At 47.7% G+C, this 141266-nt stretch overlaps 5 protein-coding genes across 9 annotated transcripts; 2 read left to right on the top strand and 3 right to left on the bottom strand.

Moving 5' to 3' along the window:
• Positions 1-187: 187 nt before the first annotated feature.
• Positions 188-23242, bottom strand: WIPI2 (WD repeat domain, phosphoinositide interacting 2). Of its 2 annotated transcripts, none has more exons than XM_082064943.1 (12): positions 22977-23242; positions 14095-14177; positions 9699-9868; positions 8415-8511; positions 7723-7820; positions 7168-7260; positions 6293-6363; positions 5249-5356; positions 4325-4489; positions 3280-3387; positions 1711-1841; positions 188-888 (listed from the first exon to the last, which is right to left on the bottom strand). In XM_082064943.1, exons 1-12 carry the CDS (start codon positions 23048-23050, stop codon positions 776-778), a joined length of 1311 nt encoding a protein of 436 aa, XP_081921069.1. In that variant the 5' UTR covers positions 23051-23242; the 3' UTR covers positions 188-775. The 2 variants fall into 2 exon arrangements, with proteins under 2 accessions (XP_081921069.1, XP_081921070.1); XM_082064944.1 differs by having other exon boundaries at positions 1744-1841.
• A 3210-nt stretch (positions 23243-26452) lies between these two features.
• On the top strand, positions 26453-44185 carry MMD2 (monocyte to macrophage differentiation associated 2). Its single transcript, XM_082064413.1, has 7 exons — positions 26453-26598; positions 38360-38441; positions 39299-39459; positions 39550-39624; positions 39920-40021; positions 40608-40677; positions 41017-44185. The coding sequence occupies exons 1-7, from the start codon at positions 26552-26554 to the stop codon at positions 41218-41220; spliced, it is 741 nt and encodes a 246-aa protein (XP_081920539.1). The 5' UTR covers positions 26453-26551; the 3' UTR covers positions 41221-44185.
• Positions 44186-45620: 1435 nt separating this feature from the next.
• Positions 45621-71645, top strand: RADIL (Rap associating with DIL domain). Of its 2 annotated transcripts, none has more exons than XM_082064072.1 (16): positions 45621-45685; positions 49981-50085; positions 53012-53570; positions 58344-58648; positions 59686-60351; positions 60522-60559; positions 61641-61801; positions 62470-62582; positions 63677-63911; positions 64865-65037; positions 65690-65840; positions 66160-66350; positions 67034-67430; positions 67681-67820; positions 68805-68944; positions 69263-71645. In XM_082064072.1, the coding sequence occupies exons 2-16, from the start codon at positions 50050-50052 to the stop codon at positions 69366-69368; spliced, it is 3411 nt and encodes a 1136-aa protein (XP_081920198.1). In that variant the 5' UTR covers positions 45621-45685; positions 49981-50049; the 3' UTR covers positions 69369-71645. The 2 variants fall into 2 exon arrangements, with proteins under 2 accessions (XP_081920198.1, XP_081920199.1); XM_082064073.1 differs by lacking the exon at positions 45621-45685 and adding an exon at positions 48852-48956.
• A 288-nt stretch (positions 71646-71933) lies between these two features.
• On the bottom strand, positions 71934-81207 carry AP5Z1 (adaptor related protein complex 5 subunit zeta 1). Of its 2 annotated transcripts, XM_082064074.1 has the most exons (17): positions 81130-81191; positions 80905-81042; positions 80078-80264; positions 79533-79677; positions 78235-78347; positions 77558-77726; positions 77084-77224; positions 76671-76708; positions 76429-76591; positions 75981-76159; positions 75394-75536; positions 74416-74565; positions 74081-74192; positions 73540-73637; positions 73241-73373; positions 72848-73062; positions 71934-72524 (listed from the first exon to the last, which is right to left on the bottom strand). In XM_082064074.1, the coding sequence occupies exons 1-17, from the start codon at positions 81168-81170 to the stop codon at positions 72254-72256; spliced, it is 2436 nt and encodes an 811-aa protein (XP_081920200.1). In that variant the 5' UTR covers positions 81171-81191; the 3' UTR covers positions 71934-72253. The 2 variants fall into 2 exon arrangements, with proteins under 2 accessions (XP_081920200.1, XP_081920201.1); XM_082064075.1 differs by lacking the exon at positions 80905-81042 and having other exon boundaries at positions 81130-81207.
• A 1349-nt stretch (positions 81208-82556) lies between these two features.
• On the bottom strand, positions 82557-139952 carry FOXK1 (forkhead box K1). 2 transcript variants are annotated; one of them, XM_082064835.1, is made up of 9 exons: positions 139447-139952; positions 113096-113293; positions 102841-102997; positions 101421-101567; positions 99491-99684; positions 98170-98336; positions 96803-97084; positions 94382-94609; positions 82557-92161 (listed from the first exon to the last, which is right to left on the bottom strand). In XM_082064835.1, exons 1-9 carry the CDS (start codon positions 139830-139832, stop codon positions 91941-91943), a joined length of 1980 nt encoding a protein of 659 aa, XP_081920961.1. In that variant the 5' UTR covers positions 139833-139952; the 3' UTR covers positions 82557-91940. The 2 variants fall into 2 exon arrangements, with proteins under 2 accessions (XP_081920961.1, XP_081920962.1); XM_082064836.1 differs by having other exon boundaries at positions 94382-94606; positions 139447-139951.
• Between the last annotated feature and the right edge of the window lie 1314 nt (positions 139953-141266).

Below are 141266 nucleotides of genomic sequence, written 5' to 3'. Positions count from 1 at the left end.
CTACAGACATCCAAGTACTAAAGATGTACAGGAGTCTCCACCGATTCCTCCTTCATTCCAGCTTTCTTCCTGCAGCAATTCCTATTCTTCCCAGTAAAGGCACTTTCTATATCCTATATCCTTATGCAGGGAAACACTTTCAGTTTTCCATCTCAACAAACAGAATAGTCCCAACGAATACACAACATTCAGAAGGAATTTTAATTAACAAAATGGTCCAGGAATGGGGAGGGAGAACCCAAAAAAAAACCCAGGCCGTTGCATTTGAAAGGTTGCATGTCAGTCACTAGGTATGCCTGCAAGCCCATGCACAGGAAACCATTTGGACCTTTGTCAGTGCAGAACCAGTCTCAGCTTCCAGAACCACTTCTCTACTCCTTCCTTATATAAGCTAAATATTATATACATATATAAAAAAAATACAAACTTGAGTTTGTTATAAAGTGGCTTCTCTCTCTCCCCCTCCTATGCTCGCTTGGCACATGAAGGCATGCAAAGCTAGTAGGCTCTGAGGGCTGCACAAACAGCAGGTTTTGGCAACAAAAAAAAAATAAACACAGCTAAAATAGAGAAGCAAGATTAAAAGCCACTGAATTGAAAACCATATATTTTTCCAATTGTATAGAATTAGAACTACAGCTACGACTTAAAACTGTAAGAGTCTGTCATCCTCTCTCCCAACTCATGTCAAAGTTCATAGCAGCATAACACGAGATTCCTCAGGAAACATCAAGCCAGTGTTCTCTGCTTCAGGAGTGAGTTCACAGGTCACAGTTCAGTCTGTCCGCAGGATCATGGGAGGATGCTCACTGTCCTCGTCCAGCCTCAGCGAGTTGGTTTCATCTTCCAGGCAAGCTCCACCCACGGCACCCAAGTCATCTGTGTAGGCTGCAGAGAAAGGAAAAAGTAGTTGGGGGGAATCAGCAGCACAAACTAAGGCTCGGATCTAAAGCGAGTGATTAGAGCTGAAGTACCAGACATTACTTGCAACAGTTTCACTGCCACCCTATGTTTGCTTTTATCATGACAGTGTTTCTCCAAGCCAAGAGCAGTTTATGATCACGCCCTATGTGTACAACACATACTGGTGCTCTGTGCAGGCTGATGTTTTTCTTACTCTCCACTCATGCACTGCACAACTGCAGTACTGATGCTGTACGTGCAGCCTGTCCTTCCTCTGCAGTAGAAGCACTGACCCAAGTGACGTACAAAGATGGTAAAACCTCCACTCATCACTTGGAGAGCTGCAGCATTAACTAAATTCGCATCCTCTTGATTTAACAGAGCAGCAAATCAGACTAAAAGGTCACTGTTCCCATAAAGAAGTGACAGGACCACTTATCAACATTGTTAAATAAAAGTGGGCGCTATGTATCAGAGGCTTTGCGCAAGGTCTGTGTGCTCAACTCCTGTGTGAAATAATTGTTTCAGGGCATCTTAGAAACCATTTGGCAAGTACTGCAACTATCAGGACAGTAGTCAACCACAATTCGAGACAGCATTCTATCCAGAAAGTAGCAGCAATGAGAGATCCATCTATAGGAGGCTACTGTACATCAAAAATGCTTTTTTCCTACTGCTCACCAATGCTCCACATCACACCTGAGGTTATGAAAAGCCCAGGGTTGAAGTAGACAAGCTCACATGGCCGTCTAGAACAAAACAATGCGCAGAGATGCTCTCTACCTCATTTTCCAGCCTTCTCCTTACCATGCCTTGTGGGTGAGGAAGGCACGTATGTACCTTTAGTCACAGCGGCACTGTACGTCTGCGCTACCAACGGCCGGTCGTGGGATGCAGACTCTAGAATTTCGTTGGCTGGCTCCATACTGCCATCAAGCCTACCAAGCAGAGAGAGGTTAGCATGAGAGGTGATCTACCTGGGCACAGTACAGCTTTAGTTGACAGCTACAGAAGAATATGTCATTAGACATGTAAGAATAATACATATACACATACAACAGGAGGAACTTGGCTCGTCTGTTCCAAAGGAGTATCAAGAAGGCATCTAACAACACTTCATATTTAACAATGAAGACACATCAGTTACATCCTAGCCCTGGAAACAGCATCAAGATCAAAATTCTAGTAGCTAATGCTAGGAAAAAAAGACTAAAAACAAGAGTGCATGACTAAATAAAATAATAACCATTCCAATGAGCAATATTATAGGTTGTCCCTTGAGCTATGTCCACAACAGAAGTGGTTGCTTCAATCACATATACTAAAAAATCCTCTAGTGAAGGTATTAGAGCGTTTCACAGCTTAAGAACTTGATAAAAGCTTCTCTTTGAGGCTTCACTTCATCTACAAGTGAAACCAGACATCATACCTTAAAACATTCAGATAAATAACAAGCAACAGGACAAGAGGAAATGGCCTCAAGTTACACCAGGGGAGATTTAGATTGGATATTGGGAAAAACTTCTTCCCAGAAAGGGCTGTTGGGCAGTGGAACAGGCTGCCCAGGGCAGTGGTGGAGTCACTGTCCCTGGAGGGGTTGAACAGACGTGTAGATGTGGTGCTGAGGGACATGGTTTAGAGGTGGACTTGGCAGAGTGAGGTTAACAGTTGGACTTGATGATCTTAAAGGTCTTTTCCAACCTAAACGACTCTACAATTATAGACTCAAAGATACAAACCTGAGTTATCATTGTGAGTTATTGGTTTTAGTTCTATGACTGATCATGTAAGTAATCTGACTATATTACCCAAGCTTTTCCTGCCAGACCTTATTAAAATACAACAACGCCTGGTCATATTTTCCTTGAGGGTTCTATGGTACTGCTACAGAACATCAGTTGGCTGGCCTATATGGAAAGAAGTTTAATAAGGACACTGGCAGAGAGCGAATACAGATAATTTCATAGGCCAAATTCCCCTCTGTGAAGTCAGAGTAACATCTCTCATGTCTGTAACTGCTTCATTTATTGATGAAGCGGATGGTGTCAGACGTTTCAATTTCTTGGTTAAGTAACTCAACTCAAACTGCCAAGTAAGAGGAAACAGGATCATACAGCTAACAGCGATTGATCCTTCACTGCAATCTGACAGCGTTAAGTTTCTGCTGGTAAAGCGATGCTTAGTGTAGTAGATACTAGGAGGGAAGGCACTGGGGGATTCTGAAGTTACTCATTCATGTCAGAGGTCTGGAAAAAGATTAGTTTAAAGCAATGAGCTGTTCTAAGTTAGACTTTTGCAGAACAGCACAAAGCTTAAGAACAAACTGGATTTTGTGAAGAAATAAAACACAACAGCCTTTGGCTAATGTGAACTTACTTGTGCTGCTTCATTAGTGTGCACTCTCCTCCTTCTTGGGGATCTAGGTTGTACATGTACAGGTACCCATCGGCAGCTCCCACCAATAAACGAGGGATCTTCTGGATTCTAGAATGGTTTAGGAGAGAGTAACAGACTAATAAGAACTCAAGAAAGCACACTCTCCTCCCCTCTCATTAATTTAAGCCATTATAGACCACCTCAGAAAGAACTGTGCAAAAAAAAAAAAAAAAAAGTAAGAGATAACCCCATTTTGGGGCTAGTGGGATGCCACAAGAAATCAAGCAGTTTATACATAACCCAGTAAAATAGATTCAGAAGTTACCATCCTGTTATCAAGCTTTCTGTAGCTCCAGAGACAAATATTCTAACGGGAAATATTTACATATTTCAAAAACATTACAAGACTTAATAATTGCTTAAAGGGTGCTTTGAGATGAGAGGAGAGTATAGACACAAATTCAATTTAGCATAAAAACTATAAAACCTCCACAAAATAAAGTTTACTACCACTCAGTTTATTGCTTTGGTAGCTGTGCCAAATGGGACCCGTCTTCAGTGAAGGCAGAATAAAGATTAGATTTAGTCCTCAATATTAACTTTAATGAATGCTATGCTGTTTCAGAGACAAGAATAATATGAACTTGCTTTCAAAGACTTATTTAATGGTTAGTGTGAATTACCTAATTTTGCAATTCACTAACACAACATACAGTATCACTGCCCCTAGCACTAATGGAAGCAAATGCCGTAACCCCAGGGGTCTGTTCTCAACGTTCTTCTTTCAAAATTAAAAGACACCTTTAAACAACAATTAAAAATAGTCTATTCTCATCCAAACATTATGCCTTTCCCTTCTCCCCTCAAAGTACTACGAGATGTTAGCTCTAACACATTGATCCAAAAGCAGAACAGGATTTGAATTGGTTACAGGTGATCCACCTCCTGCTGGAGATGAGGTTACATTCTCCAGTGTCAGCCTCCCCATGCCCAACACAACAGTCCAGATGGCTGGTGAACACAGGCTCAATTTTTCTTTACTCACGTGGCAAGTGCACAGATGTTTTTGTGCCCACAGAAGGGCAGGCGGACTGTAGCAAAGGCTCTACCCTGGTTAAACATCTCTGTGACTTGAGAGGGCAGATAGCTTGTTGAGGCCATCAGCACTTTTCCAAAGTAACCTGTCCAGGTTGTAGGCTCTTCCTGAGGTCTGTAAGTCAGAAGAAAAACACAACCGACTTTACCTTCACATTAAAGAGAAAGGTGTGTAAACATTTCAAAGCATCTTTTTAAAGATATCAGGCAGATTTTGGTTCTGCTCAGAAGAAACAAACATCCTTGATAACTCTAATGCACTCTATTTATGCTACAGGGCACAATGTGTCCTACAATAGCCCCAGCCTGTTATTTAATCATGTTTTATTGTAAACTGATACTTCTGCTTATAAAACTGTATTTCACAAGGTTCATTATACAAGAGTGAGATCTACCGGAAAGAGCTACACATCAGGATTTTAGTCACCTGTTTATCACTAAACATATCATTGTTTCCAACATCTTCCACAGAAATGTAACTAAGACTGTCCTGTCAAATAATAAATAGGAACATTTTATAACCTGGTGCCTATTAAAGCCCCATAGACACCTGGAAGGGATGCCTGAGAGCTCTTCTCATGAGGATGTCAGAAGAGGTGAAACATGTAACTGAAAACATTAAACTGCTTCACATTCCTCTGACAAGGATGGCACATTTCTCTTCAGAAGAAATCCCTTTTCTATTCACTGGGAAAACTGTATGCAGTTCAGCTGCAGTTGCTGATTCATAAATGACTTCTTATGCCCTTTACAGAAGTGTTCAAAACAATTCTGTCCATGCTTTGCATTACTCATCCTGTTGAGTATAATTGATTTTAAAGCCTTTTTATTGGAAAACAAAACAAAACAAAACTAAGGCACCTCTGAAACGTACTTTTCTTTCACAGTCTCAAGTTTGAAGATATGCACTGTCTCTGTGTTACTGGATGCAGACAGAAACATGCCATCCATGCTGAAAGCCAACGAACAAATGCTCACACACCTGGGAGCAAAAAAAAAGAGGGGAAAACAATTAAGTATTATTTTTGTAATTCTAATACTGTGCTAATTGGTGTAAGAAGCAAGCTAGTGTTAACTAACTCAGGGAAATTGACTTAAATTAGAATATTACTTCTCCATTTTGGTAGGTAGGAATCTTTCTGCACAGTCACTACTGAGGAGCCCCATAATGTTCCCACCAGCTGTACTGTGAGAGCTGGGAGGAACTGCGGCGGCATGGGAGACTCACCTGCTCCTCTTCTCCTGTCAGTGATTGCAGGTGACTCCCAATTAAGCCAAAGTATTTGGCTTAATTAGTATTTAAGCAGATTTTTCTCAGTCACCACTGCTTTGCAAATAAGAAAAAAGAACATTTCCATAGTAAGCATTCTGAATTCTCTGATACTTTCTTAGAACACTTCAAGAGCAAGATCCCCATTAATGATGTTCAACTCTGACGTATCCCAGATACAGGGGTTAATTACTAACAATCCAAACTCAGTCTTACCTCTGCATAAAGTATAGTAGAACTACATAGTTGCTGCTACCACAAATCATAGTACCATTTCACAATGGCTAGCAATGATCACAGCACTAGCAGAATGTAGAAGACAGCGATAATACTAGATGTACTTCCTCCAACTGCCTTAAGAATACAATACATCTTACAGAAGGTGACCCACTTTAAACAAATTTCCTCACCAATAAATTTTTAAAAGGCAAAAGGTAGTACAATTCTGACGGGACTGATTTGTGGAATAGTCAGGTCTAAAGGAGTGAAATTGGAAGACATTCAAGCTGAAACTGTTACAAGCGTACAGTCAGGGATGAATGAAGATGAAAATATGCAAAAAAATCAGGATGCCAGCTCAATAGCAGAACATACTGGAAATTCACAGTAAGGAATGAGCTTCAGCTAATTAGCTCAGTTGAACTTTACCTCTTCACTCCCCTTCGGAATTCAAAGAGTTTCTGTCCCTCTGGAATGGAAAACACTCTTATTACTGTCCCCTGTAAAGAAAAAAAAAATAAATCATTTTTCATTTCGAGTTCGTTCACTGTGTATTAGCTCTAGTGAGCAGAGTACAACTACAGGCAGCAAAGTGTTTTGCTGTTAACTTATTGCCGTTGATGCACGCCATGTACTAACATGAAATATTTATGGAGCTTGTCCGTAGGATGTGTTTGAGAAGCAGAGAAACAAGAAGAGGTGGGAACTACTAATGTAGAGAACCAGCTATGCAACAAGAACAGCCCTTCTTGTCATATCTGATCAGGAAAATAACCACACCCGGCAAGTACCACCAGTACAGTCACCTGGATGTCTTTGTGCCTTTATCATATACAATCAGTTACACCTTTATATTCTAAACTAATCACTCAAAGAGCAGATGCTTGGGACCTTCTAATTTAATTTATACAATTTAGATGGACAATTTGTCATTGCATGTCAATGACTGGCAAGACACCTCTAGCTATTCTGACTTTAACTGTCTTGTTTTCATTAGGAAGACAGGATCAAAACAAGACAACTTATTTCTAATAAGTATCCTGCACTAAAGGGAGAAACACTTAGAGGATTGCCCTGATTACAGCGAGATTAAAATGTATTTATTTAGATAACCTTATTATCCAACATTTCACAGCATGGAAATGGTGTCAAATACCATTAGCAGTGCTTAACTTAGATTTGCCATTATAACTGTAAACCTTTTTTGGCACTTGCAGATGGAATTGTGCATGCTTAAACTTACTCAAAATGCTTAGAAACGGAATTTTTATTACTGTTGGCAAGTCAATAAAAAGCCACCTTACCTTCTCTGATGCAGTGGCAAGTTTAGTACCACTTGCGTCAAATGCCAAAGCAGCCAAGGGACTATCATGAGCTGGGATCATATTAGCAGCTCTCTGCAGGAGTGAATCAATAAAACAGAACCTGAGTACAGCACAGGCTAAAAGCTACATGTTTGCAGTTTAAGACTGCATATTTAAGAGCATTCAAGGCAAAATATGGATCTTATTTTATGGACAACAGCTTCAATATTTGTTTCAGTAGCTGCTAAGCAGAAGTACATAAAATTATCACTGAAATATGTGCATAGAGAGTACGAGCACAGGGTGGGTAGAGGACAATTCAAATATAATGTGCTTTATTTTGCTCCTCCCATTTGCCCAACTCTACTCCTAAAAATCTAATATTAGTGCCTGTATATTCTTTGGCAACATTCCGTGAAGCCCAGCTGTAAGAGATACCGCACACTGATGCGGACGAGCCTAATTGAGCACCTAGTAACTCCTCTCTGAGCAAGTTAAGTAATTTCTAAAAACCACATCTTTAGAAGCGGAAACAGCATTCACCAAGATCCTCACCAGATTGATGGTGTCAAAGACTTGGACTTCTCCAATAGTTGCACTGCCTGGATAGGCCAGGTAGCAGTTATCGTTGTTTATTGATAAAGCACACAACCCTAGAAGGGATGCAGAAACAGAATTAGAAAGAGGCAAATTCCAGGACTCATGAAGCAAAACTTTCTGGTTCTATGTTTTAATAGTACACAGATAACTTGAATTATCTTCACAAGGTATCAACAGAAACAGAACAAGGATGAATAATCTCAGAGTCAACCTGCAACTTATTCAACTATTTTACGTAAGTTCAATGTAAAGTAGAAAAGGAAGAATACCGACAGAGCTACAATAACTGATTAAGTAGTAGAATTTCCCACATCTGCCAAGACTCTTAAAGCATTAGCCTGGCAAAGCCTTTAACTATACCAAGTTCTGACAAAATCCAGTTTGTAGCTCTCTACTACTTCTTTCTAATGTTTTGACACATCCACTCTAGGAGACCAAAATCCTGGTAAGATGCAGTTAGTCTGGTATGTGTTCTCAAAAACCTCACCTGGATCAAACAGGTAGGCTTTAAGATTACATTCATGTATTTAACTGTGACTTTTATTTGAAAATTGAATCAACAATGCTCCAGTTCCCTGTAGGAACCATCATATGTTGGCAGAGAATGCACTTTTCAGGGTTATTCTGGCTTCTAACGACATACTTACCTGCAGGATTGGGAGGCGTCTCCCTGATTGTATGTAACACCTTCATGTCTCGTATGTTGTGTATATAAAGAGACTCTTCCAGACATACTATCAGCCTCTAGACAAAGAAAAGAAGACAAAATGGTGATTTATCAATCCTAAAGAAATTATATCCAAAATGCAGTAGGTGCCTTCCAAGAGGAAAGGTTGTACCCACCTCATGGGAAGAAACAAGAGTCTGATAGAAGAGAGACAAGACACACATCTTGATAAGGCTTCAACAGTGCAAAACTGCGCTCAGTCACTTGAACTGACCAGGGCACTTCACTTCTCTCAACCGCGCTAGTGCAAATTGATTTGAATAAAAATGATTTACATTACCAGTTCAAGTCAGCAAGCCAGAAACCTTTATTTAAAGCTATTTAACTCTGTACCTGTCCTTATGTATTTCCCCACCTCATGAGGCCAATTCACACATGAAAATCATTTTCTGCTTTGGCTAAACAGAAAAACATACATGACTTTAACCATTTATAGAACCCATTACTTATACTTTGATTAAGTTCTTCAACATCTCATTTACACTTTCATAGACTACATCTGGACAACTTACAAGATGTTACTCATTTAATGCTACCTCACTGTGCCAGAAGTCAAATTAACCACTGTTTCGCTTATAATTTTAATCAGGAATCTCATCCTCCTTCACCTGATTTTGGGGGTAGGGAGAGATACTAAGAAGATTTTTCTCCTTCAGATGTCATTCTCTCTACTTAGAAGAACTGGTTGAAGACAGAGGAGTATGTATTTGCAGAAAAGCCTACTAATGATTCAGTAATACAGTAAACTATGGTTCCAGGTACTTAAAATTCACCAGTTCAGTGATTTTATTTTTAAATTTTTATTTTTAAAAAAATAATTTGGGAAACTGTATTTAAAAACATAAAAAGTGAATAGATATCAACTTTATGTTTAGGTCTCAACAGAAATTGTCAGCTTCACATATTTTCACACCAAGGATCACAGGATTATTCAGGAAGGGACCTCCCAAGGTCTCTAGTCCAACCTCCTGCCCAAAGGATGCCCAGCTTACTACGGACATTTTCCTAAGTAAGTACATAAACATAGAACCAAAAATACTTAACCAAATAGGAGCACTGAGATGTCATACAGAAGCTACTGTTAGAAAACTACAAGTTAATCTCAAATGACAATTCTGTCACCAAAGGAAGAGACATCAACCAGCAGAGAAAGTGCCAAAATAACTCTTTTCCACATTTTCACCTACTCAAAATTACTACTCACCTGTCTATTGAGTTTGACAGCCAAGATGGTGTTGGAGTAACTGTAGTTGCAAATCTCTGTCCCCTTCTTAAAGTGACAAACTTTGAGCTTGCGCGGAGCTTTAAGGCTAACGATGGCCACCAGGCTGCTGGAGAAGAGCCTCTCCACAATGCACACGTCTTCTGTGTCAGCTGAGGAATCGCAGCCACGAGGGAAAAACACAGAGGGAGATTTCAGGGAAGAATAATGGGAGATACAGCCTAAGAACACAAATGTTCTGGTACAACAGCTCAGGGTTAAGGTGGGATGCAGGACAAGTTTTTAAAGCAAAAATAATCTACACAGTGAACACCGATTTACAAAGATTTTCCCCCGTCACCCTCCCAGGTGTCATGCAAGCTTTTGCTTCAGAACAGAATATCATACTACGAACAAAATATCATAATATATAATATCAGAATATCATAGTATAAACCCCTGCCCAAGGTCCAACAGAAAGAAAATCCCAAGGAGCCAAAAACCAACAAGCTGTCAAACTCCAGAACCTTACAATCTTGTCTCTCTCTCTGCAGAAATCCAGGAAAGCAAAGGATTTTTTTCTGATGGTGGTTTTGTGCCTTTTGTTTTTTTAAAGCTATGCAATGCATGGAAGGATTTCTGATGACAAAAAATCTGGAGTTTCTTCACACCTCTCCATGAAGACAAAAAAAAAAAAAAAAAGGTTTCTTGTACTCAAGCTGGTAAACTCATTTGTTCTAGCACTGCTTCAGCCACTCATTAGTGGTGTTTCGTTTTGTTTTTTTAAAACACATAACTTCTTTTACCTGACAGTCCCTAAAATCAATTTGTACAGGAACCATCAAACTCAGCATGTATATAGAGCCGTAAAACAGCTGTAGTTTTGTCACATATTCTACTGTGGAAGGGAGAAACCCAAGTCACCATTCAAAACATGGGGAAACAGCAGGAGGGTGGAGAGTCCAGGATCTCCAGCAAAGATACATTCTCAAACTATGTGACTATAATACAGCATTGGATCAAGCTGGTAGGAGTGCAGGTACCATCAGCAGTTACCCTGGCATGTGCTTCTCCCTCCCATCCACGGGAGCTCCCCTCCAAAAGCCCCAGATGACATTGTTTTTACAGCAGAAAAATAAAACTGGAAAAAGTTTTAGCATGTTCTGCAGCTCTCCCACAGCTACCAGCTACCTCTGCCCTTCTACCCCAGAACTGAATCAAGACATGCGACTTGAGCCTTTGGCCTCGATCCATCAAAACAACCGAACTTTTCAGAATTTACTTCTGGAAAGCTTATTTCTGAAGGCTTCTGTTTTGGTCAAGAGGCACATTAAATAATTGGCACTGTTCTCATCACCAATAACAGAGATTCCCTGCAAAATGTTCTGTCCAACATTCCCAGCATATGACAATGTCATCACTGTGTGACATAGCTGCTTTGAAAATGCTTTTTCTGGGCAGCTGTTTCAAGAAAAAGTACAGAAAACATTTGATGCTCTACATTCTTTTGAGAGAGAGAGAGAAATAGCCTCCTTATGGAAAAGGAGCAGGTTTATACGAAGCATTTTCAGCATTCTATGCAACATAATTGACTTTTATCTAAATCTCTTATTTAATACAGTACTTTTCCAGAGAAGACAAAGCAGCTCACAGAGGCTTTTAAAATTCAATTTCCTCACTTCTGCAACAAGGATAATGCATTTTAGCAATGACTTAGTTTTCAAGGAGTTGTTCTCCATTTTCCTGGTGCCACACACAACACATTAAAAAAAACAAACCAAAAAGCTGCTTCAGTAAATTCATACATAGACTTTCAAGTGCAGATGTCAGACCAGTAACATAAAAGATTCTCAATATTCTACAATACAGGTTATCAGCTTTCTATCTAAGCCTGGAGTCCTTCATAACAATGGCATCTTTTTGGCAGAAGTCAGAAGACCAGCACACAGAGAACCAAAATGGTGTGAATTTTTGGGGTTGTTCTATGCAGGGACAGGAGCTGATTCAAAGAGTCCCTTCCACCTCAGGACATTTGATGGTTCTATGAAAAAAATACAGTCTGAGTGCTCCCTGCTCCTGGGCAAGCACAAATTCTTTCCCCATTCAGAGACAACTGTATTAAGACACATCATCTGGGATTTGTTACTGTCCCAGGCAGGTGGCAGAACTGGTATTTCAGAGGAGGAACGAGAGCGGAGATTCAGACGGAAAAAGCGCTGATGGGAAGTGTAGGCAGCAGGGATGGCACACGGGGAAGAGCACTACCAAGAACTAAGCACTTACAGACATAAGAAAAAACTTTCAACAAGGAAAAATGCTTAAGAGGTATAGACAATCCTCCAGTTTCACCGTAAAAAGACTACTATAACACAGTTACCTTTAGAGAAAGGCTTTGTGATGGCCTTTTAATTAAATTCACTTGAAAAATACAGGATGCACCTCTGTTCCTTTGCCTTCCCCCAACAGCAAAAAGTGATAAAATCTCTTCAGAGCTGCCAAGTCATGCACACGTCCTAACGAGCAACCATTAAAGTACAGTCCCAGGCCCTACTGCACCTCCTACTTCCAGGTGACCTGAATTAATCATATGTTTAGAAGCACCAGTTACATCCTATAGCATTGCTGTTAATAATTTTGTTCTATTTTCTCTTTTACACTACACAACAGAGCATTACCAGAAACTCAAACTACAGTAAGAACAAAAAGAAGAATTGTAAAATGATTTAAGTATCAGCAGTGAGGGGAGAACAAGTGAACACATAACAAGATTAGAGTTTCATAAACACAAGCATGTAGCATCACAGACAAGAGCTGGTTAGAACCAGCTAGATTATGATCAGCTGGGCTTCTATTCCATTTTTAATCCAAGAACATGAAGCATCTTATAAGCATTCATTAAGCCTTAAAGCACTCTCCAATCTCACACTTATTTTTCCAGGGGGATCAACTGAGCAGGGAGTTCAGTGATCTGTACAGAGTCACAGCAGAAGTCAGTGAAGGGAGCAAAGAAACCTCCCATTCTTTTTTTCTCAAAAAGGCGACACCTGGGGCATATTCTGTAGCTTTCTTTAGCCACTACAGAGGTCAATCCAATACAGGCATCCTAGAACAGTCTGAAGACTGAAATCAGCAGGTCTAAATTCTAATCCCAGCTGTTTTATTGCAAGACTTTGAGCAAGGCACTTTATCCAATCTGTACTTTGTCTTTCAAGGACTACCCAGAAGAAGCAGTGCTGCAAAGTTCGGTCTCAGTATGTTTAGTCAGTGTCTCGTGTAACAGGAGTCATCTTCACCCAGTCTCCTGGGGTGATATCAGGCCAGATACCCTAAGTGCCCAACATACTACAGAGGTCAGGTACCTAAACTCAACAGCATAACATGAACGCAAACCACCAATTAACCAGTATAACCAGACCATGACTCAAACAGGTAGCTGGAACACAATTTAACTTGACCACAGGTGCCTCATTTGAACCTCACAATTACTCCTCTCCATTGACAGATGACAGAATCAGGTTGTCACCACAGGTAACAGGCCATCTGAATCACACACCATTTTCCAACTTCAGATGCCACAGGGTCAGGTCATCTAAGGGAATGGAGTCTGAAGACAATTCTGTTGTGTGGTGTGATACACCAGGACCCTACTATAAATGCTGACATCATAGCTATTGGTACCATCTGTTCATGTTGAGTTTATAGGAAAACAAGGATACTCATGCATAGCATTCATAGTTTATTTATTAGCACCTCAAAAAAGGGTAGTCTGTGAACTGCTGGCAAGACAAGGGATACAGCTTTTCAAGGGATACTACTTCTCCCACGAGCCTCCCCTCCATTTCATCTCATATCCTACCCAATTGAGATCACTATTGAAAAGTTACGGGACTTTGGATTATTCACCCTTTCGGATGAGTAAACCTGCAGCTATCATGGTAAAAAGTATTTTTCTAACCGCAAGTATTAGGATTAATGAAAAAGATAACCAATGCTTCACGTTTTGTACTTTTTGTTTATTAATTTGATAACAGTATATTTGTGGTTCCCTGCCCCAGTAGCCAGTAAAAGACCCAAAGGACACACTCTCACATCAGTGAATCTTGTTTCTTTTTCATGCCCAGTTGCTACATAACCTGACTATCAGACAAGGTTAGAAAAGCAAAGAATTCTGCTCATAGCTATTACCAAATTTTACAACATACCAGCTAAATTTAAATAAGGAGCACTGATATATATAGCCAGCAATCAATTGTTTTGTATTTGTGTGATATTTCTTCATACACTTAAGGTTCCTTCTATGTCAATTGCAAATCACCTGTGAAATAATGACACTTGTCTTATTCTTCCCACGTTAAGCCAACTGAAGGCATTAAAAAAAAATAATTAAGAAGATACTCACTGCATTCATAGATCTGCTCTAATTTGTCCACAGAAGAAAGGGAGAAGAATTTGTAGCCTGATTTACTGCCGACTGCAAGGGATCTGAAAAAGAAATAAGCCAGTCAGGAACGTGAACTAAATGAGCTGTGAATTACCCTTGGACAGATTCTTACCCTGTTCTAAACTTCAGCTGGGTTGGCTCAGCAAGAAAAGCAATAGAAAGCTCGACCGAAAAAAGCCATGACAGACACAGAGAGCTGCTTCAACTCTGCAAGGCCAAACAGCTTCAGAATTACCCCAGGTGTGCAATCCTGCTTCACATTTTGTGAAATGAGAGTTCACAGGTTAATCTGAGCCCACTGCCCAACTTATACTGGTGATTTCTCCACTCAAACTAAAAGGTTTAGTGTGGAGGAAAGATGATGACTTGATTAATGTAATGCAAACCAATTACATCATTGCCTCATTGTTAGAGGTGACCTCCAAGACCGTTTAAACTGGGATTGTCTGGGGATATTTTGTTCTTTATACTGTAACCTTCCCCAACCACCCCCATATATATATTAACAAAACAAAAACACGAAAGACTGAGAACTCTCATTTTCTCTGGTTTTATTTGATGATATTCTAGCACCTCCACAGAACATTGTTAGGTCTCAGTTTTACAAATATTCACACCGAATCTTTGATCAGAGGCGCCCTCTTAAAAATGCTAGTCACTGATATTAAACAGATTTTTAACAATAGTAGGACATTTAAAAACCAACTACAAACCCTTCTTTCCTCCATGACTTAATTTTCACACTTAGCTCACAGACCATTTAATTGCTTTTCCAGTCAGAGTCAAAGATGGGTCTTAAATTTTAAGCTAGAAAAGCCTTTAGGCTTGTCTTGCAGGTCTTTACACATCAAAGCAGCAGACAATAGCACATTCTTATTTTCCCCTCCTCACGCAGAGGATTTTATGCCACAGAAAAAGAAAATTAACAGTAAATACAGCTGTGCAGAAGTGTATTAGTATGCTTGTAGTTCATATATTTCTTACTGCCAGGATGCATGGAGAAAAACTAATTAAATTTCAATAAAATGTATTTTGATACGCCAAATTGTGGCAAGTCATTCAATACAGGGCCCAAAGCCAACCCTGCCAGTCGGGCTGCCAAAACACCCTCTGAACTCAGCAAGATGATTCTATATAATTCAGATGCACTAACAATTAATTATGCATTTAGAATACAATGCAGGTTCCTAGTTTCTTGCTCTTTCTGTATTTTCCTCTCATGGCTCCAAAGTGAGCCCTTTTTAAACATCAAGGTACCCAGAAGAGTACAAAGTTGGTCCTCAGATGGCTTGCGCTCTGAAATTAAAATCCCAAGCTATAAAATCAACTTCTGTATGATGGTCTGACCTCCTCTTCTAGAAAAAAAATACAACTGGCAGAGTCTGGTTAAAAAATTATATCTGAGAAGGTTTAAACTTTCATATCAAAATATGCACCATCAAGGCCAGAGAAGGAAACCTCCCCAAATTCAAGAACTAAGTTATTAAAAAAATTATTAGGCTTATAGACAGAAAAGCAACTATAAAAGAAAATTTTGCTGCTGTGCCTGTTAAGCCACCTTAGAAATACTGAATGTAATTTTCCTTCAGACAAAATCAGAATGTTCAGCAGACTACATCTGATTAGTTGCCAAAGATGTGTTTTTCCTCAATTACTTCTGTACAAGTCAATGAAAATCCAACTTCTGTAATTTCCCCCCCCCCCAAATTACAGTTAGCTTTTCTTAGATTATCTACTGCTTCCTTCAAAAAAAAGTTTAACAAAGAATGACATTAAAACTGTCACTTCACAAAGGTAAACAAGCACTCAACTGAGTTAAAAATAAATGCAGTCACAAGACTCCTTGCAATATAAGTGATCTACAAAAGACACAGGATGATTTCCTCATGGAGAAGTCCACGTAGCAGCTATTTGTGAGCATATGACAAGGATTCCTGTATTGTACTTACAGCTTTAAATACAGAATATTACTGTATCACTGTTTTACTGACTGAAACCAACAAGCAATCATTTTTCTCATCCTACTGACTACTTATACCTCATTCAAATAATCTTTAGACAATGGCAAAAGCGAGTTGTATACATAATTAAAATAATTAGACTAAGTAAAACCCAAAGTGAAGAAGCACAGAACCAACCTTTCCATCCATGGCAACTGCTTTTTGTTATTTCTTTCAGGATCAAGGTGACGAACTCACATATCATTTGTTTACACAGGACAGCTGGAGTCAGTATAATTAAACCCGTTTCAGTGTATGACCACAACTGCAAAACAACCTATTTTTCTTCTAGAACAGCATTTTTTTTTAACGTACTCTCAAATTACTTCTTACGAAACTATTGGAAAAAGGCTTTTTCTATGTAACAAGAGAACTCACGATGCTGAGTTATACAAGCATAATCATAATGATTTAAATCTCCCACACTGATATTACACTTAAGCCCTTAAGCCACCTGATAGCTATCTAAATGACCAAAGCCCACAAAACCAGTATCTAGCCAAAATTACCTCACCTCCAAAAAAATGTGCAACTATATGGGGAAGAAATGCAATCAATAAGCCATTCAGCTATTGCTCAAATAGACAGTGGCCAACAAGAAGCTACCGTAGTTTATCAGAAGCTCCTTTTACAACGTAGGCGTTACGCTTTATTATCACCAATTTTCAGAACCTGATGAGAGACTGAAATTGAAAATAAAATCAATATCCAAAAAATGGCCTTTTTTTCTTCTAACATGATGTTACACACAGGTGGTTTTTCAGCTCTTATGTGTAGCTGCTATTACACATCTTAGATCGTAGACTTTCAGCCATTTCATCATCAAGGTTGTCTGCTCAGTACAAAATTACCAATATAGCCGTGATTTATGAAACTGTGTTTACTCAGCTTTTTCAAAGATAATATTGCAGTCTGATCCAAGACTAGATAAAGCTTGAGAGTATTTTCAAGAGGGGCTGTCATAAATAATTAAAACTAACCTCATCAAGCAAGCAGTGTTATGGGATATCTCACACAGTCGTTTCAAGATGCTGACATTCACTTTAAGTGCACTCACCTAGAGTGGGAAATCAGCTGCTTCAATCTCTCAGGCTCTTTAGAAACAAGTTTTTTCAGATTACTTAGAATCGTATAGGTTTTCTGTTGCTTCTTTAACATACACATAGAAGGAAGAAAACCAGTTTTGCCTTTCCGCAGAGGACCTTAACTATTAATCACAAATATTCTACATTAATCAGAAAGATCCTACTAAGAGCAGCTCTCTCAAAGATTAAAATCAATTGCAGCTGCAGTATAAACACGACTCCAGAAGACATTACTATTTTAAATAACTGGTTAATTAAGCCTACTTTCATTATTAGGCAGTCTCATTATACAAATACTCCACCTCATTTCAAAAATGATGTAAATTTCCAAAGACAAAACTTTTTGTAAGCAAAGTCTTATGATGAAGAGGGGAAAATAATAATAATAACAATAATAAAAGAAAAATAAATGAAACTACATAAAAGAAAAATTACTAAGGAAACTTACTTTGTTTTATTTCCCCTCCCAAATGTCTGCTGAAACCAAAGTCATGACATCTTACAGACACCTCTTAATATGTCATAATTTTGGACAAGAGCTATATACAGAAACTCATGTGTTCAACAGATTTGTCAGCAGTGTTCTGACAAGCCACAGGAGATTTTCCCACTGCTCTTATATTAAAAGAAAACCAAGACAAACTTAAATCTGCTACAGCAAAAGGAGACAACACTCGTTCATCACTCAATGTGCAGCAATGGGCTGGGACAACAGAAAGTTCATAATCCGAGTAAACATCACTGCTCCCAGGCTGAATTCCCATCACACTGTCCCAGGCTGAGGAACAGTTCCTTTGGCAGCCCAGCTGCTGCTCCAGGGCAACAACAGCAAGTAACACGACATACAACAGCAAGTAACACAACATATGAGCGCTTCTCTCAGCTGCCTTCCCTGAGCACAAGAGCTCCGTGATCACTCCTTCCTCCCTTTTTTATTTTTTAAGCTTTAAAGCCTCCTTGGAATCAAGCTCTCCTGTCCTCAGGGGCCATGGGGGAATGACACCTGAACCTATTATAGGAGAAACAAAGGCAGAGGAGTGAACGCTCAGCACCTAACCAATGCTCCTCGCCACAAGCAGTTTACTACAGAGATCCAAACGTCACTTAGTAAGGGAATCAGAACACAACTTCCACACCCTGAAGCACGCTGTACAGCTCTAGAGCTATAGGCCTTAGTTCAGAACCTAGAGTGAAACTGATTTATTTGGGGAAAAAAGGGCAGAATTAAAACAAAGAGAACACCCGTCACATGTAACTCCACACACAAACGAAAGCTGAGACTCAAGAAGACCTTGCAAATAAGGGCCACCTTGGTGTTTTCACTGCAACTCCACACCAAGGCTTCCTTTTCTCCCTCCACCAGGAGGCTGTTGTCAAAACTACAGCAACTATTCTGTTTCCAAATGCTGTTACTTCATCACTTATTTTTAAAAAGGCAACTAAGACTTCTGTACGGTCTGTCAATTTGCATTATTTCACAGGTTGGTTCTCTGGGTGTGTCTTGTGGGTTATTTTTTTAAATTGAATCTACAGACCATATATGTTAATTTTTAAGTTCTTCCAAAGGCATTTCTCTGGAAATATGTGTTCAACAATTTAAACACTGAAATCTCAACGTAATGTACTGGATAAAAAGTTTCATATGTACTATATTAAACAGTTCCCTTATGGGTTTTAAAGCTTGTATAAGTTTGTGAGGCAAGTTAAACTCTTCATAAACATATCCATGCTCAGTTTTATTAGTTCTCCCAGAAGCAATATTAACAGCACTCAGGTTTAATCGGTACTTCTTACCAAATATCTATTCTTGAGGATTTCCAGCTACTAAAACAAACCTAGCACTGAGGTCAACTACAAACCTTTCCTGCATTTTTTGCTAGGATACCTGAATTCTCATTGGTTACTTCACTTCTACCTGCTGGCTGGAGCTTCTGCCTCTCAACCAGGGAATGCCAGTCACGCCGCGTTGTACGATGCTTGATGCACTAGGGAAAAGGGCCAGGTCCCAAACAAGCATGCCAGCATCTTCTGAAAACGATCTCCATATTTTTGTTTAATGAAAACATTACAGCAAAGAGAAGCCACAAACCAAGTGCTTCTGCTGCATTATAGGTGGAGTGTTTTCAGGCAGAGTTCCAGTCCTGGTCAATAATTCAGAACTTTCATGTAAATAAAGCTTAGGGCAATATGGAATAAAGAGGCAAGACAACGCTCTCAATAATGCAGATATTATTAAAAGAGACGATGTCACTACATACAGCATCCACAAATTAACATTTAAAAAAAGTTAAGTCTGAAAAAAAGCCTAAAAGCAAGGGAGACAATACCTGCTTCAGTCACTGTGGATTGCAGCAACTGGGAAAAAGCAACAGCCACTTTTATGTTGATGACATTCTTCTAACTACCATCAAACCCATTTCCCAGAAATAAAAACCATCACAAAGCTCATCTCCTTCCTACAGGAGACAATAATTAATTAACAGCCCTTCCTAAAGCTTAGGAAAAGTTAGCTTGAGACTTATTTTTACCAGCAATAAGTACCATCTTTTCCTGATACAAAGCACTTGGCTCTGCTGTCCACATAAGTAAGACACATTTGAACAGGAGTGGTACTGGCATCTTGTTAAGCTGAAGGTAAAAGCTTCAAACATAATAACAATGCACCCAAGTAATTTCTTTTCCAGTTTTGTCTGTCAGCAATTTTTCTAATGACTGAAGCACACCTTAAAACATGATGCCAGCCCTTCTGACTGGGAAGACATAAACAAAGCTTGTCTGTTGTACACTGACTGAAAGAATATGCATTTGTTTACCTTGCCTGTTTGAAGAAGGACTCCAGCTACTTGTAATGCAAGTTGAAAATAAATAAGCTTTCTAAGGCCCAGCATGTGAAAGTGTAATTCATCCCAAATAAGTTCTTTTCAGTAGTTCTCACGTGGTAAACAGTGATCTTCTAGATATATAGAATAGTATACTAACAAACCCAGAGACCTGACTTCTTGTTTCTCAATTTAAACAAGAAACTGAGAGAGATCATTGGGGTGTGGGGGGGGTGGAATTCAAATAAACTTACGCTTAAAGAACTTTAAAGTTCAGTTACAGAATTTACACAACCACTGAATTCTACTCAATTTAAGACCTACAATGCAACTTGGTTATTTGGGTCACTTACCACATCAGACAAGTGTTTTAGTAAGAAGCTGCTCACAAAGACGTGTGCAAACTTGTTTTATACTTACTCCTTTTCTTCGAGACACTCCTAGAAAGAACAGATACTTATTCTGCGTCATCCAACCATCTCATCTGTCTCAAAGTAAGTGGCCTTTCAAATTATTCTCATAATTTTGAGACAAGAATATGAACAGGAGCCTTTTAATATTTATGTCATTTCTATAATGGATATCTGAAAATGCAAAAATATTCTAAAATTAAACAGAAGACTTAGTGTCCCAAAACTTTGGATTGCAAAGATATATGGGCCAGGTCTGGATGACATAAAAAGAAACATTGCCAAAATTCTCATCAGCTAATCTCAAGATGCTTTACATATAAAAATAATATTTAAAAAAAAAAAATCTACTTGCACAATGGACATGAGAATATTGAATACAAAAAAAGTCAGCTATAGGACAGAAACTGAAGAACAGTTTTTAGATTCTTATGAAAATGAAATGGGAAAAATCTTGCAGTATCAGACATGGTTGAGGAAAGAAATCATTAGCCATTCATCCCTTTTTCCCCCCATAAACTCAAAAAGGAATCACACTTGACTCTTCCTTGAAGAAAGACTCGAATGTATACAAGGCAAAGAAGACTGAGATTAGTGTTTATTACATTTGCTTTCCTTTTAATTCTGTCTTGGATTTGTTCTCCAGTCAAGCCTGCACCTCTCCTGTTCAAAAAGTCATGGTGGTGGTTTTCTTTTTTTGGTCACAGCTCTGTGATCTTTAAATATATACAGCTCTCCACAAAGCTAAGGTGCAACTGAAATAGGTAGTTGCCTTACAAGACGTAAAATACTAACGCTTTTAGATCACCATGTTGAACAGTACAGTTTAACTTCAAAACTTATATCATGACCTTTATAAATTGCAAAAGAAAATGATGACAGATTTCCTAGCTATTAGGACTTGTTTTAGGTAGTAATAGGTAAAAAATGGATGGTATCTGAGCAGAACATGGGCATGTTTTACACACAATGAGAGAGCAAGCTCTATATGGTACTTGAAAAGACATAAAAAGAAATTACAAAAGTCTTTGGCTCAACTCAGTATATGGATAATGATTTACTTACAAATACACAAAAGACTATTGCTTCCCCCCCATAATTTATTTTAAGTTATTTACTGTTAAAGCCTCTTGTCTCAAGCCTATCCAGCTCCACTTGTTCATCTCTTTACCCCCAACAAGACCTACAAAAGCAAACAGAATATTTCCTTCTGTGATGGGACCTTTCTCCTCAGTCTTGGCAGTCACCATAAATAAGCTTCTCATCTTCGCAATTCGCATCCATTACAGTACACGCTGAAGACAGTCTCTCTTGTGAGGACAAAATATCATTGCTTGTTAAATGAACAAATAAGCTGTTAAAAGAAAAAACCACCAGCACACACGTGGATTATGCTCAGTGATGCCAACCTGAGATCATTTCCTCTTACTCACTTCCTAAAACAAAACTCCTCCTTTCTCAAGTACAAGTTCTTTTGGTTATTGCCCCCCAGTTTCATCTCTTAGGTATTTAAGACAGTCCAATCCTTCTTTAAAGGATCTTTAGTGCTGCAATTCCAACTATTAGAAATTTCTTAAACTGAAAATTATTGCTCTTTAATACCTCATATAAAAATTAATATATGGCAATTAATCTAAATATGTTGCAACAGTTAATTTGCAAGATGCGCAGCATGAACTATCTGACCCTTTCTAGAATCAAAAAACAAGTAAGCATAATTTCAAGGACTGAATGAGAAAGGCCTCTTGTTTCAAAATCAAAACTGAAAGAAGCATGAGCTCATAAAAATACCTTGAGGCCTAAGGCGTATGCTTCAACATGGAGAGCAAGTGAAAATAAAAGAGCTGTATGAAAAGATAACTACAATGAGTTTTTGGATTAAGCCTTGGCACCTCCAGAGGATTAGGGTCTTCACCTTATCTCAGTCTCTCTTAAAGGTTGGACACCATCAAGAAGCAGAAACAGCCCTCCCCCACTTTCTGGAAGCAACAGCGAGCACTGCCTCCCAAGCACAAAACAGAAAAGCTCCCCAGGGCAACAGCCCGGGAGAGGGAGAAGGAAAGATGCTGCAACCGCAGCTCCAGCAGCCCAGTGCTACGTGCCCCTGCGCCAGCGGCCTCACCCCCCGCAGCTCCACACACAAACCGGAGAGCAGGGCGGGTGTTCCCACCCCTCCTGCTGCAGGGATGAGGGGGCCCCGGCCCTCAGCTGTGCTGGTGAGGGCAGAGGCTGCGGTGGGGTCAGCCGACACGGGAACGGGCAGCACAGGGAGGGGGGGACCCGTCACACCTCCCCCAGTGGCCGGGTCTCCTCAGCCCTCTCAGGAGCCCCTTCCCCGCGGCTGGGCCCCCGCTCGGGCCGGACGCCCCCTCAGGCCCGGTCCCCCGGTCAGGCCGGATTTCCCCCTCAGGCCCGGTCCCCCGGATTTCCCCCTCAGGCCCAGTCCCCCGGTCTCCCCCTCAGGCCCGGTCCCCCGGCCTCCCCCTCAGGCCGAGTGTCCCCTCAGGTCGGGCGCCGCCCCCTTACGTGTTGTCCTGGTTGAAGTTGGCGAACAGCAGATGGCCGCTGCCGGCGTCGCCGCTCTGACCGGCCAAGTTCATGGCGGGACAACCCTCGCCACCCCCGTCCGGCGGGGGGGAGAGAGGGGAAACACCTCCAGCGGGCAGCGCACCTCAGCCCCGGCGGCCCCAGCCCGCACCGCGCACCCGCGGCCTCCTCATCCCCGCCGGCCCCTTGTTTACGCTGCGGGCGGCGGAGCGGCCCCGCGGCTGCGCGCCCCGCCCCCTCCTCCCGGCCACCGTACCGCCACCGCGCGTGCGCCCGCCCACGGGACAGGAGAGGCCGCGCATGCGCACGGGCGGTGGCGCCGAAATTGGGCAGAAAGGGCGGGACGGGCGGCGCTCCGAAGCTGAGCGGGGCTTGGCGGGGCCGGCGCCTGGATGGGGGGCTCGGAGTTCAAGCGACGGTCGCCAGCTCAGTAACGTCCCCGCTGTCCTCGGCCTTGACCGCGGCCGCCACGTCACTCTCACGATCCCTACAGACCGTGTCACGGTCCCCGCTCGCCGGCGCCTCTGCAGTTCTGCTTTGTACCACGGGAGGGCTCCAAGGCTCGGCAGATGGGGCGGCAGGAGACACCAGGCACAGGCTGTTTAGGGACATCACACCCGAGTGCAATGGCCTTGTCATGGCCGGGGTGCACTGGCCTTTGGGGGTCCCCAGCTGGCAGGACAGCCAGGCGTGGGCAGAAGACAATTTCAGAACAAGGGGAATCACAGGCTGCGCCAAATCCCAGGGGTGGGTAGTGGGGAGATCAAATAAACTGGAGACAAAAAAAGACAACTGAACTGTCTGGAAACTGGATTGAAGTTAAGGGCTTTGTCCTGAAAAGAGTGCATTTTGGAGAGCACGGGGTGTTGGGGTTCATACCCCTGGGGCCAGCTCATCTGGGAGGGTTCGTGAATGATGCACGTATAGCAGTGGGGGTGATGGAGCCACCTCCTATCCCCGCATCCTGTAACTCCTCCTACACATCCAAAGTTTCTTTTCCCTTGGGGAGATTTTAAGCTCAAATTATCTCTTTTCTTACCTTCCGGCTCCAGAAGCTTAATGCACAGGAAAATATCCCTCCCTGGGGAAACACAATTACAGTGTGTGCTGCCAGGAGAGCCCAGTGCCGCCCCCCGAAAGGCACAGATATCGACACCCTTCACAGCCAGGATCCCACTGAGACCCATCACCAGGGGCGTGGGACAATGCACACAGGTGTCTCCAGCTATGGGACTCCTGCAGGGTTTGGGATTTTGTACATTTTGGGGAGGAAGCAGCCGTGGTCTTCCTGACCCATTCCTCCTCTAAAGAAAACCTCTGCAAGACCCACCCCCGTTTTGGTGACATTATGAAAATGTCACTGCATTCAAGGTACCCCTGAATCTTGGAAACTCTCCTTAATGTCATTACAATTACTCAGATATTTGCAGGAAGGTGGGTAGAGCACTGGGGATGGAGGAGGAAAGAAAAGCAAGGACGCAAGGGGAGCTGTCACTTGGGAAGAGGACATGTCCTGGCAGGATACAGGTGGTGTGAGCACGGACATCTCCATGTCCCACCAGCAAGCAGCTCCCGGCTGCCTGCGATTCTCCGGCTGCAGGATTTGGAGACAGCGCTGGGGCTGGAGCCATTCCCCAGCATGATGCGCAAGGCTTTGGTTGCCATAACAACTGGATCCAGGCTTCAAAAATAGTAACTTATTTTTCATTCAATTTGCCTTTTGCCCCCTGAGACAGATCTATTTCAGGACTGATGGTTTACTTCAGGTGTCCCTTGCCAGCATAGCCGGCTGTGGGCTGGGGGCTTCAGGGGTGGAGGTCATTTTGATAAACGTGGTTTATCGCCCTTTTTCTCTCCATCCTCTATTCAGGCTCAGAAAAAGGTAAAGCAGGGCACAAGCATCATGAAATAGCCTTTGCCAAAGCCTTGTCATCTTGAAGGCTGGGGAAGGAACTTGAAAAAAATCTTCCCCTCTAAGTGGCAGAGCGTGGGAGAGGTTTTTGGAGATGATCTCACTCTGCATCTCAGCTTGGACCTGCTGCTCTCAGCTAGGACTTGGCTGTCCCAGATACACCGGGAAGGTCCTGTCAAGGATGGGACTTATTTTGTTCCTCCTGCACCTCCTGGATCCCACTGCCAGCCTGGTCCCCAACAGCATCTTCCATCCATGATGGGAAACTGGGGTGCTTCTTGTGTGTGTTGAGGACACCCTGCAATGCAGCAGGCGCCTGGAGCATCACCCCTTTTGCATCCCCTGGGGGATGAGCTGTTTTTTGGAAGTGGTTGCAGAGGGTGCCAGGATTAATTTATGCCTTGAATTATGGGACTCCTTAATTGTTGTCTGTTTTGTCTTTCGGAAGCTGTGTGTGTGATTTCCCATGGAAGCTGAGATGTCCTCGGCTGTTCCACCTTCCTCCCATCAAGGCTGTTACAGCATCAGGACAAGAGGTTGCACTGGGGAGACAAGGGCTCTCCTCCTCCAGTTCCTGCTGGCCTTACATCACCTTTCTTGTCCCTTAGCTGCTGACCTGAATGTGCCTGTAGCCTCTGGCACAGGGTGGGCACGGGTGATGCCCACCTCCCTGCAGAAAAGCCCCCATTGTCTTTTCCAGCCCTTCTCTGAGCTGCCCAACCAACATCCGGATGTCACCTCCTGTAAGACACTCCCTGGGTGAGGTAGGGGATAAAGGGGTGAAGGCTTAGGATGGAAATAGGGCAAGGATCCTGGGAATTTGAGTCCTTGCCTTGCTGTCGTGTGGCTTTGTCCCCCTTCTCTGGAGCAGGGAGGGATGGTGGGATGCTGGTGGCAGTCATGTCCCCACCCATGGACACCCCACAGTGATGTGGCTGGGGCAGAGCTGCCCATCCTTGCCGGGGCCTCTGGAAAATAATGGGAGAAAAAAAAAAAAAAGTATCATTAAAATAAAATAAATAAAAGCAAAGTCAAACAAAGCAGCTCCCTAGGGATGCCAGAGTGCGCTGGCCCTGGGGCAGGCAGGGACATCGCGGTGTCCCTCGTGGGGGACCCGGCCGTGGGCAGTGTGGCCGGGGGAGCGGACAGCCTGCCTGTACCCGCCGCTCCCTCCCTCCTTCCCTCCCCGATGCTTTAATCACATTTTCAATTCAAATCTGCTGCTATTTGATCCTCCGGGGGTGGCGGAGAGGAGGGGGAGAGTATTTTTAGCTGTGCTTAAAGCTGCCGGGGCGGCTGGGGGAGATCGTGCAGGTTGCTGTGGCCAGGTGGAGTTGGACGGGATCTCCCCCCCCTTTTTTCTTCCTCCTCCTCCTCTTCGCACATCTGAGGGCGGCAGCGGGGCTGGCTCCCCCTTCCCGGAGGTCGCCTTTGTTTTCCCTGTGTCGCTTTCCCGAGCAGCCGGGGAGGGGGGAGGCGGGAAGGGGCCGGGACCAGGCTGGGCTGGACCAGCCGCCCCTTCTCCTCCTCGCCCCGCCGGAGCCCGCGGAGTTGCTGCGGTTCTCTCGGGGTGGCACTTTCCGCGCCCCCCCCGGCCCGGGGCTGCGCAGCCGCCGCCGGACCCCCCCATGGCACCGCCGAAATGTTCGTGTCCCGGGTCCTGGACTTCCAGAAGACGCGCTACGCCAGGTAAAGCCGTCGGTGCGCTGGTCCCCGACCCCCGGGTGCTTGTGGAGCCCCCGGACAGCCCCGGGCTCGGCTCCAGCGGGGAGGGAGCCCCAAGGGACCTTCAAAACCTGCTGAGTGCCCCAAAGCCCAGGGCAGGTGCCGGTTGAGCTTTCGGGAGAAGGTTACCTACCTTTCTGCATCCTTAAGGAATTCTGAGCATCCTTGGGAGCCCTCGCTGCCTTTCGCTCGGTCTAACTTCACCGTTGTCCTCCCATTGCTGGGGGACAGATCCCACCACTGGCTGCAAAACCTCCGTGGAGGGACCAATGTTGCCCAGGGTCCCACTGGACCCAGGTGACATCCCCTTGGGGTGGCTCCCTCAGCCTGGAGCTGGTCGATACACAGGGTTCCCATGGAATTACCTGGTGGTGGATCCTTCCCCCTCCAAGGGAGTTTTTCCAGCAGCAGCAGGAACTCGTTTTAACAGCTCAGGTGCAGTAGGAAACCTCGTGGCATTACCTGCGTAGGGGGAAACCTGAGGACCGCTGGGCACAGGTCAGAGGGCACTCGGCCACGCACGCTGCTGCAGGATCAGATGTGGCTCTTAGCAGGGGAAGCTGGTGGGTGACACGGGGACAGCAGCCGCCCACAGCCCATGGCACGCTGGGTGCCTGAGGATGAGTCAGATCACACAGCGCTGGGCGATGCACGGTCAGACAGGGCTCAGGGGGGTGCTCAGTGGTAGACCAAGGACAGACTCTGCTCCCTCTGACTGTGGTGGGGATGTTATCATGGCTGTGGAGGGTCCCCCAGGCTGGCACAGCTCCTGGGCACATTAATCTCTGCTGCTGTCACTGCCAGACTCCCAGTGGTCCTGTTAGAGGCAGATACCAGAGAAGAACTTGTCTGGAAAGAAGTGGTGACGGCGTTTCTCACCTCCTCCAGACAGGAGCATTCCTGAAGGGTGTTTGCCTGGGCTGGGTAAGGGCAGGAGACCTCTCTTCCACCATCCCCACACCACCAGCTCCTCTCCTTCCAAGTGTCTCACAGCAAAAATCCATGCTTGCACCCCCAAAAGCTGCCTGAAACATGGGTACCTGCTCAAAGACCATTTTGATGCCATAACCGTCTCCTAATAACCTTTGCCTGGGGGAGATGCAGGAGGTACCCAGCAGGTTGGCACAATGCACCTGCTCCAAAACTCCTTGCGAAAACAGAGAATTCAAAGCTGTTTTTCCCAGCTGGCAAGCAGAGGAGAGGGCCAGGGGGAGACGGAAGCGAGTGAAGCCCTGTACTCCCAGAACAGGAGAACTGTATCTTTGCCCCATGGCAGTGGCGCAGAGGCTCTTTGGGAGCTGGGCAGCAGAGCAGGGCCTGCCCCCCCAGCAGAACCCACCTGCCAACCTGTTGCTTGATTTATCCAAAAATACTGGTGCTCCAATCTCATAGTGGTGTTCTCTAGACACAACTTGTTAAAGAGGGATGGGGTGTTACAGAGTGCCTTGCAGGGACAGCGCCCATGTGTGGGGCAGGGGCTGTGTAACGTGGGAAGGATCAGGTCCACACGGCATCCTCTGCTTCTTGCTGGGTGCCAGGGGCTGGATGGGGAGTAGAACAAGATGGGTACTCCCTTGGCTTTCACCCCAAGACACACCAAGGCAGTTGCCAGCACGTGATGCTAACCCAGAGCTCCCTGCATCGCCACAGAGATCCTCTTAGCCTAGTGCTTAAAAATAACAGTTAGTTAATCCTCATCCTCACCGTGCTCGACACACAGCAGCATTCCTCTCCTCAGAAATGCTCCGCTGTGGCATATCCCAAAAGAAACCCTAAAAGCAGCTTATTCCTCTGTGCCAGGGATGCTCTGTTGGCTTCTCTGGGCTGCAAGCAAGAGGGACCAGGCTCTACAATGGGGACTGGGGTGAGCAGGAACCACAGGACTCATGGTGGCACATGCCCTTCAAGGCATCAGAAGCACCTTGCAACATCTTTTCAGTGGATGAGAAACTCTTGCTTATGGCCTTCCTTGGGAAAAAAAAAATAGCAGAAAGTTTTCTTTGTGGTGGAAAAACCTGGAACAGCTTCATTTTTAATGTCGTTTTATCTAATTCTTGCAAGGAGCAAGAAAGGAGGAACTTGGCCATCAATACACCCATCAAAAGAAATAAATAAAATACAGCATGGTGATGAAAGACCTGTTGTGTGAAAGCTGCAGAGAAGGCACTGGGCTTTGAACAAAGAGATGAAAGGCAGCGATCAATGCGGCAGCATTTCGTGAAATGCCAGGAGAAAACTCAGGGTTGGAGGGTCACCGGAATGTCCCTGAACCCCTTCAGGCTGGGCTTTGGAGATGGAGCATCACGGATGGGGTGGAGGGGAAGAAAGTAAGTGGAGGGGGCTGTCTCCATGGTGGGAACAGGGATGCCGCTCGAGCAGGTTGTGGTTATAAATGAGGCTCTCTGTGGTTTCTGCTCTGCTGTGGGGTCCAGGAGGCTCTTCCATGGGGAAAAGGAGTTAAAAAGTGCTGTTGCTGCAAGGCTGTGTTGTTCACAGCCTGCGCCATGGCAAGCGATAGCCATCTCCTCCCCATTAGGCCAAATCCAGCCGTGATGCTGGCAGCAGATATGATTCCTCCTGCTTTATCCATCCACTGGATCGTTATTCCCGCACTCTCCCTCCAACCCTTTCCTCTCCTCCTCCCAGCTCACCAAATTGCTGCTGGTTTCCCCCTAGAGCAACAGACCGGTGCAAGTCGCATCTTCATCACGTAAACTCATCATCCAGGTCACAACGAGCCAGTAACTGATCCCTCCACCTCACCCCTGGCTTTGACCCCACTTTGACCCACTTTTTGCTCAGCATTCTGGTGCCTCCTGCCCACGTAGCCACAATTCAGCCTTGATCTCCCTACAGGGATACAAAATGCTTCCCAGACTTTCGCCATCCAGAGCCATCATTTAAAAGAAACACAATCAAGCAGAGAGCTGCTGCATCTGTCCAGCTTCAGCAGCTCCGGAGCAGCCAGGGGAGAGGAGTTTGCTTGGAGCTGCAGGCTGCACAGGGCACTGAATCATCCTAATTAACTGATAGCAGGCCACAATTCGATTTGTTCATGTAGAAGGCTCTAAATCCTATTGCATTTGCTTGTCTTGCCCTGTGCAGAGTAAGAAAGAGGAGCAGCCAGAAAAATCTACATTAATTTCCCAGTCCCTAAGAAGCAGGAGGTTAGGGAGAGCAGGGGCCTTTGTAGGTGTGTGGTCCAGCCTTGTCCTCACTTGTCCAATGTCTGCAATGTAGACACGGCCACCTCCTCACTGGCACAAGGGGATGGAGATCTGAACTCTACATTTGCCCAAAAGCAAATCGTGAGTTCAGGGAAAGGCACCTTCCTTACCACTCCCTGCACCCATAATTACTGAGCAAGGAGACCTTCACAGAATCCTCCTCCAGCACCTCCAGGCAGGAGAGGAGAACCAGCAGAAATAGGAGTGAGAGGAAACATTGGGGTGCTCAGACCCCAAACACAAGAAAAAGCAACACCGAGCTGACAGCCTGAGCACAGCTACTGCATCGGGAAGATTGAGTCTCCGTTTGCTTCGCAACGAAAGCACCAGCAGCCCTCGCCTGCTCCCACGCACACCAAGATGCTTTCCAAGAGCCCTGCTTCCCCCACAGCCCACGTGGGATGAAGTGGTGAGAAGGGAGATGCTTTCAAGCATCAATATCGCGGCTCTGAGCTGCTCAGGAGGCAGGAGCTCCTCAGCAGCCCCAGCAAGACCTCCTGGGCTGCCCTCCGGCTGAGCAGATCTCCTTGCTGTGAAAAGCACCACTCCAAGAAATGAGGAGTCCCCCCAAAATACCAGGATCACCTGGTGTCACTGACCAATTCAATATTGATCGCTGTGAGCCCGGGCTGACTCAGATACCCTCTTAAGAGGATATCAGCACCGGAACAGGCTGCCCAGGGAAGTGGTTGAATCACCATCCCTGTGTTTAAAAGATGCATAGATTAGTTTCTTATGGACATGATTTAGTGCTAGAGTTAGGTTGTGGTTGAACTCAATCTTAAGGATCTCTTCCAACCCAAATGATTCTAAGATAAGAGTAGTAGGATTCATCTCAGGTAGGTTTAGATGCCCAGGGTGCAGTTATCATTGGAACCAGGTATTTGAAAGACAAATACTCAGAGCATCATTTGCACAGCTGGCTGGAGATGGGACATTCCCTCAAACTGCCCCTTTCTCTCCTTTGGGAGGGTCAGGAGTCCATGCAGGACAGGCTCAGGTGGGGATCAGCACCCTGGAGATGCGCAGCAGCATCCAAGCCCTGTTCTTCTGGGGGAAGGCCAGTCTCTTGTCTGCCTGGGAAATGGATGTACGATGGTCTTTTCCCTCCTTCAGCCGGTGTTGGATGTCAGCCCGATGTGATTCTTTGGCACAGCTCGCTATGGCCAGCTTCACAAAGTGGCTGCCAACACGACGCATGGGAAATTCAAGCCACTGCAGGTCAGTGAATGTGAGAGATGGGGCTGTGCCAGGACTGTCCCCAGGCTCGCCGTCTCCCCTCCTCCTTCCCACACCCCCCGCTCCACAGCGAGACAAAGCAATGCAAACCGACTACAGCTTCTATGGAAAGGAAGGGAAAAAGAGCACAACTGTTATTTCAGGTCATTGCTCTTGGAGCTGCAAAAGGAGGTTGGTTGAGTACCCAGAGGTGCTGCCAGGGGATGGATGTTCAGAGCAGGAGCTGAGCAAGACAGCGGAGGTGTGATCCAACACACAGAGCTCAGGTCTCCATTTGGGGTTCTCTGGTTGAAATTGAGCCTCAGCATTTTCATGCCATGAAAATCCAGAGTCAGATGGGCTCAATGTGATACGCCACAACTTCTGATAACGTGATACCACGAGCGTCATACTCCTGATGTTTGCTTCAGATGCCAATGAGGTGAGCTGATCAGTGCTGACCTTCAGGAGAGTTTTGCTCTGAGTTTATGCTCCTGTTCTAGTCTATAGTCCAGGCTTGCTGCTGCTGAGGAAAGGATTTTATGCAGAAAGAGATCAGCAGGTCAGGAGCAAGGAGTTACCTGCTCTGCTGCGCTCAGCAGCGCCGGCTGGTACCGCAGCATCAGACACAGCCCTGCTCTGTTGCAAATACTAATGGAAATCCTAGTATTTGCTTTCCTGACTGGTGAAATGCACGATTCTCCTTCTGTGCATTCATTGTCCAGAGGCATTTGCTGAATTTACAGATATCATTTGTACTTGAGCAGCATCCAGGAATCCCAAATGAGAGCCAGGCTCTGGCTCTTGAGGGATGCTCTGGGGAAACTTCACAGATCTGAGAAACCACGACCTGCCCGTGTAATTTAACGGTGACAGTGGCAGCCAGGGTTGGAGGCTGGGAAGGCTCCAGCCCCCCAGACTGTCCCAAAGTGGGCAGAGGGGTCAGTGGTTGCACTCACTCCTGCCCTCCTTGGGTTGTTGCAGAGTTTAACCTGGCAGAACCAGCTCAGGACTAATCCCACTGGCTCCAGTGCTCAGGGCAACACCGACAAGGCAGCAAGGAACATTCACAGTGACTTTCCAAACAAGAAAATTGTGAATAATAGACGATTTTCAGTTCTGGAAACAGTCCTCCTAAGATTTTTGAAACACCTGGGACATAGGAGTCATTTTATGACTAATCAGCTGTTGTTGGAGGTCTCATGAGCACCAAATGAAACAAGAAGTCCCAGCTCAGAAAGTAATTTGGGAAACACTCACCAATCCCATCTGTTGTGAACAAACAAACTGCTCTTCTGTAGTTGCGGGGTCATGAATTACCTTGGAAGACTCAGAGATACCATCCACATAAAAAGCAGAAAGCCTGCCAGAGGGAAAAATAAATACCCCTGCACAGAGGATGGGAATATGGACAGTTATGACACTGCTGGGAATTACCTGCTGAGTTTCCACCCATCAGCCAAGCCCTGCTAGATATTTATGGGTTCTCACGGGTGCAGAAATGGTCTGCGCTTGTGCCTAGCCTGGCTTGGAGCATCCCGTGGTTGTCTTTGATGGGAACAGGAATCGGGTCTACACTTGGTGTTTTCAGGGAAATAACATCAGCATATCCCTCCTGCCAGCCTCAACCCCTTGTGTACCCACTGCTGGGGGAGCAGGTTGTACTGGGAGGGGATTTCCCTGTCCCTCCATGGGGGACATCTCAGGACCAGACACAGCTGAGCACGTGGTCCACGCCTGGGAGCACCTCTCAGTAGGCAAGTGGACTTGTTCAGTGTTTCTCCTGGTATTCAGACTGTGGTGTACAGCCAGCTCAGGGTGTCCCCACATGTGAGAGTGCTGGGAACATGTTAAATCAGGATGAGGGTAATCAGGAGGTGATACATGAGCATCCAATCTGCAGCCCAGTTTGACTTGCTTTGTGGAAGCAAAGTTTGCACCACGGGCTTCTGAGCAGGTTACACCAGAAATCTGGCGATCTGCTGGTTTACCCATAAGAAGGGGTGAGAGATGCTAGTTTAGATGAAAAGCCTTTCAGTTTGCTGCCTCAGTCGCTCCCTACCCAAGCTTCCAGCTCTTTGCGTGATGTCAGGAAGCAGCGCAAAACAAAATGCTTTGCCATCTTGCTGCTTCTCACACGGGACGGGCTGGAGTCAAAGGAGCAGCCCATAGAGCAGGTTTGTCCTGGCTGCCCCTTCTTCCCCAGCTCAGGGAGCAGATTCATGAGCTTACAGCACACAAAGCTCAGCTTTCCAAACCAGGAGCACCATATGTTCATGTAGGAGCATGCAAACACCAAAGGGCAGGCACGGAAATAAAGATTTCAGCTCTTAACAGGGTGCACGTGCCCATGTGGGTGGCTCTGCAGATGGCAGTGCTGGGCAGCATCAGCCTGAGCCTTTGCATTTCTGCTTCCCAGTGGCAAGTACTTCTGTGTCAATGGACAGAAAGGGAATGCAGGATTTCCCAAGCATTCCCAGACTGGATAAAGTAGCTTTGTGGTACTGCAGAGTCTGGAGGCTCTGCACCAGGAGGTACAACCATGGGGAGAGAGAGGAGGGCTGCTGAGCCTTTCCTGTGTCACTGAGTTGCAGAATTGATGTCCTGGACTTGAGGCAGGCCCTGAGCACATCCCTGTGGTCCTGCTCTATCTCCTGCATCCTGGGATCACACCCCATTAATGAGCAGCGCTCAGGGCCCTGGCACCACATCATCACATGCAGCTCCCCAGGACTGAGCTAATTATGATCCACAGAGGAGCTCAGGGGGATGAAGCCTCTTAGCAGGGTCCACAGCTGGAGAATTACCAGATTACAGGTCAGAAGCAGAGCATACAACAAGCCCCAGATCACAGGGATGTCACTGCAGCAGCTCGCATGTGAGCACAAGCCTGAGGTCCAAGCACCGGCATCTGCATTGGGTGTGCAGCCTCTGGGATCTTTAGGGCAAATCCAGACCATGCACTGAAGAGGGGTCTGGGGCCAGTCTGCCCTGCATGGACACATCTGCTCCCTCACTGTCACTTCAGGCATCGCACAAGTTGCTCTACTAAGGGACAAGATAAAGGACCCCAGCAGGACTTACCACCACTGCTGGTCAGCACCCAGCAAAGGCTTTCTCCAGCCTTCCTCTCTGATGAGAAGCCACCATCAGGATACAATCCTTCAACAGCTTATCTATTACTTAAAAAAAAAAGCCCAGTTATGACATCCAGTCACAAGGAGAAATCCCCTTGATTTACAGTCAAATCTCCAGGAACATCCCAGCAGGGAACACAGTTCCCTGGGCACAGGAGTAAACAAACAGCAAACCAGCAACCCACCTCCAAAAACATTAGACTAGGGCTTGAGCAAGCCCAGCCCTTTTATAAGCCATTCTCAGGTGAAACTTGTAGAGATTAGATAGTCTGGGGAGATTCACATCACCTGGGAACAAACTTGGACATGCCGGCTGCTCCTTCAAACCCCCGTCCCATAGTGCAACACACGACTCTGGCATTTAATTCACAAGTTCTGAAGAGGATGTGGTGGTTTTCAAGTGTCACAGCCACGGTCACAGTCTCAGCAATGTGCAAGGGGAGCCCAGCTCCTAAATATGTAGATACACAGCCACATGTCATGTCTATAGCCTGATTTATAGCAGGTGCCAATGCAGTGGTTGATGCAGCTTGTCTTGGTGTCCCCAGAAGAGCTCAGATGCTCGAATCCTCACACATGAGGCACTCCGAGGAATAATTTAATTTAATCCCCTTTTTACCTTCTTCCCTCCCACCCCAGCAAAGCAAGAGCCAGGCAGATCTGCCTGATTTTTAAGGTCAGAACTTTGTTCTTGGATAAAAGTCTTTAAAAAAGAAACCCCAAAGCCACAAAAAAACAGAGTGGGAGAAAGAGAAGGAGAAAGGAACAAGCCTGGGAAGCCAGCTCTGCACTTTGCCCTGGCTGCCTGGGACAAGGGGCTCTTTGTTTCCCCATCTAGAGCCTGCTGTACTGGCCCTTTTCAGGCTCCGTCCCTGGGAAAGGGGCCAGGGGGAAGCAGGCACAAGCAGGGCAGGCAAAACCCCTGGGACTGCACTGAATAACCTTTGCTTGGACCCCCACCAGCCCCCCCATCTTCATATAGCTGGACCATATAGTGTCTGCCAGAACTGGCACTGGGAGCAAAAGCCGCCGGGAGCCCCTCAGATCTCAGCTTCCCATGCACCATCCCTGAGAATGAACATGCTCGTATTCCTGATGTCCACGAGTTTTTAAACCATTTCTGCGTCTTTTGAACTTTGCAGTCCTAAAATGCATTGAAGCGCCCAGCTGGTGTGTAATCACCTGTCTGTGGCTTCACGGACCCATCACGCCGAGCGAGCCACCTCATCATGGTTTGCTGGGTCCCCGGGTGGGCGGCAGCGTAGGCTGGAGGCTGTTGGGGACAAGCCGCTCTCATCTCCTCCCACCCCAGGGACAGTGCCAGGGTGTCCCCAAGCCTACGGTTGCAATGACATGGAGCTGGTGATGACTGTGGATTCAGCCAGTCAGGCAGGAAACTTGCTGCAGGGGACCCAATCTCAGTTTGGGTTGGTGTTTCCCTTCTTCTCCTTATTTTCTTGCATTGAAAAACCCCAGAGCTCTGCCTGGCTGCCAGCAATTCCCCTTCTCCGAACCCCGCTGCACGGAGCTGGGGCTGGGAAACACACAGCAGCCTCCCCTGCGGCTCTCTGCTGCTCTGGGCTTTCATCAGTTCTAATGAGAGTAACAGTTGCATTCCCTGAGCATGTCCATCCGTCTGTCCAGGCTGGAGCTCAGGTTTGAGGCTGGTTTTGCACACCGGTATGGCAACTTTCTGCAGGCTGGGAGTGACACAGGGCTCCCTGTGTACCCATGGTGACATGAGCTGGATGGACACTTGGCATCCTGGGGTGGTCTGGGAGATAAAGTCCCAGGAGGGAAGGTGAGGAAACAACCCTGCACTCATCCTGCCCTGCCAGCAGATGTGCAAACACCGGCTGCTCCCATGTTTGTTTGTACAGCTCTGCTCCTGAGCACAGAGGACAACAAAAATGTGCCCAACAAGCCCCAAAATGCAATGCTGGCTGCTCTGGGAGGGCCCCGCTGTACCCGTGCTGGCCCAGAACTTTGCAGCCAGGTCCTGCATCTGTGATGCTCCACTTCCCATCCTTCACAGGATGATGCTTATTAGAAAGCAGGGCAGGAAAACAAGAGCAATCTCTCCCCAGGTCAAAATAAAGATCCTCCTGGATCTATTCCTCCCTCTGGGACAAGCAGGTGCTTGCAGCAGCTGCACCAGCATGACTTTGGGCTTCAGGGATGCATGTGCTGTTTGACCTCATGCCATGGAGTGGCCGTTCCCAGCCTCTCCATCCCTGTATCAGAGCCGGGGAGGATATTTGCACCCCAGGCATCCCTTCCCAAAGGGTCCAGGCACCACTCAGCCCTGGTGGGCAGGGGCTGTGGGAACCAGCCCCTCCACCGTTCCCTGTTACTGCTCTGAACAGCAACTGCCAGAGCAGAGGGGAGACCACGCGGGGCTTTGTTAAAACAAATAAATTAAAGGAAAAGCCTCGTACACGTTTCCTCAGCAACCACAACGTCAGGCGGGATGTCTGGGCTTACCCCCCCTGCTTCTTATTATTAAAAGGGAAAAGAAAGGGAAGCAGAGAGCGAAGGGGAGCTGGGGACAGTCTCCTGGCAACGCTGGGGACAGTAATGTCATCCTGCCAGGGAGATGTGGCTCCAGTGCAGGGAACCTGGCCAGCCTTCGTGGCCGGAGCAGTGGGATGGAGAAGGTGTCCCTGGTGTCCCCTGGGACGGAGGCGATGGCACGTCAGGCACAGCCACCACTGCAGGGATGCCCGGCTGCTTCTCAGCCGCATCAGCCTTGCTAAGCCTGGATTTACGCAGCACGAGTCCTTGACTTGAAGAGTGGTGGGAGCTTAATCCCGTCTTTTTCCCCCTCTCAATTCAAGCCACTTTTTGGTGACAATGACCACACTTCTCGCGGTGCTGGGGTCTGGCAGCAGGCAGTGCAGGGCTGGGGACATGGTCCCCATGTGGGCTGTCACTGCTGCTTTCTGAGGAGCTCCTCGCATGCCCAGGCATGCTGTGGCCACATCCACCCCCACTCAAATCCTCATTATTTGAAATATTTAATCCATCCTGCCTCATTTTTAACAGATAGAGGCTCATGCAGTGGGGCTGAGCAGGCAGGAGATGGCAGAGGAGTCCGCTCGGGGGTGGATGGCTTGGGGACAGGGAGAGGGGACATTTACTGCCTTTCCCAGTGCCCCAGACCGAGGGGTCGCCCTGTGCCCAGCAGCAAGGTCCTGCCAGCCCCCTCACCAGGCACAGCTCAGCTGTGAAACGCGCTGCAGATGGTGCCAGAGCCGAGAGCTAATGGGGTTAGAAAGCAAATTAACCCACGTCCGTCAGCGCAGCCCTGCTCAGCACGGCCGTCCTGACCTGAACCGCAGCAGAAAAGGTCTTTAAACCCCTGATTACCAGCAGCAGCCAGGGAAGGATCACTCTCTATTTGCCCATTTCTTTTTCCCTTTTGCCAAGACTCCACTGCTGGCTTCTGCCAGAAAAGGATGCCGAGCAAGGCGGCGCTTTGCTCTGACCTGTTATCATGGGTGCGCGTTTAACTTGCCTCTTAATAAAGTATTATGTACCTAGCAGTGGACTAGCCAAGCCCAACACAATTTTTTATCACTGTGTGTTGATCTGACAGGGGAAATCAATACATTCCTCTGAAAGCCAAGAGCAAGATGATACTTTGGACTAAGGGAAACAGAAATAAAGACCCAGGTTTCCAAGGGAGTGTGGTGGGGCTGCCCCCTGCAGCAATCTGTGCTGGGACACAGCCCCCATGGGCAGGAGGTAGATGCAGGTGGTACCCAGAAACTGGAAGTATAATGGGAGATACCCCTGTTGAAGCTAGGCACACTGCTGTGACATGAGGGTGTCACCGCTGGGTGGGTTGGGGACTTGCAGCAGGTCCCTCTGCTGCACCATGTGTCCTCTTCACTGCTGGGGCTGCCCTGTCTGTTCTCCTGCCCGCAGCAGCAGGCAGAACCACCTCCTGCCTTCTGCTCTCCCAGCAACGGCAGCTACCGGGAAACGCTTTAGTCTGCGCCGGAGCAGAGCAAGACCTGGGGTCCTGGCATTTGGGGACAGACAGATGGACAAGCCAGGGTCACTTGCAGGCCCCTCCAAAAGGTCTTTCCCCCAAAACCCATCCCCTGAGTGTGTTTCTCGCCCTGCTTCTCGCTGCAGGTTCATGAATCACCGCGTCCCGTCCAACTGCAGGTACCAGCCGACAGAGTACGAGCACGCGGCGAATTGTGCCACCCATGCGGTGAGTCCCTGTCCCCGTCCCAGGGTGAGGGAGGGCAGTGCTCAGCTTTCTGCGGGTCCCCTGAGGAACCTCAAAGGACACCAGTCCTTATGGTTGGACTCCATGAACTTAAAGGTATTTTCCAACCTGAATGATTCTATGCCTTTATGATTAAAAATGTCTTTGTTCAGCCCTGGAGCAGCTCCTGAGGGTCTCGGGGCTGTGATGAGGCAGATGTGCCCCAGATGTTCCTGTGGAACCTGGTGTGCATCTTCCTTGCTCTCACCCACCATGGCCCCGTGTCCAAAGGGAAGCTGGCTGTGGGATTGGTAGAGAGGGAGTATTTTGCAAAGCTCTCTGAAAATGGAATGTTTTTCACAGCACGAATGGTGACAGGTGCCCCATGGGGTTGCCCACGCAGCCACGGAGCAGGTGCTCCCCATATCAGGGTTTCTCTCAGGAGCTGGCAGCTCCCTCTCCCAGCCCTGGAGATGACTCAGAGGTGTCCATCCTCCTCCTGCCTACCTCCACCTGGAGAACCTGCTTTGGAGCTGCACCACCCAGGGAGAGACCCTGCCAGGGCAGCCTGGGCAGCCAGCCTGGCCCTTACGGGTGGTGGCTTCAACCAGAAGCAAAAAATAAACCCTAAAAGGAAAAGCAAAGACTATATTGTAGCTGCTCAACCATAAAATCACAGAATCATAGAATAGTTTGGGTTGGAAGGGACCTTCAAAGGTCCCATCTTGTCCAGTCCCCTGCCATGAGCTTGACCCAGCTCAGGTTGCTCAGAGCCCCATCCAGCCTGGCCTGGGATGTCTCCAATGATGAAGCATCAATGGAGACGCAGAGTCAACAACAGATTTACTTCTCCCTTCCAGTTCTGGATCCTGCCCAGCATCCTCGGCAGCTCCATCCTCTATATCCTCTCTGACGACAGATGGGAAACTATCTCAGCCTGGATCTATGGCTTCGGCTTGTCCAGCCTCTTCATTGTCTCCACCATCTTCCACACCATCTCCTGGAAGAAGAGGCATCTCAGGTACCAGCCCTGATTGCTTGGGAAAGGGGGAGAAGGTCTGGAGGCCCATGGTGCTGCAGGCTGTGACCCATCTGTCTGTCTGTCCCGCAGGACTGTGGAGCACTGCTTGCACATGTTCGATAGGATGGTGATCTACTTCTTCATCGCAGCATCGTACGCTCCCTGGTGAGTTGTTGGTGTGTGGGCGCCATCACTTGGTCCCACTGGAGAGGAAAAAATCCGTCTGGCACCAACAAATAGTGTTTCCTTCTCCAGCTTTGGCTCTGCTTGTGGCTGTACCGCTTTCCACAAAACCTTCCTATCCTGCAGATTTTAACCCCTTTAAGTTGAAGTTACAAGTTGGGAGGACCCTTTGGTGGGACAGCCATGGGGCTGAGGGCAGCATTTCCCCTCTCACTGCCTGCAGCCCCAACTGGGGTGCTGCCCTGGACCCCACTCACTACAGACCTGGGTCTTGCAGGCTGAACCTGCGGGAGTTGGGTCCCTGGGCCTCCCACATGCGCTGGATCATCTGGATCATGGCGTCTATTGGGACCATCTACGTTTTCTTCTTCCATGAGCGGTGAGTGCCTCTACCTGGCCCCACGCTGCTGGGTGTCACAGAGCCCAGCTCAGCTCTGCCTGTCCCTCGTAACGTCTTGAGGTAGACAAGCTGTAGGGAAGAGCAAGAGGGATGGAGACAGACAGACAGACAGATACAGGGTCCTTGGGCAGCCACCTGGCCAGCTGGTAGAATAGGTCTTCCTTGGACCACATCCTTCCCCATCTGCACCCTGGTTTTAGGAGCTGTGGTGGCAGGGATGTGGGAGCAGGGACATGGGAGCAGGGACGTGAGAGCAGAGATCTGCTGCCATGAGTTCCTTCTTCCACATGGTGGCACCAAATAGAAAGCAAAATGCTCCAGATGTCTCCCCCAAAGCCTCAGGCACCTGGCCCTGAGCTGGCAGCTCCCAAACCAGGGTGGGGTCCATCACCCCCAGAGCAGGGTGCCAGCCTCACTGCAGTGGTGTGGCACAAGCACAAGTACATGGGACCTGCTGTGGTGGCACCACCACCCCTCTTCCTATAGTAGAGCAGCAGATGTTACAGGCGTGAAACTCAACTTTCCCTCTGCACCTGCCTCCAAACAGCTTCTCTGTTGGTTCCAGGTACAAGCTGGTGGAGCTGGTGTGCTACGTTATAATGGGTTTCTTCCCTGCCTTGGTCATCCTCTCCATGGTAAGCCAACACCGGGAACTCATGGGCTTAGTGTGAGGGACAAGTCCTAGGGAGGCTGGTTTGTCTCCAGCAGGTTGGTGACGGATAAAACCATCCCCAAACATGACATGCCCTGGCTCAGTTTTGAAGTGATTTGGGTGCCCAGCAGGTACCATGTGCATTTCCAGCAGCAAAGCTGAGCTACTGGGTCCACACTGCCTTGCTGGAGAGGATGGTGTAGCAAAAGGAAGAGCAAGGGTCCTACCTGCACCCTGCCATGCTTCTGGTCTTGATGGAGCGTGAGGACAGGGCAAGGGTGTCACAGCCACCACTGAGTCCTGCCTTCCTGCTTGTCCCCAGCCCAACAGGGATGGTCTCCCGGAGCTGGTGACCGGTGGATTCTTCTACTGCCTGGGCATGGTCTTCTTCAAAAGCGATGGCCGCATCCCCTTCGCCCACGCCATCTGGCACCTCTTCGTGGCCATTGGAGCTGGCATCCACTACTACGCTATTTGGAGGTACCTCTACCGGCCCAGCACACTGGAGTCTAAAACACCCCGGTAGACGCCTTAAAGACATTGTTTGCACCAAACCGGCACGTGGGGCACGGAGGAGAGCGGGGAGGCAGCCTGCACCAGGGCCTCACCCCAAACCACCCGCTCACCCCATGGGCAGCAGCCACCGGTGCCCTTCCCGCTGGGACAGGAGAGCCTGGAGGTTGATTTGAAACAGATATATCTTTCGTTTTTTTTTTTTTTTCTTTTTAACCTCGGGAACTGCTTATTTTTTTAGGCCAAGGTTTTGTAACACGGTGACTGGCGGGGAGTGACCACTCACCAAGGCCTTGGGGGGGCCCCACTCACCCACCTGGACCTGAGCATCCCTTGGGAGTGGGGACCTTGGCCCCACACACCCCTGGCCAGTGACACCCTGGGTTTGGCTACTGGAGCCAATCAGGGGACTGGAGGTGTCAGGGCATGGGGAGAGACCAGACCCTTTTCCCCCGGGAGGCCTGGGCATGTGGCCACTCCAGCTGGGCAGGGGGCTACATTGACACCCCCGCACCACCCGGGCTCCTAAACCATTACAAGTCATGTCAGCACCAACCGCCCCCATCCTGGTGGGAACGTGCGATTCAACAAAGCCTTACCTGAGATTGAAACTTGAATGTCTTCCAGGGCTCTTCAGAGAGCCCGAGCATTGGAAAACACTTTCTCTAAGCCAGTATTAAGTGCACAACTCAGTACATCCCCACTAGATGGGCCCTTGGAGCTCCCCCCGGACATTTCCTCCCTGGAGTGGCAGCCCCGCTCCCAGGCTCTGCCATGCACATACCTTCATCTGATGGGGACCAGGGTGGGATCCAGGTCTGTCATCCACCTGGCTGGGGTCGGCCTATCCGCATCAGGGGATTTTCTTTGTCTTTGAGGGAGGGAAGTGAACCTCCTTGGACTGGGATCATAGGGCTGCCTTCCTTCTCTGCTCCCATTTTGATGATGAGCTCAGTATCAGGTTTAAATCCACTTTTGGGAGGAATTCTGGCATTCCTGAGGAGAGACACAACTGTGTGATGCTCAGAGGTGAGCTGTGATGGGGTAGTCCTAGTGATGCTTGGGTTTTAAACCACCCTAACGACAGCTACACAGTGCTCTCCAAGGCAGGATAACTGGACATGGAGCACCTGCCCAGCCATCACAGAATCGCAGAATTATAGAATGTCCTGAGTTGGAAGACACCCACAAGGATCATCGAGTCCAACTCCTGTCCTGCATAGGACAACCCCAAAATTCACACCGTGTGTCTGAGCGCATTTTCTGATTGCTTCTTGAACGCTGTCAGCTTGGTGTCCAGGAGCAGCCCTGATGCTGATGGAATGGGTAAATCATACCTGGTCCTGCTCCCCAAACACGCTGGCAGAGCTGCTGGAACCAGAAGGGTCTGGTCTGTGCTGGGAGCTGGCAGAGCAGTGCTGCTCTCAGCCCTGCCTGCACCTTTCCTGGGAGCCCCCGGAGGCATCGATTCTCCATCATCTCTTTGGCCTCTTGATAAATTGCAACTGCAGCAGTCTCAGTGCGATGTGGCAAGGGAAGGAGATTTATGGCCACTGTCCCACATCTCCTGTTTCTCCAGCAGCGTGCCGAGGGGCCGAGCTCCGCGTTCTGCCCCATCTTCCACAGAGCTTAGGGTGCCCCCCAGCCTGCAGCACCCTGGCAGAAAATCACCAAAGAGAATGTATCCAGATATTCTTCCCCTCCTGGTGGCTGTGGTCATCAGGTCAGCAAAAAAAACCAACCCTGTGAGCTTTTACTTCCACAGGCAGACGGTTCCTATAAGGATCCATGGGGCTGCTGGGGGGTCTCTGCCCCAGACACCCCAAAGCAGCCTTTGGGCTGCGACACCTCTTGGGGTGACGGGTGGTTTTAGGGATGGAGGGAATGACCCGGAGTGAGCCCGGTCTCTGCTGCTGCCTCTTCCAGGCCCCCAGGTCCCAGCCCTTGCTCCATCACCTACCGCAGCCAGAGGGGAGGAGAAGGGTGAGCTGAGAGTAACCAGCACTTGGTAGAGCACGTTTGGGGTTGGAATAGCAAGATATGGGGTCCTAGACCGGGACCTGCAATTTTTTTCTGTCTGGCAAGTCATTACCCTTCTCTGTGCCTCAGTTTCCTCATCTGTAAAATGGGGGTGAAGACACCGACCTACCTCACAGGGCTCATGTGAGGACCCCATGGAGCATTTGGGACCTGACTGGTGCTTTACAGACGCACTGCGATTTCCACCGAGTCTGAGGCACTGGATTCTCAGAGCCACCATGGGGACGGTGACAACTGCAGCTCAGCATGCCCAGGTCTCCTCCTCCTCTGTCACTAAATCCCACAGTGTAATCACCCTGGGGACAGACCGTGCACGCAGGGAAATGTCCCCTGGCAGGGGCTGAGGATGCCCAGGGACCACTGTCACATTTTGTCCACAGGCTTCATCCCAAGGGCTTTATCTCAGAAGCCATTTCGCCACTGGGGGCTTATGGCCCTAAATCCAGCCCAGGGGCTCTCAAGATACGGGGAAGTGCCAGAAAGACCATTCCAAGGCCACTTGGTCTCAGCCCTCTGCTGAAAACCAAGGGCAGGGCAGATGCTTGGGTGGGGATGGGTGGCCAGGCTCCATTTGGGACATCACCACCCTGCCTTGAGCCCAGATTTGCCGAGTAGGTTTCTCCGTATTTGAGAAGTCCCCTTCTTCTCTTGCTTCCTAAGTCCTTCCCTTGCAAAGCAAGGTGGGGGGCACAGAACAGGTTATTGGATTGTCCTCCTATTTTATGCTAATTTTAAATGACTCATAACATTCAGGATGTCTGGAGGAGGGTTTGAGGGATTTTTTAGCATCTCACGTTTTTCACTGTCCATTCTTGTTCAATCAGTATTTTATATTTAACACAGTATTTGCTCAAATTAAAAACAAATGTAAGGAAAATAACGCTAGCAAATATTGTTTCCTGTGGAGTAGGATTGAAATAAAAACTCAAGATACCTCACTATTGGCCGCTTGTTAAATCAAAATTAGTTTCCTTGCAGCATCTGGAAATAAGCTAATTTTCTATCTGACTTGCCCCACACGGCATCGCTGCCCCGGTGAGGAGGAGAACCGCTCAACCAGCTGCAGCGAGGCGCCGCTCACGGCGATGGAGAGCTGAGAGCTGACTCACCTCGGTGCATGGATGGCACTGCCATCTGCTGGCTCGGCTTGCCGGGGGGACAGTGCCACTTTGCCCTTCACACCAGCTGCACAGGGAAACTCAGGAGGTCAGGGATGAGTTGAGCTCCAAGCTACAGAACTTCCTTTGAAACGAAATGAATAGGTGAGACTGCTGATGGCGACCCTGTGCTCGGCAGCATCGGCTGAAGGGTTTGCCAGCATCTCACCAAAGCGGTTTTGGCATAGGGCCCTGCACACCCCCTCTGGCTTTGTCAATTCCTGTCCTGCGGTGGCCGAGTCTGTGGCTGACATGTGTCGATCTCTGAAGCTGCTGCTGCAGGGGGGCAAGGATGCCAGGTCTAGGGAGGAGGAAAACCTGTGGCAGAGTGGGCAGAGGGTAAACACTGCTCGCTGCGCACCCCAGAGGGGAAACCCCCCAACCCCCTTTACCCACCGGCTCCCACCAGCCTCTCCCACTGGCACCGGCTCCTCTCGGAGAGGGGCATTTTGCCTCCATCCAGGGAGCTTGCTGGCTGCACTGTCAGCTCTGCACATCCACTGGCTGCCCTCTCACTCGCGCCTCTCCATCGTAATTACAGCAGGGCTGGACCCCCCCCATGCTGCAATGCTCGGCAGCTTTCCTGGAGAGCTGGGGAGGGTTCCCTGCTTCCAGGGGCAACTGAACTCACCCCGAAACCTGACCCACAACTTCCACCTCACTCATAATTTCTTTGCTGCTGGCAATGGGGCTGGACTGGAGGCCTCCTGACTTCACTTTGCCTTTGTGCTGTCATTCTCAGAGTGTGTCTGGGTGGCAAACCCACCTTCCCAACCAAAGAGTAACCGCTGCACCATTGGACGGAAAACACACACTTAACCAAATGGAGATTTTTTAACAGCGAGAGGCAGAGCATCAGCGACCACCTTGTCTGGAACAACTCCCCAGCGCAGTCACAATCCATCCCTTCCCGATTCCAACCACCAGCCACAGGAATCTCCAGGTGGACTTCGGAGCTTGTTTGATAAAACCCGTTCGGCCCAAGCGGGCAGCTGCCCACGCAGCCGAGGCGCCGCCGCCCGCGCAGCCCTGCCCGTCCCGCTCCCCGCCGAGAATCTCAACCGGGCACCGTGCCCAGCGTGGAGAACCGGGCACCCCCACGCCGTGGTGCCCCCGTTCGTCCCTCCCGGTCCTCCCCCTCGCGGTGCGGGGCGCTGCGCGGCGGGCGGCCGCGGGGGGGCGCCGCGGTGCCGCTGCGCTCCGCTCCGCCCCGGGACGCGGCCGCGCAGCCCCGGCGGCTCCGGGCGCTGCAGCCGCCGGGGCCGCGCCGAGGCTGCCGGGGTGAGTACCGGGGGCGGGGGGCGCGCACCGCGGGGGATGGCGCGGACCGACCCTGGCCGGGGTATCCCCTATTTTTTTCCCTGGGGAATGGGGTGGTGGGGAAGATTCCCCCTGTGACATCCCCCGGACACCCCCGCCAACGGGAGCCTCTCCCCGGGATGGGGCCAGCAGATCTCGTCCCCCCGCCTGCTCGGACGGGAGTGTTTGTTTCTTGTCCCCTTGGAAAGTGGAGGCAGGAGGAAAGTGGCGGGGAGGGTTGAGGCTTGCCCGGTTGCCGTTGGAGACCCAACCTGCCCTGCTGCCTGCAAAACAGCACCGGGCAGTGGGCAGGCAGGGAGGGCTGTGCTTGGGGGACTCAGCACCTTGGGGTCCTTGTCCTATTGCACACTCCTTGGGATCTATGATCCATTGCATGCCCCTTGGGATCCCTATCCCATTTCACACCCCTTGGGATCCCTATCCCATTGCATGCCCCTTGGGATCCCTATCCCATTTCACACCCCTTGGGATCCCTATCCCCTTGCATGCCCCTTGGGATCCCTATCCCATTTCACACCCCTTGGGATCCCTATCCCATTGCATGTCCCTTGGGATCCCTATCCCATTTCACACCCCTTGGGATCCCTATCGCATTCCATGCCCCTTGGGATCCCTATCCCGTTGCACGCTCCTTGGCATCTTTGACCCACTGTATGCCCCTTGGAATCTTTGACCCATTGCACACTCCTTGGGATCCTTCTCCTAATTGGTCACCCCTTGGGGACCTTATCCCCTCTTCACACCCCTTGGGATCCCACTGCTACTCCACACACACTATTTCACCTGTGTCCAGCAGCTTGGGACTGTTGTGGCATCTCAGGCCTTGGTGTGGAGGTGCTGGGATGGTCTGTGTCCCCGTGAGGCTGGAGCAGCGTCATGCTGAGTTGTAGCTTTAGCAGAGAAAACTCAGGGGAGTTTTGCTACTTGCTTGGGAAGTGCTTATTTTCAGCACTTTCCAGGACCAGTTAATTATCGCTGGAAAAAAATTATTGCTAAGGTCTTATAATTAGGCAGCCTACCGAGACTCTGCTGCTCGGAAGGCAGCGGAAAGCAAACGCTCTTTGTGAAATGTTTCTTGCCGCGTGTGTGAATAGAGCTGCTTGGGCAGAGGGCTGGCATTTGTACTTGCGCATTAGCGGAGAGCTGATGCACGTTGGCGGCTCAAAAGATCCTGCAAAAATAATGAAAAAAAAAATTAAAAAAAAAAAGGGCAAGAAAAGAATACCTGCTAAAAGGACTCCTGTTGTCCTTGCAGAATGGGGTCTCAGATCACCATAATCTATTAATGGAGCTATAGCTGCCTTCAGGAGAAACTGTTAGTTTGTCTTTGCAGGACTGGGACTGCCTTTGTATTGTTTAACCGGTCCCTGGGCTGCGGGGTCCAGGGCGCTACCGCAGAGCGCCTGCTGCTAATAATAACGCGGTAAGGAGTTTACCCACTCTGATCCGGCTAAAGATGGCACCGAGGCTGGCATCGACATTATCAGCCTCCGATCTGTCCCTAGGTTAGACAGATAAAACTCACTCAAGAAAAGGCCGGGCTCTGAAGGGGAGAGTTGATCCACAAGGGAGGGGAGTGGGGGCTCTGATTTGGAAAAGGGGGTTTGCGCTCTGCCCCGGCTGTAGGGACGGGATCTGCAGACAGGCAGGATTTGGATCCGAGGAGCGCACGTCAAAGCCGCCGTGTCCAGGGTGTTCTCATTTCCTTTGCTCTCTGAGTTATAATTTGTTCCACATTGCAGTGCCGGAGTGGCCTCTCCCTCTGCTCGCAGCATCCAGGCTGTGGTTGTTGCCATTAGACCGAGGCTGCGACCGGAGTCGTTTCCATCCAAAAAAAAAGAAAAAAAAGGAAAAAAAAATGGAAAATATTTCAAATAGAGATCTGGGGAAATTGCTTTTCTGGTTGCTGTTCTGGGATGGTTGTAGCTGAAATCTCACTGCCCATCTATGCAAAGCTGAGTCTGTGTAGGGACAAGCCCCAGGGAAATTCCAGAAGATTGAAAAGTGTTTTAATAGTGTTGCTGCTCTTCCCTAAGATGACCTGGTAGCTACAGGTTGATTGGCTTGATAGCATCCCCTCAGGGAGAAGAGGGAGAAACCTGGCTGAGGCTTTAATTGATTAAAGACTTCAGCACCAGGAATAAATTCCTGCCATCCAACGTGGCTATATGGAAATTAACTCCTGGCAAGTAGAAATTATTTCAGTCTCTGACACGAGAGATGTCTCTCTGGCTGCAATACACTTTTGCGAAGCATTTGAGTTATGTGAGGTGATATTCTTGTAAAAATCTGCACTCTCCCATATTAAAAAAGTCAATCCAGTCCAATATTTCGAGCTGACATTATACAGTGTCAAGAAAGCCGGCATTAAATAAACCTGATCCATTTCAAAGGCAGTTATCAGAGAAGATTATCACTGCTGGGCACTGCTGGCTAGTAGCATGCCCGCGGTGTTTCAGTGCTTTTATCACTAATCTGAAAGGAGAGAGAAATTATTTCTGGAAAAACCTGGGGCTGACCCAGAGCAGCACAGCATTAACAGTTTGCACAAATCTGGGCGGCAAACTGGGCAAGCGAAAGGCATCCTAACTGGAGCTGAGTGGAAAACGGAAATCTTCTTGCACCCAAAAATAATAACCGGGGTGGTACATGTTTTCCTGCCCCTGATTTGGATGATAAATTAACTACGAACCATTTTCAGCGGGAGATGCTCACGTGGGGCCTCACCAGCTCCCACCTCCAGCAGAAGTTGCCCGGGGGACAGCTGTGTGTCTATCTCCATTTCTGTGCTGGAGAATTGAACATTTTCAGGCTAATGGGAAATTCTGCTCTGGAAAAAATAGCAGTTATTTGTATTTTCAGTCAGGGCATTACCAGAACTGAATTTGGGGTTATGGCAGCCAAACCCAGTCTCTCCAGCTCGGCAGAGGGAATGTGGGAACCAAAGGGAAGGGACCAAGTGGCTACAAAAAATGTCTTACAGTGAGAGATGAGGTGGCCAGCCAGTCAGTCTACTCATAAATCAAAGAGAAACAAGGGAGGGCTTGATTAAAGCATCTAAATACTCTCGTAGATGAGAAAATACATGGCGGCCAAGAGCTTGTTAATTGAGCAGAGAAAAGCACGACAAGAATCAATGTCTGGCAACTGAAGGCAGACACAGTGGAAATAAGGCATAAATATTTAACCAGTGAGAGCGATTAATTATCGGAAGAAACGGTGAGCAGCAGAGGTGGGTTCAGCATCTCTTTGCATTTCGCATCACAACCGTCGCCCCGTGGAAGGTTTCTCCTATCGCCCCAGCTGGGCCAGCAAGAGAGGCTGGATCGAACCCACACTGAGGCTCTGATTAGGTGATTTAATTAGTTGGTGCTTTTGTCTTTAATCACAGCGGAGCCACAGAAAAGAGTATTTCTTGTGCCCTGCCAGCTCTTTCTCAGAAACACCCATGAAATCACTGCAGGCACTTTGCAGGTGCTTGTTGTTTTTCTTCCTTTCTTTTTGAGTTGTCACTGATCATGTCCCTGCAGATCGGTGCTGGGTGGGCGAGGGGACATGCTTGGTGGCTGTCCTCGATGTCCAGCGAAACAGACTGACATTCAGGAAAAACACATCTCGGTGAGAATCCCAGTGTGCTGTGGCCACTGAGGGAAGGAGCTGATCCAGGACTCATGATCCAGCTGTGGGCAAGAGGGTCCCCAGCCTGGTGTCCCCAGGGACATGTGCACTTGGGAGACGGAGATAAAGGTCACCAGATTGTTGCTGGTCCCACCTCCTCCCCTTCACCTTTCTTTTACAGCAGTTTCTTCTCCCATAGCTGTTCTCTCCCAGGCTCTTTGCAATGGGGTAGATGCTACTGGTGGACATCACCATGGCAGGGTTCGCTCTTCCTCCATCTCCCCCGTCCCAGGGCTTCTGTGTTCCTGCTGCGATGGAGCCTGAGCTTGGGGTGGGCTGGTCCTCCCCATCTATGGGCTGTGGCTGGATGAACATGTGCGAACGTGCTCATCACCAGCCACATGTCCCCCGTGGGTCCCCAGGAGCCAGCAGCCCTCAACTGCAGCAAGCGATTGGGCTGTTTAGTTTGAGGTGTAGGAATATAGTGAGGTGCTGAGCTATAGGGGATATATATATGCGGCTCAGTAGCCTGCGTGCAAACGTGATGCCCATCAGGAGGGGAATCACAGCATCTCCGAGCCTTCCAAAGCCACCGCGCTGTGAACAGCCCAGGACCGCTCCTCCTCTTCCTCTTGCAGAGACGTGACAGGCACGCGCCTGGGATGATGTGTGACACGGGGGACGGACTGTTTTGAGGAAGAGGATGAATGGAAGGAGAAAAGGCCTGTGAGAAGGATGGCAAGGTAAGGAGAGGTTTGCGTGTGTGCTGGGTGGGGGCAGAGGGAAGGAGCTGCTCACCCACAGTGGGAGCAGGAACCTCGGAGCCCACAGGAAAGTCCCCGGCGGCTGCAGAGTCAGTTGTGGTGATGGAAGGACATGTGGTGGCCACGTGAATACCGAAAGCATTTGTCATAGCTCTGCAGAATGAATACAGATGGCGCTAGCCAAGGAAAGCAGCAGGTTCTGGTGTGGCAGGCACAGCGTGCGAGGAGGTGGAGGATACCTGACAGAGATCCCACCGGGAGGCAGTCACAGAGTTTTGCCTAATTCCTGTGTAGTAATTACCAGAGAAGACGTCACTGAATGCTGAAGAAAGGGACTTTTTGGAAAGTCTAGGTCATACCTCCATAGCGGCAGGAGGGGTTTTCTCTTTAACCTCCTAGGAGATGCCTGTGACCATCATGCCTGAACGTACAGATGCAGGAAGAGTCCATCTCATTATCATCTTATCATGTCCATTCCAGTCCTTGAAGGGATTAAGATCGTGCATTACTCTGTCTTCAGGATAGGGCTGTGATTTCTCAGGGGGCTGGTGAAATCGCACTTGTGTTGCTCCAGATGTTGAGTAACAGGGGGACCGGGCTAGAAGCGTCTCACAGTCCAGGCTTCATATTTTTTCCCTGTGAAATGTCTTTGCTGCTGCACTCTGTAGAAAATGCATTCGATGGAAAGAGCAGGAAAATAGCTGAGCTATAAATAACATATTCAAAACCAGGCAGGGACCTGCGAGAAGCGAGGATGGTGTCTCTGTCTGTGAGGTGGACTTGGAGGAACGATTTTACCAGCAGCAGATGTTAAAAGGTTTCCCTTTGTGCTGGAGGTGGAGGAAATTAAATCCATGAACTGAAAACAGTGATTTGATGATGAAGTTTTGTCTTTTGCATCCTTAATGGTGAAGTCTCCTAGGGACACTGGTTAGTTTTTCCTCTGCCCGATGTTAATGAGGGCTGGCAGGGCTGTGCTAATAGCCCGGGGAAGCTGTTCTTGAACCCACTGTCTGCCAGTGCCCTGACCTGCTCCCCAGGTTGGGTCACTCCCAGGAGGCGTCACACAGCAGACACCAAGTGATATCCCCAGCGGGAGAAGCAGCTCCAGGCTCAGCTGGAGGAGGAGCAGCAGCGTGGGGAGAGTTGTAGCTTTAACCCCATCCCTGCCTCAGTTTCCCCAGTTGCAAGGTGGGAGCAGGAACAGCCTTCCCCAAACCCAGCGAGTTGTGGTGAAGCTGTTGGGCCAAATGCTCAGCTGGAGAGGTACCAAACACAAGACACTAAGCTCTGCTTTGCAGGCTAATGGCAAAGCCCAGTTTCAGTGAGCCAGACGGCTGCAATGTGCTGGGTCTGGGGCAGCCGCTGGCTCCCCTCCCTGCCCTGCAGCACCCAGACAACGGCTGCATCCTCACTTTTGGAGATGGTGGGCTGGGAAAAAGAACAAACCCTGGCGTTTTTACAGTCCTGGTGGGAAAGGGGTGACTTGAGGTGCAGCAGCATCGCAGGATGGCACAGCTCCTAGACACGTCCTGCAGCCTTCGTGCTTGCTGGTGCCTCAGTTTCCCCATCGGCAGCATTCAGTTGGCCTCTTGTCCCAGGCTGGGCGGATGCACACCCTGCAGACATGCTTCGTGCACAGCAGGGAGGTTGGGTTAGAAGGTGACCTCTTCCATTAGCAGCAGGGACGCTTTTTCTTCCTGAATTAGATGGTGGTTTGGAGACTTTCCAGGGCCAACATCATTCTGCCTGATAGTGCTGGGTTTGCTCAGGCGGTGAGATCCTGCCCAAGTGAGACGGGGCTGCAGATGCAGAAAACTGCCAGCACCCACATCTCCCCGGCCATGCACAGCTGGATTGTGCTGACCGCTGCATCAAAGCGCTCTGATGGGACATTTTGGGGGTCCCCCGTGCATGCACCAAGTCCCTGCCTGTGCCTGTTCACTGCACGTTATAAATCCAGAGGTGAGGGAAAACCCCGTCCTGTCCCAATCAGAAACACTCAGATTCTCTCTCCGGACCTTCCCCGTCAGCGCTGTGTGGTGCAGCCGGCAGCGCTACCAGCGCCGTGCAAGCGCCAGCTGTTTGTGCACCCAGGATGCAATTCCAGAGCTGGCCCCAGATGTCGGCAGTGACATTGGGCAGGACCGTTGTGTGTCGAGAGCCGGCGGAGCATCGTGGTTTCCAGCCCGTTCCTGGGGACCGAGGTGCAGCAGTCGCACGGCTGTGGCCACATCTCCTCCAGTCGCTGCCCCGAGCAGCCCTGCCCTGGCTAATGTGACAAGGGCAGAGTTGTCAGCGATGCCACCGCGTGCTTTAACATCCTCCGCAAACTAGCAACAGCCAAGAGATTTGCCAGAGTCAGGACATTTTTAGAAAGGCTAATTAAAGCCCATTTTCACCCTGTGCCTCTCGGTGAGCAAAAGCATTTAGCGGTGACCTTAGAGTGATTGAATTTGCACTTGAGCTTTCTGTTTCACCTCTAAAAAAAAAAAAAATGGGATTGCTCCATAAACTCGTTAGTGTAAGTAACTGCTGACGCCTTGGCTCCCGAGCGGGATGGGCCCCGCCAAGTCCCGCTGAGCTCTGCTCTCCTCCTGCGTTTTGCCTGGGCAAGAGGGACCTATTAATACACATGATGCAGAAATTTGGGATCACTCCAGGCTATGTGTTCAGGGACAAATCCATCCTGAAGTAACTGTGCTGATGCCAAGGAGCCCGGCTGAGCTTGGCTGCTGGTGTTCTGGGTTGCACAAGGGGAATGTCCCTCACTGCCGTCCCTTTCCACCTTGGAGGTGACAGCAGCTCCTCTGTGGCCACAAGCCAGTTCCTGCTTGCTCTTCCGTGCTGCACATCTGGCCTCCAAACAGCTGATTTTTCCCTTTTTCCCCTCTTCCCTGCCCAGCTGCACCCCATGACAACCTCATGCATGATGTTTTATGGGTCCTCCTCCACCATGGCTCCACCATCCAAGAACCGGTTGAAGCGCCAGAGCCGGATTTTCTCCCAAGTCTTGTACCGAACGCTGAGCTACAAGGATCGGAGCTCAGCCTCCGCTTCCCCGGCAGGCGGTGAGGATGATCCAGCCGAGCTCTCCACCCAGCTCTCAGCCCCTGGCGTCCTGAAGATTTTCGGGGGCAACATCTGTGCAGGCACCAACTACAAGAGCGTTTTGGCGACGGGCAGCTCGGGCGCGCGGGAGCTGGTGAAGGAAGCCCTGGAGCGCTACGGGCTGAGCCAGCTCAGCGCCGGGCAGTACGCCCTGTGCGACGTCATCGGGAAGTTCGAGGGTCCTGAGAAACGGTGGCAGACGGAGGGACTGAGGGTCCTGGGTGACCACGAGAAGCCGCTGCTCATCCAGGATCTCTGGAAGCCCAGGGAGGGTTTCTCGCGGCGGCTGGAGCTGCGCAAGAGAGCGGAGGTGGAGGAGCTGGCGGCCAGGGATGTGGACACCACCACTGCAGGTCAGAGCCGGGCACGGGGCAGGGAGCAGGTTTGGGGAGCTGTGACCCCCCCAGACTGCCTGTGGGAGATGCACCCCCCACCAGCAGCTTTTGCAGGTGTTTTGTGCATGGCGGGGCATGGTGCGAGTGGGAGGGTAACCACATTTTAGCTGTAAGGCTCCTGGGTAGAGCTGGTACTCAGTGCTCTCCTGCACAAGTTTGGTACTGGCAACCTCAGATATTTACCCCAGCCAGTCTAGGGGTTCATACCAAACCCCAACTCGTGGCTGAGCTGGACAGGTGAGACCATCAGTGTTGCCTGTATCACTGAACCAGCATCGTGGCATCCTTGGCACAGCAGACCCCTGTACCCCAATCTCCCCATGGGCATCCCCCAGGCCAGACACCCTGTGCAAATCTGCAGGAACAACTAAGCAAAATGAAAAGCTAATGAGGAGAGAACAGTGTAGGGTAGGAGAGCCCCCTCAAGGTGCCTTCTTGAGCCTGGGGCTGGCAGGAGGAGATAAGTGCATCGTTAGGAACCAGCAGGTTAATAAGTGACCCCGGCACACACTAATGAAGTTTTCCTTCTGCCCTCAGATAAAAACCCCACAAGGGCAGAAAGGTTTTAAATTAGGTTTTTAATTGCATGATGCCCTTGATGGGTCTGACCTGCTGATGGAGGGGCCTGGGTCAGACTCAGGAGGTGTCGACTGAGGAGTTTTGTTGGATGGGCACTGACCGGTTCCTCACACCAGTAGGAAGAGATTGTGATGGTCAGAAATAACCTAAAGATCACACAATTACTCGGCAAACCCCTCCCTGTGTCCAGTCCTTGTCCCTTGCTCAGAGAGGGGACACTGCAGGATCGGTCCCAGCTCGCTGCACGTGTGATGTGAACAGAGAGAAATAGGCTCAGGCCACGGAGGGAGCTGCAGAGGTGGATGTTCTTTTCTCCACCTCTTTTTCCAGCCAGGATCAGAGAACCATTACGCGCTTTGGGAGAGCAGTGGCTCTAAAAACAGCATCTTTTGAATAGAGAGAAGGGCAAGATCCAAGCGCAATGGCTATAGCATGTGGCGGGGAGGGCCACGGGGCAGCTCCCTGCCTGAGCCCAAGGTCGCTTTGGCCTCAAATTCTCCCCCTGGGCTGCAGCAAGCAGCGTCCCCACCCGTGACCTGGCAGCCGTGGGGAGGGGGAGGCTCCCACACAGGCCAGGGGGGTGGGCAGCACCGAGCTGGTCTGGGCTTGGCATCCTTTGGCGATTTCTGATGGAGGAGCAGTTCCTGACTGGATCATGTGCCCTATGTCTGGAAATAAGCCCATTACGCTTTCAGTGTAGATATCACTTCATTTGTTTCAGCGCTCCTGGGTGGGGTGGTGGAAAGTCTCAGTTTTTTAACCTTTAGGCATTTTCCACAGCTGACCAAGATCTTCCGAGACAGAAAACCCACACCCGCGTTTATTTAGGCTGCCTGCTCTGCAGACTACACAGCCCTTTTTTTGTCTCACCCGTTAAAAATCTCACTCCTGCAGCCCTTTCTTTTGGTGGCACCAGGGGCTCTGTCACCAGTCTCGCCTCGTGCCAGTGGTGCTGCCCAAAGCAGCAGGATGGGGTCCCACCCCATCCACAAGCTGCTAGGGATGGATGGGAGTGATGCAGCGTGTCTGCAGGAGGCATCTGCTTTCTCTATACCCAGCAGCCCAAAAAAAGGCACAGAACTTCTGGTGTGAGGGGGACTGACTCCACTAGGGTCACCCTTGTCACCAACATCCAGCTGGCAAAGGTCCCCTGCCCAGGGTGGTGGGCTGCTGGTGTGGAAAGTGCAACATCTGTGCAAAAATAAAGGGACTTTAGGCTTGTAGCAGAAAAAGGACAGGGGTGTTGCAAAGCAAGATTCCCAGGGAAATAAATACCTGCAGGGCCCTTCCCCACTCAGGGCATCGCTGGGACCACTGGTGTCACGCCATCTGGAGCATTGCTGGGACCACTGGTGTCACACCATCTGGAGCATCACTACCTGCCCTGCTGCTGAGCTGGGGGAAAGGCTCCCCACCCATCTATGACCTCCCAGCAAATAGCTTGAGAGTTTTATCTGCTCAGTTACTCATTATCCTAATTAGTTTATTAGCTGCTTTCCACCGGAGAGGAAGGCACTCACTCCTCACTAATTAGCTGCACAGGTGGAGCATCTCCATAGTAAACGAGGTTGATGCGCTCCCTCACTGCCACCCCGGCCCTGTTCTTTCTGGGGAGATAAGGGAACGTCCAGGGAAAACACCCATAAACGGGAGGGTGCTGGGACAGAGGTGCAGCACTTGACATCTTTATGGCATTCATCTTCCCAATCAACCCCATTTTGCACCGTGTCCTGAGCTTGCTGGGGTTTTTCTGGGAGAGAGAAGGCTAAATCACTTGCACACTTTGAGAAACTTAGGAGTAAAGGCTGTTACATTTAAAGATACTCTGCCAGGTACCTCTGAGGATCTGGCTTTGATATACCCCAGCACAACAGTCTCCAGGGAGGATTGCCTGCAGTGTCTGCTTTGCAATAACATGAGGAAGGACTAGTCCAGTGTTGGCCCCTCCTGGGTAAATTCAAAGCGTGTTGGTTTTTGTTTGCCTGGGGCCCATGGAATTATTTATTGACTGATTTATTTCTCAGCCAGGAGAAGGGAACCTCTTTCCTAGGCTGAAAAAGAGGCGGATCCCAGCCCAGATCCCGGGTACCCCAGCCAGCAGGTTTTCCCATGGGATGCAGGATGGGATTAGAGGCAGCAGAGTGGTGGGGACCAGCAGACGCTGGCCAGGGGGTGTGTGGTGTCCCTGCCCGGGGTGCCCAGCTCTCCCTAAGGGACAGGGTACGATTCGGCCGCCTTCCCATCCCCATCACCATGTGGCTTCAGCAGCTGCCAGCTCTGCTGGGGCTGCGCTGTGTCAGGGATGCTCACAAAGCGTTTTGGGTCGGATAACCTGCACACGCTCGGGAGGAGAAAACCGTACCAGAGGACTGAAAAAGAAAATAACCTGTTTTATGGAGGGACTTTGTTTTGCTCAGGAAAAGAGCCGTGTTTATCTTTCCAGTGCAGCTCCAGGGTTAGTGGGGAGCCTGTGACAGGGGCTCTATGGGTAGTAAAAAAGCTGCTTTTTCCTACACAAAATAAATACAGAAGCTTCCTTTTCCCTAGATAAGAGACCGGTGATGGCGTGTTTTCTGGGCAGTGGGACCCCAGTTCTGGCAGCCCTTGCTCCTCCCAGTGCAATGAGCTCCAGCAACAGCTGCTCCCCAGGATCCAGCCCCTCTCCTCCTCCATTTCCCCCAGCCGGGCTGGGACCTGCATCGCCCTGGCCGTCCTTCATCTCTTTGGCCCATTTCCATGCTGTGGGTTGGGAATGGGGCTCCTGGAGGGAGCCTGCAGACACATTTTGGGGTGGCCTTTGACATCCCCAGCGGCTTGGGCTGCGCTCCTGCCCGGACGCGCTTGTTGCACCCCCTGGATTTCACATCTGCAGGACGCAGGCGTCCCATGCCGTGCTGCTGGCCGTGATGGGGACGTGAGCAGGGCCAATTGCCTTTTTAAGAAGGATGCGGGGCACTGGACCGCTTGGCCGTGCTTTGCCCTAATCCCAAGGCATGTAAACAGCAGGGGCTATTTTTCTCCTTCTCTCCCTGCCATCTCCATCCCTATCTCTTTCATTTTCCCAGCAAAGGAGCGCTTGATTTAAAACAAACAAACACAAAAATGTATTTCAGAACCGACAGCCCATTCCTCACCAAATAAGGCAGATGACATGTTTTTTTTTGGGTCTGAACTTGCGAGTGTCCCTTTAAGCAGCCCTGGGCACTAGGCTCTCCGCTCTGCTGTCCCCAAATCCTGCTGGTTGTCCCCAAATCTCCCTGGCCGAAGCTGTGAGCGGGGCTCTGGCTCCGTGTTGCACTGATGCAGCTGCACTGCTCCTACCACAAGAATATCCTTTAGTTATTTTTCCTTTTCTTCATTGCCCCTGAATGCCAGCGACCTTCTCCCAGGAGGCTGCCCGCCCAAGGTACGAGCATCGCCCATCAGACCTACAACTTCTTATTTTCTCCTGCAGAGCTCAAGCCGTGCTTGTAGTAGAAGGGGATGGGGATACCACGCAAGGGGCTGCTTTGCAGCTCGGCCAGGCCTGTTCTTTCACTCCAGCTCCCATTAGTCTTGCAGATGGCTTTGCTTGAATTGATGCTTGGGAAAAGTTAATTACAGCTTGCTCCTGCAGCAGGCAGACAGGCGGGCAGGCAGGCTCCACTGCAGCTCACAGCTCTCACGCTTGGCTGATGCTTGTGGGGTGCCAGGGGTGCTCCCTGCAGCTCCTGAGTGCTGAAGGCCTGAAAGCAGCATCCAGGTCCTTTTTTTTTTTGGCAAGAATTGAGATAAATTTCTTTTTAGCACAGATTTTGTCTCCACCTCCCCAGCCCCGGCCAGGGTGCGTGGGGGATGCTGCAGACTCTGAACCCGGCCTTGCTGCCCCCTGGTCAGTGGGGTTTGGGGGCTGGGTGGGCTGGGGCACCCCCTTTTTGATGATGGCATTAGGGCACAAAATTCCCCACTTTGGTGTCCTGGTGTCACCCTTTGGAGAGGGCAGGGGACCACGGGAGGGTGTGCGATCCCGGGAAGGGGGCTCTTAGCTGCTCCATCCCCACTCCCACGCTGCAGCATCCCCCAGCCGTGGGGTGCTGCGGCTGCGGGGGTGCCAGGAGGTGGCGGCGGTGGGGGGGCTGAACGCTGCTCTCTCCCCCCCCCCCCATCCCGCAGGCATCAACGCTCAAGCGCGGAAGCTGCAGCGGCACCGGGCGCGGGGGGCCCGGCGGCCGCCGGCGGGGGCTGAACGGCGCGGGCCCCCCCCGGCCCTGCGGCGCAGCCTCAGCGAGACCAGCCTGGGCTGCCCGGTTCGGCGGACCGGGACCGGGACCGGGAGCGGGACCGCGGAGCGGGTCCCCCGGCACTGCTCCACCCTGCCCGGGAGCCCGGCGGCGGCGCGGAGCGGCGGCAGCAGCATGCGGTACTCCCTCTACCAGTCCCCGCACCTCCTGCTCCTGCAGGGCTACAGCCAGCAGCATGTAAGCACCGCGCTCACCCCCTGCACCCCCCGGCACCCCCTCGCTTTCCTCCCACCCCCCCAAAGCCCGGGGAAAGGGGGGCCGCTGGCATGGCCGGAGCTGCTGGGGTAAGGGGGGTGGGTGGCGCGGAAGAGCATCTTTTAGAAAACGGAGCGGTGCCAGCTTGATACTTGCGGCCATGTCCTCAAGCTTGTCCCCAAGCCTGTCCCCAAGACGGGGGCGTGGACCCGGGACCCACCACCCCCAGACAATGCCCCAGAGAAATCCCCGCAGCAGCATCCCTGCCCTGGCACCAGGGAGGTTCGGTTTTGCAGGTGATGGCTGAGCTGCCCCGTCCCCTGTCTGGGTGCTTCATTAGTGGCAAAGGTAATGAAAAGCAGCAAGGAGACAGCGTGTGTGGGAGCTCCTGCTCCCCAGTGCTGGAGGCACTTGGAGAAATGGAAAGGACTGGGATGGCTTTTGTACTTAATGGCTACTTTATCCCCATTGAGGATCTGGCTGTTCCAGGCTTTCTGGCAGGGTGACATCGGCACTGCAGCCCTTATCCCCCTGCGGCCACCCCGTTAATCCAGTTGGGGAAACTGAGGCACGGGGTGGTTGCATGAGATGCCTCAGGGCATGTGGGCAGGCTGGGGAGCGGCAGGGCAGGGAGCGGCTTCTCTGCCCGGGGTCCCACCGTCCTCCTCTGGGCAGGGGGATGCAGGCAGCACTGCAGTCCGGGGGAAAAGTGGTAAGGAAAAGCTGCTGTGGGAAGGGGCAGGGGTGAGAGGTGGAGGGAGAGACTGATCTGCCCAAAGCAGCCCCATTGACTGCATGGCCAAAGTTACTGCGCCTGTTAATTAGCGTACCCAAAGCGGGGATTGCCGCTGTCTTGCTCGGCAGTGAGGAAAACAGAGAAACATGTTTCTGCCGTGCAAAGGTGCAGCAGGCAAGGGGACAGCTGGGGACAACGAGAGGCTGCAGCACCCACTGCATGGCAGGGAGGAGGGCTCCTTCCCCCCCATCCCATATTCACGCCGTGTCTCCCCCCTTGGCAGGACAGCTTGGTTTACCTGCTGAACCGCGAGCAGCACACGGTGGGCCAGCGAACGCAGGCGAGCAAACCCAGCATCAGCTTGTCGGCCCCTGACATCTTGCCCCTGCACTGCACCATCAGGAAGCTCCGACCTTCCCGACATCGCTCGGAGGAGAAACTGGTGCTGGAGCCCATTGCCGGTGCCAGCATCTCTGTCAACTTCACCGAGGTGACCCGGACGGTCGTGCTGCAGCACGGGGACCTCCTCTCCCTCGGTCTCTACTACCTGCTCCTCTACAAGGACCCCATGAAGGCGCAGCCGCTGCCGGCGCAGACCCTGCTGAGGCTGCGCGCCCTGCACCCCGCTGCCCCCGAGGGTCCCCCCGTCTGCGGGTCGTGCGGCAGCCTGATGAAGGAGAGGGACTCTACCACCAAAAAGCGGGACCCCTCGCCCGCCGGCGGCCCCAGGGCTCCCCGCAGAAAGCTGCAGCTGGAGTTCGAGCCGGCGGCTGAGGACGTGCTCCTGCGGCGGATCATGACCCTGATTGAGCCGGGGGGGGACGACCACAAGCTGACACCCGCCTTCTTGCTCTGCCTCTGCATCCAGCACTCGGCCACCAGCTTCGAGCCGGGTGACTTCGGGCAGCTGCTGCTCAAAGTGGCCAAAATGATCCAGAGGACAGTGTGGGTCAGTTGGCTGTGGGACGGGGGTGTTGGTGGGGTGGGGGTGTTAATGGAACCCCGCCAGGGTCTTCTCCCAATCTGGCCCCCAGTGGCAGAGAGTGCTGGTCGGAGTGACGCTCGTGCCGCCCTGTCCCGCTGGTTTTCATTTTGCTTTTCCTTTCTCTCCCTGCGCAGGAGCGGACGCGGGAGCTGGCTGAGAAGCAGTCCCAGCAGTAAGTGCGACCTGCTGCCCTTCCTTGTTTTGCCCCAAAACAGAGAGATTTCAACCCAGTTCTCTGTGAGTGAGGGGAGTCCATGGCTGGCTAAAACCAGCCTCCCAGCCTGGTGGTACCAGTATACACTGAATTTTCCTGCTCAGTCCCATGCATTCAGCTCTCTGGTCCTTTCACCGCGGTGCCTGCAAGGGCCTTGCTCAGGAATATGTGGGGCTGGAAAAGTGGGTGAGCTCAGGAGGGAATAAGACCTGCAGCAGCTCTGGGGTCTTCTCTGATCCAAGACCTGGCCAAGACTTTGTACCTGTTGCCTCAGCATCCCTGAGGGACGGGGCAGGGATGGCCCCGGTGCGGGGTCTCACCCCGTTCATGCTGAAGACCCCCCATGGAGCAAGGGTGGGGCTGGCATTGCAGGTGTGCATCCAGGGATGGTGGCACTTGGTGTCCTGGGGTGGGGAGAACCACTTTGGGGCCATCACAGCATGCGGGGGGCTGGCTCCTGGTGAGGTGTGAGCTGGCTTCCCAGTCATTTCCAAAATCCAGGCTCCAAAGCAGCATCTGGAGAAATTGTTGGTGCTTGCTGTGAGCTCTCCTTGGGGCCAAGCTCTGAGGATGCTTCCCAGGCCTTTCCTGTAGCAGGGGAAAGCAGTTCAGCAGCTGAGAAACTTCCCAGGTGCTTTTTATTTATTTTGCTTTATTTTTGAACAGCCCAGGGCAGGCTGGCTGGGTTGAATTGTCCAGAGCTGGCAGGAGCAGCACATACTTCTTGGGGAGAACTGTTCTTCAGCCATGACTACTGCAGTTCAGCTATGTTAGGGGCAGTCTCCCCCAACAGTGGCACCCCACAAAGGCCAGGTGGCCCTTGGCCAGCCCAGTCTCGACAGGGTCCCCTTTGCCATCCTACAGAGCAGGAACCACCAGATTTTTGCTTGTAAAGGGTCTTCCTAAGCGAAGTGCTGGGCTTGGGGGTGAGGGGATGCAAAAACTCTCTGGCATTGCCCCAGGCTGTCTGTTTTCTCCCCAAAAACTTGAATGGGGATGCCAAGGAGCAGCAGCCATAATGCCTGCTGTGTGTCCCCAGCCAGGACCCTGCCACCTTGTCCCGCTTCACCATCGCAGACCTTCTCCCAGACCTGCAGCACATCCTCTTCTGGATGGCCAATGCCATCGAGGTCCTGTACTTCATCCAGCAGAAGTCGCCCACCTACATCCAGAGCATGGAGGAGCAGCTGGATGTCAAAGGTAAGGCTGGATTCAGCGCCCTGCTTGCTTCTCCAGCCAAAGTGACTTTTCTCCGCTAATCCCTTGTTGCAAGCGGTGGTCAGTTCCTCTGAGATTCTCCTTTAACCTCCTGTAATCCTCATCGGCAGGGATGTGTCTGTGGCACTGGCTGGCATTGTTATCTGTGCAGGAGGAGCAGCCTTGTGTCGTGCCATGGTGCTGCTGCGCTTTGGGGACGGGTTGTGTCATGTTGGCAGCCGACCACCCCCTTTCCACCACGGCAGGGGGGCTTTGTGTCCCTGGGGATGCTGCGGGGGCACCTGGGTTTGCAGGCAGCCCTGCAGAATGGCTTCCCAGCATTAAAAAAGGAAAAAAAGAAACAAAAAAGGGATTAAATCAGCTTCAGAAATCTCTGATCTATGCAGCAAGTTAAAATGTCCATAGGCCAGGCTGTTGGAAGGAGGGTGCAGCCCTGAGCTGCTGGCAGCTGTGCTGCAGCATTGTGAGCTGTGGGGGATGGCAGGTGGGCACCTGGGGACAAGAAGAGCATCTGTCCCCACTAAGGAATGCTATGGTGGTGATGCCAGCCTGGGAGCACTAATAACCCCCGCTCGGGGATTTGGGGAGCGGGGAATCCATCCCGCCTTGCTGCTGCGGGTTTGCTCCCCATCCTCCTCTCCGCCCCGCAGGCTCCAAGGAGTCTCTGTTCTCCTCGACCATCACCGCCAGCGAGGAGGCGATGACGGTGCTGGAGGAGGTGATCATGTACACCTTCCAGCAGTGCGTCTACTACATCTCCAAGGTACGTGCTCCACAGGGAGGTGGCAACAACCCACAGGGCCAGCACGAGCATCCCCAGCAGCTCTTTTTTTTAAGCTTTTACTTTCTGGCAGTTGCATCACACCGAGGTGTTTTCCTTTGGGCTGAAGTGCCCCATGTTTTGGTCGCAGCCCAGGAAAAGTATTGAATTACTGCGGCGTGTTTCCCTGCCTGCAGTGCAGCGGCTCGGGGGAGGCGTTTGGGGAGAGCTGCTCGGCTCTGGCCAGCGCAGCATAATGGTGCGATTCAGGGCGTGATGGAAAGGGGCCCCTGGACCGTCGCTGTTGGACGCTGAGAGCCGAGCAGCATCGGGAGCAGGGAACAGAGTGGGCAGTGTGAGGCAGGAGAAAAAGCTGCCTGTGTGCTGGCATCGGCACACAGCGACATAGGAGTCGCTCCTGCACCGTTCCACCAGAGCAGCACCCGGCTCCCCAGCACCCTCACCTCCCCCTGAGCCTCAGCAGAGGTGGGTGCTGGGTGCTGCTCTCCCATTGAGGCAATAGGGAAAGGTCCCAGAGGGTGCTGGACACTGGAACAGGCTCCCCAGGGAGGTGTCACAGCCCCAAGCCTGACAGTGTTCAAGAAGCGATTGAACAGTGCACTCAGACACATGGTGTGAATTTTGGGGATGTCCTACGCAGGGACAGGAGTTGGACTTGATGGTCCTTGTGGGTCCCTTCCAGCTCAGGACATTCTGTGACTCTATGAAAGGTCATCCCCATCGGTCCTGGTTTTTCTTTCATCCCCATGCCCAGCTGGTCGACCACTGCCCTGCTTCAGAGCAGTTTTCAGATCCCTTTAGCTGAGCCGTCCCATGCTGCCACCTCCAAGTCCTTAAAGCGACAAACATATACATATATTTATACACACATATATAGTTTTAAATACTTGCACAACACTGGAGCGCATTGAGGCGGGGAGGTTAGCAGGATCAGCCCCTCGCCAGAGCAGCACCAGCGGGGTTTGTTTGGCTTGTGGTGGTGACGGGGTCAGAAGGGTTTGGTTCATGCAAAAAGAACAAAACCAATAAAGAAACAAAACCGAGGCTGCTGTGAAGCTGCCGCTCTCTCCCTGCAGTGTCTGTACGTGTCGCTCCCGGCGCTGCTGGAGTGCAACCCCTTCCAGAGCGAGTGCCGGGACGGCTGGCGGGCGGCCCCGCTGCCCGAGGAGCTCCGCAGGGTCGTGCTCATCTACCAGGCGGCGCTGGACCTGCTCCGCCAGTACGAAGTGCACCCCGAGATCACCTCCCAGATGTTCGCCTACCTCTTCTTCTTCTCCAACACGCTGCTCTTCAACCAGCTCCTGGACAAAGGTCAGTCGTCCTCAAACACTTACCTGTAGGGAACGAGCCCTTTGGGAGAGCCATCCCAGTGCCACCGCGGGATACAGGAAAGAGCAGGCTGGAGATGGGCAGGTCCCAGCACCATTTTTGGGGATACAAGCACAGACCCAGCTGCTGTCCCCATTCCCAGGAGGGATTTAACCCCATACATACCCCATCCTCACCCCCACCAGAGTGCTGTCCTTTTGAGCCTGAGCAGAGGATGCTGGGAGCATTTAGGGGTGCAGCTCATTAATAAACTCCTGCAGCTTTGTAAATGAGGTGCTCATTAGCCCTCATTAACACAGCAGCCCCTGTAAGTGCCAGGTGAGACCTGGCCACCACCAGGAGTTACAGCTCTAGGATGCTGGGGACAGTAACCTCCATTTATTTTGCTGCTTTGGGGCAGGGGCTGGGCTCTGGCTGGAGGGGTTGTTTCCCCACACGTGCACTGATGGATACGTTGCCATCTGGGCTCCCCAGTTTAAGAAGGACAAGGAATTACTGGAGGGAGTCCAGTGGTGGGCTATGAAGATGCTGAAGGGTCTGGAGCATCTTTCTCAGGAAGAAAGGCTGGGAGAGCTGGGACCGTTCAGCCTGGAGAAGAGAAGCTGAGAGGGGATCTTACCAATATTTAGAAATATCTCAAGGGTGAGTGTCAAGAGGATGGGACCAGACTCTTTTCAGTGGTGCCCAACAACAGGGGCATAGGAGATCCCATCTGAACACAAGGAGAAACTTCTCTACTTTGAGGTGCCAGAGCCCTGGAACAGGCTGCCCAGAGAGGTTGTGGCATCTCCTTCCCTGAGCACATTCAAACCCCACCTGGACACGTTCCTGTGAAACCTACTGTAGGTGACCCTGCTTTAGCAGGTGGGTTGGACTGGATGATCTCCAGAGGTCCCTTCCAACCCCAACCGTTCTGTGATTCTGTGCCTCCGCAGGCTCCTCTCTCAGCTGCTTCCACTGGTCGCAGGGGGTGAAGCTCCGGGCCAGCGTGCGGCTGCTCCTGGACTGGCTGCGCGGCGCCGGCTTCGAGCAGCTCGCTCAGCAGTTCTTCGCCAAACTGGCCAGCGTGGCCAACCTGCTGGCCATGCCCGGCTCCCAGCTGGTCCAGGTGAGGGCCGCGTGGCCAGGGGCTTGTGGCATCGGGATGGGCACGGGAAAGGAGAGACCCTGCTCAGTGCTGGGTGTCCCTGCAGGGATACGTCCCTTCTTTCATTGTTACTAAACATTGATCATAAAATGTCAGCAAGTATTTGAAAAGTGTAGGTTGACTGACAGAGCCACCAAATATCTGACCGTTCCCTGATTTTACAGAGTTGAACATGGTTAAAAACAGACATCCCAAGCTGATTTTCAAGTACAAACTCAGCTATTTTAATAATTCCTCCTAGATTATCCTCAGATTGCCTTTCTCACTCTTCTGTAAGTTTTCCTGTGTAGCAGTGCCAGCTTAGTAATGAGAGATTCAGAACAGACCGTGAAGATCTTGTGCCTATACTGCAATATGGCTTTTTTGCCTTTATTGCTGTATCTACAGAAAGAAACTCCCCATACTAGGGGATCAACCCCCAAAACAAGGTGTTTTCTCCTGCTGTCACCAGCTGCCCCTCCCCGGGGTGGCAGGTCCGTGGGTGGGCAGTACTGAGGAGGGGATGCTCGGGCTCGCTGCATCCTGTTCAGCTTTTCCATCGCGAGCCCCTGCTCCCTGCAGAAAGCGGCTCCTGGGCTCTGCCGCTCACCCTGCGCTCTGTGTCCTCGCCCAGATGACCTGGCCGGCCCTGCGAGCCGAGTTCCCGGCGCTGAGCCCCGCGCAGCTCCAGCGGGTGCTGAGCCAGTGCCAGGCGGTGATGGACGTGGGCTGTATCACAGCGTGGCAGCCTGGCGAGGACGAGAACCCGGCCGCCTTCCAACCCGGTGAGCCCCTTGGCTTTGTGCTGCTGCCATCACCTGTGGGTCCCCTCCAAGGTTTTTATGTGCAAACTGAACAGGCAATTCCATTCCCCTCCCGGGGGCTCCTGTAGTAACTGCAGCGATCAGGAATAACCATGGCAATTTGGGTGTTGCAAAGGATGCTCAGAAGGGCTGGGGGATTTCTCTGCATTCCCAAGGGAGGGTTGCTGCTGTCTCGGAGCTCAACGTGTCCCTGATTCCCCTGGGAGAGTGGCCGAAAGCCAGGAGCCAGGAGTGGGGTGCAGCCAGGACCAGCACTAGCCTCCCTCCCTCCGCTTTTCAGATGAGATGCTGGAGTCCTTTGACAACCACCCACCCATCATCCTGCCCAGCGGGGGCTTCAAAGTGGACCTGGAGGTGGAGACGTTGGACGACAACATCTACCGGCACCTCCTCTACATCCGCCACTTCCTCTGGAGTCTGCAGAGCAAGAGCCCCCACACCGGCGTGGGGCCGGGCTCAGCACCCCCAAAGGTACCCCACGGGGAGAGTGTGTGCCGCTCCTGGGTGGGCAGGAGGGTCTCAGGTCCCCTCCAAGCCCAGTGCCCAGGGCTCACTGCCCTCGCCTGCAGCTGTGGGAAGGAAGGATGAAGTGGGGGTGTCTGCAGGCAGAGCTCCCCTTCTCCCTGCCTGTTCCCCGGCCTCCCTGCCCTGTCTGTCCCCAAGTAGCCAGGCAGGCTTGAGCAAAAGCACTAATTAGCTAATGCCTATAAAGCACAGGGGGGGCAAGACGTGCTGCGGGTGCTGAGCTAAACTGCTGTTCATCTCCAGCTCCCGGGGGAGAATGTCCCACCAGCAGGTCTCCCTCGCCCTCCCCATCCTTGCAGCACCCACAGGCTCCGCTGCCTCCTCCCGTCACCCTGGGGCCACATCACCCGGCTCTGGGGCCACAGGAGGAGCTGTGCTCCCCCAGTGTCCCCCTCCAAAGAGATGCCCCAGCAGTGACATGGGTGGCTGTGAGCATCCTCAGCACGGTCCTGGCCACAAAACTGGGGTGCGGGATTTGCGCTGGGAAGCCAGGACCAGCCCTGACAGTGTACAAATTGCCAAGGTTTCGGCTGGAGCCACCAGCAAAGCAGACAGGGTGGTGGGGTGTAGGTAGGGTGTGAAAAGCACCCGTAGGGGAGGTCACACAGGGTGTTTTTCTCCTTCTATAGAAAGAGGCACGTGCAACGCCTGAAGTCCCGGAGGTGAGCGAGAGCCCACCCGCTGCCCTGGGGATCATCCCGCAGGAGGAACACGGCTCCCTGGGGGGCTGCGCCGAGCCGGAGGCAGAATGGGCCCCCCCGCTTCGCCTGGCCACCAACGGCTGCCCCTGCGAGCACCCCACCGGCGAGCCGCAGCTCCAGGAGAAGCTCCAGCAGCTGCAGCTGGGCAGGGATCTGGCCCCCAAGGCCGGCACAGCACCCACAGACCCCTCCTGCCTGCTGACGCCACCCACCACCCCCCTGAACTTCGAGTGCGGGAGCCCAGAGTCCCCACAGGGCACCGGGAAGGGGCTGCAGGAGCCCCGGAGGAACGGGATGAATGGCACCAAAGGCAGCACCCCCGAAGGTACCAAAAGCGGATGCTGCCCTGCTTTGGGGGGTGCAGGATTTGGGCAGGAGGGTGTTTGCGGCGGGGACCTGTCAGTGCTTGGACAGGACAGGTGAGAGCAAATGAAGCATCTCATCCAGCTCCTGCCCGGGCAGAAAACAGCTTGAGGTCAGCTTCGATGGGATTTGGGGGGGCAGTTTTCTGTGGGAGGGTGTAAGGCTGGGTTTGGGCGATGCCAGAGTGGCAAAGCCAGTCTCTCTGTTGCCAGGATGCTCACCGACCCCCTACGACTACCCCACGCCAGAGTCTTCCAGCCGCAGCTCTGCCACCGATGACTTCTGCTACGTCTTCGTGGTGGAGCTGGAGAGAGGACCCATCGGGCTGGGGATGGGGCTGATCGACGGCTTGGTAAGTTTGCACTGGTGGTGGGATAGGGCTGATGCCCCTCCAGGTAGCTGGAGTAGACATGTGAAACGTATTTTACAGCCCAAGAAAAGCCAACAAAGAATCAGATCGCCTTGTACGGGAGCTAGGCTGCTTTTATTGGGGAAAGTAAGGCACAGAGTAGTCTCTAGGGAGGAGCAGATCTCTGCTCCTGCATTGCTGTGCTGCACATAGAATCAGAGAATAGTTTGGATTGGAAAGGATCTTTAAAGCTCATCCAGTGCCACCCCTGCCATGAGCAGGGACATCCTCAGCAGCTCAGGTTGCTCAGAGCCCCGTCCAGCCTGGCCTGGGATGTCTCCAGGGATGGTTCATCCACCACCTCTCTGGGCAAAAGAGACATGCAAAATCCAGCACAGCTGTCCTGCAGCTGGAGAAAGCAAAGGGGATGAACACTCTTCTGGAAGGAAAATGACTGAGCTGAGGTCTTTCCTCCACCCTTCAGCGGGTGGCAAGGGATGCAGAGGGGAACAGGGAGACTTGTGGGGTGCCAGAACAGCCCCACCAGCGACAGCACTCACTGCTCTCCCTGCTCTTGCATAAGGTGACGTGTCCATCTGGTTTAGTGCCATGGATCATCTTACTAAGTTGCCTTTCACAGCAGCGCATGAGTCAGTAGGAAACAGGGCATCACTGAGCCCTGGGGACAGCCGTGAGCAAAGGGCTCCCATCCCAGGACGGCTGCAGGTTGATGATGCTTTACTCTTAATTAAATTGAACTAGGAAAGATTGCCCGCCCTCTCCTTTCTGTGTATAAATTGATATAAAATGGAATGCTCATGTTTCCTTCCTTACACCATCAGTGACACGGTCCCCAGTGCCTCCAGGGTCCCACCTGGCACTGAGGGGGAGAGTCACTCTTCCTGGGGAGCTCAGTCCTTTGGGACCGCAAACCTTTTGTGTCCCCTCTGTCCTGGCTGGTCACTCACCGCCTCTCCCTGCCGACAGCACACTCCTCTCTGCTCCCCGGGGATCTACATCCGCACCCTGATCGAGGACGGCCCCGCGGCCACCGACGGCAGGCTCTCCATCGGGGACCGCATCCTGGCTGTCAACGGCACCAGCCTCATCGGGGCTGACTACCAAAGGTAGTACCGGGACACCTGGAAAAGGGGGAGGCAGTTGGGTGGAGGGGTTTGGAAGAGGGAGCAGAAGCTGGAGAAAAGATTTGGCAGAGTCCAGGTGCCCATGGGGCAGCTCAGGGCTCATTTGCCCTCGTCCTGGCAGCGCTTGCTTGAAGGCCAAGCTGCCCATAAAGCTACACACAGAAGAGAAACGGGCCCTGCCTGTGACACCAAGCAGGCACAGAGTGCAGGTGTTCTGCAAACGGGGGGTGTTTTGCAAACGTCTGTGAGCTGGCAGGCTCCCAGGGGACTCACCTCTCTCCCTGTTGCCGTTCTCTGCAGCGCGGTGGATCTCATCCGCTCCGGAGGGAAGAAGCTGCGGTTTCTGGTTGCCAAGTCGGACATGGAAATAGCCAAAAAAATCACTTCCAGCTCCTCTTCCTCATAGTCCTTGTGGTATGAGGGTCCTTCTGCAGCAGCTTGAAGGTGCAGCTCTGGTTAAAGCTGACCTCGGGGAGCCTGGAGTGCAAGACAGCAGCACCAGGACTGCACAACTGCCCTCGATTTGCTTTTTGGCGCCTTGCCCCGGTGCTGCAGAGGATGAAAGGACACGAAGGGTGGTGCACGCTTCTCCCACTGCACTGGCTGAGAGCATCACTCCTGATCAGTCGCCTGGCCTCATCTTATACAGTGTCATCCTTCTCAGGAGCTTTGCTGTTCCTTGGTCCCCTCTGGCAGGGGGCAGACAGGGGGTGCTCCCCACATGGGGGCTGTGGGCAGGCTCCTTCGTTCCTCTGAGCCATGCGTGGTCTCCCATGCTGGCACAGAAAAGGCTTGAAACACCTTTTGGATTTAAAGATCAGCATGTGGGACAGGCCTGAGCTTTGCTGTGGCAGCGGCCACCTGAGGTGCTGGCACATCAGCCTGGAGAAGGGTGCTCAGCTCCAGGAGTGGTAAAAGCAGCACAAGTACCCAGGAGCAGAATGCAAAGCAGGATAGCTCACTAGGAGTTAAGTTCCCTGGTATCATGCCCAAAATCAAGTGCTTTTCTGCTGCTGGGCTACAATCACGCTGCCCCCAGACCTGCTTGGGGACGTGAAGCAGCTGCAGCAAAGGGCTGACACCACCAGCAGTTCCCCGAGTCCTGGGGGGAGCCCCTTGAAGAAAAGGACTCTCTCACCCTTGCTCATGCAGCAGATTCATTGCCTGGCTGTGGCACCATGATCCTGGCAGCAGGTCCTTGGGGCTGACCCAGCAGCACGGGGCATTCACAAGTGGAGAATTTCCCCAGGCAGGAGCTGTTGCCATCTCCAAGGGGCTATGGCCGGGTTGGTGCTGCTGCCCCTGGTCCCTGCGAGCTGGGAATGGTGGGTTTGTGCCACCTGGGACCTGAACAAGCTGACACTGATTCAGACAAACAAGATCTTGGCATGGTGTCCTGGTCCTCTCCCTCCCGCTTTGCCAGGCCGTTGTGTGGCCGCCCTGTGTTCTGCCCAGCTCAAAGCATCTCAGAAGTTTGTGCTGCTGACGTGCTGATGGGTGCTGACGAGCAGCAAAAGGCTCCCTGTGGAAGGTCAGTCCTGAATGTCCCAGAAACAGCTCTGCTATCTGCTGCCAACAGCAATGGTGTCACCAGAGCTGAGGTGGCAGCTCCACCGTGCGGCTGGCCCGACCCTGCACACCCGGCCTCCCGCCTGCCACGTCCTCGCTGTGCTTTTAGCAACGTTAATGGGATAAACCCGACCTGATTTCCACATATAGACAGGTACCGAGACCTAGTTCAGCTGAGCCCTATGAAGACAGCCTGCTGCAAAGCCCTACATCACACCCTGCGCTTAAACCAGCACGGACCGGGCTCGGGCAGCAGATCAGATGTTCACATGGCACCTCCCAACAACAGTGCTCCGAGGATTGTGATGCTAAAAAAAGGGATGCTTAACAAGGTTGGCCTTAATTAAACCTCAGCTACTTCATCGCTGTAGTTTTGGTTTCTGTGCTTAGTCTTGCACTTTGCAGAAGGAGAGAGATGCTGAAATCATCCATGCAGGGGAAACACTCCATGCAGGGTAAACACTCCACTGGTGGATTTCAACGCAGCCTGGCCTGCCTTTTCTATGGTAAGACAGACCTTCACCGAGACACTTGTGCCTTTTGCTTCTCTGCTCTGCCATGCTCAAGCCAAGCGGCCCGGGGTGCCGTCTCAGCAGGACTGGGAGCGACGCAGCCCTCCTACCACTGACTCGGCTGTAGCAGGCAGGTGAGCAAAGGCTCAGGGCCTCACGGGGCTGCTGGTGATTCACTCGACGTTGAATCAAGTGGGTGTGTTGGTCTGATCATCCCCCATGGAGCTCAGCAGGTTTGCAGGGCTGGAAATGGGCTGTCTGGAGCCCCTGGGCAGGCTGCATGCACTCCCTACTCCCCCCTGCCCGGGAGCCAGGGCTCAGGGGCGGCTTGGTTTGCACTAGACAGAACCGGGGTAACCAACACAACCCTCCGCAGGCTCCCCCGAAGGTGGGAAACAGCCCCAGAGCTGTATGTTGCTCATGGTGCAGTCAGGTATTGCAACAGACTGTAAATAAACCCAGCTATTTACCAGTGTGCATGAGGGCTTGCTTCTCCTGGGAGGAGCAGCAGGAGGGATTTGCTTCCCCCATTTGTTAATACTGTACAGCTCGAGTATGTATAAACTTCTCACGCCGATACGGAACACAGCATGGCGCCTGTTTGACACTGGGCTGATGTATGTTAAGAAATGCTCTTGGTGTCAACACTAAACTGGATCAATAAATCTCTCTAAGCTCCCGTCTGGTAGCTGTCTCTTGGATTTCGACATGTTCACTCTGATGGTAAGACAGAAGACCAGGGAGGGCTTGCAGGAGACTTAATGGAGTCGCTTCTGCTTTCTGCACCTCACAGGGGCCGATCTGCCGCAAGCAGGGATGCAATAGAAGAAGGACATGCATAGCCAGGGTGTAGTGAGGGCAAAGGGCATCGAGAAACACATCACAGGAGGGAAGGGAAGAAGAACTGTATCTCCAAAGGGGCATGCTGTGCTGGGTATTAAGGCATGCACTCACCCTCCTGCCACATTCACAGAAATCCACTGGGATTTTCAATCCATACTGGCCAGGGAGAGGATGCAGAAAAGCAAGAGGCGCTATGAGACAGAAATACAAAGAGCCTCAGACCAAAAGAGCAGCCTCAGCTCTACTTATTCCTCTTTTCTGTTTCAGTCACAACTATTTGTTCCTCATTTCCAGTTCAGAGCAGGGCCTCAGCCTTCAGCACCAGCAGTGTCCAGAGAGGCTGGAGCCCCTCAGAAACCCTGTGTCCTCAGTCCGTCACAAAGCCAGGAGCTGGCTCTAGGAGACGGGTGACGATCCTCAGGGCAAAAGGGAGGGACTCATTCACCTCCCTCTGAAACCGCGTACTGGCCACATCTACAGGCGGTGTGAACACTAACTGAGCCACGCTTGGCATTTTCAGTAAGTTCATGAGTTCAGTTGCTCCAGTAAGGATGTCCTCAAGGTCCTCCTTGCAGTAAGCAGAGGTGATAGCAGGGCTCTGCACAAATGTCCTCATCTTGGACAGCAACATGGATGCTCTGCAGGAGAGAAGAACATGGACATCAGCTGGCAGGACCCTGAGAGCCAGCAAGGCTCCCACTTCAGCCTGTGTACTTTCTGTGTTGTTGGTGAACACCAGAGGCCACCCACCCCCTCCTGCTGATGCACAGAGAATCAGTCAGCAGATGAAAACCACTTCCCCGAAATGTGCTCCTCCACGGCTTGCTTCCTCCAGCCTGTTTCAGTTTCAGGTTCCATCAGTTGCCATGCTTGATTATTTAACACCAGCAAGTATCTGTGTTTGGACCCATAAGATCTGCACAGTTCAGCCCTTTGCCCTTCCCTGCCATCCCCTCCTCACCTGGGGATCAGGTCCTGGCTGCGAGCTGCCAGCTTGGCCAGGGTGGCCATAAGGACACTGATGGCGCGGGGTGCGTAGCTGGGTGTGCTGGCCAGCAATTGGATCCGGGTGATTTCGAACAGCGTGGCCTCTAGAGTCTCAAAGAATCGGTTGATCTGCTCCACAGTGCAGCGCTTGTCATAGGACACAGACATGTACTCTCCAATAGCCCAGACCTGAAGTGAAGGCAGATGAGCTCAGGGTAAAAAGAAGGGAAGGGGATGGAATATTTTTTAGGGAATGACAAATCAGATTAGCTAATGCAAGGACAGAGGAGAGGAGGAAAGGGAAGGTGACAAAGAGGTTGCACCGCAGTTGGAGCAACGTTTGCAGAAGCAGCCAGGCCCTGCTTACCATGTGGGTGAAGATGGGCTCCTTGTTCTGGATGTTGCTGACTGTTCCTGTGAACTCCAGAATCTCCTTGGACACTTCCAGGATGAGTGCAGGGTGCAGCTTGCAGAGCATCACCAGCTGTGAGCTCAGCACCCTGGAAGAGAGAGATGGGCAGAGCTCAGAGCAGATGCAAAGTGGTCATGACCAAACCAAGAAGGTGCTGGCAGCACCCAGCCGCTGGCACAATGGCCGTACACTTGCGATGCTTCTAGAAGGGCTGAAGGTGCAGCTTCCATTTTGCACCCTCCAAAAATGCTCACCTGTACACTTCATCTCTAAACGCTGGGATCTCGTAGAGCTGGTCACTCCTCTGCAGCAGCAGCACCACCAGCTGGTTTATCAGCTGTTCATCTGCAAACTGAGAAACAAGCCCTTGCTTCAGCAACATCAGGGACTTCCAGCAGCCAAAACTCAAACTAACCAGCCAGGTGAGACGGCTGGCGCAGAAAAAGGCTGACCGAGCAGGCAGCAGTGCACAGAGCAGGTATCAGATGCTCATTCTGCTCTCACCGAGCAGGCAGCAGTGCACAGAGCAGGTATCAGGTGCTCATTCTGCTCTCACCCACAGCTGGCTGAGAGCAGTGTGCAGCCTGACACTCCACCATGGAGCTTTTCTGCTTCTCCCAATTTAGCAGCCAGCTCAGTGCTGCTTCATGCCAGTATTAGGCCACCTCACCCTGCCCTCATGCACCCCCTGTTGACGATGCAGTGTCTTAAAACTTTTGCTTCTATGACTGTTCTTCATATAACAGGAGACCCCTGCGGCATGACTGGGAGCCAAACTCCCCCAGGAGAGCCTACCTCTGCCACCACCCCGAAAAAGAGCTCCAGTAGGACAGGGACAGTCTCTGCACACTGCACGACCCTCGGGCTGCTGGCCAGGGATCCCAGCAGCTGCCGAAGCAGAATCAGCCTGTGGGCAACAGAAAAGTTACTGTGGAAGGCTTGTTCCCTGGCTGCCCTTCCCTATCCCCCAGAAGTCCTTTGAGTGTTTGGCAGAGCTACCACAGGGGAGATCAAAACCACCACACCCCAGCTGAGAGTGGCTGTGCCGTTCCCAGTAACCCCAGTGCTGCCTCCCAGTGCTGGATGGCTGAACCAAACCCTTAGGGCAGTGTCCTCCAGCAGCCTCCTACCTTTCCGGGGCATCCTTGGGAACAGAGTTGGTGCGGAGAAGATACTGGAACACGCTCTTGTAGAGAGGATGGTGAAAAGCTTCCAGACAAGTGGCCGGCATCACAGCTGGGTCACAGGCAGCCCTCTCGGAGGTAGGAAGAGCAGCTGACCTAACAAGAGACACACACAGAATGTCCTGTGTGATGGGCACGGGCCAGGGCATAGCTGGAATTCTGAACAATGAAACAACTCCCTTTCCACTGAAACAGGGACAGCAGGTTGATCTAACCCAGTCCCTCTGGAAGCCAGAGAACCAGGATGACTGTAATTATGGGCTCAACCCCCCTGGGCTCAGGTAATAGTTGCAGAATTGCTTCTGTATCATTCCAGGGAAAGGGGAAAATGGAGCTCTGTATCCCTCAGTGACTGAAACCCACCAATATCTTGCCTCTAAGGTGACTCCCTTTTCTGAGAACTCCAGAAAGAGCTGCTAATGCCAGGGAAGACAAGGAAGAGCAGAGGTACAGCAGGAAGAGCCAGTCCCTGTCCTCCTCCATCTTTCTGGAGACTCACAGTTCCTAATGGCCTCAGGAAGGAACCTCTGCATGCCTCCAGGAGAACAAAGCCAGAAAAGAGGGGTAAGGGCAGGGAGGGAAGACCAGGTAGCCCACACTGTGCTGAGGTGGCAGATACTCCAGCATGTGGCAACAGTTTGGAGCTGGATATGGAAAAGGGAAGGACAACAGCTCCCTGAGGCCCAAAGAGAGTCTGGTACTAAAGTACAAGAGCTGGTCACCTTCTCTTCCCATGCACAGCACATCACTAAGAAAATCAGGGTGACATCTGTGCAGCTTTGTGCTAACCTGACTGTAGCAGATACCTCTTGCTCTGTGGCAGCAGCAGCCAGAGGGCAGCTGAGGCTCAGAGAAGCATGTATTAGGCTATGGTCAATGTCAAGACCCTGATTAGCAAGCGAGAGGAAAAGTAGGGAGTGTTACCTCAGCTGGATGTCCAGAGCTGCAGTTAAACAGGGTAGGTCGAGCAGCAAATGGAAGATCTCAATGGCTGTGCCTGCATCCAGCAGAAATGGGAGAAGGTCCACAAACTCAGAGATCAGGGGTGGGCTGTTCCACGCCAGAAACTGCAAGGAACAAGCACAAAGTGCTGCACTATCCCTGCTACTTCACCACGCACCCAGACAACTCTCATACTGTGACCAAAAGGGACAGGGAAGGGAAAGTCACTTCTGAAAAACAAAACCAGACAAGTCTGAGGGTTAGTTCAAAACCGGGGATGCTGCTGGAAGCTCAGCACAGGCAGATGGCAGCTCATTCAGTGGCTGGAAAGCTGCAACTTGTTAAAAGTTTTCCAGAAACAAAGCGCTGTGTTCACTGCGCTTCCCAAACCACTGGTAGTAACACTAATACCTGCTTTTCTAACAGTACTTCTCGCCTATGCTCTCCCTAGCACTGCCATGGAGGGACACGGAGGGCTCTAGGGTGCACGGGAAGGCAAACACAAGGTTCTGGGGCTCAGAAAGGAACGTGCAGCAGGCTATGTCCTCTGCTGCTCCAGCAAGCTGTACCTTGAAGAGATTTGGGAAGCTCTGCCTGAATATGCCGGAGGCTTCAGTGAAGAGCCGGCTGTTTTCTTTGCAGAACTGGACAAATTCGAAGGCCAGGGATGGGTTGTGGAAGAGCTGAGCTGGGATATCAGTGAATAAGTGTTTGTAGATTGCTTCAGAGTCCACAGTTGCTGTTTTGCCTGGAAGAACACAGCACACAGCTGAGCACAGCGCACCCCGCAGCTCTGCTAACACAAGCTCCAGGAGCTAAGCTAAATTTGGGTTACGTTTTTCTAAAGAGCACAGGACAGTCCAGCTCTTGGGTCTCCTGGAGTGGGATCACCCATCCCAGAGTACAGCCAAGGCTGAATTACCAACTCCGGCAGCGAGCAGACTGCCAGGACAAAAGGATGCGCCGAGAGCATGCAAGACAAGATCATGGAGAAGGAGACGAGAGCTGATGACTTACTGTGGTTCAGGAAGAACTGGGCAATGGGCAGCAATGCCCTGGCATAAGTGGCATCCCCACAGATTCTGCTGTGCAGGATTTTAAGGAAGGAGACTGTGCAGTACACGTAGGAGCAGTCCTGTTTGCAGATGATGTCCATGATCGTCACCGCCTCTATGAGACACTGCAGGAGAGCAGAGAGACAGATCAGAGTTGGGGAAGCCACAACTCCCAGAGCTTCAGCTCCACCTCTGTGTACTTACAGCTTTCTGCAGATCTCCATCATCCTTCTTCAGGGGTCCTGCCACAGAAGGGAGTCCAAGTTAAACTCTGAGTCCAAACAGGAACATTAGGCTGTCAGTTTGAGCACTAACCCAGATTTCAGGACAGGTGGGAACGCACTGATCCCGATTTCAGGCTAATGAGAACCAAGTTCCACAGTTCCCCCCCGAAAATCAAGGGTAGGAGCTAGAACATGGCCATTGCCTCCAAATCCGTCCCAATAACCCAGCTTAGGGCTGGCCAATGATTTGCACCAGTAGCTGCAACTGGTCCCATGTCTAGAGCCTGACTGCACTCTAGAGCCTGAGATCCCAGTCCAAAGCCGCAGTGAATCAGAAACATGTTCAAGACCACCATCAAGAGTGCTCTAAGGAGGGTTTGTGGCAACACTTACGCCTGTTGCTCTGCTCAATAAGCCGCTGGCAGTACTCGAAGGCTTTCTCCCGCAGATAGTCCTTTGAGGGAAGCAGGCGATTAGATGCGGAGGTAGTAGAGACCATGGACGTAACAGACTTGTCCATTCCCGAATCATCTCCTGCAGAATGAAGGTTACCGCGTATCAGCTCATGTCATGAGCAGCACAACCCAGGTGCACTGCAAAGAAAAGGAGGCTGGGGGAAGAAGGGAGTGTTACAAGAACACTAAGGAGTTGCGGTTTCCTACCACCAGGCCTTTTTTCTCAGGGACCCACTGAATGAATAATTCGTCATGGAAAGGTCAGTAAGAATCGGTCAGGAGGTTGTGTGAAATTTCTTCCCAAAGTTCCACTGTTCCTAGTCCAAGAGCTCTGAGCTCTTGCCCATATTCCTGCCACCTAATCATCTCAGAGCACACACTCCTCTTGGGTGTGAAGTCCTTCAGTTTGTACCTGAATTAGGGGTCTTCAACCCTTTGCCCCCATAGCAGAGCAGCCAGTTTCGCAGCATGGAGAAGGCTTGAACATTGAGCCACTGGTCCTGTGTGTGGTACTGACCCACAGAGAGCACGGTGAAGAAGTCTGTGGCAATGGCACCATCCACCTCTGTGACAGGGCCAGGCTGGGAGAAAAGATGCAGCAGGTCAGATCCCCAGGGAGAGGCTAAGCGAGAAGGCAAGAAGAACTCCTCTCAGCCCATGAAGACAAGCAGCCCTCATTTATACATACTATGGCGCCTGCAGGGAGGCAGTTATCCAGAGCGAGAAAAGACAATTGGGTTGGATTCTTTTGCCCAGCTGAAACACCCCAAATATTTCCCTTCCTTCTCACACAAGCCTCATTTGAAATCAGCTTTTACTTTGGGGTCCATGGTCACCAAAAGACTCTCCCCTCAAAACTACTTAATGGATCAAAGTTCTGGCTCTAGAGCAGAACTTCTATGTCTTGGAGCTATAAATTCCCCTACTTTGATCTCCTACATGTCTTGGCCACTAACCCCAACCACTAAAAAGTGCCAAAGAACAGCAGCCCTTTTAGGTCACAATTTCCCGAAAGAAGCTGATTTTGTGAACCCAAAAGGTAACTGACTAGCAAATGCCCCTGTAAGATCACGGCAACTCAGCACTCACCTGTTTGGTCCTGGGATAGGAGAAGAAGCCTCCAGAGGGTTGAGCGACTCCTTGCTGAATACTCGCGTACCTCAGCCAGTCGGCCATCTTTCTACTGACAACATTGGTCTGTTCTGTACAAGGGAAGTCACAGGCTCATTGCTAGACCAGGCAGACAAACAATCTCTGAGGTGATGGTTTCAAACTAAAGGAGGGGAGATTCAGGATAGTCATGAGGAAGAAATTACTTACACTGAGGGTGGTGAGAGCCTGGCCCAGGTTGCCCAGAGAGGTGGTGGATGAACCATCCCTGGAGACATCCCAGGCCAGGCTGGACGGGGCTCTGAGCAACCTGAGCTGGTGAAGATGTCCCTGCTCATGGCAAGGGTGGCACTGGGGGAGCTGGGAAGGTCCCTTCAACGCAACCTATTCTATGATTCTCTGCAACACAGCCCTGCTGCCCCTCAGCTGCTGTGCTTTTCCTCCAGCCTAGATCACTGTCTCTCTGATCCAGCGGTCAGCAAATTGTTTCCCCAAGGTGGATGCCCTGTACTCCTCCTCATATCACTTCAAAGTCCAGGATCGCTCACACTTTTTTCAGAGCTCCCCATCCTTTTCTCATTCTTACCCACTGGGTCAGTCTCATTATTGTTTTGCCCCTTTCCTCAGTCAGGGAGTATGTGCTAGGACCAAGGACTTCTGGTACCAGCTCAGTCCAGAGGTCCTTGTTCCTTTGTCTCCATCCACAGCTGCTGTCAGGAGGAAGGTGCAAAAACACTGTCGTATCTATTCAGACAGTCAGTGGCTTCAGCTCGACAGACATAAATCCCTCACAGAGAACAGGCAGAAGCCAAGGCAGGTAATCCTGCCTGCGCAACCAGCCTGTACACCCTGGCCCCGCGTCCTCCCCAGAGCTTCTGCAGACTGCACAACAAGCCTTGCAGGAAACTCACAGAAACAGACTCTTGCTCACAACACAGCTCCTTCCCATTTTAAGCCTGGAATGCTCTCGTTTTACTCACTGCTGCCCATACAGTTCTTCCTCTCTTATAAAGAGATTTCACACTCCTCCTGCAATAGGAGACATGTTACTGTGATACAAATCCACACAGAATGGAGACTCTGGCCTCCAAAAGGGGCCAAAGCAGCTGAAGGCCCAGTCCCATTTTTGAGTGGTGGAATGCTCTCTCGTCCAATAAGTTCACGTTCTTTTAACAACAGTTTCCAAGTCCTGCTCTGAGCCAAAGCCTTCAGAGAACCTTCTGATCACTACACAGATCACAGCCAGACGGTAACCTCAGGCCTGCCTATATATTTACCTTCAGTTAGTGATTCTGGTGAAAGACTGATGACATTTGAGAGGACAGGAAGAAGGTACCGAGCACTTTGACCCTCAGGTAGTCTTCTTTCAAGCACTTGCACAATACGCTGCCCCACGGCAGACAGTTCAGCCTTCTTATTTCCCTTAAAAACAAAGCAGAGGTAAAGCTAGGATAATCTACTAATGCTAGGGATCAATATCATACAAACTATTCCATCAGGCATAACACCAACGTAAAACATAAAAAGCCTCACAGCACAGGCTATTTTACCACATCTCACAGAGATTTTCTGCAATGTGAATTCAGAGATGCCAGGAGGGGAAGAGTAAACATAACTCAAAACATAAATTAAACATTAAAAAGTTGCCATTTTTTCCTACACAGAGTAAAATAATTAAGTTCCTTAAGTGAACATGGAAATGCTGCTTTTTCCTAGATACTTTCAATTGATTTTCACTTCCCCTGAGCTCCGTAAACAGGGAACAATCAGGAAGCAAATCCATCTTGACAGGGGAAGATTTCTGACTTGACAGGTCACTTACCTGAGCCAAAAGGACAGAGGATACCAGGCTCAAGAGCTTTGCATCTTGAATCTCATCACAGGAGAGGATCAGGTCATTGCAAGGCGACATCTCTCTCAGGATGGCAGCACATAACATCTGAATCTGCTCAGGGCTCTTGGATGAACAGAGCACTTTCTGCAACTGTTCCACAAACTTGGCATCTAGCCTGCAAGAGTCACAGTAAAGCATCACTGCAAGGCAAGGGAAGATTCAGAGATTTATCTGCTGCATATTCCTGATCTTGGGATGATCTCCCTTGACGGTGACCCTGACTAACGCCATCTTATCATCTCCACTTCTGAATTTTGTTCCTTAGCGCAGCTTGGAAGCGTGTTCAGTGACGCAAACGCTCATTACCCTCAGTGCCAAAGGAGGTAGGCACCTTCCGCTTAGCAATGGGGGGAAAAAGCAAAGAGGGGCTTTACATTTATACCATAGAATGGTTTGAGTTGGAAGGGACCTTAAAGATCATCTCGTTCCACCCCCCTGCCATGGGCAGGGACATTTTCCACCAGACCAGGCTGTTCCAAGCCCCGTCCAACCTGACCTTGAACCCTTCCAGGGATGGGGCATCCACAGCTGTTCCAGGGCCTCACCGTCCTTGTGGGGAAGAATTTCATCCTTATATTTCATCTAAATCTCCCCTCCTTCAGTTTAAAGCCATCACCCCTTGTCCTATCGAGCCCAGTGTTTCCAAAACACTGTGGTTTTTTTAAAAAAAAGTACTAAACCCCTCGCCCCCTCTATTTGTCAAGAAAGCAGCACTTTTCTCGTTTGGAACAGCAGAGGGACAGCGTGGCACTCACCCGCGGGGGTACCTGCTGGCGGCCAGGGTGAGGTGCAGCCTCTGCAGCCCGCTCGCCGCCTCGGGGCTCCGCTCCGCGCCCTGCAGGGCGGCGGCGACGCGGGCGGTGAACCTGCGCAGCTCCTCGGCCCGGACCTCCCTGCGGGGACACCGGGTTAACCCCTGGCTCTCCTCGGAAGCCCCGGGGCTGCACTCACCACCCCTCAGTGCCCCAGCCCCCCGGTACCTCGCCTGCTTGAGGAAACTCTCGGCCGCCGCCGTGAACATGCCGGACGCTCCACGACTCGCCCCTTTCCGCCTCGGTACGCGGCCAAAGCGGCCCCCCAGGAGCGGGCGGTCCGGCACGGGCGGCTCCGGGGGAACGCGGCTGCTGCTGCACGAAGGTTCCGGCCGGGGCTGGTAATGGTGACGCTGGGCCGGGTCCTGCTCGCGGGGAGGAGGGAAGATGGGAAATTGGCAAAAATCCTTCCTCATGGATTATTTCGAGATGCTGCTATTGTTCTCCACCTCAGGAGTCCGAGGTGAAGCCTGGCATGAAGGAGAACGGCTCTGGGGACTCAGACATCACAGCAAGACTTCGGGTTTTTAAGAGCGCGATGATAAAAAAATGCCATATTAGTCTTTCCTGTGATCTGTTCAAAAAAACGATGCTTCCCCAAAAGGGCAAGAGATGTTAAAAACAGTTACCCAGTCTTCAGAGCTTCTAAAGGGTTAAAAAGGCACTAATTAACATCTCCCCATGAGAAATGTCCCTCCCGACTGCTCATAAGCCTGAAGCGTCACCCAACGGGGAGGAAAAGAAGTCATGGGATGAGGCTCAGCACTTTCCCTTTGGTATTTCTCTGCCAAAAAAAGGGTTCTGGCTGCCTATCTTTGCTATACTGCGTACAATTTAATAACTTCTTTTTAAACATGTTAGTGAAACACAGCTAATTTACATCAACTGAGGTTTTAAAAGATAGTCCTATTCAATTCTGAGGCTCAGAATGACTTTGTTAAGTGAAAATAAACCCTGAACTTAAGTTGTAGCTCTGCCAGGAGGAAAACCCTAACTGTAAGGCAGCTGGATAAAGAACTATTTTCTGACCTCATGTGCTTAAATGAAACAATTATAATTTACAGTAAAATACACTCAATTTATCTTTCAAAACAACGTTTCACTTCATGACAAAACAAAAGCTAGAGCTGGAGGAATAGTTTAAAATCCCCAAGGGAAGCATGATGCATCTCAAACACACACACGTACAGATGTTCACTCTGTACGAATAACTGACGAGGGATCAAAACCAGGGTATCTGTGAACTCTGAAACAGTGCAAGGTGTCCAGACATTTACCTCCCTCCTATAGTATTTAATGAAAATAATAAAAGGAGAAAAAGAAAAACTCTAAAGCACTCTGTTCGCTCACATTGTGAGCAGGGTAGATTGTGCAACAACCCCCCCATGACAGGATAAAAATGGATAAAAAGTATTAACTATTAATTCATTAATTGTATAATTAAACAAATTATTATCAATAATAATTATTATTAATAATTAATAATTACATATAGTTAGTAATAAGAATTATTAATACTACTACTACTAATAATAATTTTATCCTGCTGGAACGGTAAAAATCTGTCACTCAAAAGCAGCCAAGCAATTACAGGGTATTTTCTCTTTCATATATAATTTTATTTCTGGTTATAGAAACAAATGCTAAGAGGAGAAGCAACATTCCCCAACCACATACATCAAATTAAGGTAACAGAACAGTTAAAATAAATGAAAAAAAAAAAAAATAGTAGAAATTTAAAACTTTGTTATAGCTTTAAAATATTAACGTTCTTGATACATTAGAAATCACATTCAGACCTCAAATCACTTAAAAAAAAAAATGTATGGCTCCATATTAAAAAAACAAAACAACCAGCACAAAACCACTGTATGTCATTGGATGTGGAAATGCAAGTCCTGCTCCTCGGACGCTTGGATTTGCCGTCTCCTCGGCGAGCTCCAGCCCAGGTAGAGGAGATGAGCGTCACATCCACGGCCCCAGACAGAGCGTTTCCCCCCTTGGGATCCACGCCTGCATTTTGGAAAGCACTGATCATGAAAACAAGTCACGAAAAATACAAAATACTTTTGATGTCCGCTGTAAAAGAACCACGAAAACCGAGTACATCTGGCTGGAGGTGCCTTGTACAGGCAACGCCAGGAACTGAAATGCAAGCATGGCTTTAGTTCCCCCATCCATCCCCATTTAAATTAAGTGCCAAATTTAGGTGAAAGGGGTAAAGCTCTCCCAGATGTCTGCAGAAAAAAACCACTTTGTCAAGCCACTGAGGTATTGCAGGTCCTCATCTCAGCGTGGCCTTCCCCTAAGGACCCAGCGGGGATGCAAATGGGCAGAACAGGGGGAGCCTCAGATTTTTCTATATATATATATTTTTTTAAAGCAAATATTCAGAGTTGGATCTGAACTTCCAGCTTTACCATCCTTGCTCATATACAGCTTCTGATTTATCCCTAAACACCTTTTTAACAGTCCTTTGGCTAACAGTCCTTTAGATAGCTACAGAATCCTAAAATGCTCTTTTTGGCTCTGCGGAGTTCGGCTGCCAGGCTGGACAAGGCCAGTCTCATCGCAGCACAAACCCAGAACAATATACAGCGTCGTAAGATTTGTGTATTTTAAAGCCATTCTGCTTTCCATATCAGTATATTTGAATGAGATTTTTTGTTTTTTACATTCTCCGCTTTCTCTTCCATTACAACAAAAAGATCTTACAAATGACAATACTCTGGTTCCTTCCCTCCACTTCGAGTCCATTTGGGTGAGAAGGAAGAAAAAGGAAAGTGAGTTTACAGCAATTAATTTGCTACAGAGCAAACTTGCCTACATAGCAGCCCGTCCACCCCAAAGAGTGGCACATACACCAGCAGAACGTGAGGATGTTCTGCACCAGGCTTTTAGCAGCAAAGCAGTGAAAGAGAAGGAAAACTCACTTGTTTTTGCTCCATTTAAATCTCATTTTTCTTCCATGAACAGACATTTCCCCTCAACATTGCCCTTAGCTTTAAGGAAGGCTGTTTCAGACTGATATAGGTCAAACTGAGGTGGGGTAGGACGAGGACAGAAAGGTCCAGATCATGGCAAAGGCGCATCACCCAGCTTGGCAGCAGACATGAAGAAATAACTCAATACTAGGGGAAGGCTGGTTTTCACAAGGGCTGTTTTCTGCTGAGGATGAAAGCTCTTTTCTTCCACTCCTCCTATTCTGGTTATACTTCTTAGCACCAATCCTCTCCTCCCTTCAGTATCAAAGCCCGACCACCGGACAGTGAGCGGAAAGCGCGGTGAAGCATTCACCCAGGTCCTACAGAAGAAGGAGTTTCTATCCTGAAAGAGCAGTGAGGGTTAGGAAGCCAAGTATCACCTGCTTTTAAGATTCATTCTCAAAAGGCTCAAGTGGGTCAAAACACACACTTCTGTGAATTCAGTGATCCTTGTGGAGTTAAACCATGACCGAAACGTGGCCGGATTGGTAAAACTGACTCCTGGTGAATGGGAACATTAGAAAAACTCTTACGTGTTTGTTTTTAAGGGGATGTATACACCTCACACCCCATGAAGACATAGAAGTATCTCAAAAGGAGAATAATCCCACTACAGAGGAAAAGAAACTATTTCATATTGCCCCTGTGTTAGCTCAGCCACCTGACAGACAGACAGGGAGGAACTCCTCAACCTCACAGCATCCTCACGGGCTCTCCATTCATTTCCTCTGTTAGAAATAAGGTCCTATTACTTACAGACCAGAACTCCCTGATACCGCATCTAGAGATAATTCGAGCCAAGAAAGGTTTCCAGCTTTCATTAGTGCCATTTGGGGGATTTTTCTTGCCAGAAAAGCAGCACGGGATGCGGAAAGCACGATGAAGACACAAGCAAAGAAAGTACCAAGTCACCTCTTCTGCTCTGCGAGAGGAAGGAAAACAATCATCAAAGTAAAGCTGCTTCTACCAGCTGCCCGTATTTGTTAAAAATACAGGTACATCGCTCTTTAGAATCAGTGCCTGGTGCAGGAATTTACCAACATACTGTATAAAAGTCTGTGTAAAGTACCTTTGAAGAGAAAGAAATAGTCATGGACCATTTATATATCTATATTTACACACGCACTCACACACACATTAATAAATATAAATTTTATGTTTACACAGATCTAATTTAATATTCTATGAAAAAAAAAAATATTTAAAGGGTTTTTCTTCCTTAGCTGCCACTCATGAATTGTCAGTTGTTTCTTCTGCCTTGAGAGCGAAGGCGTAGACTTGGTACAACTACCCTCAGGCTCTGAAAGTTAAAGTGACACGTAAGGAGAGGACCAGCCATACATTCCCAAGGGTTTTAATTCAGTGTTGGTAAATCGAAAAGGTATCAAAAGAATTTTCTGAACATATAAATACAAAGGTTAAAAGTCAATTAAAAATTTGGAATTTAAATATAGTGCTCCAAGAAAAACGAGTATTTTTCAAAATGTCTTGCTCAGGCCAAAGTAAAATGCTCACTGTGGTTATTACTGCTCCGTGAAAGACAACCTAAGAGAGAAAGCCCACCATCACAGCTAGGCATTTTCCACTCATTATTACAGATGCATATATCCACACCTATACACACAAAGACACGTGCTGTCCTACAAATAACCCACCTAGCAGAGAGGGAGAGTTTGCTGAGCTATTACAACTAATCACAGCCAAACAGCCGCCAGGCAGCCGCAGAGAGAGGTTGGTCCAGCCTAAGTCACAGCTACGGTTTGGTCAGGTCCAGATCGAAATGCAAGGCTTCACTTCCCACTCCCATCAGTTCCAGCAACCCAGATGACCTTGTAGTGTAACTGTTTTCTGCAGCACAGCTGGCTCCACTGTCAGCTACACTTCCCGACAGTAGTGTTTGCTATGGTAGTACTAGCAGCTTTGGCATAATTTTTCACCCAGAAGGAAACAAGAAGTTACAAGACTGACCAATCTGTTGGATAACTGCAACCTAACGCACAGATTCTCACCAGACCTTCAAGCAATGGCATTCAATTAGGAGTTGGATTAAAGAACTCTGGAGCTGACAGAAATAACTACGAATCAAGGGGAAAAGCTGTGATGGGGAGGAGAAACAGGAGCTGCCCAAGAGACTGGCTGGCAGCATTTGCAAAATCAAAAGCTCAGCATGCAGAAAAGGCAAAATGACAAAGCTAGTCATGGTCCTTTGGAGGTTCATTTCTAATGCCCGACTTCACTAGCAGCAGGACTTCAAAACCTGAAAGATTTTGCATCGAGGATGAAATTCAAGCTAAGCTCCATATTGGATCAAAAGTATTGTTTGAGAATGTAAAGCACAGGTACTTTTAAAAGTGATCAGGATCCTTCAGCAGCGTGTCCTGTTCAAAAAGCTACAAGCCCATCTGGCACCCTTCCTTGGAAGAGAGGGATGAGACTGTTGCATACGTACAAATGCAATCCAGAGTGTTTCTGGTTCCCTTTGTGACTCTTGGTTCTCACACTGTACGCAGAGCAGCTGAGGGTGAGCCAGCTGTGCATCTTGAAGCAAAGCAGATCAAACAAATATGGGCTGTACTTGCAAAAGGTCATAGGAACTTCTTCCACTCCATCGTTAGCCTGTATCTAGAGCACTGCCTCTGGTTTTGAGCTCCCCAGTATAAGACAGAGACCTTCTGCAGCAATTCCACCCGATACCCTGAGGGCTTGAGCACATGATGTACAAGAAGAGATCAAGACAATCAGGTTGGTTCAGCCTTCAGGAAAAAAAAAAGGCAAAGGGGGAAAAAACTTAGTGGTATCTTCAACTATGTGTTTGGAAGATGCAGAGGAGACAGAGCGAGGCTCTTCTCAGAGGAGTGACGTGACACGACAAAAGGCAATGAACACGTGCAGCTGTGTGGGAAATACTTCTCAGATACGTGAGAGACGTTTTCACCTTGTGGGTGGTCAGAGTGGATCAGGGACCAGGGTTTTGTGGAGCCTCCGCCTTTGGAGACATTAAAATCTCAGTGGGGCAAGGACGTGGCAACATGATCCGTTTGCACCTGCTCTGAGGAAGAGGTTGTAGCAGAGGCCTCCAAAAGCCTGGGTTCTTTCAACCCAATTTATTCTACGTCTCTACACTGCTACAACTGGCTAATGGCAGAGACAACAAACTGACAGATGTGATCTTCCCTAATACTGCAGTTTTATGTGATCTACGTTTATCAGCGATAAACTATGATTTATAAGTCATAGTTTAAACTTGAGAAACAAAGATGAAACAACCAACCAGTTGGAATTTAATCCTTCAATACAATCAGCTTGAAGATGCAGCTTTTCATCCTCTATAGAAAGATACAGAACTATTGCTAAATTAAATCCTTGTTATCCAAGATCCCCACATTTCAGTTTCTCCTTTCACCCTACGTTTTGACATTCATCTATATGCTAGTGCCCATCAGAGCGATACCAGATATCTCACTGGGAAACCTCCTTGCTAACACAGATGAAAGGTTCAATTCAACATCCCCAGTGGTCAGTGCAGCTGACTGAAAGAGCTGGGATTTCATTGATGCTGCTGGGATTCTGTTAACTTCCCTCACCCATTACCCTGCCATATAAGTCAATTGCCTCTTTTGGTGATACCTGTGGACAGCCCTGGTTTTTATTAGGTCAGCTAACACACCACACGGTACGAAAGCTCAGGTCTGATGCTCTCACTTGCTTATATATTAGTCCCTCGCCTTCTGTGCTTCAAGTTTCATTTTACTGTTGGCATTTCCCTACTGAAAAAGGGGGAAAAATGCGGAAGTTAACTCTGAATGACAGTTCTAAGTCAGTACACAAGACAGATGCCTAAAATACACAAAACCAAGTTTCCTCCCCTCCCAAACCTGACACTAGACCGTGACACTGATTGCAGAAGCATTGTAAAGGCTTCAGCTCTTATTTCACTATTTATTTCCTCTTCCAAAGCTTTAATGTGTCTCTGAAAACACTTTCCTGAATACGTTGTGCCCAACAGCAGCATGCCTACAACACAGCATGAAAATTAAATACGGGGTGACCAAATTGACCTTTCTCAATCTGCTCTGGAGCCCCAAGTATCCCACTGGTACTGTCATCCTCGAGTCCTTGGGCAAAACTTAATGCAAGATGCTGTTCCTGTCAGTGAATAAAAATGACTGGATATGCTACAGGGGACACCGTTAATGGTCTGGGGGAGGGAGGAATACGGGGGAAAAAAAGGAGTTGAAAAGAATATATGAGTTAATCACGATCTTTAATTCTGTGCTCAGCACCATGTTGTGTTATCACTAAATCAGATTAAATATACCGCACTGTAAAAATCTTCCTATCACAAGAACCAAGGTCAAGACAAAACAATAACTAAGGAATTCCAGTGGAAAAAACAACAAGAACAACCACATTCAGCTTTTGCAAACTGAGGCAATGAAAGTTGCTATAAACTGACCACTATCAAAGTCAAATTAGTTTTTGTCATTGCCTAGGATGGAGAGCAGGGAAAAAGAAAAATCAATAGGGGGCGGTGAACAGTGAATTCACAGATAAGAAGTCAGTTTTAAAGTCTTTCCAGGTCTAACTTCTATCAGGTTAAATATGAAACAAGGCTAGACTTTTGTTACACAGACAGCAGAAGACGCAGTGAAGCCCCCTACTCCTCTCCCCCTCAAACCTCCCTCAGTTAATAAAATTGAGGACGAGATGCAACTTTTTAGACAAAAACAAGTTAGTTGATCCATTTAAAAACAATCCAAGTACTGCATGTAACCAGTAATGTAATGTTTTCTTTCTAGTTGAAGGCTTAATTCTACTATCACATTAATTTTCATTCCTCTGCAGTGCTCAAAACAAAGTCTGGGGAGTCAGGACTGATATGGAAAAAGAGCAATAGCGTCTTCCAGACTGAGCAGCGTGTTGAAAGAATTCATCTGGAGGCCTGAAACAAGATGTCCCCACCTCATGCGCTCCAGATAAGGACTACATTTTTCCACAGCCCTCTACAGGATTTAGTAAGAAGTTATTTTGCCTAGTATCAGGCAATGATATAGGCAATGTATAGGCAAACCTATTAAAAATATATTGTCAAGCGGCACGGCTGCCTCCTCCAGTAGCAGGGGGATGCAGCAGACTCATAAAGCAAAAATCCTCCGACAGGATGATCTGCGAAGTTCCAGACACCTCAAGGAGAATGGGTGAATATTTGTGTATCCCTCAACCAGCAGGCACTGTGAGCCACAAAAGGAAGCGAATGTATTATTCTAAATACTGAGGAGGCAGATCTATACACGCAACCTGAGGACAGCCTTTCGAGAGGTATCGATAAAGCAGCAACTGGTGTATGAAAACACCGCGATTCAGACGATGTCACCCTATGGTGCTGGACCAGTCTACAGAAGTTTAGGGCCTAGTTATTTAGAATTTCTAAGAGAAAAAGCAGCCATAAAGAAAAATCCACAAAACTTTAGCAGCTTTACATTCTGAACGGTATTCTGGTGGTTGCTCATCTTGTGTTGACTCACCCGACGTACTGGAAACCCAAAGACTCCTCTGCTCCAGGACAGCTCCTGGCCTCGGGGCTGTTTGAGGGCTGTGCCTCTATCTAAACCAGCACTCACCCAACTGTAACGACGCATCACAAACTACGCTGCACTCTCACTCGTGCATTCCTCCTTGAAGTCCATTTTATTGAATTCTGGCTCTGAAAAGGCTACAGAAAGCAGAGCTAATCTGGGTGCTCCTCAACCTTCCCAGCAGGGAAAGTGACAGTGGGAGGCCGACCTGCTTCAATTTGTGGTTTGTGACAATCCTTCACAAAATCTTTTCAAAATACTAAAATCCAACCTAATAACTTGTCACTAAAGGCACACGCCTCGACGATGAAAGCCTAGCTGTAGATAAATGAACTGTCCTGAACACTTCGCGTGCCTCTCACTGCAGAGTCTAACTGCGAATCACAAGACCAAGAAATTCTTCTCTCAGAAATATCTCTCGCGAAACAATTGGCTTGAGAATAAAACACGGCTGAGTTTTATTCAAGCGGTGAGACTTGGCTGTTGAATAGGGTTTGGCAAAGAGAAAGGAAATCTAGAAGGGAAGAAGTGATGCCAGCTGTTACCTTGTGGATTTCCTCCCTCTCCCCAAATTCCAGCAGATGTTGAACTGTTGTGCCTGACCCCTAAACCACGCAGACGTAACGACAGTATCATTCACTGCACATCGGGGAAATCTTTTTGCAACGTATTTATGCAGTGGGCTTGCCTCTCTGCTCTGCAAAAGCATTGTCACACTGTACAACAGTAACCTGCCAATAAATCTGTAGAGGTTGGGGGATAACCTACCAGAGACATATTCCATTCCTGCTAAATCTCTTTTGCCGTTACCGAAGCCATAATGTTTTCTAAATTAAAAGCTCTCTGCTGTGCTGCCAGAAGATGTTAGCCAAGGGGATCGCAAACAGGCATAAAACCAAAAGGGTTAGCTGGAGGCTACATGGGTTGATTTATTTTTGCCAGTCACAAGGTATCACACACACCCACCGCTCCGTGTGGCTGAAGTGACTCAAATCCACTTCACTCGTAAGATGTATTTGTAGTACATGAAGAGCCTGGAATTTAGTTCAAATAAAAGCCTCCTCCTACTGGCCAACCCCAGTGGTCCCCAAGGGAGGAGAGATGGGAGAGGGAGCCAGGCAATGAAAGGAAACCTCCACACTCCTTTTGGAAAACCTGTTTAAGACCCCCAGTGACTTTTGCCACATGGAAAACAAAATTTCTCTTTTGCCTTGGTCTCCCCACACGTACAGAATTTGTATTCAACACCGTATGAACTCGGCTGCCTCTCACCCCAGCTCTCAGCAGCTGTGCTGTGAGCCACAGCGCAGGGTCAGTGACAACTCCCACCCAGCCCTGGCCTCCTGACCACCATCCATCTAGTCGAGGAACCCGGTCCCAACGGGAGGCAACGGCAGATCGTTTTAGTGCAGAAGACCAACCAATATTTTCTCGAGTTGACAAGAGACAGTGGCAATGTCTTCACCTACAGTGCTATTTTGAACAAAACCTGTTGCTCCAGCACAGGATGCAATCAGTTGAACGCACACAGAACCTTTTGGAGACACCCTTCCCCATGTGATCCTCAGATACTTCGGCTGTTGTCCAGAGCAAGTGATGAATAATTGTAAGAAAACATTGAAGGTACAAAACCCTTTGTTTTTAATATCTTTACAGGAACCAAATTAATACAGTTCCTCTGTCATCTTATTCTCCCTCAGAGGGAATGGAGAGAAATTGCATCTGGAAATCCAGGTGGTTGAGCCCTGTAACTCTTCCTCCTGAATCCCCACATAAATAAACATTCGTTCATATCCAGAATTTTTCTGTTTCTTTTTTTTTTTTTTTTTTAATGATTTGCCTTTTTCTTTAAGCTTGGTACCATGTTTCTTTAATGCTGTTTTTGTGAGATACTGCACCCATCTTTCAGCATTTGATTGCCTTAGGTGGCCTTTTTAAAATGGTCCTATGGTTCAAAGCTCTGAGAAGTACAGTATTAAGGCATAGAAAATGAGGAGTTTTCTTTCCAGGGAGCAGATTGTATTTGTGTTACATTCCTTTAGATGCTGAACTGCAAATCCCATCTCCTTGGAGCCAAAAGGGGAAAGGACAGTTAAAAAAATATCCCAGCAGTCATACAATCAGTTGTCTGTATGTTTTTTGAATCTTATAAAAAAAAAAAAAGGAAAATGTATCCCATAGGTAAAGACAGAACAGAGTTCCAGGTATGGGTTCTTGGGAGGGGTTTTCCATTCTTTTTGGCACCTTGTGATTCTAACAGCTGTTGGCCTCCCAGTTAAAAATCTGACTTTAAAAAGGGCTCGTTATTGGCTATATTTTGAACTGTTACAGTTGTGGTTTGTTTTCTTTGAAAGCTGCTTTAGGGGCTGCTGCCATCCCATGCCCACCCCGCATCACTCCAGCTCCTCCCACCGGTTCTTCATTCACTGGTGGCCTGTCCTTGTGGCACTGTAGATGTGATGACTCCAGTTTGGGCTGGGACTGCTCCGCTGGACTCTTCTATCCGGGGTCTTTTGACTTCGGGTTCGCTGGAAGAGGCTGCTGCCGGCTCTTCGGTCCCGGTCTCACACACCCGGCTGACTACGACAGGAGTGGACGAGCTGGCCTGGGCTGCAAGAAGCTGCAATGGATTTGTAAGAGCTGGGAAAAGGACGAGAGAAAGAATGAGAATTAATGTGATGAAGTACCACGAGTGTTTGCTATTCCAGAAAACAAGAAAACAAAACACCACAGTCAAATGCGACAGCTGGCACATATTCAAGTGCTGTTTTCAAGTCCATTTTGTAAGGCTTGCTAGCTTTGTCTCTCTCCCTCAATTTCAGCCTTGTGCAAGTTCACCAAACTGGTAATAACTCCTTTCACAGAAGAGCTTTTTTCTTCCTACCTGTTGTCAAACAAGGCATTGCCAGCTTAGTGTTCATCTGCGGATGTAAAAATTACAGCAGACCTCCTCTTTGAGAGGTAATTCTCTGGCCACCTACAACCAGAACTTCTTGCAAGCAACAACATCCGTGTGCTGTGCCTTCAGTTTAGAGAGCTCTCGTTAGCCCTGCCTGCACAGTAAGAACAGCCAGTCTGTTGGGAAACCAGATTACAATCCAAATGTTGAGTGTACTGACATCTCATTTTTAAAAAGAGGCAGGGAAAAAAGCTGACCCCAGACAACCAAATGCATTCCCATCAGAACCTGGATCGGAACGTAGGAATTTCTGGCTCCCAATCTTGTATTCTAGTACTGACAAAAGCTCTCTCCCTCCCATTAATAAAAGTGGCGAGATAAAAGACAATTTAAGTAGCAACCCTCCGTAAAAATGTCTACAATTCCTAGTTCCAGACAGAGAATGTGCTTACACACTGGCTTTGGCACACAACACTGCCTGGAAAACAAAACACATTCAGTTTTTGGACTCTGCATCAATCGGAGAGGCAGCCAAAGGGGACTCAGGAGACAGGACATCCTCTGCCCTCCAGACTGATTTGCAAGGGACGGAATGACAGAACATTAGTGGTGTGTTCACTGCTAAACGCATCAAAAAAGAAGCCTTAGGATAAATAAACAAAGAAAACAGAACAAAGGCCCTCAAAGCCCAGCAACTTCCACCAAGGCATGGGAAGGAGCCTGTAGAGTATCAAAAGGATAAAGGAATAAAATAGGGCAAGGACAAGGGCAGTCGCCAGTTACAGTTCCGAGACCTAGAGAACCCCAACCATGCAGTTGAAGAGAAGTTAACTTTGTTCAGTCAAGGGACTCAAACTTTGTTTTGTGAACCAGAAAATTCACTACCACTTACAAAAAAACCCCAGATGCAACTGGAGTATTTTCCAGGTTGATTAGAGAGCTAGAAAAATTTTGGTGAGATTAGAACACCTTAACATAAAAACGTTAGATAAAAAGCTGATTCTACATTAGACAAACACTGCTGCTGGTTAGCAGCAACTCCACCTATCTGATCTATTTAATATCTGAATATTCCACTTGCATAAAAACCTTATCACTATCAAGATTCTTGCAACTCAGGTGACTCTGCACATAGACATGGTAGAAAATTTTGTAGAAAATTCCTGCTTTGCTTCATGAAAGCCAACAAAATCCTACCAGTGCCCTTCATTTCCAAGTCCCTGTAAGCAGCAGCCTGGGACAGCAGGGGTGCTTAGCATCTAAGTGAAAAGGGCACTAAGAAACCTGCATTTTCCATCCCCAGTCATCGTGCTTAACTGGATAAAACCAGCAGTACTGACCAAGCAACAAGAGGAGGCTGCCAAGATGTAGCTAGTATGGGATTTTAAAAATCAGGCTTGACAAATGATTAGAACACATCCTGTATATAAAACATCCTGCATTCATTCACCTGATGAAATAGATCTTATTTCTCTCAGGCTCTAAAACCTTAAAATGGGAAAGTATGTTATTTTCTTAATCCTCTGTGGAGTCATATTTTAGAAGATGTAAAGAGCAGCATGGAAATTTTATTATTTGGCATGCTGAAAGCAAAGGCTGTTTGTCAGAAGAAAACAAATGAAAACAGGCTCTACACAAGAATCTCTAATGCTTTCAACAAGTAAACCTCAAAAGGTAGAGAGTGTAAGTAGTAATAAATGCATAGCCAAGGACAAAGGAAAGTCACTGGACTTTTCAGAGGCAACGGTAGGTAGCAAAACTATTCCAGTGGAGCACAGGTGGACAGAAGGATACCTAGCACTGACATTTACAGCTACAGAGGTTGAAGAACTGACAACTTTGGAATTAGACACAGGGAATAACTTGTATAGCTAAGAAGAGAAAACCCTTACAGCTTTACAATCTAACTGCTAAGTTCAGAGAGCGATCAAGCACCAGCGAGGGATGGAAACGGAGCGTACCGTAAGCACTGCCGGTGATGCTGTTGGTGGGGACAGCGTGTTTCCCGTTCTGGGTGACTGCCCGCACGGGGAGCTGGTGCTGCCCGATGGTCACCGGAGCTGCCTGCTGCAGGATGGTGACTGTCTGTCCTGGAACGCCCTGCGCCATTTGACTGGCGACTGTCTGAATGACACGGCTGGCTGTAGGTATCGTGGCGAACGCGATCGTCGGCTTTTCATCCATGCCTGCTTAAGAGTAGAACAGACAACAACCGTTTACCATCCTTAGGAACAGGCTTTATTCTCATTAACGTGATAAACACCCCAGGGCTCAGCACCACAAAGTCACTTGCTTTTGACATGTCCTACAAGGTTTACAGAGTGGGAACAGAAATCATGGCTTCTCAAGCTGAGGCAGCTTAATCACAGAAGTATATTTGGGCTCCAAGGAGCTGTGAATATTCCTAGAGGTCTAATACTGTGCAAAGTGCCTGCAACTCTTTAGACAGGATCAGACTTTACACACACACTCTTTCTGCAGGCTGATTCATACAGTGGAGTCAGCTCTTAAAAGGTAATGGTTTAATGGTTCACTCATCCCACTCATTAGGGGAAAAACACTGCAGTCAGGTATGTGAGAATAGGGAAGGTCAGTCCCTCTGAAATGCTTATTTTGAAGCACATCAGAAGGTACGGGATGAATACTGGAAAACACTAAAATATTCTCTATTGCACGCATACTCTATCAATACTAAGAACATTTTTCTTACAGCACAAACCACTCAGAAAAAAAATATTATAAACTTGACTCTTTGTCCTAAAAAAGCCCATCTCCTTCATTGGCACGCTCTAGCTGTGATATGGACAGCAGTCACTGCAAATCTCATAGCTTACTTTCTAATTACAGGCAAATTGGCCTGACTCTCAATACCACACAGCAGGAGAAGGCATTAGCATCTTAAACAATGCCTGAAGCCAAAAGTCTGCAACAGCTTGCTGTCAGGCCCGCACGTAGGTTGATTTAAAAGGAGGTCCTCCCACAATTGCAAGCTTCTGCCAGCTATGGAAGTACGGGAAGAAACCATGAGGGAGGAACAAAAATTAAAAAGAGGGCTGAGCTCCTCAATAGGTGGCTGAGGGCTCTCAAACAGTAATCTCACTTCCCAGGATAAATAAGGGTCAATTAAGCAGGTTGGTAACAGCTACAGGACAGGCTTCCACTGGACACACGGGAGAGGAGAGTCATGCTCCTCTTTCAGGAGCTCTTTGGGTCTCAAAGCAGAGAAGGAAGGCAGGAAAAACAAACTCATTAGTCCAGTAGGAAGGAAAGAGTTCTCCCATTTTAACATTAAAATAAAAGGAGGAGTGAGACACAAGCACTGAGGCCTTGCAGAGGCAGGTTGATGGGAAGAGGAGAGTGAAAGGCAGGGAAAGCTGGGAGGTGATGAAGGAAAAATGGAGCAACCAGGAAAAACAAAGGGAAGGTAGAGACTAGAAAAGGGTATGAGTGGGAATAAGAGAGGGACGAGGAATAAGCGAGGGACAAGTAGGGAAAGAATATATGACAGCAAGAACTAGTGAATGAAAGAAGGGAGCAGGTGACAGACAGGCAGCTGCAACTGTTGGTGTTCCAGGAACATGTATAGGATTCTGACAGGAATTTCTAGAGAATGCAAGTGAAACTCAAGCAAGATAACCAGTGCTAAACTAAAAATGCCAGTGGTCCTGCTGCTGCAGTAGGAGAAGGTCTTTGTGATTTTCTTCTTTCCCTCAGAGAAGCACCAATGCCCCGCTGCCCATATAAAAGCAATCAGAGCAACTAGTCACACACCCATTCTGTAGCACTAAGCCCTTCTGAAACAGTGAGCAGCCAAGGTGGTGTCGAGATCACAGCAAGAAAACATTTAACTCACTAAATCCTCCAAGGCTGGAATTTCCAGCTTAGGGAAAAAAAAAAGAGGCCTTTGTTGTAACTGGTTTTGGAAGATGCTTTAATGGAGCCCTGCCTGCACTTCCAGAAGCACACGCTTTTCTCTAGGAACTCAGACCTGTGGAAGAGAAGGGCTCAATCATTCATTTACAAGACCATCCTGAAGCAGAGTTTCAGCCTTTCCCAGGCCAACTCTTTTGGCTAGAAGAAGCACACACTTCCACAGCACATCCAATTGACCACTACACAGGCGTAATATTGATATTTGGGATGATATAAATATTTAAAGCACTGCATGTTTTCTAAGTCTCCAAAGTCTGTTAGATTTGCTCCCCACAGGAGGCAAGTGAACACAGTTGTCCTTGCTTTCTGGTGGAGACATCAAGCAGTCGAGCTCTTACTTGGCTGAAGTTTTACCTGTGGAAGCATCTCCTATTGAGGCCTAAGCACGCAGTGACTGAAACAGTATTTGACCACCCACCCCAAAGCTTATTAGAGGAATGAAAATCTACCTCGATGGTCACCAGCTAAGTCCAACACTGCTCCTGCAGCTTCATGAGCTCCCCCTGCTGTGCCCTGATTCGTGAGGATGTATCCGTTCGCAGAGTTTGCAGAGGAGGTCACAACTCGGACCATTGTAACAGTGGGAGCTTGTTGAACGACGTGAATTGCATGACACGAAGGCTGTTGGGAAGTCACTATTGATGCTGGCATGTACGCGACTGGTTTTGCCACCAGTGTAGATGGTCGGGGAGGAACAGCCATAATCACTGGCTGGGCACTGACTGGAGATCCTAAGCAGAAGAGAGAAGCATACATTAATAGGAGAGGTAAAAAGGCCTCTCATTTCACCTATGCACGTCTAGTTGGCCATACTCAGTCCTTTAGCACTGGCAGGAGTGGTGGTACAGAGCAAAAAATAAGGCTTCAAAACTACCACCTTCAATCTTCTTTTTCGTACCTTACAAAAATGTTTATTGCCACCTGAGCACATTTCTGTGAACAAAACCCACAATAAGCACAAAAAAAACCCCCTGAAGCTTTACTTAATGAGCTTTGTGTTCCAATTTCACCAGGAACACCCCATACATCGGGCCAGTTCCAGCACAGCTGCCAAGCAGATCCTTACTAGGGCTTAACAAGTTACCAAGGCCCTGGCCAGAGCACTACAGAGCTCTGTGTAGCGAAGGCGATCTTATCCAGAAGGCTGGTAAATTAGTGTGAGTGAGTTACGCACTGCCATGGTTACTCTGCTGTCAGTTCTTTCGAGCCACCTAATTCAAGGTTAGCCTATGTGTTTCTATGCATGGGTCTCTTTAGTTTGGAGAAGAGGAGACTAAGGGGGGACCTTATTAATATTTATAAATATATAAAGGGTGAGTGCCTAGAGGATGGAGTCAGGCTCTTCTCGGTGGCAAACAATGATAGGACAAGGGGTAATGGGATCAAGCTGGAACACAAGAGGTTCCACTTAAATTTGAGAAGAAACTTCTTCTCAGTAAGGGTGACAAGAGCACTGGAACAGGCTGCCCAGGGAGGTTGTGGAGTCTCCTTCTCTGGAGACATTCAAAACCCGCCTGGACATGTTCCTGTGCGACCTCACCTAGGCGTTCCTGCTCCAGCAGGGGGATTGGACCAGATGATCTTTTGAGGTCCCTTCCAATCCCAAACATACTGTGATACTGTGATACTTTATGTCCTGTCCCCTCATCCAAAGACTAGTAAGAAAAATGGTCTGATGTTGCATATGCATCACCAGTCTCCAAAAACAAAGTGGAAGGAGAGACCCAGATCCTCCTGTAACACAGCAGCAGAAACACTCCTGCGCTGAACTTGGTGCAACTGAACAGTCACCCTCTACGAAACAAGAGCTACTCACCAGGTGCGCTCTGTGAATACCGATACTCTGGAACCGAGGCTAACTTTGACCCAAAATCGTGATCATGTGGAATGGGTGAGCCCTCCCGTGACAGGCACTCTGGAGTCTGTAGGCCACTAGAGTGAGGGGACAGCAGGCCAGGGTGAGTCGGGGAGGCAGGAGCACTCCTGGAAAACCAGAACAGTGTTGGTAAGCGGAGATGCATTTCAACCACAAGACAGCAGCAGAGAACAGGAGTTACCTCCACACAGGATCCTCTAGGAGAAGTACAGCCTTTCTTCCACAGTACCCGCTATAGTCTTGCTTAGGAAGACTTGAAAGGTACACAGTAACCTCACAAACGCTTTAGCACCAAACACTGTCATATTATTCCTTGCTGAAGGAAACTGGACCCTTGAGATTACGCTTCACATTTCATTTTAAGATCCACTGCTGACAGAGAAGCTGGAAGTGCCTCATGTTCACATCAGTTTTATAATTTCAGGCCATTCTCAAAGGATCTTTATCAGTGTTTGCGAGTGACAGGGAGAGGAAGAAAGATGCAATGCAGATGCAAGTGTCTGGCCCCACATATGCTTATAGAGCAGCTGCTCCCTCTTTTCCCTGATGCCTCTCTGTCCCAACCACTTGGTTTCTCCACCTCTGGTCCCATGTGGCCACCAAATATGACAAATAAAACATTTCCCTAATGGCAAACAATATAGAGCAGTTGATCAGCTGAAAGCCTCTTCTCCTGTTTACCCCTATTTTAACACGAAGAAAAGAAATGATGTGTGGGAGGAATGTTACATTAAATTGTTCCAGCTCATGTTGAACTGCAAGTCTTATCCTCACAGCTACAGGGCTCAGAAAAGCTGTCACTGCACACAGGTCCACTTTTGCAGTTACACAGAACACCCCTCCCCTCACTTCACTGCTGACAATCGTGATTAACCCGATCTTCCCTATAGGAAAGTGTTTTAAATACCACAAAAGTTATCCCCACTATGATCTAAGCCACATCTAAACACAGCTTTCCTGAAATGAGAGATTGGCACCTGAAAACACTTACTCCAGTGATAACTGCTTTGAATTTCTTTGAAATGATGCCAAAACAGACATGTTATTTGATGCATTTTTGTAGTTCGGTTCCGGATTTTTTTTTTTTGGTAAACACTTAAGAAGTCAGAATGATTTTCAAATTATGCCTCAGGACTATCTAACTGCATTAGCTCTCAAACTATGAACAGAAGTAGAGTTTGCTCACTGTACTTCAGGAGAAGCTTTTGCTTGTTTTCTTTGTAATGAGTTTGGCACAAAGGACAGAGGAAGTTGAAGTTACCTGGAGGACAGAGGCCCAAAAGGTGTTCGGAAGCAGGACACTCCTCTTTGCCTTCGTTTTCTAAACGCTTGCTCTACTAGTTTGGCTTCAGAGGCAGGGTCAATTCGCCAAAAGGAGCCCTTTCCAGGCTCCTCCTGGGAGCGCGGGACTTTAATAAAGTAGCGGTTCAAGGAGAGGTTGTGCCGAATGGAATTCTGCAGGAAGCAGAGGAATGAGATGATTATTTTGCCACGAGGAAGCGTAGAACAAAGACGAATGGGTTTCACCCCACAGCTTGGAGAAAATAAAATTCACACAGTGTTGAAGAGAGAAACAAGGCACTGAACTCACGCAGCTCCAAAGCCACAGGAGAACTGCAAGAGAAAACCTGGGGGAATGTGGCAGAGGTTCTGCTAACCACGCTGAAAGATGGGTTTGCTTGGTACTACACCATCACTTAAATACATCTGGAGCCAGGCACTGCAGTGACTTTTTTGTGGAAAGCAATAAAAGCAGAGCTTTTGCTGAGTCAGGGGGAAATGGGTATAAAACCACATCAGAACTCTCGCAAAAGACAGACTTTATTCTAGGCAAGCGGAAAGAATTGCCTGAGCCTGTGCTAACTGCTTACCTGCCAAACGATCACCGAGGTGCCCAAACATGCCCTAAAGGGCGCTGCATCTCATGGTAATCGTAAAGCAAGCCAGCAAACTTGCCCTCAGACAGCTGTCTCTGAGAAGAATCCATTATTTATGTGGCACCAGTCTAGCACGGTATGGCTCTCTAGATGTTGACAAGGCTAATTATCCTTTTCATTGCAAAAGCTCAGCTCTGAGCATAGCACTGTGTTTTGGGCTAGGAGAAAGGCTCAATAAGCCCAGGTGTGCACGAGCTCGTTCCTTTTCCACTCTCAAAACAAAACAAGAGCTTTTGTAGCAGCTTTAGATGAGCTCTTCAAAAGCAAAGCCTTACGATGCCACTGGTAGAGGAGGGGAAAAGGCAACTTCAGCCTCCACTGAAAAGCAGCTCTCTTTGAAGCAGGATGCAGCAACTGGTTCGCAAAGCACAACTCGGCCGAGCAGGTTAAGGCAGGAAGTGAATTCCACAATTAATTAGAACTGCAGGGAAAAGCCAGGGAGGCAGAAATGTATGTTTCCAACTGTACTCAAAGTGCACCAAGCAGTACTGCTCCTGCCAGTTGAACACAATGAAATGAGCAGCTGCAAGACTTTTTCCAGCTGTATTAGTGTATTATATTCAAATGACAACACCCATTTCAGAGGTGCGATGCCAAGAAAAAGTCTGAGAGCAGGTGGAGCTGAGGTTTCTGGAAATTTGAAATCAGCCCTCAAGTGAACATTTAAGCCTGATTTAGCATCTGTTAACGTTAACTACACATTCAAACTCCCCTACAAAGCTGGTCAGATTTCCTTCAATATCACAAGGAAGGTGAAGACTCAAAGTTCCCCAAGTTCCCATTCTGAGATTCAAAACTTGCAAACTGCAACTTAGGTAACGCAATTGACACATGGGGAAAACAAAACATCTGTGGTGGTTTAAAGTATTACTATGCTTAAAAACTGGGACTTTAGTTTTAGGCTGGACGTTTTCTGCTGGGACTGGTCATGCCAAACAAAGACAAGGTGAAGGTTTGAGTAGGAGTCAGGCAAGTATTTGGGCAGAGGAGTGAGTGATAGCAAGCATGTGGATCAATAACGATGAACAAAAATGAAAGGGTTTCCAAAACCAGACCAATGGTAACACACATTGCCCTAGAAAGTACTGAAAAAAACCTAATCACCCACAGACAAACTAGTTAGCTTATGTTTAACAAATTCACTCTGGGAATAAGTAGCTGCATTCCCAGCACCTTAAACCTTTAATAAATGCATTTCAAAGCAGATAAGCCCTGTCAAAGTAGTTTAAAGCCTTGTCAGTGTCAAGAACTCACCTGCCAGCCTTTGTCAGCAGTCCTGTAATATGGATAATGCTTGGTAATGTGGGCATAGATCCCACTTAGTGTTAATTGCCTGTCCTGTGCTGAAGATATAGCCTGGACAATTAGCTGAGCATAAGAATAGGGCGGCTTGGATTCATCCTAAGGAGGAAAAACAAACAGAAATTTAGTCACTAACAAAGAATTCCTACTCTAGAGTGTACTAACAACCCAAACTAAAAGAGCACATTGAGCTGTAGTTTCACAAATGCTAAGAGAGCCTCAGGGGCAACTAAGAGCAGCATCACCCTCTTCCCTTTCACTCTTGTTTTAGACCATCACATCCCAATTTAGTACAAGCATTTCTGACAATCAGGACTATAAGCCTGAACCAGATTGCTGTACCTCCTTTCCTCTCCCCACAAACACACACAAAGAAGCTAACTTTAATCTGGTTCCATTCACCACTGAATTTACCACATGTGCTTATACCAGCACAGGAAAAAGATTCAGTACAAGCAATTGGAAGCAAATGGTTTGAGGGTGTAGGGCACGTTCACTGCTTTTAGTGAAACTAAAGCCTTCAACTCTGCCCAGCTACAACTGCATTTTGTTAGAAAGGCTTCATGCACGTACGCTACCAGCTTTCCTCCCAGCAACAAGCCCAATATGAAACTTGATCTTGTCCCTTCCCTCTCCAGCAGGATTTGTTTCATTCTAGGAACTTTAATTTGTTTGCCAGATCTCATATTCCCAGCTCTTCATATTACTCCATCAAGAACAGCCCTTCATGTCTCAAGGGAGAATTCAGTCTACAAAAAAAAGCCACCTAGTATTGTGCTTCTCCACCCAATCCCAAATCAGGTGGTTTTGGATCTAGACCTTTAACTTTGATCTGAAGATCAACTCACCAAAATCAAATCTGATCATTATAACTATGTTATTTTTCAATCTAAACTCCACTTACTACTCTCCTCATTTAACGCTTGCTTGACAGGCCTTTGTATTTGTTTTAAAGTCAGACTGCAGATTTCTCATGGCAAGGATCTGGTTTCTTCCCCTGCTTTCCCTTTCTCCAGCTGTGTTTTGCAAAATACCATTCATTAAAAGGAGAAAAAAGGATTCTGAATTTTAATGTGCTGCTTCTTTATGGATCCTTGATTTATCAAACCAGCAGCAAAATTCTTCTCTTAACCATTTCAATGAACGACTTGAATACATTCTGGGCAGCTAAGCAAGCAGATTAATCATCTACCACTAATGAGACGCTGGTTTGGAGACATGGTCTCAAAACCCTGGAGGATACTGTATACAGCGCTCTTATGGCCAGGGTGTTCTTAGAACCTTTTAAACTATATCCAGCACTGGCAACAAACCGCCAGGTCTTAATAAGCCTCCCAAAGAGCACTGCTGGGTAAGTAATGTTTCTGTGAACCTTTGGGCTGTCCCCGCCAGATGCATCTGCCTGCTGTTCTGATGCTGCTTTTGCGGCAAACTCTGCTGCCAGCTGCAGATCCGAGGTAATGTTGTGAACAAAACGATATCCTGAGGATCCAGCACCACGTGGACTGGCCGGGCAGGAGTTGGGAACACTGGAGAGACAAAAAAGAAAACACAGTTATTCGCTACTTCGTTTACTAACAAGACACATATTTCTTATTCTCTAAGGCACAGTAAAGCTCCCAGGTCACTGAGAAGCAGATATGCGCTGGACTTATTTTTGCCCTTGTGGTTTATCCAAAGACCAGACAGACAGAGGAGCAAAAAATGTCAGAGATAAAACTGGAATTTCTACAAAACCCTGACACACCCACACACTTTCTGCAACCACAAGACAGCAGAGTCTCTGAGTATTAAACAACTCCTCTGTGTTTAGACAAGCACTTAAACCAATGAGTGACTTAGAACAACATACGCTGTGTCAGGGATGAATACTTAGATAAATAAGCAGCTTGCTATTATAACTTGTGAATGGACAACACACCACTCTCCTTACAACACAGGCAATATTTAATCAATTATTTTAACAGATATGGGATATGTTCTTTTACAATATCATAGTTAAAGCACCCAGTCCCTGTCTAACACCACCACAAAAGCTTCAGAAGATGATGCCCTGACCAGTGTCATCCAGCTAGGGACAGGGATGTCCTTACTCACCAGCACACAAAGGCAGCTAACAAAGGGAGCTGCAGGCACTAATATATTAATACACCACAGACAGTCACTCAGCTTTGGCTAGCAGGGAGAAAAGACATTTAGAAGGCCACCACGAGATGGCATTACAGGAACAACCACTGAGAAGGAAAGCCACACTAAAGCTGATCAAACGCTACAAACAAATAAAAGGTCGCTATAATTTGCAGCACCACTCAGGCACACAGAAGTGAGTGCTACAAGATGAGAAGTAATCAGAGAGGCTTGTCTAGGGATCACACATCCTTGATCCGTGGGGCTGGAAGGGCGGTAGGAGAGGATGAGTCTGGGAATCTCATGTTCCCTTTTTCCGTTTCCTCTGCTCCGTGCTGTCTGGGATCGAGGGTGCAGCGCCAGAGCAGCGTGACGCATAGTCAGATCCCAGGATTACACACATCTTCTACGTAAGAGCAGAGAAACGGTGAACAAGAAAGCAAACAATACACAGAAGATTTACGTAGCAAAACAAGCACTTCAGATTGTATGAAAAGATGCAAATTGAGGCCCACAGCTGGGTACTAGATTTCAGTAGGACTGGCATAAACAATCCTCTTACCAGTCAAATGCCCAGCAGCAGCGCTAAGCCCAACACAAATAAATGCAGTAACTTGCACTCCATCACAGCACTGTGCTAAATGCTGAATGAAAACACACAGAACGTGGTCCCTTCCTCAAAAAGATGACTGTCTAAATAGCTTCCCCTGTGTGGATGGAGAGGAAACACTGAGATAACCCGTTTGCCCAATGGGCGATACCCTGGGTGCATGAGCAACGTGACAGTAAGGAATGACCGTTTCCTACCGCAGTCCAGCCTGTAAACTGAGAAGTCCTGCTTCTCCTTGTGGTGTCTTTGCAAATGGTTGCAGCATTGAGCTCAGCACAACCAAGACTGGCTTCTTTTAAAAGTGATTGCAGGACTAGGGGGCCAGGGGAGAGGGAAAAGGCAATAGAAATATTCAGGCATGACAAACCCTTGCAATAGGAACCCCAGGCTCACCCATCTCCCATATCTCGGCCATGCAAAGTGTCGCACAGCACCTGCCAACCTTTTCAGCGCCCACCCACAGGCCTTGGTGTTAACAGGTGATGCTCTTCAGAAGTGCAGCAGGAGGTGAAGCTTTCAGGAGGCGCAAGGTACATAATGTCGATGAGCCCACACGTACAAATCTCCCTTTGCTAGAGATAAAGGCATTTCTTACCTAGTCTTTCAAGAAGCAGAGAAAATGAATCAAAGCTCACTATTCCGCGCTTTGGAAGTGGATAATGCTAAACCACAGAAGACACTCTTGATGTCTTAGTATTCACATGAGGACATGGTGTGAATTTAATTATTCCGCTGTCATTTTTCAATAGCTTCTCCACATACACGCTTCTTACAATGTGTAGATAATTACAAATGGAAGTCATTTTCATACATGAAACAATGACGAACCAAAAACACAGCAGTTCTTTTTATCTTGGTGTTTGGCACCCAAGCAATAATTGTAACACATGGACTAGGAATGCAATAGGATGAAACAGAGTTTTCCAATTTTTTTTTTTTGTCTGCAGAAATACATGAACAGCAGATCATTGAGACTGCAGCCAAAACTCAGGTCAAAGATATAGGAGAGAAAAAAGTTCTCCATGAACTGCACAGAGCTCTAATTCTTCCTCTCCCCACTTTTGTAAATAAACAAATAAAACCAGTGTGGCTTCAAAGATTGCCCCATGCAGTTCAGATACAGGAACTGATTCCTTTATTCAAGGTCAGCAGAGCAAGCAGTCCAGGTTTTGCTGTTCAGTTTTTAGCTTCTGAGACTGATAATGCGTTTTAAGTATGATCTCATATCTCTTGCCTTTTTTTAAAAAAAAAAAACTGGGGGAAAAACCCCTTACTTTGCATGGCTATGATTGCCTTGAATGCTGGCAAAGCCCCTCCAACCTAAAGTGTTGTTAACTTTTAGAAAAGCCAGCCTTTTCCAGCAGATGGTCACTGAAGAACATGATAGTGCCCCGAAGAAGCAGCTGTCCCTTGGGACATCCACAGCGGTAGCAGAAGGTTTGGAAGGGGTATTATTCTTTTACCTGAATGGAGCACTCCTGTCCAGGTAGACCTGCCTCCTTCCACCCTGGATCAGTGATCAAATCAAGAGACACAGGCCACAGGAACATTTAGCTGCTCCATGCAAAGCGATGGGGTAACACACGGCACCGGGAGTTCGAGCTCTCAGTCAATCAGAGAGCTTGAGGGGGGGCAGAAAGAGCTGACTACTGGAAAAACCGAGGAGAGACAATCTGTTCCCCCCGCAACATGGGACAGAAGGAGTGAAGAAAGAGTTTTACTAAAAATACCCCTTCTTAGGGTTAAGTTAAAATTAAACATTGGTGCAGTCAAAAGAACACAAGCAAACACAATGCAGTGACATCAGTTTCCTGGAGTTCCTGGAATTCTCCTCGCCACCCAGAGCCGGGGATGCTTGCATGTGCTCACACCCCCTTGAAAAATATTATGGAACAAAGACTTTTCCCTACAAGCACCTGTTTGTGCTGTAAAACAAAAAGCAAGTGTGGGGACAGTGATTAGGATTTGTTGGATATTCATATTGTATCAATACTTGGTGATAACTTTACGCATTTTAATACTATAATCTTTTATTGAGAAAAGCATAGCTAGATCTGCTATTTCACCCAGCCCTCAGACACCCAGACTTACAGCTGTGATCCATACTTACTGTCCATGCAGACAATCTTAAGTTTATCAGCAATTCAAGCTAACTTGGGCTAAACTTGTTACAGAAGAGAGCATTTTGGGGAGGAAGCAAGTGTTTTATACCACTGAAAGACACCCAGAGCACGTGTGCAAACCAGCTGCAGTTACCCACAGTCAATCCTGTGGCATCACAGTTAATGCCCCAAGCCCCAGATCTTCAACAGCTGCTGAGGATTCAGCATCTCAACTCGAAACACTGACTGCAGGCAGCCACTGAGCCACAGCTCCCCAAACACCACGCTGAGACTCAGCTTTAGACTCAGCTTTAGAATCAGACTGCAATCACGTGCTTAACCACTTTGGTCCTTTGCAGCATGTTTTCCATTTAATATTTAACCCTTCTTCAGCTGGAAGGCCAGAAAGTTGAGGACTGAATGCAGCGTCTGCAATACATTCACCCATGTAACGGGCAAAATGCCTTTTAAACACAGGCATTTAAATAGAACAGGTCTTGTAGCATCATGATTCGCTTTCAACCCCTGCCAACAAGAATCCAGCCTCTTAAGTTCACAGCGCTTTCTAGTAACAATTAAGTCTTCAAACACCAGCCATCGGAGAAAATGCACAACTTACTGGATTGCTGCTGGAATGTCCAAAATCAGTTTGCTTTCGCTAAACAAGAAAGCAAAAATAGGATGTACCACTGTGTGCATGATGCATCCACATCCAGGACACTGTGTGTTGAGTCTCAGCACACCCAAAACAAGAGAGAGTGCTTCTATGTTTGTAGTTACACTGTGGAACCACGTGCTGTAAGACAGGAGTGATTATGAAAATGCAAAAGGCCGTTACACAAGTTCTTGGGGAAAGGAGGAATCAGGGAATTATCGGGGGCTTTGTTAGACAGATGGTCAGGGAGTCCCTGATCCAGTAAATGATGGAGGCAGGCTGCACGTAGGTTAGCACTGCTCTGTTTTCTGTGTTCTGTTACCCCAAAGATAAGCTTCTGAGGCAGAACACTGGGCTAAGAGGGAGTTGTGGCCTGAGCACATATAGCGAGTCTTATGTAAAAATAATAAAAATAATAAAATCTACAGACTCTCTCAATGTTAGCCACAGTTTATAGACTAGGAAAAAACCAAACCAAACCAAAACATAAAAATGAAGCAACAAGTGCTTAAATGATTTATTTATGGTCATATTACAAGCCTATGAACAAACTGGGAACTGAAACACTCCAAAACTCCAATGCCAATTTCCCCAGAAGGATCCAGGATTCACAAAAGGTGCCCTATTAATTAATTTTATTCTTTTCTGCAAGAAAGATAGCTATAGGGATCAGGCTGTAAGAGGCTTAATTTAAGCCACGTTATATGGATAAAGCACCTATCCTCCCTGTGACGAAGATAAAAGATTACCTGGGATCCCACACAAAATTGTTCCCTGATCTGGAATCTGCATTGCTAAAGAAGAGGAAAAAATCCATCTCTTCAATTTTGTGGTTTGAGACACACAGTATGCACATGGGCAGTGCCTTTGAAAAAAATGCCTAAATGCACATTTGTGAAGCAGGTACAACAGCCAGAGCAGTGATAAGAGCTACAACCTTGGCAACAACACCAATATACAGATTTCTGTCTGAATAGGCGATTTTTTAAAACCCCTACTGAGTACAAAGGGAGAATTCCTGTGTCTTAACAAAATCTCCTCTAGTCTCCTCCTCAAACGCAAATTGGAGGTGTGTTGCCTTGCACACAAGAGCTATGGTTAGAGAAAAGCCACCAGCCTCAGACTACCCCTATATTTCATTTCATGAGCCTGCAAAAAAGAGACGCCAAAAGACAGAGAGGCTTTCTTCGTGCAATAAGCAAGAATCAGGTCAAAGTACAGCCCTTTGGCTTGCAAAATGAGCATTTCCACAATACAGCAATCATGGCTGAGAATCCTCTGCCGCTCTCTCCTTCCCCGGCCTAGCCCCAAAAACGTAACTCAAAGGCAAGTCCTTGCATGTTGTGTGTTTCAAACAGGTTTCAGAAACAATCACAAGCGGTGAGACTGCCAAACCAAGCTGGATTTTGATGTGAAAGGAGAAATCTGAGAGCTACCCTGCCTACTCAAGAAAAACAAAGCTGTCGAGCAAGCCACGGTGAAAGTCAGCCGTCCGCAAGCCTTGAAATTCATATTATTGGTCTTTGCTCCAGTGGTTCCCCCCTTCAAAAGGAAGTGAGCTCAGTCTGACTGTGGATTCAGTGAACATTTTACACCCATCGGGGCAAAGGGAAGTGCTTGTGTAGCTGGTGACATCTGCAGCTTTTCCTCCAGCACGCGGTTTGGCCCATCTCCTCTAGCACACGCTCCATTATCTGAGATAAACATGCGTAAGAACTCCCGAACCCGGTATAGATTGTTGCTTTTCTTATGCGATGTATACGCCTCACATGAGTTGGCTTGTGGTTTGGAGACAAGGGTGATTAAAAATAATCACCGGTCTGTCCAATTGTGGGAGTTACCCGAGCTGTATGTTCTGCCTGAATGCAGGAAGCGATGGATGACCGAGACAATGCAAAACAGCCTGCAGAAAACCTGCCTTGGAGCTCTGCACTGGCTTTTCAGTTAAGCGGCTAACAGTGCTAGAGGAAGAAGGAAAGCCTGAAAGAAATGGAGCAGGCGATATTTTTGCATCCTCTTCCAGCCAGTGAATGTACCCACTGAAGTCAGGGTTCACCCAGCGTCCCATTACACACCTTTAGAGGAAATGCGCAAGCTCAGATTAAATCCCAAGTGTTCTGGAACAGTGTTGTACGGTTGTCCTAGAGCCTATTAAAACACACTCCAAGCCGAGTCTGAATCAAAGCACAGCCAGCAGTTGTGTATCTGCTATACCACGGCTCTCTCACACACACTCTATTCTGTCACACCTTCCAGAGTAAAAGCTCAGTACGCAATTTATCTACTACACACTCTTGGAAAGTAGTAATTACAATACACATGCATAAAAATCGGGCAATGAATTGATATGACCTGTTAAAGGCCACAAAACGAGTCGGTGGCTAAGCCAAGATAAGTGCAGTTCCTGGAGTGCAGACCTCTGAGTAATCCGCTGTCAGAGCACACAACATGTTACTGAACTAATTTTGCCTACTGAAAATAAGGAAAAAAAGGTTTAGAAAAAATATAGCTTCTGAAACCATGGCAATTCAGCTTACACCTTCTGGTTTACTAATCAAGCTTATGAAACAAAAGATGCAGATGGATACCAACCGATCTTTCATTATTTATGCCATTAAAATCATTGTAAACTAGGTATTAACAACCGCCAAACACGGATGGAGCCATTAAGTACTAACAATTCTCTAAAATACAAATTTGGGTCGCCACACAAGTATGTACCAGTTTAGCTATTAGCACAGAACCTCCCCAGACACTTTTCAAGCAGTGGTTCTAAGGGCTCTAAGGGCTCTTCCTCCTACATGTCAAAGAATTATTTATTTGTTTCTAACTGATAAAGACTGCATGTGAGGTAACTATCCATGCCCTTTCAGTGAAAAAACAAACAAGTACAAGACAAAGTGTTCAAGCCCACAGTCATTCTGGTGCAGAGATAAGCCAGAAGTAGCAGCTGTAAAATATCCATAATGATAGTGACCTCCATAGTATAAATTTAGTATTTATTTCTTTATTGTAGCTTTTTGATAACATATATCAGTAAGAACATCATTGCTGTTTAGAATAGGGAAACATGTACAGAGAAATAATTTCATTTTCAGAAATACTAAAAAAACCCCGACCCTGAAGGGCAGTGTTGGAGAGAGATGCTATTTGGGAAACAGAGTTAAGTTAGTACTAAAGGGCCATTCACACTGACTGGAAGACAATAAAAAGAAAACCAAACACTGTAAATCTAAAGTCCAACTCAGCATGACTTTGAGACTAGAAACAGGCTCCTACATCACACCTTGTGTGGGGATCTGTTTATAATCCAAGCTCAAGCCACTGTGGGGACTAGATTACAACACATATGGACTCACATTCATGTAGATATCATGGATTTACAGTAAAACCAGGCAAAACTAAGTGTTTGTAGCAGAGGTGAAGAACTTCATGTCACCAGTAATTATGCCACCCAAAGAGGATCCTTCAAGCGCAAACTGCAGAACCTTAAAGCCACATACCAGAAAACCTTCCCTTAACTCCTGAATTGTGATTCTGTTCCACCTCCCAACAGGCAGAGCTCAATTTATCCAAACTATACATGGTTTTCACACAGCTTTTCAGTGCCTTGAATCTACCAAGAAGGTGTTTGGTGCCGCTCTGCCCTTTCTCATGTAAAACAGACGGGCTGCTTCTACCAATTTCTTACAACCACAGTGACCTTTTCATTTATGGAACATGCAAGTCTGACTTTTTTTAAAAGGAATTTTGAACTCGAAGCAGGAAGAAATAAGCCATGCCTGCGTGTAAGCCTCACAGCATGCTGCCAACCAACATTTCCCCTTAAAGCTGTACAGCAGCATTCAAAACATCTACAAACGGCCCCTCCTAGAGATAAAACACCTAGCTGAGAAAACACTGGACACATTGCTCCCTAGGAGTAAGCAGGAATCTTGCTTTGCAAAGCTGCTGAGGGTGGCGGGTTTGGTTTTGTTTAACTAAAGCTCGTTCCCTCTCTAGGCGGTGCACTTGGCAGCGGGAAAATAAACAGGCTGGAAAAACCCCAGAAGCTTGCAGGGGAGAACCTGCAGGGAAGCAAATTGCAGGGTAAACAGGGCAGCGGAGCAGGGCCGGGGGTCAGGAGGGCAGCGCTGGGCTCGGTGGTGGGAGCGCAGGTACGAGCGCCTGCCCTGCACCGGGTGGGGGCAGGAAAAGGGGCCAGGAGCCGCTTTCCAAAAAGGAAATTTCACCCTGCCCAGGATTTCCAAACTGCAATAATTTTCCATGGGCCAATCAGGGAGGAGCAAGGCAAACGCACCAAATTAGGAAAGTAAATACTGGAAGGGGGAGAGGGAGGAGGAGGAGGGAGAGTCCAGCTCATGCAACCACCTCCCGCAGCCAGTGATGGGACAGGGGTGTGGGTCCCACACTGAGCCCCCAGCAGCCCTCGCCTTGGGGACAGGGAGGGGACACTGTGCCAGCCTCACCCACCACTGCAAAGCCGCCACGATAGCAGAGAGCTGCCCTGGAAGCCAGATGGGCAGAACGCACAGCTACACAATCCCCCAAGAGCATTCCCTTTCCTGGGCAGAAACACCCAAATCACCTCCCAAAGCCTGGCCCACAGGGTACAGGAGCTGCAAGACCCTGCTAGAGCAGAGGGGAAGCTTGCAGGGATGTTTACAAACGTGTCAGCCCCTCCTCTGTAAGAGGAACTCGGAAACGAAAGAGGTTTGGCAAGTGAAACCTCAGATGTCTTTTGAGGTTTTCTGAAGACTTGGCTGGATTAGCTTCTGCTCAAGACAAACGGATGCAATCATTAATCATCCTCAGTAAACACTCCGTTAGGGGCTGAGCACAATTCAACACTACTATTTCCACTTTCTCCTTATGCAAAAGCGACATTCTCGGGGAGTCAAATATCAGTTGCAGGCATATGCCAGAGTCAAAGATACAGGCTCTGTTAGTAACAGAAACCACACTGTGCTGCTTTGCGCAAGATGACTGAATGGAAACTAACTACCATATGTTGGCAAAGAAACCATCCCCCTCCCCTCCCAGCAACAAGCTTCATCTAAAAAGAGAAGGTTAAATATAAACTAAAAGCAGTGCCTGAGCAGAGGACTAAAACCACAGCTACCTCCAGCCCCCTCTTTCTAGAGTATCTGCACATCTGTGCAGCTCTGCAAGGCCGGGGAAAACCCAAACAAGCAAGCGCCTCCAGATCTATGCAAAACCAAACTGGCTTCATTGTGACACTGAAGTTCTTCTCAGCCTTGTACATTTGAATACTACTCGCTGAATGAGTACTAACTGTCAGATGATGTTTGTGTATTTTTACAGATGCACAGACAAGAAAAACTAAAAGCTATTTCTATTACCAGGTACTCCCTCGCTTTTCCGAGGCCTGCATGTTTTAAAGTCTAATACACCACCTTATACCGTGAGTTTACTTATAATTTATACTTCAGGTAAGAGCTTTAATGTGAAGAAGAGAGCACTCCATAACACCGACTCATTGCCAGGAAAGAAAGAAAGAAAGTATTCAAAGACAGTAACTTGATGTTCAGGTTATTTCAACTGCACATTCCTGAAACAAGTAGTTTACAAAACAGGATACTCACACAGATGTACGTTCAGATTGCTACAGCCCCTCTGTACGTGGTCAGCATCCTACCCCCATTTCCTTCTATTCCCAGGAAACCACGTGCCAATGGCCACCCGTGTCCCCAACTCCAGATATCACCGGCACCACCCAGCAACAACAGAATATTACAGAGATAAAAATAAAACAGGCAGTTCTAACATAGAAAATATTTGCCTGCTTTCTCTCCTCCATGCATATAGGTAGCTCTTGACAGATATTTCTAATTCCACTGCCAAAGATAGACTAGTAATTCTATAGCGTGAAACTAACACTTGAGTCGCCCCCAATCCTTTGAGCTCTTAAACAAAAGCCTTGTGTCCTGCTTCCAGCCACCATGACGTAGGTTTTAGCTGTCTTCCCTTATTTTGAACATTGGATATTTAACTAGCTATTTTTAATGGGGCATTTAATGCACCAAGTATACAAAAAACCAGGGCTGACAGACTGGTGTAGAGAACACAGATCAATCTCCAGAAAGCACGCTTGGGATAGTTAAAATCTTACCTGATAGTGCCGGTGGGGGATGGGAGGGGACTGACCACACTCCGGAGATCCGGCTCCGGGATGTGGATCTTCAGAGGCGATATCTGAGGGTAAAGTGGCCGAAGGGGAGGTGATGAGGCTTCCTCTTTTGCTTCCTCTTTATGGTATAAAGACGTGAACTGGATCTTTATAACCGTGCTAGGGAATCGGAAAGTACATCTGTAAGGGAAAGAAAAGTCACTTTCAGACATGATACTAAACATATTTAAGTGTTTTAGTAAACAATTAGTGAATCATTCATAGCATAGAAGTCCACCATTCTCTATAGCATCTTTCTACCCAGAGTCTTTGGCAGAATTACTGATCATTCATAAATCTCTGTGTATCTATCATAGTGTATCATCATGTATTACCTAGTGATTAGATGGAAGCTGAAGGTTTGGGTAAGCTAAGTGATTTCCCCAAGGCCTTGTATTTAACCAAGAACTAAGCAAGATGCAGAACTATAATGACAAACTCTAGAGTTCCTGCTGTATCAAGGACTAGGATTTCTCTTTTATTAGCTCCTTGCGCATAACTCAGGAAGATATAAATTACTAGAAAGTATCAACCACCAGCAACATGGAGCAAAAGAGTGATAAAGTCCAGATATAGCAACAAACAGCCTCCCGACAAGACCCGTCAGCACTGTGGCCTCTACATATAGTGTAACTACTACCCATTTATATCTCTGCACATGATGCTAAAGGATCATCCAGCAGGTTTCAGATTAAAATACATTCATTCAGAAGTGCCTCCCTTTAGACAGTGTGGGTTATAGCTAACAGGGTTAGAACAGGGCCCCGCAAGCCTGTAGGGCCTCATTTCTTCTCTAAGTAACACTTCTTTCCAATTGTTACTTAGGGAAAAAAAATTAATCACACAAGTGTAGCCTTCAGGAGATGCTGGGAAATTCAAAAGGAAATAAGCACTGGCTTTTTCCATATTTGAACGGAAAGCTTTCTGATTTATAGTGTCTACAAGAGACGCAGGGCTGAATGAGCGAGCGTTCTGCATTTCTTCTCATTGCACTCTAATTAGATAATAATGTGCAATCAATACAAGCTTTCCAGGGATCATTTCACTGATACTAAGGTTAAAGAAGCAGGAAATAAAAACCAGGTTTCACTGTGGGAAAGGCCAACGGAACACAGTAATTGTGCTGGCTTCCAGCATCTTGCCTATAGAAGGAAAACGAGGGACTCGGGCAGTGTTGTTCTAGCACTTTAAGTGCTGGTGTAGGCTAAACATCATTGTTTTAACCAATGCATTATTGAATCCTGCCAGGTAACAACAGAACAAAGTGGCAAGTAAGTAAATCCATATTTGTGACCACCTTATCTTAATGCTGCTTTTGATAGAAAGGCAGAAAAATCACCCTGTTACAGCTCCAAAAACATCCTCTCTTGCTCTTAGTTCTTCTGCACAAGCTAGTTCTGCTGTAAGGTAATGTCCAGAAACCTGCCTTGAGGAGTACAAAATGACCATTCAGGCATGGGAGGCTCATGGCCATTTCCCACCTCACCTTGAGCTGAGCTGGCTCAGCATTCAGCAGCCTGGAGTCATAAGGGCTTTGCTACATACAGGAGTTTGCATTGCATTTAATTCATTTCAGAGGTCCTGCCACCTGCACTCACTAATGCATTAAATAAGAACATCATCACTGGCAACACAGCCTCGTTGTGTTTGTCTAACCCTTCTAAACATGGTTCCCAGCAGATTCAATACAAACACACAATTCAGAACAGAGTGTGTGTGCATTGCAGTGTCCGCCAGCAGCGGGCACACAGCTCACCGAGATGAACCTGAAACAAGGCTGGGGAACCACTGCTCTCTATTTCAAGCTTTTGTACTGCTACATGGATTTGATTATAGAAAAAGGCCAACAGAGAATACATAAATTTGCAATGAGCATCACATGGACTAAGGCTTGATACCGGTATGAGCAAAGCTTCATCATTTCTCAAGCCCTTACCAGGGAAGAGCTGAGCTTCCTTTCACAGAGCGGTGGAATTCTCTGCTGTCATGCCAGGTGCTCCGCATTTTTTAACATATGAGCCAAGGACAAATCAGTCCTTGTTTAACAGTGTGTTCAGCGCAATCCCAACCTGCTGCTGATCTCAACAGGCCCGGCTGCAGAGCCCTAAGGCAGGTTTGCCGCACTGCGAGGACAGAAGATCCCCGCTCCATACCAGTGAGGAGCAATACCCCACTGCCACTTAAATCTTCCTTTTCAGAAGGAGCCAGCAATGCGAGATCCACGTCTCCTACACACTACTGCTTCCAGGTGATGGAGCAACTAACTCCTCAACTGTGCTATATTTGCCGATGCTGTAACAACACTAGATAAGTTGATACCTGCACCTAAACCACTGCGAGGCAGTTCTGTTAGTCTGCGAGCATGCGCCAATCTTAACAAAATCTGTTACTTCTCCAAAATCATGAGTCAGCCTGAAATATGAAGGCTCAACTAAGGCAGTAAATGTGTGCTGGAGGGGCCTGTCTAACACTGCTTTTCCTTGAGAGCCTCCCCAAATCTCTCCGGTCCAGCCACGTGATTTACCCGCAATCTCAGACTGGAACGAGGGAAGAGAAACAGAGAGGCTGGGCTGGGCTGGCTGCACAAGCAAACCGTTTGTTGGCGGCTGTGATTTTGTTTTTAGAAAGGCAGGCTTCCCAAGGCACTGAAGCAGAACCTAGGACATACAACTAGCTTTCACACATTATGCTAGCTAGCACGTACGTGGCCATTTTGTAAGGAATCAATCCCAGAAAAAATCAGTGTGGATATATGCAAGGGGTGCTCAGAGCTTTCGAAGGCTTCTGCAGCCCGGTCGGTGCTGGTTTCCACTCCTGACACTGCCAAGGTGGAGGGGAATTTATGCTTTTACTGCTGTAAAAACCTGGAACCCAAGGAATGGAAATGCAATGCAAAATACAGTGTAAATTCCTGCTGAACTCCTCCCCTCCCTCAGGGGCGAGAAGGTGCCTGGGATTAACGTGATGGGTCCAGTCTCTATCACAACTGCCAGCAACAACAGCGCGGGCCAAGACGCTGCTTCAAATCAGCGTACGTGCTCTAATACTGGGGAACTGTGTCAATGAGGAATCAGAAAAGCATGATTTCTGAATCACCTTGTCGCAGAAAGCTCACTTTTCGTTACACTGAACCTGAATGCAGTTTTAATGAGCTTTTCTAATTGTTCCCTTAATTAACCTCTTTCTGATCAAAAGAGGATAAACTCAAATTATGTCGGGTAGCCCTATTTAGGAGTGAGGCACATTTAGTGCAGGATTTAAGCCTGTGAGAATTATACTTCTACAGAAGATAAGGAGGACAGGGCAGACAGCCCAAGCAGAACTGGGCATGCATTCTTTGAGATTACTGTATATATTTTAAGTTATTTAAAGTGAGTTCTACTATTTGATCCATGTTGCATGATTCCTATCAAAGATGCATGGCAATTACTACTACTGCTTAACATTTCCACCACGAGAAAAAGATCAATCTGAAAGCACACATTAGGCTCAACATAAAAAGCATAACAAAGTTAACTGGTATTTCCAAGGATGCCCAAGAGGCAACTCTTAAGCACCTCTGAAATTTCCAGCTGATTACAGGGAGTAAATTAATGGCCTGCAAAATCTCTCAGTCTTGTTACAGGCAGGAAGCAACCTGCTTCGGTTCCAGAACTGTTGAGTTTTACTTGATAATCTGCTATAGACAGGTACATCCTGCAATCCCTGGGCATATAAATGATATATATTGTACTCACACAGTTATAGTGTGTTGCATACATTTCAATTCCTTATGGGAAAAGCTTCCTATTTCCCTAGGATGCCTTGCATGGCAGTGAGAATAGAAAGCTTTTTTAGTTTGTTAGAGATGAAAACACACAAACACAGACCAACCTACATAAACTGCATAGAGATAATTCTTGCTTTACAAGATTACAGGCAGAAGAAAGTCAAAAGAAAATGGATTGGTGGCTCCCTGCTGCGTGCTGCAGTTCCCAGACTCCATAGCATGTGCTGAATGCATGCTATATATACATTGGAGACCATGGGGAGGAGGAGTGCACATGCCACATGTGGTTATAGCTCTAGAAAAGATGTTGCTAGAATTTTGTTTGGTTTTTTTTTTAAAAAAGACAGATATTCCTAAAGTTTCCTGGGGGAGCGTCTCACACGGACAACACAGCACCCATGCTATTCGCCATCCGGCGTGTGGTGAACCAGTCACAGTGACCACAAGCATTTCGTCTATGCAAGGTTTGAAAATAAAGTGCTAGGAAACACTAGACTTTACATAAACAGTCACCCCTAAAGCAGACGTCAGGGAAAATAAACAACTACAAAACTACTCCATACCCTGCATGATTCCATGAAAAGCAGACATATTCTCCCCCTCCTCAAAGCACCTTTTACTCACAGATGTAAAGGAAACAGAGATGCATTTACAAAAACACAGTACCAGGTTCAATGGAAGCTATTATAGTCACTAATTCCTTTGTTAGAGCACCTTGAGTATTGTTCAACACCAAATGGCTTCTAATATCTGCTGCATAAGAGCAAGAAAAGGCTATTTAAAGAGGTTTTAAAAGGAGGCAGGAAGCTGTGCTGGATTTAGGGTCTCACATGTATAGTGTAGAAAAGCACAGCGACAAAATGGAGAAGACAAATCATGAAAAAGCCAAGGTGAAACACATATATATAAATATGTATATACCAAAATGTATATATCAAGTCTGGGATGGTATTTATATATATTATGTTATATATATATATATATAATGTAATATATAATATCATGTTATATATAAACATCACTCCAGCTTATTATGCAATAGGGAATAACCAGACAATTAAGTTGGGAGACTGTTACACATGCATTGTCATCAGCAAGTCGGTACCATCTTTGTATACTTTATCTTGCCACGATTTATGAAATCCTGTTATTCCTGAATGTTGTGGGTATAAACACACAAGTAGCATCGGTGTTACAGTGCTGGGATGCACGTTGAGTAAGGAACTTTTCATAAAATGCTTTGTTAAAAATAATATTTCACAATTTGAATCAGAAGAGCAACGGTCCTGGGGTCTCATCCAGAAAACTTAAGTATGATACTGTTTCCACACCACTGACTCAGTATCTAAATCTTTCCACATGATGCAAGGGGACAGTAGCCCAGCTCTTGAGACAGTTATATCTGAGATCAGTAAATTCCTTGGATTCAGCAAACACGGACAGCCAGAGCTTTAATTACAGCAGCGCGTCACAATGAAACAGAACTATGTCATTACGAGCTAAAGTTTGACCAAGAATGCCCACAAAAACCCTCATAAAAGAGGAAAATATCCCAAACAAACCCAGCACAACAGCTGTTACCCCGTCCCCTTTAACGTCTCTGAAAACACTTTAAAAAAGTGGTTTTTTGGTGTCAATTACATATAACTGCTCCAGAAGAATACAGTATTATTCCCATGCACAAAGTTCTAAAAATGTGTTGGGTTTCTCAGCTCAAGTGAGAATTTGCCAGCAGTTGTCTTTGGCGGGCTGTTACCATTATCGGTTATTTCAAGGCATTTTGCATGATGTTACTAGAGGGCAAGGTGGATACTTCTCACCCTTTCAGTCAATGTGGAGGATAAATACCAAAGTTTCAGGCCACAATCAATGTGCAGGTACCGTATGTAGCAGCAGTTACAGAAAACTGCCCCAGTTACCTCCTGTAACTCATTTTCTTCGTCTTCTGTAATCAGCTAAGGGAAGAACCACACGCCTGCATCTATGAAAATCAAGTTCCTATTAAGTCATAAATCCACTCCCCATTCCCACACCACTTTGAAGCAGTCTGAAAGGAGGTGTCTTGGACAACATAAAAGACTCACTGGGAAAGTTTAGGCACTAGTGCACCCAATATCAACCCAAATTTGGTTACAAAGAGATAAGAATTTGCTTCCCTTACCTAAACATGCGTCTAAGCCCTGAAGGTCTGCCCGTGGAGAGATAAGCAAACTGAGACAAGAACAACTACCTCAGATTCAGATTTCTTCAGAAACAAGCCTCTGATAATTGCTGTGACCAGTGCAAAAGAGCTGAGCTGGGAACATCTATTGACCAAGATCTGTCGGTTTGTGATGCTGCGCTGTGCCCAGGGAGAACAACAACGCTCATGGCAACTTCAGCACAAAACACTTCAACTGCAAAGTATTTGGAAGGGTATCACCCCATTTCAGTAACTAAATAACTAAATAAATTCTCTCCAGCTTCACAAAAATAAACTCAAGCCTTACTCCCCCATGGGAATAATCGTCAGAAGTATTGTGCTCAAAATTATTATTCTCCTGGAGCTCCAGCTGTCTGAAGCAGCAAGGTGGGCAAAAACATGAGTGACAAAAACACCTTTCAATCACAAGTGGATTAAAATGAATATTAGTTTGAATGAATGTCGTAAAACCGTATAACAAGCTCTGAAAGCCGCCAGGAGCTGTCACAGGAGATTAGGTACTATTCACCCCTCCTTTATAATAAAATCATCCAACATTTCCTGTTCCACTCCCTGCCCTAGAATTTTTTTCCCTAAATAACACTTTGTAAGCAATACCAATAAGAAACCAGTTATATCATCCACTTGGCCAGTGCTACCTGCATTCCACATGAAAAAGTTAATTGCACTGAGACCAAGAAAAGAGTTCTGGAGGAAGACAAAACACATTTTATTCTCTAAAGTCTGAACACACATTACAAAACACGCATGTGCCTATCACCATGGCAATTCAAAAGGCATTATAATTATTTTCTTTACATATCTCTTTAGGCTGGGGGGCACAGGCAACAAAACTGCCAGGATTTTAAGAGTGCTTGGTTAGTTTTGGAGGTTACCAGTGTCTTAATGAGTTTTCAGCATTTGCTGTTTCCCTTTGATCGCTGTGCTGATCTGACCAGATTTAACACAGAAATCCTATTGAAGGCCTTTATCAAACACACATCAGAGAAATATCTGCAACATGATGGTTGGTTAAGTCATTTGTTGTATTCGAGAGATAAGCAAAGAGTCTGCAAGTAAATGGTGCAGCCCAGAATCCACATTTTTTCTTCCTGGAAGGAATCAGCTGAAGCTGAAGACGAGCAGGACAAGCACTGGCAGACAGCAGCAGGACATGGAAATAAACTGCAGAGCTCCCTGCAAAAACACTTCTGGTATTATCCACTAGTGATTCATTAGGGGAAAAGCTATAAAAGTGTTTTTAACACAACTGAAGGAAAACAAGATTTAGAACGTACAGAGATTATCTGCAAATAAAGGAGGATAGTGATCTCCATCACTGCTGAAATGACAGAGCAACCCAGTGAAATGTTTGGTCATAACTATTCTGTAAGCCACAACATGAGCTTGGATCAGGAGGACTGGTTTCTACCCTCACAAGTCGCTTGCCGTGCATGCTTTGTACACACTTTATTTCATGTACACTGTCATGCTTAACATTGCAGATATACACATCTATACTGATCCATATATCAGCTGAGACTGAGCTAAAATTGTCTGAGTACATCCGTGAGTGAGCTCAGATTTTAAATAATTAGTTGAATTAAAGACAGAGTAGTCTTACTTCTCTTCATGAATTTTAATTTTCTTGTGTTGGGAACATTTTCTAGAAAAAGTAGCAGCAATTATTTCCATTGCCCTGTTACACCAGATGCACAAGTAGCTCAGCTTCAGTGTACTGGGGTCCCTGGCATTAACCACTGCTCAGGTATTGTTCCTGTACTAGAGCAAATGTAAACCTGGTTTTAGTAAAGACAATCTCACACTGAAGTAACTGAGAATCCCTCACACCCAATCCGGTGGAATTAGTATCAACTAGCTATTCCACATTACAGGAATAAGGATTTTCTGTCCTTCCCCTGAATACATCCGAGTTAGCTGGATCATCACCCTGGACTCGCTGGGATGAGTAACTGGACAACTGGGTAAAATGCCATGGGTCGTGTGGATGGCTCACTGATTCCTTCTGCCTTAAAAAGAATCTTCTCCCCAAAGAGATATCAATGATGCCACTCAGTCTCAGGCATATTTATTTTAGCACAATCCAACTCTGTTTGTCTGCTGTAAGAGGCATTTCCCGTACTCGGCACCCTCCCCTCAGCCATTTCCTCTCAATGTCACCTTCATGCCAGTAGCACCATCCAAACAACTGCACAGCAAGGCAAACCAGGTAGCTGAAGGAATAATTCCTTTATTTTTTTGTTGTTGGAGTAAGTTCTCAGGCAAATCAGTCCCTTGTCTTGCCTTCCACATGGCAACACAAGCCCTGCCGCCCCCACAGAGGTGGTGGAGGGGACAAGTATCAAGGGAAGGAAGGAGCAGGTACCAGCAGAAATGGTGCAGACATATGACAGATCATTAAAAAACCCCACCAGAGTATGTAACCACAGCCTCTGATTTAAGCATCACATGATCCAAACACTACCTTCTCCTTTCAGAAAACAAAATGCCATTCATTCATTTTGAGAAAAGCTCTGTTTTTTCTCAGGTAAATCACACCAGCCTCCAGGCTGATGCTCTAAAGCTGGAAATTTTCAAAAGTTCCTGAAACAGAAAAGTCACCATGTTTGTTTTTTTTTTTTTAATTCAGTCTAATTATTTCAAAACCGAATTCACTCAGCTGTGTGCAAGGGGACTAAAGAATGAAAATGTTTTCTGCATCCCAGCAATTGCTTCCCCCTACCCATGGCAATTCTCCCATGGCAACCGGTGCAGGTCATGTCTGCAGGAGTGGGTTTGTGGTCACCTCAGATGGGCTACACAGGCTCTACAGGCTGCAAAATAAGTGCTTTTTAGTACCTTCTTGCTCCCAGAGTTGATGAACTGATCATCCTTGAGAAAAGCAAGTGTAGTGAGATGGCTGAACAAGGACGATTCTTCAGAAAAAAAGTAAAAATGCCATTTCTCTTTGTCAGAGATAAGACCTTTTCCTTATGCTCCTTGCTACTGCTTAGCTGAAACTGTACGCAAAGGCACCACAGGTTACATTGGAATTTGATGAACACTGTATACTACTATATTTAAAACAAGATTTCCAGCACAGCCAGACAAGATTTCAGATGGGCAAAGAGCATGTGCAGGCAAGTGTATCTATTTAAAACAAATACTACCAGCAGCATCAGGCAAAACCACAAATTATGAATAGCTCTGTCTCTTAAAAGCAGCGAGTAAATTAGCTGTAATGAATGTTTCTATTGAGCTCAGTTGCACAGGGCTTCCCTTTATGCCATTTCATCAAGGTTCAAACACACTGGGAAACGCTTCCACACGCTGGCAGATTTTCTAACAGGTATTTGTTGCAAACTCCTTTGAAGACAGTAGCGTTCACAGGAAAGCTGGGGCAAACTCTGGATTCCTCTGCCAGCACCGTGCACACATGGACATTCATTTTGATTTCTCTGCAGACGTCCCACCTCGCTGAGCCCACTGCCCATCCTGGGAAACGGAGCCAAGCAGGTGGTGGAGGCGGAAGAGTATAAACAGCCCTGGGCTCATCAGGAAAGCTAAAAAGAGATACCTGAAGCCCAACCCAAAGAACATCAAAACGTTGGTTTGGTTCGTATATATCTTCTTTAAAAGTGCACAGGAGACGATGAGCATTTTTCTTTCTCTTGAAGCTCCAAGAACTAGATATTGAAAGCAAAACCTTCGGGAGAGTTTGCACTATGATGCCAGGCTGTAAAACTTCAACAGTCATTTTATTCTACACATCTTCCCTACAGTTTCTTATCTAGCAAGCCTTTTAATTGCTTGATTTATCAGTTTGTGCTGTGACGGCAACACCAACACCACAAACAGTGGCAGTTAATTTTTCATTCAAGTGAGAACATTCGAGGCTGTATCACGCTGGAGCATTAGGACTGAAGAATCAAGAGCTGTATTTTTATTTTTACATCCCTTAAATCTCTTCGATAATGTTCTGATTTTACTCTTCAAAAATTATTTGAGACATCAAGCACAGCTTCACTTCCAGATTCTCCCCTTTGAGGAGCAAAGCACAGTGCAGGAAAGGAAAAAACAACACATAAGATAGCGTAGTTGTCATTTTTTTTTTCAGTAATGAAATACCACAACAAGGTTAGGGAATAAATTCACGCAGTATCAAATTAACATCTCATAGAAGAGCAGGAAAGAATATCACTAATACCGCTGTGACGGGTATTTCAATCAGCTAAAGAAGAGACAGCAGGAATGGCAGGAGGTTTCCTCTGGAGTCACCACCCTGCCTGGGAAATTCACATTACGAACGCATTTTTTTCCAGATTCTACTACCCTCAGCTTTGCAGGATGGGTCTTTGAGTAATCCTGCTCAGTTCAATACCAGAAAAACATACCAGAAGCTGCTCTAGTCTCCTACAGAAAGCTACCAGAGTGCAAAGGGCCAGGAGTGTGCAGTTTCAAAATCGACCTTTCTGGAACTTTTACAGCAGAAAGCACTGTAAACCAGCTAGTAGTGTCTCCTCATTCACTTTAATGCCTGCAAAAAAAGCTGAAGGATATTCTTGAAATACCATCGTTATTAGCTACTTACTTTTTAAGTGCAACACCCGTCAATCCACACCTGACTAGGGATGAATTCACTTACATATTTAAAACATTACAAAAAAACCCCAACTATAAACACTTATGTTAAAATTAATCCAGAAAAATCCTGACAGTTCTTTCCAGATAGATTATAAATATGTAAGATGATCTCAGAAACCAAGCCTCGGTATAACGAAAGATTATCATTAACTGGCTTTTATAACAAGTACCATTAAGGCAGATTTTTGGTACTTGGGTTGGGGATCCTGTTAAAGCCAACCACAAAGCCCACCTTGTTAAATACGTATGCTAAGGTGACACGGGAGTCACTTGGTGCCCATCCACCAGACACAGAGAAACAAAGAGGTGGTGCTATAGTTGTACCTCACTTCAGTTTCACATTTCAAAACACTGGAGTCAGCTTCAAAATATGCCATTCACTCCAACGCAGGAGTGCTGGGCACAGGGCTCACCATCAGAAGATGAATTCGCCCTCCCCTGCTGAGCGCTCCTATTCCTCTAAAAACAAGCAATTCAGCAACACGTGGGGCAGATTGTGGAGTCCAGCCAGTCTGAGGCATCGCAAGATCCAACCTGAGTCTGTCAACGTGCAAAACACCTAAGCCTGGAAGGTCTTACGTATCCCGCAAAAATCAGATGGAATTTTACATCAATATAAATTAATCTGCAGCAGTGACATCTATCTTTTATTCAATATTGGTTGGGGTTTTTCTTTGCCTGATTTTTTCTATTTATTTTTATTAAAGTCTCCCAAGGGTGAATTCTGGCCCCTGCACCGCTCAGAAGCCGCTCGGTTCCCCTGTGCAGTCCTCGCTATAAACAACTTCATGCCTCTGAGCAAACAGTTAAGACACAGTGAACTTTTTTCTACGTGTCGTAAGCCACATCTTACCCTAACATCACTCTGCCAGTCAGTTAAAAGCCTGTCTAATTTATCATGCCTCTCAGTACAATGACAGCGGAGAAAATCTCTGCAGTTGCATTCCCAGGGATGTCAACAGCTACCTGTGGAGAACATTTAGTAAGCTGTCTTTAAAGTCTAAAATTAACCATAAGGCTGCTGTTTATTTGGAATCTTGAGAATAGGGCCGTGTTTTATGTGCCAGAACGAGTGGCCTGACATCAAAAACTCGATATGAAAGTTTGCCACCAAAGGAGTGGGCTGGCACAAAGAGCGGGCGACGCTTTCATTTAAATGAGGTTGGCTGGCAGCACCAGAACATTTCGCTATCAGCACTGCAGATGCCTGATATCATCTGCAACACACAGCAAGCCTATTATGTTATTTTGTTGTGTGTGTGGTTGTATACATAAAAATAATGACAGTTAAGAGACTATATAACACTCAACAGCCTGTGTATCGCTGCTGCTCTAATCAGGTATGCTAGCCTGTAGAGGTCTAGATCCTATCTTAACCATTTCTTCACCAGCCAATAAATATTTGATCTTCAGAGAAAATGCAAATTATACACAAATGTTGCATATCTCACTTTTATCATCAAGTCTTACAACTGCAAAACGTTAGGATGATCAATCTGTTAATTTTTTCAGTATATTGCCCGCATTGTATTTTATTTTTTTCTTCCAGAGCCTGAACATCATAAATATCTGTGATTTTAAAATAAACAAACAAAATCCAACATGCTACCTGCGAACTCCTTCAAAAGCTAAACAGCTATTTAACACCTCTTGTTTTATGTAGCTAAGAGGGGCCAGGAACCAAATTGCCTTAGCTTCAGAAAAGACATGGTGTGTGGTGTTGTTTGTTTTTTTTAAATGAACTTACCCCCTTTCTGATATTTCTGTATTTGCATCTGAATTTATTTTCCTAAAGAGCGCTCGCCTTCTGATCTTCCATTTTGAACCTCCTTGCCTTCCATAGAACACCATGGGATGCTTTCTGCACACCAAGGTCAAGAGGAAGGAGTGCATCGCCTACATACACTCCCTTGTTTGCGTTATTACTGTACCCTACAAAGGAAAAAAACACTGTGCTGACAGGTATCAGTCTCTTGCCACTGTGTTTTTGACCAGCAGCCTGCCTGACACCCCACGGCCATTGCACAGACACGTGTACAACTCCAATAACAACAGCTGGAGGGAGACACAGATGACCAGCCAGACACTCCCTCCTCCCAGCCTCCTTTATGTCAATAGATCTTAATCTGGCTGTTTGTGCAATGTTTAAACAGTTTTGAACGTGCTCCAGAATATAAACAAAGGTGAGTAGGAGAAAATCTGAGAGTCCCGTACCAAGAATCACTCGCCACTTGCTGCTGAACCAGGTAACAGAGAGCAGAGAAACAAGGAACTGCTAAGGAACAGAATACAAGCACTTGGTGTTAATTTGAAACAACCACCAATCAACAACATTAAAGTATCCAGAATTCTGACCACAGAAGGATTTCAAGGGCTAAATGCATTAACATTCTTAGTTCTCTTAAAAACAAACAACAAAAACGAAAAATTAAATTGCTGAGAACACCCACTTAGCTGCATGGAAATAAACTACCCTCATTGACCTCATCCCATCGCCATTTACAATGCACTCATCTTGTTTCCCTTCTGTGTTGCTAATCGAGCTAAAATTAACTGGTTCCTCCTGCTTCCACCACGTGCTAGCACCACAAAAATCAACACGGAGCAGGATCAATTGTCTCTCTTCACAAAGTGATGCCCACCTTGCTTGTAGATTTAGGACCTACGGGAGCCTCTCATGGGATTTTAACCACATTCACTGTGGGCCCGGAGAGCTGTTTAGACTGGGCGACAGAATCAGTAGTTCTAACAAACCCTTATGAACACCTTCTAATCATTATTGGCTTCTACAGACCTCAAAAAATGGGCTGGAAGAAAGTGTGGATTTTGGTCCTGTTAAGCCAGCATCCATCTTAGGAAAAATCAACACCGTACTTGTCACTCCTGCATTGACAGAGAGCAAAGATGTGTCGTGAGCCAGGATTTCCACAAAGCCCTGGAGGACTTTTTGTCAGGATGGCACTTAGTTATGTTTGAGGCACATTCAGAGGACACGGAAATTCATTTTATATGGTTGCCACTCTTACAACATTGGCAAAAAATATATACCATATCCTAGTGTTCAATTTTTAAAGCAGCTCCATTTTAGATCTCAATGTGATGTTGCAAAGGAAAAAAAGCCAAATCAAAATCAAATCCCAATCCTACCAGATAATACCCACTAAACAAAGCTAAAGCACAGGTCAAACTGGCAGGACTATGGAGTGGAACAGAAGTTTAAAAGAAAAAAGCACTCTGTGGAGATAAATATCCTTCGAGCGTTGTGCCTGACAGCAGCAAGGTTTTATGACGTTAAAAAAATACAATACACACTACAGTGACAAACAAGGTTATTCCATCCACCCCTGTACTAACTTGTTGTCCCACCAAGTTAATTCGGGTGCACAAGGAAAGGCAACTTGTATGAAACAAAGTAGGGTGGTTATTCTGGCAGCCCCAGGCAGTGAGCAGTCAGTCTGACACTCAGTTTGTTTTCCAGAGATGTCACAGGCATGGCAAATACTGTAAGACACACATTTGCCCACAGCGTTTCTGTGCCAGAAAAGGCTGCCTTGCCCCCATGACGTGCTGAGTTTTTCCCCCCTCCAAGACAAACCTTAAGATAAGAGCCTAACTCTGGCTTCCATTGTACCACAGCAGAGACCACAAGAAGTGATTCAGCAGAGCGTGGCCACCACCAGCATCTCTCACTCCTTCCCCGCTGCTGCGAAACTGGAGAGCCCTTCTGAGAGGCTGTTCACATTGATCTTGGTTAAAATGAAAAAGGTCAATATTAACTATTTTCCTCCTTTGCTCATCCTGGCAGAAACACTCAACTAGGTACGTTCCTCCCTCAATCATAAACCACAATTAACACCTACCTCAGTGCCAAAAAAAGCCCCACCTGCACCCACGCTCTGGGGAACTTCCCTGTAACAGCTTCTACAAAGAGTTCTGTTTTCAATAAGAAATTAAGCAGCGCACTCAGAATTAAATACATAGTGGCAGCACGGAACTAAGTGCAGTGCCACGGTTGGCCTCTACAAGTATCACTGGTTATTCATTTCCATACCTCACTCAACACCAAGCATTTCAAAGCTTTGCTCAGCTGCTGGGGAATTTCCAGCTTGCCGCAGATCCTGCTTCTTTCACCACAGAAATCTGGCCGTGACTGCCACAGGCAACATGCAACTTTGATTCTACCCCGATTTTCAGCCTACCTTCCATCTTCTTGGGAAGACTCTTCCCTTATTACTACGAGTATCCAGATTACTGGATAATTTTTATCCCTTGAAGAAGGAGGAGTTACCATCATTGATGCTTTAGCATCATACATTGATGATAACTTCCTTGTCCAAGTGATAAGAGAAGCCAATGAGGAGAGGTGCTCTGCTGCATCTAGTTCTCACCAACAAGGAGAGGTTGGTGTGGAATGTGAAGCTCAAGGAATGTGTAGCTGTATTGACCATGACATGGTGGAGTTCAAGATCCTTAGGGCAGTGAGGAGGGCGCACAGCAAGCACCCCACTCCGGACCTCAGGAGAGCAGACTTTGACCTCTTCAGAATCTCCCTGCTTCAGGATCTCGCCCTGGGGTGACAAGGGGCACAAGAGAGCTGGTTATTGTTCAAGGATCACCTCCTCCAAGCTCAGGAGCAATGCATCCCAACCATGAGGAAATCAGGCAAAACCCACCACCCCGGGCCACATCCAAAGCAGCATGAGCAGCAGGTCAAGGGAGGGGATTCTCCCGCTCTGTTCCACGCTGGTGAGACCCCACCTGCAGTGCTGCGTCCAGCTCGGGGGCCCCAACACAAGAGGGACGTGGACCTGTTGGACCAAATTGGGGGAGGCCACAAAGATGATCTGAGCGCTGGAGCACCTCTGCTGTGAGGACAGGCTGAGAGTTGCCATTGTTCAGCCTGGAGAAGAGAAGGCACCAGGGACACCCTATAGCAACTTTTCCAGCACCTAAAAGGGACCTACAAGAAAACTGGAGAGGGACTTTTTACAATGGCATGTAGTGATAGGACAAGGGTTGATGGTTTTAAACTGGAAGAGGGGAGATTAGGTGAGATATAAGGATGAAATTCTTCCCCACAAGGATGGTGAGGCCTAGGAACAGGCTGCCCAGAGCAGCTGTGGATGCCCCATCCCTGGAAGGGTTCAAGGTCAGGTTGGACGGGGCTTGGACCAACCTGGTCTGGTGGAAAATGTCCCTGCCCATGGCAGGGGGGTGGAACGAGATGATCTTTAAGGCCACTTCCAACCCAAACCATTCTATGCTTCTATGAAACTAACCATTTGAAAAGATCAGTTCATAAAATCTCCTAATAACCATCAGAGACTTGCTTCAGCATCTTTATTGGATACACTACAGCAGCTTAATTCTCACGTAAACCTCATTTGCAATGCCATCAACTTTCTTCTAATGGGCCACTAATCATCGTAGGGTTTCCTTTCAAGGAGCCAGCCCATCTCCTTGAGCAGTCTCACGAAACATCTAGAAGATTTTCTCTTCTACATCTAAGGAACTACCTATAAACACCTTAGCAAAGGCTCGACAAAACTAAGTAACCTCTCTAAAAACGATCTTAATTACCACATACGTTTGCCAGAAAAGTCTTGCGTGTGGGATGTTACTAACCTTTGAATTCAAGCAGACTCTCTAAGAGGGCTCTAACACACAGAGCATGACTATAATGTATTTTCCTTTGAGGCTGGTTCAGTTCATTTAGAAAGTGATTTGAAAGAGCTAATGTACTATTTATGTACATTATAAAAAACGATCCATATGGAGTCAGACTTTGCAAAATGTTCACTCAAGTCTGCTTCACTCCCTCTGAAGACATTTCACAATCCATTCAATACCCAGTAGAGGAAGCCAAGATTATAGGCTCTGAGGGTGATTTAAATGTTTTAAAAGCTGACATCTTCTGGACTTGCAGCCAAATAAACATTTGGGGCAACACAGAACATCTCTCACACACGTCTACAAAGTGGCATCCACCTGCAGTCTCCAAAATACTGATATTGAAAATAAAGAAGAGAAATGCATGCACAACCTTCCTTCCTACTAAAGAAAAGCAAAAGAGCATAATTTTCCTGTGACTCAAGAGAAGTAGATGATGTACTGGACCGGCTTGTAAAAGACCACCTAGCAGGACATGGCTAAGACTGTAAACTATGTAAAAGAATCCCCAAATTATTAAGGTATTTTAAATCCTGCCAGCACATATGACTGTGCTGAGGGATTCCTTCCTTGAAAGGAGTTTAACCAACCAAAGTGACAATGACTCTTGCAAACCAACAGGGCATATACAAGTTGCTGCCACAGAAGTTTCATTATTTTTAAATCAGGAAATTTTTAGAGAGTTAACTTGTCATATTACTGGCATATTGTAATGCTCCCATTCCTTTGCTTCAGTATAGCATACAGAATTAGAGAAACATTTTACTTTAACAGATGTATCTTAGCTGGTAACTTCATACAAACTTCAGAGTTTGCAGTATCAGCGTTTTGGGGAACAGGATTCTAGCCCTCCTCTGCTACAGTTTTTTTAAATAAGAATTCTCATACTTGTAATACTATCTGGTAAAGCACAAAGCAGGATGAAATTGAGAAGTAACTGTGAACCACTTGGGGAAGAGGATGCACCCAGTTGTCACCAAGAGACCTCAGATTTGGAATCACTGTCCCTCAGAATCTGTCTCCCCAGTTCATTCTGTGTCTCTTTGCTGTGAAGCGCTGATCCAGGAGGCTCAACTGTGAACAGATCACGTGCAAATCCAAATTACTTGATTGCACCTATTTCCAACAGCCACTTTGCATATGCCCTGTTTACACAAAATACCAAAAACGCTAGCAACACTTTTACTGAGCCATCACACACTAGGAATTTTCTCCTAAGAATTCCTGATGCCAGGAGAAACCTTCAGCACTTGCCTTAATATTTCATAAAGACAGACATTAGCAGCAAAGCACGTGCCAGCCCTTGACTTCCTTTGCAGGTCTTCGCAGTGCTAAACCAATTTCGCTACGGCTGGTCTCGTTGGATGGTGTCTGAGGGAGACATGCTAGAAGACAGATCGCAATTAAACAGCTGAATGGCCAAGACAGAAAGAGGCAGCGCCACCCAATTGCCAGGCTTGTTGACAGTCAACACCCCTTTACGCACAGTGGGCGGGCAGCCAATCCAAGGTACACTGCCTTACGCAAGCCATGAAACAATTAAAATCAGAAAAAAGATCAATAAATAAATAGCAGTTGGCACATCTCCCACACCAAGACTCTACCCTTACTAGTTTGGACTACACCTCAAACTGAATATAAAAAGCAAAAACATTTTTGGTCTACCCATCAGGTGGAAACAAAATTTGCTTTCTCTTTCTAGTCCTTTTCTCCTCCCACACAATCGGGATTTTGAGTGTTTAAGAGTCCATAGTTCTTATGCCCTCGAGAGAGGAAAGGCCTTGAGTTGCTCAAGAACAATTCCTTTAGCAAGTGCACAAACTGGCTCTGCAGGGAGTCCAGTCCTGCTTAGTCAAAATGTTGGTGGCTTTCATATGTGGCCTTAAGGGAGACAGAAGATTAAAACAGTTTGTGTGGGATGACTTCCCAATGCTCTCTTTAATTTGAAGTGGCACAAAGCAGAAAAAAAGGGTACAGCTACAATGTTGTATTTCAGAGAGAAGCGGAGGGATGGCCTTTTGCACAGTGCTTAGATCACCTCTGCAAGAGTTTTTGTCTCCTCATTCTGTTCCAAAAGATGGAGTGGATTATATTTGTACATTATTAAAACAGTCTCTTATGTTAGGTGATTCTTGAAAGAGGATAATAAGTGGTTACAATATGCTTAAAGTTTTATTCCACTTATCCTCCTATCCTCATCACAGTCTACATTAACAGGGGCAGACAAAGACCGGCCATCTTTGCTCCCTCAGCTAAGGCAGAACTACCACTTAATTTCTACGTTTATTTCTCCCAAACTGTCAAGATGTCCTGAAACAACACAAAAATTACATATCTGGCACATTCAAAGGAGGGAGGAAAACCACCAAAGTAAATCGCGCATACACAACAAATGACAACCCAAGAAATTAAACTTGCTTTCAAATTACTAAAAATAGATTGGGTAGCGAGGGGACTATCAATCAAATCTTAGAGCTGCTGAATATTCAAAGAACAGGCTTCCAATAGAGTGCTCTCTCAAGACTGCTTGAAATTTTTGTGATAAAAAATGCAAGAGAACATGAAAAAAGGAGCAGTAGGATAACGAAGAGCAAAATACACAAGACAGAAGTGGATACAGAGTATTAATTAGACCATTAAGATCCTTTAATGTTTTACTGTCCAATAAAATATGTATTTCATAAAAATTAAGTGCCATGCAGTAGGAAGGCACACATGCATTTTATTGAGCTGTTCTGAAGAGACCGAAGACATGAATTACTAGCAAAAAACATTTGTGGACAAGAGGGAATAGACATTAGAAAAAAATGTATCTGTACTATGAAAACAAAGAATATACTATCGCATAGGAATTTTCACTGTCATTTACCTAAGTGAGATATTAATCTGCTCTATAAGCATCTCATCAGTCTGGTTTTATGAGGAGTTTGATGTCAATTGAAACAGGGAGACTTATAAACACTTGAAAAAACTGTTCCGTGATTAAGACTGAATTATTGACTGAAGGGAATGCATTAAGACCACACAATAATTTGTACTCACAATTAGTCGATTAACCAAGTCTAGAAGTATATTTAGATGTCTTTTCATAGCCCACATTCAGGACACAAAACAATCGCTTCAACTTCTTCATCTTACAGATTGGTTCAAACCATCACTGCAAAACCTCCTGCTCCCCGTGTTTCTTGGTGTTGTCTGGTACATCAGGGCACACCAGCCACTTCGGATACATAAAACAACATTTAAAAGCTCCCTAAGCTCACCAGCCAGAAAGCAGCGCACAAGCTCAGCGGTGTTCTTAGGGCACTCACCACCTGTCCTTCATGTAGGCAACTGTAAGACAACAAAGATCATAACCATCCAATGCACTCTGGACTAAGCTCTGCAGCATATTTCGCTTTCACACTATTCATTTTTTTAGTCGTTTTGGAGTAGTAATCCTGAAGTGGATATCCTAGCCACGAGGCTGCAACCTTAGGAAACCCTCAGAAAACTGCTAAATGCGTGGGGACTAAACCAAAGAAAATAAAACAAAGCAGGAATTAGGTATGGTTACGTGTGAGAGAGGCTTCTGCGCTCCAGACTAAGAAAAAGGAGAGCAAAGAATCTGTACTAAAAGCAAATTAGATAATTCCTCTCCCTTTTCATTAACATTGCCAGCTCTAAAAACATATATTTTTTTTCTTTTTCAAGCCACATTTCCACTTGGATTTGGAAGGGAAATCTGGCTCCTCCACATCTAACCAGCAGTAAGATGACGCTCGGTTTGTTAAGCATTTCTGGTGATGATGCCCCTTGGCTCTGAGTGCCGAACACCCAAATGCTGCCTGTGCAGCCACTTCTGAGAGCTACAAGGAGCTCAAAGCAAATTAGTACATGTCAGAAGAATTGATATGGAGCTGAGTGCTAGCAGAGATCCACCCCGAATAAGAAAGCCAGCTGGAGACAACTGTCAAATCTCTACAAGTGGCTTAACAAGCACCTAACCAGCCTATATCTCTTTTTGTTAACCCCAGTATTGAATGCAACCCCCCCAACCACAGACTTGAACTCACTTGCCAAACTCCACACACTGCAATTGCTGCAAAAACTCTTCTGTTATCAGCAGACACTAATTACTACACATAGGCCAGTAATAAGACTTTATTTGCATGGTATAAGTAGTAAATTCAAGTAGTTTCCTGTTCTTTACCAACATCCTGTTGCCACATCTACTCCTCCAGGAAACTGCAGCACCGAGCGAGAGAATTTGGCATCCCACAGAACAGCTCTGACGCCAAATGGCTATCAGAGCACAGTTACTAGGAGCTTGCTTACAAAGAAAACAATTACATTAATCTGGTTGTCATTTATGCTTTCAGTTATTCGGTGCAAGAGTGTGTGTCCCATTTTCTGGAACGGAAGAAAAAAAAGGGGAAAAAAAGCGCGTTGTTTTGATTTGTTACCTGAAGTCAAAACAGACGCTGTGCAGTGAGGATGCTCACACAGCCGGCTCCAAAATAACCAAGATAAGAATTACTGCAGATTTCATCATTTTTATTTCTGTTTTCGTACAAGCAAACATTCTCACACTCGTTCATCCCCTAGGTTTATATAAAACCACAACAGTACCAACTGGAAGAATCCCACAGTCAGCTAAGCATCCATGTAATGATTGAAAGTTTGCTAACACAAAGACTTTCCACCAGCAAAACTCAAATCTGCGTTTAAGCCTTTACAGCTGAGACTCTGCACAAGAATGTACAAGACAAGTGTGGCATGTTCTGGTCAGATTAATCTTTTAATAATCAATACTTCAGCTAAACTGAACCAAGCTTGGTTTAAAAGGATACATAAGCGAACATACACTGAGTTTTGCACAGCATTAGTTTATATTCACAACCTGACCTACAGCACAGCTACTTTTGAATCAACAAATTGAGCAGTAGTTTCACATGAGAGAAACTTTCCTTAAACGTTTAATATAACTCATGACAAATTGAGCTGCTTAGCCAAAAATTACTTGACATAAAGTCCATAATTAAAACCAAGTGATCTTTTATCACCATCTTGCTGTGCAACGAAAAAACCTGTTCTCAAAGACAGTCTTTGAAATCAAATAACAGCAGGAAAAAATCTAAGATGAAGCACTAAGGCAGCAAATCTTTAAAGAGAGCAAAACCACCATCCACAAGTTGCAGCAAAGCAAATGATGCATCTCAAACAAAGAACAAAAAAGTGGTTGCACATGCAGATTACGCAATACTTAAGTAAAACTACATGAGGAGTTATCGCAGTCATATGCGGCATTTCAGAAACAACTGGTTCTGTAGTCGTGGTTATGTGGTCAAAGCATTTCCTTAGTGTTTGTATGTACAGCCGCTGGGATGTCAGGACACCCGCGCTCACACACCCCACGATGGCATCGTTCTAACCACAAGAATGGAGGCCCAGTAGTTAGCAAGGTCCTCAAAACACTGCCATACATTGGGTATATCTCTGGTTTTATGCATTATTTTACCTCAGTTTGTGCCTCCGGTTACTGGCTAACAGACTGTACAATCTCGCTTTGAAAGGGAAATGAAAAGACTGTTGGATGTAGGTCTCAGTTTTCCACTTGGTTACTAAGCCCCAGTTGCAGAGACGTCCCTGCTACCCAAACGCTGAAGCCAACTTGTTTATCCACAATATGGAAAGATTAATGCACACATCAGATTTTGTGAGATCAGCACCTTGATATGTGCTCAGAGGACTGGACTATTTATTTTTGTCAAGTTTATTAGGTACGTAAGAAAATCCCATCGTACATAAAGCAGCACGCTCTTAATAAAACTTCATATGCACGGTAAGTTTTCAATTTATAATGGGGCTTATATGCATAATAAATTTATTTTAACTCCACGCTTTAATTTATTTTCACACATCCATATATTTACTACACTTACATTTTCACTCAAACTACAAAACTTCTCCATTTATTTCTTCCATTTCCTATAAGCTAAAAGAACTACAGATTTAAAAACTTATTTTTACGCTTGGAAATCTCGTACTGAAAGTATCCATTTACACTGAAGAACACAAACTTCAGGCTCCATTAATAGCGCTACTGCAAACATACAAAACGGTCACAGAGGCAATAACCAAATATCCCATGAAACATTCACAGACAAGCACCATTTTCCAATCTATTGAGCTCCCGGTTCGAAAAGCTCAAGTGTTATTACCAGGCTATGCTCAATCAACATTTGCAGTTTTCAGTCAATAGAACTTTTGTACTTAGGAGCATTTGAAAACTTGACCCATAGCTGCTTAAAATTTGGGTTAGCAAGCTGAACTTTCAAGTCTTTCAGTTCCTTTGGTTCTGGGGAGAAAAAAAAATAAATAAAAAAAAAGCTTATGTTACTGCAAGTTTCTGACTTGTTATGGTCACTGCTTTTAAATATTGAGTAAATTTTGAAGGTATCAAAGACAAAGTTAATAATTCAGCATTAACTGATCCTGTAAACACCTTATTAGATTGTAAATTTGAAAAAAATACTGCCTTCAGCAGGAAAAAAGTACTCCAGCTAATGGATCCTCCTGTATCTTGTATTTTCACTTGTATCAACAGTTTTAAAAATCTAGCAGATAGCCTACTGACAGCCTTGAGTTGCTTTTTGTAACAGAAAAATACCTAGATATTTATCCACAGATTTCCAGCTTCCACTAGCACAGCTAAAAACATTTATAGCAAGCCTTAATTTGATTTAAAGCACTTATTTTTGATCTAAGTACTTTCATAATTTCACCTTGATTTATATTTGTAATGCATGCTGTAGTGCGGCACTCAGGTTAATTAAATAGATTAAGGGGTCTTCAGCTGTAGTTCTTCCACCCACTTTGTTTCTAACTACCATTAACCTCTAGGAATTGCCCTCCTTGTTGGTCATTATTGTTTAATTATACTTCATAGTTATGTCATCACATCTGTGAAATATAATCTTCCTTAACAACACAGCTGTGAAATATGTACTCTGGCCCAGCAGTGGAATTCTGGTTACGGTAGATTATACAGACACATGATGTCGATGGAGGAAGCGATAGGAAACTTTGAACAGGTCTATTGTGTTCGGAGGTAGGAACAGTCTTCAAGAAAGGTCTCAAACTCTTCCTCTTTCCTCCCTTCCCCACCTCTCCTGACAAAACCTTCCGTCAATTTTAGGAATAACCTCTTCTAAACTTAGAGGCCTTACAACAGAGAAGTTTCATACAGAAAAATGAAGTGAGAAGAAACCTCAGAAATATAATCTAGGAGTCTAGGATTTATTTTTTTAACAGATAGTATGAATCCCATCTGAAAGACACTTTTTTTCCCTGGAACCATCTGCTTCCATTCATGATCTCATGATGCACAAGCACCTCCTTTGCTTGTAATAAACAGCAGTAGTGACTGCATTGGCCCGAAAGAAAGGGGACTTGGTGTATTTCTGCTATACTTTACAGGTGGGAATTAAAAAACAAAAAACAAAACAACAACAAAACCATAGGGGAGACTATTTAAACAACTGGTTCATCACAAGGACCTCCCATATAAATTACTGAATGGAACAGATGTTAATTCCTGAAATTTAATATAAACTGCACATTCTGCTGATACACATAGAAGGTCTGGCTGTATCAAACAGAACAGTAGTGTCACCATAAAATAATAGAAAAAAGTAAGTCTGTACTGTAAAGTCTGTGTTCTAAGACCTGTCTTTGCTTTTTCCTATTTTTGACAACATTAGTTGGCTAGCAGCGGGTATACAGGCTACTCCACAGAAAAGAAATGGCACCAATATTTTTTTTTTACTGGGGGGGATAATGTGTCTATGTATGTGTGTGTGTGGGTGACTGGGAGGGAATTGTCTGATTTTTCAAGAGTGGAGATAACAGCGGACAGGAGAACTGTTTACATCCTCAATCAAGACTGTGCATACCAAGCTTCAACAGCATTTTTTTTTCCTGGTCTGGATTACAAACCCTTGACTGGCCAGCAGAGGCAAGGAGTTGTTTACCTGTTAGAAGCAAGGGGGCAAATTCCTTTAGATTGATACAAAACATTTTCCTACTCTGGTAGTCAGAAAGGGAGGAGCAACCAGTTTATTTATGTAGCTCAAACAGCGGCCAAGCAAAGAGGATGCCTTATTGTGCAGAATTCATAACTGTACACTAAACTCCTCCCTTTAAAGCGATGAAGAAGGAAAATTGCTGTTCCCACTCCAGGAGTCACAAGCAAATGGAAGGGGAGAAAAATAAGCAACCAAGTCACTGCTTGAGAGAGTTTTCAAGCACAATGCTTATGATTAACCAACTGAAGAAACAGAATGACTGGGAGGAGGGAGCTCACACTGATAAACTCAGAGCCAGAGGGAGCTTCAACAGAAATGCCCTGGGCTTTGGGTGGTCTTGTTTTACAAAGCACGATTAATTAAACAGACACTAAAGGACATCTCTTTTTAAAAAATGAAACACGTTACAAAGCAAAATGCCTCAGAGAGAAAGCAACTGGGGAGTTATAACTAAATTACTAAGTACAAAATGAAGCAGCCTGCAGAGGAAATGAGTAATTAAAAAACCCTCCCCTGAGCAACAGGCTAGCAAGAGAGGGATAACTCCAGGACCCTTGTGCTGGAGGTAAACAGCATCGAAGCCAAAACCTGCCAGATGAAAACAGATGTTTTATACAAACAAGGAAAGCCTAGTGGAACATCATGAAAACCCAAACTCCTGCCTTTACAGGGTGCTTTCACTCAAGAGATGGCACTAGGCACAGCCTGTGTGGTACAACCTGAAGAGATGCAGGAATTACATCACCCACCACCACCACGCTGCCAGCCCAGGGGTGAAGCTTTGCAGTGCTGGACAGTCCTCAGGAACCATAAACAATGTTTTCAGAGGAAGAAATAGATTTATATCAACCTCATTCTTCTTTCTGCAAGAGAGTTTGTCTAAAACACTGCGCAACCACCTCCCTGCTAGCTCAGAAAACCCTTCTGCAGGCCCCTCCCTCAATGAAGCAAAGACACCTTGGGCACCTGTGCACCGAGGGTCCTGGTGAGCAACATCACCCTTGGGCTGGCCCAACTCACTCTTTTGTCTGTTGTCCCAGATGGACACCAGGAACAACATCCAACTTGCCAACCCCAAAATAAGCACTCTGGCAAAGTGATTTTCCAACTTTTTCCACTGGGTCTTCCCCAGGGAAGACAAGCCCTGGGTGTAGCAAGTTTTAGCCCACTGACAAGCGTGCTTCTTCTCCCATTTATCTTTTGGAAAACCCTTAAGGGCCAGCAGTTGAACATGAGTCTGTTGGCGGGCAGGCATGGAGGATGATGACCATGGAGTCAGCCCTCTGGAGAAGCACCCTGAGTAAAGGGACCCACACTACTCCCCAAATGTGGTCCCCTCTGAGGGAGCAGCCCCAGCCCTGATGAACATCATCCCCTTTCTCAGCTGTGGTCGTCAACAAGGTCGGGAAGGCGAGGACATCTCCTGTTGACATTGAGGCAGATCCACTGGTAAGTCACCAGGCAGACGTTCCTCAGCACCACCTCCAGCCCTCCATCAGGTGAGGGTCACTCTGTCATTCATCGCACAGACGGTCCCTCACCCACCATGAGCAACTTCAAGTGACGGGTCCCTCGCCATCCCCTCAAGCTCTTTGTGGTCTGGGGAAGTCCTCAAGGCCATTTTCTTCACAGGCAGTCCCTCACTGTCCCCTCAGGCCCTCTGTGGGCAGGGGGATCCCCCAGTATCTCTTTCATCCATGGTGGCCCCTCACCAACACCTCAAGCACTTCTTCTGTCAGACCTGTGTCCCCTCCGTGAGGTGCAGGCACCTCACTATCTCCTCACCGTCCCCTTCCTCTCCACCCAGAGCAGAGGTCCCTCTCTGCCCCCTCAGGCCCTTCCCCTGATTTCTCCTCACAGCCTCGCACTCTCCCTCTCCCTGTGGAGCGGGTGCAGCCCCGCGGGCTCTCGCCACCTCCCCGCGGGGCCGCCGCCCCCGCGCCCCCGGCCCGGCACTCACTGCGGCGGGAGCTGTAGGGCCGGGCCGCCGCGGCGCTGGAAGGCGCCGTCCACGAAGACGCCGTTCTTGCCGAGGCAGCGCAGGTAGAAGTGCGGCTCCTGGAAGCTGAGCTGCAGGTGCCGCCGGGAGATGAAGCTGGAGTGCCCCATGTTGACGTCCACCGAGCCCTGCGAGGAGTTGCGGCCTATGGTGACGGCCGGCTGCCGCATGAGGAACTCGAACTCGCGGCCCTGCAGCCGCGCCAGCACCGGGCCGGCGGAGGCGGCGGCGGGCGGCCCGGCCGGGGGCGGCGGCCCGGGAGGGGGCGCCGCGGCGGGGCTGCAGGGCGCCGAGCGCAGCGCCAGCAGAGCCCGCGCCCCGCTGCTGTCCTCCCCGACTTCGGCCATGTTCCCAGGCAGGGAGCGAGCCAGCGTGCCGGCCTCCGGGGCGGAGCCGGCGGGGCGGAGGTGGTGGGGGGGAAGCGGGGCGGAGCGGGAGGCGAGCCCGCCGCCGCTGCCTTCCCCTGCCTCCCCGGCAGCACCGCCGCGCCCGGCCGCCCCGCCGCGGTTCGGGGACGGGGCGGGGACGCAGTGCCGGGCTCGGCGGGGCCGCGGCGCCTCCTACAGGCCCGGGCGGGCCGGCTGCGCTGGGCAGCTGTTCGGGCCCTCGGGCAGGTGCTGAGGAGCGACCCCTGCCGAGGGGGCGACCCCTGCCGAGGGGGCGACCCCTGCCGAGGGGGCGACCCCTGCCGAGGGGGCGACCCCTGCCGAGGGGGCTCCCGCAACCTTGGCCCTGAACCTGACAGAAAAATCGCTTTCTGTCGGCTCCGAGAGTTGAATCACCCCAAAAACTGTCCCGCTCCCCTGCGCTGGAGAGGTGCCCCCACCCCAAAACTCCCCCCGCTTTCTGTGGGGCAGGGTTACATCCATCCCGCAGCTGGTGCGGTGTTTTCAAACAGACTTAGGCCGGGTGAGACAGCAATTTGTTGCCTCCTCATGTCATGACGCCAAAACCCAACCGCACTTTTAGACGGAGATTAAATCACAACACGATCTTAGTATCCCTGGACAGTTTGCTAAAAGAGGCAGATTCATCCCAAATACACAAAGGTGTGAGTTCAAAACACCTTCATACACTTTTATAGACCTTTTTAATATATATTAATATATACACTCATGTATATACTCACATAGTGTTTTTATGCTCTTAGCTTCACACTCATATCATTTTTTTAGAAGGTAGTATGTAGATTGTTTAGCTTGTATTACATGATTTCTTCAAATTACTTTTTATATCATTTTTTATATGAGCTACTTATATGAATCATAAAGGTGATGTTCTTTGATACAATGGCATGTATTTGGATCATGTACATACTGTACTGTTTAGATTATCAAGATGAAACAGGAAAAACTTTTCTATATATGTGAGCCAGTGGTACTTTGCAGAATCCCGAATTGTTAAGTAACCAGAAAATACAATAAATTTGACAATCCTGGGAGGGCGAGCAGCCGTAATTGCTTATTGCTTCAGGTCGTGTGGGGAACGCAGCAGCTCGTAGCAAGGCTGCTCAACAGCTTAGAGGAGATGGGGAAAAAAAATCCCATAACCGGTCAAAAGTGCAGAGCAAATTTCAACTGCGAAGACTGTAATTAAATGAGCTGGAATCAGTCCAGGACCACAAGGTTAACATCCCCGTTCCTGGAACATCTTCCCTGAGATGTTTAATGACTGCTGAGCAGTCGGGACCTGAATTAGACATCTCACCTGAGACAGCATCTTCAGTAAGTGTGCTCTTTGCCGCTACAGTTCAATATGAGCCGAGAGGAAGAAAGAAAAGC

Source organism: Streptopelia decaocto (assembly GCF_964273445.1).
Source record: "Streptopelia decaocto genome assembly, chromosome: 13".
Lineage (NCBI taxonomy): Eukaryota > Metazoa > Chordata > Aves > Columbiformes > Columbidae > Streptopelia > Streptopelia decaocto.
The sequence above is the reverse complement of the archived record's forward strand: the minus strand, read 5'-3'. Positions and strand labels throughout refer to the sequence as shown.

What these genes read in the sequence shown, in the direction of transcription:
- AP5Z1 (XM_082064074.1), bottom strand. Translation starts at nt 81,170, where the DNA reads ATGTTCACGGCGGCGGCCGAGAGTTTCCTCAAGCAGGCGAG. An exon ending in CCTCTGTCCTTTTGGCTCAG is followed by an intron (nt 79,678 to 80,077) that starts GTAAGTGACCTG and finishes TTTGTTTTTAAG; the next exon opens with GGAAATAAGAAGGCTGAACT. An exon ending in CCAGTTCTTCCTGAACCACA is followed by an intron (nt 76,160 to 76,428) that starts GTAAGTCATCAG and finishes GTGTTCTTCCAG; the next exon opens with GCAAAACAGCAACTGTGGAC.
- WIPI2 (XM_082064943.1), bottom strand. Translation starts at nt 23,050, where the DNA reads ATGAACTTGGCCGGTCAGAGCGGCGACGCCGGCAGCGGCCATCTGCTG. An exon ending in TTCCGAAGGGGAGTGAAGAG is followed by an intron (nt 5,357 to 6,292) that starts GTAAAGTTCAAC and finishes TTTTGCTCCCAG; the next exon opens with GTGTGTGAGCATTTGTTCGT. An exon ending in AACATCTGTGCACTTGCCAC is followed by an intron (nt 3,388 to 4,324) that starts GTGAGTAAAGAA and finishes AAACCATTCTAG; the next exon opens with AATCCAGAAGATCCCTCGTT.
- RADIL (XM_082064072.1), top strand. Translation starts at nt 50,050, where the DNA reads ATGGAAGGAGAAAAGGCCTGTGAGAAGGATGGCAAG. An exon ending in TGATCCAGAGGACAGTGTGG is followed by an intron (nt 60,352 to 60,521) that starts GTCAGTTGGCTG and finishes CTCCCTGCGCAG; the next exon opens with GAGCGGACGCGGGAGCTGGC. An exon ending in TGGGGCTGATCGACGGCTTG is followed by an intron (nt 67,821 to 68,804) that starts GTAAGTTTGCAC and finishes CCCTGCCGACAG; the next exon opens with CACACTCCTCTCTGCTCCCC.
- MMD2 (XM_082064413.1), top strand. Translation starts at nt 26,552, where the DNA reads ATGTTCGTGTCCCGGGTCCTGGACTTCCAGAAGACGCGCTACGCCAG. An exon ending in CGAATTGTGCCACCCATGCG is followed by an intron (nt 38,442 to 39,298) that starts GTGAGTCCCTGT and finishes TCTCCCTTCCAG; the next exon opens with TTCTGGATCCTGCCCAGCAT. An exon ending in TGGAAGAAGAGGCATCTCAG is followed by an intron (nt 39,460 to 39,549) that starts GTACCAGCCCTG and finishes TCTGTCCCGCAG; the next exon opens with GACTGTGGAGCACTGCTTGC.
- FOXK1 (XM_082064835.1), bottom strand. Translation starts at nt 139,832, where the DNA reads ATGGCCGAAGTCGGGGAGGACAGCAGCGGGGCGCGGGCTCTGCTGGCG. An exon ending in TCCCCCACCGGCACTATCAG is followed by an intron (nt 102,998 to 113,095) that starts GTAAGATTTTAA and finishes TTGTCTCTCCAG; the next exon opens with TGTTCCCAACTCCTGCCCGG. An exon ending in CTGCTGACAAAGGCTGGCAG is followed by an intron (nt 99,685 to 101,420) that starts GTGAGTTCTTGA and finishes TGCTTCCTGCAG; the next exon opens with AATTCCATTCGGCACAACCT.